At 41.1% G+C, this 107,205-nt stretch overlaps 1 protein-coding gene across 1 annotated transcript; it reads right to left on the bottom strand.

The window, feature by feature from the left end:
* Positions 1 to 7,246: 7,246 nt before the first annotated feature.
* Positions 7,247 to 74,896, bottom strand: cspg4 (chondroitin sulfate proteoglycan 4). Its single transcript, XM_040133578.1, has 11 exons — positions 74,782 to 74,896; positions 37,413 to 37,576; positions 32,298 to 35,852; positions 30,339 to 30,527; positions 29,885 to 30,160; positions 25,921 to 26,097; positions 17,262 to 17,460; positions 16,830 to 16,961; positions 15,258 to 15,418; positions 12,483 to 12,666; positions 7,247 to 11,388 (listed from the first exon to the last, which is right to left on the bottom strand). Exons 1-11 carry the CDS (start codon positions 74,855 to 74,857, stop codon positions 9,560 to 9,562), a joined length of 6,942 nt encoding a protein of 2,313 aa, XP_039989512.1. The 5' UTR covers positions 74,858 to 74,896; the 3' UTR covers positions 7,247 to 9,559.
* Positions 74,897 to 107,205: the final 32,309 nt, after the last annotated feature.

The following is a 107,205-nucleotide window of genomic DNA, read 5'->3' as shown; positions in this document are numbered from 1 at the left end:
GATGAAAAGCAGTGGAGGCAGACAGCTCTGAGTGATTTTCCAGAGGCGCTCTCCCAGTCGGGTCCCGCATACCACGTCTCTGTGTGTGCCGAACCCCAGCCGGCCCCGATCTGACCACCACCTTACGCTGCTCAGACACCGTCAGGAACACCTCAGGACCACACTTCCTCTGGTCATGTTACAGTTTGGTGCCTTCATTCTCCAAAATCAACAGGGAAGACCTGCACAACGTTTTCTGCCTTAATCACACACTCGCCTTTGGAAAATAACTAGGATTGAATCTTTGGCAAATTGTCAAAGCAACTGCCTGCCAGCTTGAAGTTCATCACCACTACGTGGAGTATTTTTCGTATTCTCGACTGAGGAGAAGAAACCAGCCTATGCTTTTTTCACGCATAGGCTCTTCAACTGATGCAGTTCAATAACCCCGGAGGGAGAGCTCCACCCCATCAGCTGGACTGAGCCGCCACACAGCCCAGTTCTGAAGGGATGACTCCCCCAGCTTTCAGGGAGGGATGCCGGGGGTCTACCCTAGCGATTTCCCGTCCAATCCAGACTCTTGGCCTCTCTTCATGGTTCTGGAGGGCATTAGGACGGATGAGGATATGGCGAGGATGGAGGATGGGTTGGTGAACGAGGGGAGGAAGATGACGTGAAATGGAGGGAGGGATGAAAGGAGGCAATATTAGACCAGTGTTGTTCTTAGCTCTCTCTGTAGTCTGTCCCACCCAACTGCATTACACACAAACACACACACACACACACACACACTCTTTCTCACACAAAACACGACAGACATTTCCATGACAATAGTGCTCCAGCCAGTATTGAGTAACAAAGCAGGGTGTCCACAGTGCATTTCTCACAGAGAAGGAGAGTGTGAAAGTGTCAGTGCTGGGCCCGAGGAATTATCTGCTCTGCTGGCCAGGCCACAAAACCAATCAGTGTTGTGACTTCAGAGGCAAGCTGGCGTCCAGGCAGCCCTCAGGGCCAAGTGGATCGCTAGTGGGGGGGGGTCTATGGTGAGCTGAGGAGTGAATTGTGTGAAATTAATTCTCTCATGCTGTAGAAATTACTGTGGTAGTGTTGGGTCTCGATGGGAAAGGGCTGAGAAACTCAGCTATTGATGGTTACATAATGTGATTCTGAGCCATGTCAACCAGTAGAAACCTTCCCAAAAGAAGGTGACTGGAGCAAACGGGAGTTACGATCGTTTATTATCACTCTGGGTATCTCTGATGTCAGAAGGTTTCAAATCCCCTATCTTAACCATTGTGTAATCTTAAAGGATAAGTCGAGTTTATCACAACTTGGATCTTATTTTCGTAGATTCGGCCATTGTTCGTAAAGGTAATGATAACGTGGTACTCACCAAGTTATTTGCTAAGATCTGGGAACCTGGATACATCGCTAAAAGTGAAGTGAAGTCATACTTCTACTAGGTCTGTTTTGGTATCTGCCAACTCCCGAGGGAAATATCAGTCTCTGTAGTTGCCAAATGCTGTAATGTGTTTCACCAGCTAGTCGCTAACTTTGTCCATCTGTCTTTTAATGCCGGGGAGGTCGCGTACAGAAGATTTTTGGGGCCTTTTTACTGAACAAAGCCTATGAGAGCAGCGGGAAAGAAACAAAATAAAGAATCTGCGGGCTGGAAAACCAAAGCAGGGAAGTGAAAGACACTGCAAATTTTACAATTCTGTGTGGTGCAGCTCTGCTGCTCTTTGTTTTCGTTTCCCTCTGTTTCCGGTCTTTGCTACACTACACTAATCCCCTGCTTACTCTTGCCTCATAGTTAGCATGAGAGAAGCTTAGTCCTTAGTTACGTTATGACATCATTAGGCGCCGTCCGTCTTTTGTTTTCTCCAGCAGCCGTTAAAACTGTTTCCCTGAAGGGTGCGTACGAGCCCTCCCACGAAGCGTTAATGTAAATTAAATCTCATTACATTGTATAAGAAGACTGCTGCGAATGGAATGTAGCCTGTTGACGGTTCAAGGGGGAGGCCCGCAAACTACAGTATCCATGGTCCTATCATAACATAACCGGAGGCTTAAAGGTCTCGTAAGCTTCGTCATTTAGGCTACGTCATCCTCGCTCTCCCTCCTTTCTCCTTTAACTTCATTCTGTGTCATTTAATTCTTAGCGAAGCTGCCATCTCTCAAAATGACAATATGTCTACATCCAGTGATCAACACCTCACTGCAACCCACTATATAATACTGTATGTCTGCAGGTAACAGACAGAAGATCAGAGTGACGTTTGGAGGCTGTAAAATTACGTGACTGAAAGTTGCTTGTAGTAAATTCAGAACTGTTAGATATTCATTGGAAAGGATGGTAATATCAAGGCCTAAGTCAACAATTCATTAGGTTTAGTCACTGATGGGGACACAAATGAGTAATTCCTACTTTCAACAAGATGCACTGAACAACGACCACGAGGTGCGACGTAATTCGCATTTTACAGCACTGATGTCAACCTCAAATATATGTTTTGAGTATCAAATACCCTCTCTCTTCAGACTTGACAGGTGGCTGTCAGACATGTCTAACTTTGTCTCTGACAGAAGCCAGCAGGTGTATTCAGCTTATGCTCATGTCGGGTCTAGGGTTTCTGAGGATATTTTTCTGAGGGGTTTAAACAACTTCTCAAACGAACGCCTGTGGCAAAAATGACTTCTCCGATTTGTACGTTCTGCCGGGGCAGAGAATCGGAGAGACACAAAAAGCCACAACACTCAAGCGGCTGATACATGTGACTATTTGCGTGCACAGCTCATACAGAAAGACAAGCGCGGCCTCTCCGAGGGGAATGAGGGGGCAGCAGCTCTTATAGTGCAGAAGTTGGACCGGGCCCAGGTGCTACGCGCTGCACTAACTGGCAGCCCCTCCCACCAATTACCTGTAAGACAACATGAGCAAATCAGCTCATGTTGCAGGCACACCCAGGCAAGCCTGAGTTCTGTCACGGTCTATTACATCATTTTAAAACTGTCAGTCGTTATTAAATTACTGCAGCAGAAACTCTGTAGTGTTTCTTCCAGCTGCTTGTGATTTTGGGGTTTGTTAGAACCTGCATGTGTTGGTCTCATTCCAGTAATTTACTGTTTGATTGTTTTAGAATGGTCTTATTTTTACTAATGAATCTTGACGGCTCTTCGTTCATTTTAAGGTGCTTTTCACCAGTTTTTTCGACAGTGCAAAAGTTGTGATATCATGTAGATGTAACACATCATTTTCCATCAGTAAAAAAAACAAAGGTGACGTGATTTGTTAACACACACACACACACACACACACACACACACACACACACACACACACACAAACACACACACACACACACACGGAAATACACACACACACATGGAAATACACACACAAACTGTACAGTGGGTATCAGGCAGAGCCACAAAAGACAGTGTCTCTTCCAGCTGTGTGTCCCTCTGAATGAAAGGCCTGTCTTTCTCCAGGACCGACCGCAGCAGCAGGGCGGTGCGTGACTCTCACCCTGGCCCCGGCCCAGCACATTACACTGCTCTCCTGACCCCGAGATATGGCCCCGGGGACACACCTCCACTCTGAAAGCTGAGTGTTACATTTTTTCAGCTTGAGTATCATATGGTTTTTTTTGTTTTTTTTTAGTTTGGAACATTTTATATCCTAACTTGGTTTATTGGGATCACCACAATGCCAGTAACCAGTAAAACACTGTAACACGTGGTTTTCCTGGCTCCTGTTGCATGCAAACATTCTACTCCTCTGACTTATTGTCATTTGCTCAAGCTCAGACGTCACGAGATACACATGAAGTGCATTTTGATGGACACATAAAAAGTATACTTGCCCCTAATGTCAACCTTATGACGGTAGGCCTACATATAATTTTTGAGATTGTAGTTTCTTGTATCTACATGACAGGTAAGCTATGACAGTACATGTAGTTGGGATTCCACGAGTAGACAGGAATAGTCTCTCAACTGGTTTATCCGTGGAATAAGCAATATTCATTAACAAAATGGTAATGAAGCCGTATCACTCAGTTGACTCGTGGAGGATCAAATGCAACAGCGGTGATGCCGCAGTCAGGTGGAGAGTTTTTTTTTTTCTTTCTTCCGGTCGTGACTTTCAGCACCGATGTGAGAGATATCAGGGGAAGCTGGGAACAGCATGCACCGAAACACATCCAGGTTCGGAGGTTTGTCCTCCTACATGCCAGTAAATGCATGACGAGGCCTGATGGAGTCCATAGATAACGTAGCAGAGGAAAGTCCAAAGCAAACAGGCCTGTCTCTTCTACTGAGGCTGACTCAGGGCTAAAGCCAATGTCAACATAACCAGCTCAAAGTTATATTGAAGGTTAACAAGCAAAGTAATTCTTGGAAACTCAAGGAGGGCTGAAAAAGTGCTGACTCAGTTGCTTGTAAAGTAACTCGGGTTATCTAGAGGAATTTTTCTTGTTACTGGTAATGTTTTAGTTGAACAGATGAGCAGGAATTAATCTCTTCTTTTAAAAACGATTTTGCATCACCTGGAACGACAAACAAGTACAGTAGACTGCCACCATCTTATGTAATTCTGGCACTAAGAACAATTGTCGACTTTCAAAGTAGTTTAATACAGTACAAAAAAAATCCGAGGTGACACAGAAAGTTCAAGCATTTCTTGTCATTGCTTCTTCTTTCCTGCCTTGCGTGTTTTCATTTGTTTTGGTGTTTTGGGAGAAATTGGTTCCGAACTAGCGCCGGATAACAGCTGCCAATCAGCAGCTCGGCCTCTCTGACCAGGCTGAGGTTTAAAAGTGGAGTCCTGCTTTGAGAAACACATTTCGATCCAAATGAGGAATCTGAAGCCGGGATCCGGGATCTACCAAGGAGCCTGTGGTCACAAAACAACGTCCAGCTGCAGTGTACAGGCACACGTGTGGGAGTGGACTGTGGGATAAGCAGCCACATTAGCCAACGAGATTTTCTCTGCATATCTTTTACTTCTGGTGAAGTCAAGGAGAGATGACATACTCAGCGCCCCAATACATACTGTTTGCCCTAAGTTGAACTGAAACCAACATTACAACTTCAGTCTTATTTTTGCTTTATTTTGTAAAATGTCAGTTTTGGCTTGGTTTAAATTACTATGTAAAGGACATTCGCTACTTTCAGTAAAGTTTTTCTTTTGTAAATCTTCAGCTTTAGCTTAGTTTCAGTTTAAGTTTAGGTTTTGCACAGTAGGTATCAGTGGCGAACAAGACAAACAACGTTGTGAATGAGACTGAAACTGAAAGATATCAGATTCATTTTCATCCTTTTAAATTTTCTGTTTGGTCAATTAAAAAAAAAAAAAAAAAAGGTTTAGTGTTAGCAGTAGTTTTTAAACACAGCACAACATAACCCAGTATCCTTGTTGTGATCACATAAACATGCATTCAACCTGAGACTTGACACCCACAGCACAGTGACTGCTCAGAGGCCCTGACGTAAGCAGACACATGTGGAGGGACAGCTGTGCCAAGCAGCTTATGAAACCTGCGCTCAGACCAGCGGCAGGCCAGTGACACCGGGAGGAGACAAGAGAGCGGGAAAATGTAAAATGCTGAGAGAAACGCCGAATGCACAGGCCAGTCCCTGGAAAGAATGACGGATGGAGACAGTCCTGTTAAATGCTGAGGGAAGGCTGCAAGAACGGCTCTGGCTTCTTCTGAGGCCTGTTGGCACCCTAACGCCACCTGGTGGTCAAAGGGACACAGAGCAGTAGATCACAAAAAGTATTGACAAGAAGATGTTTCCCTGGGAAACACACACCGCTCTCCTTTATTATAGAGAACTGAAACACAGACAATGTTATTTTTAACATCTTTCTGTAGCACATTGTATTTTAATACATGTCCTTTAATAAAAGGAAAAGCCTCTTGTCTTGTTTCCTCTCTTTACCCAGATTCAAACCAGGCCATCTTTGTATTAATGCGCTTCTTGCCTGCTAAATTAAAACAAGCAAATACATTAACAACCTGGATATTTTATTCTCTATGTTCATGAATCAGGTTTGGTATTATACATACAGAAATTATCATTACATTTCCAAACAACATACATATCTTAGAAAGTAAAATAAAACACAAGTATATAATACAGAATGTTTAATGCATGTATAGTGTCATGTTGTGCTGAAAGGTAACACATTGGTGAAAATAATATGCTAACAACTAACACCTTGGCTCAAAATAGACACGTTTTCCTCTGAATAAACTTGTTCTGAAAGTCAATGAAATATAAAGTACGACTCCAAACATGCTATAATATGAATCAATGTATTGACAGCAACAACCAAAGCAAAAATGACCACAAATAAAATAAAATTCAAATGAAAAAGTCGATTTGTTTTTTTTTTTAAGGAGTTAAGCCTTTACTATTGTTTAGGGCTAAAAGATTTTTTTATATGGCGCTTTTCTACAGAAAAGTTACATGGTGCTTCACAATAAAAGGATTTAACATAAAATGTCAAACAGGCAGGAGCAACAAAATGGAATTAAAACAAATATAACTTAAAACAGAAGGGCAAAACGGCAGTTAAGAAAAGTCTGTTACTGTCAATGGATTTGCTGTGAGAGACACTGGTTAGCCTACCTAAGAGACCTCGTGTTACTACATGGGCAGAACATTTCAGAAACTCGCCTTGTTCTTTCGTTGAAGCTAAAATTTTATATTTAATTTTAAACTTCAGTGGGAGGCAGTGAAGGGAGGCCAGTGCTGGAGTAATGCACTTTGTCTTCCTTGGAAGATGGGCTGCATCATTTTGAACCATCTGAAGATGAGCTGCAGCCCCTTGGCTGAGGCAGGAGTATAATCAATTACAGTAATCTGGGCGTGACAACACAAAAGCATTTCCCTGCGCTTTCCAGTGATCTCAGAAACATTTTGTTATTGGCCAAAAGAGCAAATTAAAAAATAGTTACAGAATAAAAAGAGTTCTGTAATCTTATAATGTGCAATCCCGACGTGATGTCAACAGCAGTATAACAACAAATGCTGAAATTTTGCTTCTCAGGAGGATGCAGGTAAACAGCAGGGGCGCGCTCCCAAATCACAACGTGTCATGCGGTCGTGCACACGAAGCCAGTTGACTGGGTGATTCTGTTCCTGTTGGCAGGTGGGTTTGAAACAGGGATGAAAACAAACATACAGTAGACATACCACACACAGTATAAAAGAAACCGCCACAAAAATGTGTTGGAGCAGCCCCTGTGCACATTCACCTACGTGCAGCCTGGAGATGTATAATTTCAGCAAAAGTTACAGAGAAAATGATGAACGCAGGTTTGGTTGCATGAACATTTTATTGTCATTAGTGCTGAGAAAAAGCTCAGAAGCGTACTGCAGCTTCAATAGACATTTATGTTCTATTTTCAGAATCTAAACATTGCTTTGTATTACGGTACATTTTTTTTTCAAAGGCACCTGCAGTTTAAAGATAACAGTTTAATCTCCGACAGAGCACATGAGTTGAGTATGAATTGATGTGTGGGGAGTGACAGAAATAATAAATAATGAAAAATGTGGGGTGGCGATGAAACTCTGCAATGACCTCAAACTTCAGAAAGCAGAAAATAGAGGAGTGAGATGGACACTTGCACAAACACACACACAGACACACAAAAACTCACGCATACTTTGTAGTTGATCAATCTAATTACATGTAGTTAGATGCGCATATACCTTTGATGCCCAAAGTTCTTACTCAAAAAGAGAATATTTACACATAAAACTGGTAAGATGTGGATGTGATGAGTGAATGAGGGACCTATCGTTTTATTTCAGCTATCTCTGAGAGATTATGTCAATGTAATTTACATGCTCACTTTCTGAGCTCTGCCCTGTCTGTAATATCTCTACCTACATTTCCTGCTCTCAAAACACTACAAAAATAGAAAATCAATAGACGATGAATACTGCAAAGAAATAATTGTATATTCAGTATATGACTAACGAAGAATAAGGTGTCATCGGTATACAGTATGAGAAAAGAAATATACAGCAAATAGTAAAACACTTTAAAAAAATATAAGAAAATTTTGTTGTTTGAGTCTTTCTTTTCTTTAGTGGATCCAAAAAGTCTTCTGAATTTCTCGTTGTACACTTTCTACTTCAGCTGAAGTGTGCCATTCAATATTCAACAATCAGATAACTTAACCATGACAGGTCAGAGGGACAAAAAAGACGTCTTAAGAGAGTCTCCTTTACAGTAATGCTCAATATACAAAACGAGTCTAAAGAGTTTTAAAAAAATCTCAAGATTTCAGTATATGACAGTCTGTATATTCAGCTTACATACGGAATGCTTAAAATCAGAAATAGCTTTGAAGACTTAAACTCTGTCAATGTCTTCATTTTAAATCAACTTCACCTACCCAGCGGAGCATTTCATTCATTATCCCCTACCCGGCACCAACCAGTTTATGTGAATTCTTAATTGCAGATGTGGAAACTAGAAAAATCCCAGTTTAAGATGACCTCACCCATGCCTGTCAGCCAATATGGATGTGTTAAAGACCCATACTAACAAAATGACGTACTGCCTGTGGTCTACAAACTGTGTACCATGTAGTTTTTCTTTCAGTGCTGTGCCAGTCCAGTGAATACTTACAAGCACTTTGGAAGCATGCTGAAATAATAACATATGAGTCGGAGCTAAATTCAATCAAACCTGTGCAAGGTGTTGCAACAAATTTTTCGATTTTAAACTTGTTGCAGTATTAAACCATCTGCTTTCCAAGCAAAAATCAAACTACTGAAATGTTATTGTGTGATGACATTAAAGTAATAGATTGACATTTTGGGAAATAAGCTTATTCACTCTCTTGATACCACTCCTTGCTGTAGCTTCATATTTAACAGACACATATAAGAGACACATATTAACTTACTGCAAGAAAGTGAATAATTTTGTTTCCCAATATATCAAACTATTTCTTTAAACTGAATTTAGCCCTGAGAAACAACATACAACGGTACCTTTAAAACATTAAAAAATATAGAGTAAACACTAAGAGGCAGTTTGTCATCTTCTTGAGTAATACAGCAATCTATTTACCTCATCATCTATGTACACACTTAACCATTTTTCTGATGAACCAAAAACTAAAATCAAACTATAACCAAGACTTTAAATTACCTATCCACTTAAATGAATAATATTGGCCTATTAAATCATATGGAATACAATGACAGAGAACACCCAAAATACTTTTTGCAAACATATGGCATGTTTATGTCTTTATCTTTGACCTTTGACAAAGAGGAATGACAAAACTAAAATAAATAGACATGACATGAACCTCCTAGGATAAGAAACTGCCTCTTTCTTTGCCAATATGTATTCAGTGTTTCATTGCCTGAGAATTTATCCACAGTTGTGTAAAGATAAGTGTATAACCAATAGCATCAAAAAATAAATTTCATTTAAACTACTGTGGCAAGAGGTCTTTAATACTGAGAGGAATGATTGGAGGAGGCTTCCAAACACTTGAGGATCCACCTCTCTCTGTGTCCTACTGTATCTCAGAGTGTCTCAGACCCAGTACTGGTTCTTTTTCAAGGCCGGGTTCGTTGTCCTACAGTGCTGCAACAACTCCGGGTCTGCATCTTTGGAGTCCATGTTGGACATAGGGATGTTATTGGCTGGGTCAGTTTTGCGAAAGGTTTCCGTGCCGGCCACCTCTCCGTTTTTGGGCTTAGACGCTGCCGTCTGGACGTCATGCTTGCCTGTCTTGTTTTTACGGATCAGGTAGTAGGCCAAGATGGCTGCCAGCAGCAAAAGGAGAAGGATCACCAGGATGGGGATGAGAATAGACCAGAAGTTGCTGCGTCGCGAAACATGTGGTGTCTCGTGGGAGCTAGAGTCAGAAGATGCTGTAGTGGGGGCATCTCCATGGGGCCAGTCCATGTTGTTCCTCTTGCGGGGGCCAGTTGGAGTGGTAACTGGGTCTTCTGAGGGCATCCTCAAGAGAGTGACCGGGTAGACCCCAGAGGCATTGTAGGGGCCTGTCTGGAAGGAAAGCACACATTCAGCAGGAGGCACCCCATGGGCTTTGAGCAGGAAGTGGGCCTCATCCTTATTCACACCACCTTGTGATCCAGAAGAGTGATTTAGGATTTCCATGGCTACACGGCCCTCCTCCAATTCCCTGTGGCTGAATGTGCTCACTGGCTGACCTGCACCAGGACCTCCAGACCTCACAAAACGAGCCCCCCGTGGCTGTTGGATGACAGTGAACGTGGGGGACGTTCTAGTCTTGTTTGCCAGCGGTGTTGCATCCAGAAGCTTCCTGTCCAGTTGGACAAGAGTACCTTGGGGTAAGAGAGGATCCTGAGCGATGTTGGCCAGAGGCTGGACTGTGATGTTGAGGACAGAGGAGACATTAGCAGCCCGACTGCGGGCCACAAATGCAACACTATCTCGAGGGGAAGTGGACTTCACAAACCGGACACTGACACGGCCTTCTTTGATCTGTTTCTGGGTGAAGGCGGATGTGGGCTGCCGGTCTACCATTACAGCTGCATACTTAGGAACGCTAGTGATCTTGTAAAGGATGTCCTCCTCAACAGGGCCTCCGGTAGTTGCCCTCAACATCTCTTCGGTCACCAGGGTCTCATCATCACCTTGTTTCACCTTGATCTCAGGAGCTTTGTCAAGAAACAAGGTGCGAGCTAGGACACCAATGTGGAGCGTGTGTGGCTCTGTTTGGTGTTCTCCATCTGACACAATAAATTCCACAAAGCCATCTGCAAGGCTGTTGTCACTGTAGAAGCCCACCTGCCCACGATTGACCATCTCTTGTGTGAACTCAGAGATGGGGTCCATTGTGAGGGAGTGAACCAGTCGACCATTGCTAGGGGCTTTGGTCACCTTGAAGTGCACCTCATCTGGAGGACTGTCCTCATCTTGAGTGTTGAGATGCTTCTGGGTCAAGATGGTCATGGAGCCTTGAAGAACCTCCAAGAGCATGTCTGTAGTAACTAGTTCAGGGGGGTCAGACCCTCGTCGTTTGATTGAGATATTAAAGATCTCCTCCAGGACCAGAGACTTGGCAGGTGAGGCCACATCAAGACCCTCAGGCTTTAGACGGGCCCTGAAAGAGAAGCTGTCAAAAGAGGCCCCGGAGTCATCATGGAGATACTCCAGCTTTCCTTGATTTACATCTTCCTGCATGAAGGTTGGGGTATTACGGGGCAGGTCCTGACCGCCCAGGGTTATACGACCGTGGTCAGGGAAACGCTTCATCTCAAAAACCACATCCATATCACCTTGTTTAGCCTCACGTAGGATAGCCAGAAGGTTGGAGGCATCGAGAATTGAATCGTCAATGGTTTTCCTCTGGCCTTGCACAATTTCCAGACCTGAGTGGAAACAATAAAAACAAACAGAAATTTTAAATTTCATCGAATTCAGTTCTCAGAGATACTTCTTATCCAGCTTTGGCAGTCTCCCGTCACAATTTAATTATGCAGCACAGTACAATTATGCTGTTGGCACATTAGGAGAGACAGATGGAGCAGGGCGCTTGTTTTTTTGGCAGCATGAGAAGCAGGGGTGAGAAATCCCTTTATGACTTTGGAATGTTCAGGCAATGAAGAATTACAGTAGATAATAAGAAAGTTTCTCTCTGTGAAAAATTAAAATGAATACTGAAGAACAGCTGAGGCAATTTCCCAGCATAATGGCAGATCAATCAGAAATGGAAATCAATGTGATTTTGACCAGAAGGGACAGTTTTTAATTTAAATTCAGTTATTTTTTTATTTTTTCACAACGGAATGATTTGCAAATTTATTTTAAAATCAGATTCAATTGTGACTGCAGGGTGAAGTGAGGTAATTGTTCCAAATAAGCTGCCATTTTTGCATCAGCCTGTACTGTATCTTTTGAGTAGGAAACACTCAAAATAAGCTGACAATAGCCTCCACTATGCATGAAAGAGCCAACAACTAACTTTTTACAAAAACCCTTGAAGCCTTCAGGAGTGTTTCTTACTCAAAAGATAGATTAAGGTTGGAGTATCTCATTGCAATCTATAACCACTATTGTTTGATTTCTTTTTTATTAATTAATGTATTCATTTTGTTTCTGTCATTCTATTTAACTGCTGAAATTTAAAGGAAGTTGAAAGAAAAAGAGACTTTATGCTCAGCCCGTATGAATAAAGGTTAAATAAATAAATATCTGACAGGTCTATTCAAATAAACCACAGCTGGTGAAAACAATATTTACACATCATGACTTTACCACTATTATTTTAAGCGGAGCCCTCTTGTAGGATTAGACACTCATCTGTGGATCTCAACATCTGTAGAAATTAGTATACAGTAATCATGATTTTCTGATAAAGGAATGATGGAGCGGTCATTTATTTAGATGCTAATTTTTTAGAGTGGTCTTTTAAATTAAAAAAACAACTGAAAATATCGTGTTCCTCTCTCATTTTTTCATTTACCTTTGTTCTTCCACAGCTGCGAGGAGATGTTGCTGTGAGCAGCATAGTAAGAGATGGTGATGGGCAGGATGTGACGGACATCTGGAGCGGGTTGGGATGACAGGGTGAGCTCGATGGAGTCCCTCACCACCCAGAAAGGCTCCTCGGGTATTTGGTGCTCATAAAAAACTGACCCTGACTCCAGCTGTGTGTCAGGGGAAACAAAAATCAGAAGATGATGAGCTGTTTCTTATAAAATTCAATACTCACTAAGACCCCATGAGTGTCTTTTGGCCAAAAATTTTAAAAGAATATTGATGTTGATATAGCTAATAGGATACTCTATATGAGTACTTTGTTAAAGAAACATAATGTACCAGCAACTATAAGATTTGCTTCCATTCCAAATGAATTTTTGCAGAACTGGGGAGGACCCTGAAAATCTTATGTGAATATAAGCTCAAATTTTGTAGTGACATTCTGTCTGCAGTCCTTTATTTTGACTTGACTAGTTTTAAAGATGAGGACATTTTAGTTTGCAAAAATATTTTATGGCCCTCTTTCCCTCTGACGTTTGTAAACCCCGCAATAAAAAGGGATCTCAAATGGCTGCAGCAGTGGTTTGGCTCAGCTGAACTGGGAAACGGGTTGGAGAACTGGAATGTGACACCCTGTGTTCGTCCTCTGAGGTCACTGTGTCCTAAAATCAACTCTTCTCTCTCGCTCTGTCTCTCTTTCACACACACACACACACACACACACACACACACACACACACACACACACACACACACACACACACACACACACACACACACACGCACAGGGATGCGCACACAAACGTGCACTAGTATAGTCATGCATGCACACGCAAACACGCATTGCTGAATAACTCCTCTCATCAAATCTTGTTTTCAGCTCAACAGATTTTCTGTCACACTCTAAACAGAGCAGTTTGCAGGGAAGGAATTTGTTCTCATGCTCATCCAAGCACGGTCAGATGTCAGGAATGGAAATGAACAGACAGTCTTCAACTGGATGGAGATGAGATAGAGAGCACATTGCCAACCAGTCCTATGGCGCATGCACAGTACTGTACACGGTCAGGTTGTGCACCCTTATAATCCCAAACCAAATACATTAAATCCTAAATATACCATCGCTAATATTTTGGTACACAGATTTTTTTCGAGTGTAATCTGGCAATTTTCTTGTTTGAGTGAACAGAAAAATAATAGTGCTCCTTTGCTTTACAGATTATAAGATTGAAAAGTTAAAAAAAAATATATATCACACTTATTTAAAAAAGAAACTCTTTGGAATCAAGAGCCGCATCCTGATGAAGGGTTTTTGCCAAAACATGTAGGTGTTAGCCATTAAAAGCCAATGACATTTTACTACACCCGGGACTCGGAGTGACTGAACCTTTCTTTCTTGCTTTTCCAGCTGTACGGCTAAAATGAAAACTGTCGTAATGTGGTATTATTCTTTGCCTGTGGCCCAAGCGTATACTGTGTCTAAAACTTCTCCAACCCCGTCCATTACATACGCTAGCTTTGATGGAGAGGTAGATTTACTTGACAATAACAAAGGTTAACGAAAGACTGCAGTCACCCAGCCCTGACCTACAATTAAAGGCTGTCAGCCTGTAAACTAAGAACCTGTTGCTCATGCCAGTGGTGCTCCTGAACAGGACAGTGACATATTCAATGAGGCCCCCTGCTGGTATAGAGGCGGAACATGTTCATGTCTCACGTGGTGAGTTTGAAAGATCACTGGAACACGAGACCCACGCATTGAACAGACTGCAGTGAGCCGGGGTAAGTAATGGTAAGTGATAAAAGTAGGGTTAGTGTAAACTTTGGGTCAGAGTTACACTGTGTGGATAGATGCAGCAAATGCTTCATATAACGTTTCACAGATAGTTTGTTAATTATTAATATTGGAATATTCAACTGACCGCTGTCTATCAAGATAGCTAAAGTATTTTTGACCGGTTTATAAAAATGTCCCCATGTGATTCTAAGGAACCACTACCAGCTCAATCTACTTTAAAGTTACAACAAATCTGCATACCTAGAATACCTTCTTTACAGTTGCCGACTCTCCGGCTGCGTTAGTCTTCTCTAAGTGAGCTGACTTGCACTGACTTCTCTGGTAGAAATAACAGTTAATGCTGAAGAAAATATATGAACTAACAGCACAGTCTGAACCAGAAGTATTCAGACATGTCACGAGCTGCGACTTGAACCACTCTCATTTCTTAATTTCCTCTTTTGGAAGAGTGGTTGGTTCTGCAGCACCAGTTTGTGTCCAAAGCAGGATTAGCCGCGCTTTTTAATGCATTTAAAGCGGCATTACGTCTTCTTACATGTCTGTCTGATGGTGTATGTAGCAGACGACTAGAGTTCCTTTCACGGCTATGACTACAAGCGAGCTATTAATAGAAATGTTAAACCAAACCTCTGCTTGAAAAAAAGAAAAATGAATGATAGTTGAACTCGCAGTACCCCCTTAACTGCTTATTAAAGAAGAATCCCGTTAAAAGGTGTGTTTCCTTTTTTTTTGTGTGGCAACTTCTTATCCACAAGCCTTTTATATTTTTCTTTTTATTGTATTTTCTTGTTTTAATATTTACTTTTTACTGTGACTAATAAGTCATTATCATCATTATTATCTTTATTATTAAAAGTTAATTAGTTCTTAGAAGGGAGAAAAGGAAATTAATAAGTCCCAGAAGAAATACATCCCAGAAACACACACATCTAGCATCACACATACGGAAAAAGTAATTACCTGTGTTTGTGAGAAGCGGGTAATTTCCTCGTACTGGTTCCTGTCATTGGCCAGGATGAGTCTTCCCAAACGAGGCGGGCGGATGAGTGAGTAGCTTATCTCATTTCCATCTTCATTGGTTACAGCCCCCAGATTGGCACTGGTGATGGGCTGCCTTGTTCCTGTGAAAACACACAGACACACACGGTCCTCTTGAGTGCTGAGACGACTCCCTGGAAAATGGCCTCTTGGCAGCGCAGTTGAGCTTGTCAAATTACGCATTGTCTGGAAATGCCTCTAGCTTTTGCGGTTACACTAACTCATGCACATTACCGCGCAGACGACTCTTCTGATGTGGAGAATTTCACTCCAAAATTTTGAGCTCTGAAAAATGTGTCAACTCATCCCCTGTGTCAGGCATAAAAGTAACGTTTATTATTAAAAGAACTGAGGTTATCGGCTGTGCTGACACTTAACATTAGAAAAAAAAACTTTCATGTGGACCAATTGTGATGTTCTTTTTGAACCACGACATATAACCTGCTATTTTGTTTCCAAAGTATTTCAAACTTGAAATGAAACCACTGTGCCGAGAGTCTGAACACTTCTGTGTGGTGCATGGCAGCATTAGACATCAGGCTTTGACAGGCCCCATGACATTAGTGTAATTGGGACTGGGTGATTTAAAAAAAGCCTCAATTTTACTCTCGTGAATGAAAAACTGAATTCATAAGCAATAACATGCACCCTTGTTGAATTCAATCCACTGCCACGCCAAGCGCACTTGGTCTGGTGTGACCAGTAGCACGTAGTGGCTGATGTCGGCATCGATACTGTGTAACTGACATCAATTAGTCATTTTGACGACTTTATGGCTTTTCTCTACTCATGTTCTCCTGTTAAACTGAAGTTTAGCATGTTTCAGATAAGGATAATAACGACTTTCAAGCAACAAAAAGAAACTTGGGGAACGAAGGCGAATTCAGCGCGGCATTTTCTTGCAATCACATGTCTTGTTATCTAAGATAGTTGTGAGAGAGGTTTATTTTGTGTTTCTTGCATTGTTGATTGTTGATCCTCCTTTGTGTCCTCAATATGTTTTCTTGGTATATTTCCTTGTGAATGTAACTTAAGAAGTGAGAAGAAAAATGCGGCGTTATCTTTATTATCTGCACTCCACATATACAGTTGTTGTGTTTTGGAAGAATCCACCGAAAGCATTTCCTAGCCAGCGGTCAAAAGGACTTTCAAGGTCGGTGTCTTTGGAAAAAATTAACATTTGCAATGAAGGGGAAGACTCTGAAGAGGCTCTGGAGAGATGTGGGGACCATACGTGGACTGAAAACGAATCCTAAGAAGGGTTGTTCAATACAAGAACTCTTTTTGTTACAAAAGTAATAACTTGAGTGAGGTTTGGACAAACTGTCCGTGACTGTTTTGACAAAGAGAAAAACTACAATGGTTGAACAAAGACCCGTTATTACGCCGGTGCACTGACTAGGCCGAACAAGTCGCCACACACCCATCACTGCGGTTATCATTCCATCACTGCCGTCTTCACAGCCTGAACGCCGGGGGATTTTGGCATCTTACCTGGAAATACCATGAGCTCCTCCTGTGTTACCATGGTGATGGTGAGCGGCCTGGCTGTGATGACAAATTGGTAGAGAGGAGATGTGTGTTCTCCGTCTGTCACGGTGAAACTGAAACCACCGGACTCGTCACCTAGAGGAGCAGATGAGTCGGGATGTTTTACTACTGTTTTATTCAGTTGGTTAAGCCGTTGATTCCCCGTTTCTTGCCTTTTGTTTGTCTTTCTTTCATCTTATACTTTAATTTACACCTACTATAATTGTAGAGGTAGAATGTCATTTAAAACTTGCTATACGTTTGTGGCCTTGATGAGAAATAAACTTTTATTTTCCACAAGGTGGGAGTAAACTATTTCACACAACAGGACCAAAGCATGTCTGTCGGGATTTAATGGGGTTGCTGATCAACACCAGTGACTTCCGTTACTCTCACCCTCATGAATAAAGATGACCTCTCCTCTGTTTATGTGAGCCTGTGTGAAATTCAGGACGCTCTCCTCGGGCGCCTCTTTCAGCGCCACCATCCCGTTGGTTGGCACCTCGACGTGGTAAACCAGCTCCTCTGCAGGGGTGTCAGCGTCCTCGGTGTTCAGCATGCTGGAGGTGATGTCGGCTTCCTCTCCCGCAAGGACCTGTGAAATATCAAAGACATTTGGAGAGAGAGAGAGAGAGAGAGAGAGAAACAGAGATGAAAAGACACAGCAGATTACTCCGTCTGAGTGTCTGGAGGAAGGTAATTCAAACCAGGGGTCAGGAGTTCACCTGAAGATTATTAGAGTACGCGCGGTGTGTACAAACACAATATGCTGCTGTATAAGAATTATATAGCTGATTTTCTTCAAATTACCAAAGTAAATTCCCAGATAGATAGATATATAGATAGGTAGATAGATAGTCAAGAGGAACTAAAGAAATAAACAAATACAAAAAACACAACGCCAAACCCATCCTACAAACAGCCACCGCCAAAGCAACTATCTAAAAGGTTAATTATTCCTCTGTGGCAGTCTAGACGCTCCTCTTATCAGAAGATAGAGCACAGCGGTCCAGGCTGAATGACTCACCCCGGGTGGAGGGACTTTAATGGACTTCTAATGGTTGGCTGGCTGAAAGGAGCATTAATTGAAAGAAATGGGCCAGATCCCCCCAGAAAGACATTCTTAAATAGCTGGAATCGGCTGGGAGAGTGAGCTGAGGGTGCCCTGCAGTAAGAGGTACGTATCGATCTCGAAAGCCATTCGCCCTCTGATACCTCTCTCGCTGTCTCTCGCTCCCTCTGTCTCAAGGCTCGGGATGAAGAGTGAAAAGCCTCAGGCAGGAGGACGAGGAGAGAAGAGGCTTCTGTCTCAGACATTAACGCCTCAGGTGTCACTCACCGAGAGTCAGTTATATTTAGAAATGAAGTTATGCTATATGGCACGTACAAGCACATATCGTCCGTGTACAACCCACTTTCTGATGACATTCCCGAAGTGCTGTAATGAACTTTTCTTCAGTGAGCCCAGTTTTCTTAACCTTGTGGCACTCATTTGTGGGCTGCATGTGTGAGCGAACAGGGAAATAACATCAACAAAGCGTGATAGTAAGAGGTTTTCATGTTGAGAAATAGCAAGTCAGATCTTAAAAGTCATTCTGTCTAAGAGTGAGCTACTGAGGACGCTGGTCATTGACAAAAAAGACATATCCCTACCTCCGCTATGGACGATTTCTCTACAGATCAGTGTTGGTGCAAGAAATGAGCTGTTTTTAAAAAAAAAAAAAAAATCCCGATGTTTATTGTTGATACATGTCTTGCGAAAAATGTTGCTGCTATTTCTGCTATCATCATAGCTGCACTATAAAAGTCCTGATGTCACATTGTCTACATGTGCCCAGTTTTTCCATGGGAATTTGAAAATAAACCACCAAATAATACAAGTGAGCCAGACAGTCACGGTACATTAACGGCAGTTGTTTTCAAAAGTGGTTTAATGCTTTAGGGAATTTATTCTTTTTAATGTACTGTAATAGCCTAAATATTTAACTTAGTATTTAAGTTACTACTGTATGTAATCCAAACATAGATCTAGACACTTAAGTTGAAACCCGATTTAGTTGAAAACAGTATAACGCCAAAGCTGCAAGTGCCGGTCATTAAATTATAAAACGCTATTTGAAACAAGACTAAGAGCCTGCAACCATTCTAGCAGCTCTGTGGAGCTGTACTTTGGCACAGTGGTGCTTTGGGCTAAGTACTTACATGCTCACAACGAAAATGCTGACATGCAAAAGCTCGAGAACCACTGATCTGAGCTGTTACAATGAGGGGGACATTAATGTGTGTACCGAACTTCATGGCAATCCAGCAAAATATTTGTTGAGATGGCTACTCAAAACCACAAATGCTAATCTCAGTGGCGGCGCTAGTGGAAAAGTCATGGGATGGTTGACCAAAGTTGTGTACCGGCCGGCCAACCAACATCCCTGGAGGAACGCCACGAGTCTATCTAAAAAAACATATGCTCCATCTCTCCCTGTTTTACATTTTTCACACGAGTTTAACTTTCTTAGAGGTTATTGGGATACCAATAAAAATTGCTGTCTCTTTTCAGTCTTCTATATCATTTCTGGTGTTTCAGACCCATCTGTCCTGGTACAGTAAAACAAATGTGTTGTAAAGTGTATAATTTAGTTGCCCCGAGAGTCGCTGCTCCTTGCAACGCACTCGATCTGACACTGCACCAAAGCTCTATCATCATGACACACAGCAACAGCAGTTCAAAGCCACAATTCAACATCATGCACTTTGTGCTTCTTTTTGCTGACGTATTGCGTCTTCCTTCTTCTGAAATTATAACTTTTAAAAACCGGGGACATGTTAAACAAAAGAGGGTTTGAGTTGACGTGGAGTCAACAGGACTGCTCAGCACAAGTGCTGTTGCTATGCATTTTATTTCACCAGCATTGTATAGCAACAGCAGAGGCCATTAAAAAGTCGACTGTCCGACAGTTCTGTCTCTATGTACCTGCGTTAAGGTGATAAGGTGACATTTTGTCTTTAACCTTTGAATGAATACTGAGAAACCTGGACTTTCATCTGGGTGCGTGCTGAGTTTACATGCAATAAACAGGAGTAAGACATAAACAACATGCAATATAATGTACGTACCAATTAAAGCAATCAGAAAACAGCTAGCAAGTGGTTATATGTGATTTAAAATAAGTGTGAAGATTTTCGAAGAAGACGTCATTTTACACTGGGTCAGTAAAGCCGCTACATGATTGTTCAAACAGATATTATATTCAAATATATATTTAGCCTGGTTTTCGCAACTGAATACAGCCATTTAAATGCTTTCTAGCCAGCCCTTGGGTGCCAGGGTGTGGGGAGCAGAGGTTCTGATGTTTGGAAGTAAGCGAGGTGGCTAAATTTAGGCTGAGCCCTGGATCATCAGCTCGGAGAAACGTGAGGCCTACTTCCTGAATCTGCAGACAACGGGGACCCTAGCTACAATCCCATACAATTCGGGTAGAACTGCACCGAATCCAAGACTGCTTACCAGATTGCGAATTAGTCTGTATAGGCATCGATCTTGCCTGAAAACCGTTTAGAACCTGGACAAGTGGGGAAGTCCAGTCCAAAAGAAACACCTCTGAGGACAATAACCTCTCCTGTGTCAGATGCCTTCACTGTAGGATGAGGGTAACCTGCCTGGATGAGCTCGGCGGGCGGTGTGTCACCTTCAGAGGAAGACTCACACATCACCCTATAGTAGGCGGTTGCAGGGATATTTTGGGTAGAGCTGACAACTGCGCCATATCAGGCTACATCAACAAACAGGGTGGCATTTTATCCACCGTGTTGTTGAAGCCTGCGTAGAACCTGTGATATCAGGCCTTAGACAAGCTCTGCCTCCACGGGGTAGTTTACATATCAGGCTCCAGAAAGCTGAGCCTGATAGTCCGGGGGCAGACCCCTGGTGGGCGAGCAGAGACGGAACCCAAACATTTTGAGCCAAATCTGGACTCTGTTGGGGAGGGTGGAAGTGAATCTGTTTGCCTTAAGGCGGAGCACCGACTCTCCCCTGTGCACCACGGACGAGCTAGCTGCTCAATGCATTCCCTCCCGTCTGTTTCGTCCCCCCCCTTATAGAGACGCAGACATGAGAGGCTGAGAGTCCTTCTGGCAGCTCTAGACACGGTACAGCATGCTGAGATGACTCTGCTAATAACGGCACCACCCAACTGGACAGTTTCTTCGTATTAAGGAGCATAGTTGCAGGCAAAAACTCGTGCTACAATACCCAACCATCATTCTTCCACCACTACTACCAGAGCTGAGGCTGTCAAAGATTTATTTTCATGAATTGAGGGAGCAAGTTCCCAGTAAGAAGCAACAGGGAATATGAGAAATGTTTGCATCAACAAAACTGCAGCCTGAGGTCAAAAGCTTCAAATGCTTCCAACCATGGTTTCCTTTGCTTCTAGTAACTTTTTAAACTTTTTTTTGTGCTGTCGTCTCCAGTTAAAGGTTTCAAGTCTGTTTCGCCTCTGACCACACGGAGCATCTCTGATGGGTGTGGCCGGGCGTGGTCAGAGGCGTGCTTCGTAGCACCTGTAACCACTTCCGAGAGTGATTTCCTGTGATCCCGGAGTAGACCTGCGCATCGCCGCAGCGAGGAGGGAAGCTAAACCACTGGAGGTCAGAAAAAACAAGATTCACGTTGCATTTTGTTTCAGATAAACGGCGCGCAAACTCCAAAAAGCTGTATTTCCCAGGTCAGCGCTAATCTGAGGAGCCTGGAGTGCAAACCAGTTCTGAGAATGCACCTATATGACAAACTCCAACTCTCCATTCAGGTAAGTAATGGGAGATAAAAATAGCAGTTTTTAGAGAACTCTAAAGAGAATCTCCTCCCCTTCCTTGATTTAAAGGAACGGTCTGTCCTGCTGATAAGTGCACAATGGCCTTAGCCATAGAGACATATTTTTAAAATCTACTGCCTTAGAATATGTGACTGACAAAATTGAATTTAATTTTTATTTTGAATTACCTTTGTACAAATGATTTGGGAATTAGAGAATGAGTCAGATGTCAGAATTAGTCAGAATCATTAAGACTATCTTAAATACAAGCTGAAGGTTAACAAATATGCAGAAATAGTGCTAATTACAGGCTTTAAATTCCCACATGTAGACAGGAGGTTCTATCACCTGTGGGTGACATGTCAAAATGCCTTGACTGCTTTGGTTTTTGCAGCTTGTTGCCATTGTTTTCCATGACGACGATGATGATGATCAATTTCACTCAGCGGATGATGTGAGACGGTGCTTTCTGGAGTCCTTTTTCACATAGGTGATTAAACGGGGTCGGGATGTCCATGATGAGGATGATGATGATCACATCGTATGAAGCCCCGATTGTCTGTTGATAAAATGCTGACATGCAACTATGTACACCAGACTATCACTGGGAGAATTATAAAATAATTCCCCAACAGAAAACGGAATCTACACCGTAAAGTGCTGTGCTTGAATAATATTTAAATTGGGTCACATCTCAGTTCTTGTGCAGGAGAGGTTTTTTTTTTTTTTTTCCTTCACAGTGCAGTCCACAATCCTTGACACTAGATGGCCACATCTTCCCACTCTACACCCCAGCAAAGCACCAGACAGTCTAGGGCAGGTAATCTGAAATGGGCCTTGCAGATTGATGGTTTATATAACAACCAATGCATTTGGCACCAAAGAGGATGGGCTGCAAATTCAGTTTGATCGGACACAATGACTGATATTTCATTTGGAGGCAGTAATGAAGCCGCTGCCGTAGCCAAATGACTTAGTTTGCTGATGACTCAACAGGATACCACCGTCTCTTAAATGTTTGAGACGCTGAGGGGCGCCAGACTTCTGAAGCTGTATCCCTTTCTTTTCGGGCAATCCGAAATCTTGGCTGCTTTAAATACAGGGTACACTCGTGTGTTCCTAATTCTGTGTTGGGGAGTGGGAGGTAAAGCTGGAGAGACTACAGGAAAACAGCAACAAGAAAGATGATAGCAGCTGTAGTAGCCAAGAAGGAAAGAAGACGGTGGTGGTTTACCAGTTTGATTTCAGCTCCTCATCTGCAGCGATGGTATTTCTCTCTGAGACACAGATTAACCACGCATATCCTCTCCTGCTTTGTCTTTTGATGAGGGATAAAACAAATTTACTGTACTGCATCTATCAGTCACTGGTCATATGCACAAATAGCAAGGGAGATTAGGCCGGCATTCAAAGCAAAAGTGTTTGCATAGTTACATAATCCTACAAAAATGTGACAGACTCAAAAGAGAGACGGTTGATAGAAATACCATATATAGATAGATAGATAGATAGATAGATAGATAGATAGATAGAGAAACTAGACTGTTAAATGTCCGACTGGCCCAATGGGACAACTTTTCGGAAATACACCAAAGCTGAGTTGAAACGGACAGAGTGTAAACCCTAATAGAAACCAGCTGTGTCCAGTACAGTGGGCCAAAGGGGCTCAATGGTGAGCTTGAACAGAGCCTGATCATGGTCATATTAGTCATCATCTCTGATGATCTGCTGCAGAGGTCACTCCACACACACACACACACACACACACACACACTTCCTGCTCTAAATCAATCCAAGTGCTGCTGGGCCAGCCCTGGCTCTGTGTGGGTTACACATCCACATATTATTATGTTACATTCTGCAGCCCCAGCAGAGCAGGCACAGGGGTTGGATGCCATCCTCACTCTGCCAGAAAAGACGCGGTCCCGTCGACCATCTTGGTTTTCCAAAAATACGGGTTGCCACGGAGACGTGGAGCCACAGGCAGAGCAGGCAGGACTGAATGACACAGTTGGTTTCCAGTTCTGTGAGCTGATTACTGCTGGCTTTTTCCGACTGCCTGCCTACTCTTACGGTAGAATCTACGTCACCGATCCTGCAAAACTTTTCTTTCATGACTGACGTGAATCAGTTTGACAGCGTGTTGCACACACACTGCGAACCTCCTATAGATTCACTTAAATGAAGACACTATTGAATGGACACCATTCTTTTTGCAACAGGCAGTAATTACTGTGATGAAATTATTTTGTGACAGAGAACTATAAGTGTGATCTATCCACAGTGAAGGAAATGGTCCACAGTCTAACACTAGAAGGAACGTAGCTACTGTATAAGTGTATCACATGAAGGTGCAGGGCTAGTGGAAATTAAAAAATATGAAATAAAACACTTACTTTCACATATTCTGTAAATGTAGGCACATTCTGGGTATAGCTTCTTGATGATAGCTACATAGTCTTGACAATTATATGCATGTATTTTAGTGTATGTTCATAGAAAAATATGATGCATATGAGTTTTTAATACTTTTAATTACCGAACATAATTTAATGTTTCCTTTCATGTAACTTACTATTTGGGATGTTTTAAATATACTTGATATCTTTTTGACAGACTTGACATAATGTGTCTATTATTGTCTTTCTACTTCCACTTTTTGGGACTGATAAATTGAGTATTTCTATAAAGTTGTCATTGTGTACTAATTAACGTTAACAATAGTTTTGAGATGTTTATCGTCCTGGAACCTTTATTGGTCCGATGGCACAGAATCCAAACGCATAATGTGAACAGTGAAAGGCTTAAATGATTAAATGAGTTCCTTTACACGACTGTTTTCATCCGGGCTGGGCAGTAATTCACACCTATTGATTACAATCTTTTAATAGAATTCCATTGTGATATATAATATAATAAGAGTGAGACAAAGTTGTATTGCATAGATAAGACCAAGATAAGATGGAAAATATGAACTAAAATCAGTTAGAGACTGAACTATGTCATCATTTAGACATATTTGACATTTCTACAATTTTGCATATATCTCCTCAATATACATATATTTTTTAAGATACAGTGACAGGAATATCTACTGTAATAATATCTTTCCTACTTGCCTGTTCTAGGGCAAACTCTCATATCAGCAAATTTGGTACTGCATTAAAATGCGTATAGATACTGCACAACTGTGGTTCTGCTTGACACTGCATGAAGCACATATAGGTGTGAATCCCTGCCCTCTTCTTGTCATGTGACCTACATGATTCACTTTCCACATTTTGGGGCGGTCCAGCTGCGAACATGCTAATTCACTTGCATTTTACCGCTCTTTATAATAACAAATATGCCGTGGAGGCCAGTGCTGTACTGATGCAGCATGTGAGGTCAGTATCCTTCAGCTTCTTAGTTAAAAATCTCTGCATTTATTCTACTTGCAGCATGGAGTGGATTTAATTCTCAGTTCATACAGGATTCATGACAGTGGGCATGAACTGCGGATGAAACTACCCAATATGGATGCGAGAAAGATCACTAAATTCTGCAGGGTTCATTCGGAGTTCAGTTCCTTAATTCTTAAAACTATAATTCCAGATCAGCCCAGACTGATACCATGACTGCACCATTTTACCCTTGAACCTCTAATCTAAAATATTCCACTGGGTCACAGAGGGTCTTCTGTGTCCTCACAACTCATTGGACTTAAATTAACATGTAAACACTATGAAATTTATGTCCTTTTTTTGTCAGAAAACCAAACTAAATCAAGACTAAAGCATAAAGCACTTAAGAGAGAGTCTTTACATAAACTGACCTTTCAATATGTCAGAATCTCATCAACCATTATAGCCATTATTCTGGAAGGGGGGGTTACAGCCTCCCAATCACACTTGCACAACTCAGACTCTTTTCCAGCAAGACACAGTGCAAAAATGTCGACAATAGTAACAATAACAAAAACTTCATACTGAAAGGGAAGGAAGTTATTTTCTCCACAGCTTCACCATTTTAGCATAAACTACTCATTCCAGTGTTTTGAAAGACTGCAGAAAGGGTTTGTTCTTCCCACTTCAAAGAAAATGGCTGTGGTCAGCGTGAATTCTCAAGAGCAGAAGTGTACTGATCAACTCAAAGTTTACATTCTATAGGTATAAAAGTTTTTCCTACAGCAACATTTCCAACCGTTGAGTATGTTGGAGGGAAGCTCAAAGTAACAGCCAATGAACTATCAAAGAGCAAAATGTTACCTCCAGGCCCGTGTTACGGGTCAGTTTTGGCGGCTCGTCGTTGGCAGGAATGACAGTCACAGATATGGTGACGGGGAGGCTCCGGCGCTCAATCTCATAAGCTGAGGCAGAGAGAGTGAAGCTGTCCTCTGTGCTCTCGGTGCTGTCATGCATGTAGTAGATGTGTCCAAGTTTCACCTGGAGGAGACAAAAAGGTTCCAGTTGTCACTCAATTCTGCATCAGACCGGACTGGTAGGAAACATCGTAACGTAAGGGAAAGGCTGAGTGAGCCTAAAAGGTGGAATTAAAATTCTCTTAACACCTATGTCCAAAGAATACTCTGCTTTTGAGAAACAAGGACGCCACCATATCTTGGTTAACTTCGACAAACTCCTGTGACAATTGGGAGAAACTAATATTCATGACTTAGTTTTCCTCCAGAGCTTCTTTTCTCAGAGAGCTGTCTTTCCCCCTGATAAGGGAACCATATTATCTCCACTTTGGAGACTGCACTTTTTATAGTAGAAAGTCTGCGTCCTAAACAGGAGTTTGAAGCATGTGGGTGTCCACCAGACAGGGAGTATCTCACTGCATTCTGTTGGTTGCATTATGGGAACTGTATTTCCCAGAATGTCAAACTACTCCTTTATGGGTTTTTTTTTTTTTTTTTCGAGACAAAGGCTATAATCAGGTCTTGAAAGCACAGGAACAAAGAGAATTTCGCTTGTGGGACAAAAACCTTGAGGGAAACCAGATGCACAAAGGAATCAGTCATCCAGTTTCCAAGCGAGCTAGAAAACAGCACCTGTGGCCTGGACCAACCAACTCTGTTGACTTTCTGCTTACAGGAGAGAAATCTCAGAGCCCAGCATCCCGTGTTCTTGTTTCTCGGTCCTGCAGTCCTATCCGGATCACATAATCTGTCTATCTAACCTTTTCCTCTAATATTTTTTTCACAAATTTACAGAGATTCAGGGTGCTTCTCTCCAATGGGGACAGTTGACAGCTGTCTGGACAAAAGTGTAAAAGTAAGCTGCTGGGATGAGAGGACCTGCTTCAGAGCACGGGAAGTGCCAAATGGATCCCATATGACTGGCATCCTTCCGGAATAACAAGCCCCATCATCATTACTGATTGGGGAAAGTCATGGAGACGATCAGTCTGCTCTCTGGGACAATAAACAGTGGGTGGTTGTTGGACTCGTGGCCTTCAGATTTACTCAGAGAAAGACTGATGTGTGTGTCAATATTTGATGGTAGCTTCATATTTTATTTTACATTCATTTGTGACTGATGTAAAATCTCAGGTTCTGCGTACTTACTGTATTTTGGAAAATTAGAAATATGAACCACAGAAGTTTGCTCACTTTGTTCCGAGAATATTTTGTACTTTGTGAAAAATAAAGGTGCTTGTGTGGACTTAAATAGGTTTCCATAGATGGAAGAACTAATGGAGACCTGATGGAGAACTGAACCTGATTAGAGTAAAGGTGTATTCGAGCTGAGTGTTTCAGATTTCCTGTATTTTTTTCAAGTTCGATCCCACTCAGCATAGCATACATATGCTCCTGACTGTGTACATGAGTTTATTGTTCAAAGCCAGAGTAAAAACAGAGTCAGCGCTGTGGTGAGCAAAATGCCATACATTGTCTGAAACAGACCTACATAATGCATATGTGACACATCTGGGCCACGTGGCACATAGAGTTACTTTACATTCTTGTGTTTGCGGTTCATGTAGTTCTGCATGAGTCACTCTCAGTCTCTCTCATTGCACAGCCCCCCGTTACTGTACGCTCACATAACCTCAGTGAACCACCCCAAATGATGACTTTATCACAAAATTACTACACACACCAGTAACTCCAGTGTCCATTCCCAGCGGCCGGGGGACTTGCCCAGTGGACCTTAAAACAGCATTGAACTTACGGAGAAAACTGCAGTAAAGAAAGGTACAAAACTGTCCGACTTTATTTTTAGAGCAATTAAGGTCTAGTTTAAATACTGCGCCGACTGAAGCTTGGGCATTTATTCTTCAATGTGGTACTCATTTGGGAGAACTGATTATTTTTCATTCTCCCAGTATAACAATAAAAGACTATACAAAAAGAGTACACACAGTGCATGCATTAAAAAATCTCCAAGAAGCAGTATGTAAACAAGCTTTTTTTCTCTGTGACATTTCCATAGTGGCAGACGATGATATCTGTGTTCATTTTTGCCTCCCCAATACCAACGTAATCGCTGCTACAGTATGTTCTAAACCCATTTGAATTGTACATTGGGATCTTTGAGAGCCAGCATGAGTGAATCTGGCAGTAGCAAAGTACGGGAGGTTTGTGTGCACTGACACATTATTATAGGAATATACTGGGCCAGTTTATTTTGGCTTAAGGCAGTCCAAAGGCATCGTCAGTTTTTCCACAATGGTTCAGCAAAGAAGAGGGGAGTAGGGGCAGACCAGGGCTAGATGTAGGAGCTATAAGATATGTGTCCAGACATGTGTGCTTCACTAAATTATGTGGTCCATTCAGAATGCATGAGGTTTTTCCACTGGTAACTACTCATGCATTTTTTATATTTTCCTAAAGCAGGGGCCTCTGAACCACAAGGAGGGAGACCAGATAGCTGTGCTGCAGCAGCTCCCAGATTCTCCCTCTCTTTCTCTCTATCTGGTACAACACAACAAATCCAAAACAGCACTGAGTAGTAACTGGGGAAAGTTCCATGGTGACGCCTTGCTGTGGTAAACCTCTTGAACAACCACCGTGATCTAGTCATGAGAGGAAGATGTTACTAAGAAGGGATAAAATATGGAAAATCGTTTTTTTTTTTTGAGGTCTTCTGGGAAGTCTTTGGTCCCAGAGTGGAAAAAAGACATTACATGTGAATCTTTGACCAAATGAAAATCGGGTGCTGGGTATGTTTTCCTTGAAAAAGTATTAATCAAATCTAGCTAATCCTTAAAATGTTAGATATAGGATCCAGTGTTTTGGTGGATTTGTCAATACATGTGGTATGTACATTTGCTAACCATTTGATGCAACCAACAATTTGTCTCATGTTTTAACTTACAAGGCATGTGTGTGCCGATAGAAGGCAGGGCAAAACACAAATGTCAGAATTTTGAGTAGAACTTGGAAAACAGCAAGGGAAACCAAAAGGGAAAACATAATCCTTAAAGTAGCTATAATCAATATTTTCATATCAACGATGGATCATGTGACTACTTGTGAGTGAAAGGTGTTGCTCAAAGTGACAAACCTACACATCAGTATCGCGCTGCTCCGCAGCTCTACTTAATCAGGTGACCAGAAAGATGACTCTAAATAAATGCTAATATTGCTATGTATCTGCTTGATGTGTAATTAGCCAGTCATTTGCTAACATGTTTGCCATATCAACATAAAAAGTGGTGATATGGCAGTGTCATGCTTACAGTTTGTTTTTGCTTTGACCCCAAGTGGTACAAAATCAGTTATTTCATATTTAGGCATTTAAGATCTAAGATCATACTTTGCAGATACTCCCCTATACAGTATGCTAGTTTCGGATGATGCTGGCTATTCAAGCATTCCTGGCAAACATGCAAATATAACTGGAGCATCGACTGGTTGGATGCATGCACTGAAAACAAGGCATGCCAAAATAATGGATATGGAAGATAAGAGCTGGTTCATCAGCTACCAGCAAACAGCCCATGACCTTGCCTATTACCTATCAGCTAATCATGTCAATAATAGTAGAATAGTACCATATTGTTTGGCAGTAAAACTTTACTTCATGGTTCATTAAAAAGTTTTTGATACTTAGTGAGGGAAGGGATCGTATAAAGGTTTACACCAACGGTGATACATGGGAGAAAAAGGTAATATTATTTGAATTAGGAGTCAGGGGGATGTGATTAAGTCTTAATAACATTTTTTGTTGAAACATGGAAGTGAATTTGTTATTTCTATGTGTCTTATACGACAGAACTACATACCTCCTCCCATGTAAAGTAAGAAAGTTCGTCTCCATCGAGGTAGCGAATGTCACCGTGCTGTGGCGGCTCTTCCACAATAAAGTCGATGTTTGCTGAGCTGTAGAAGGGATGTGAGATGTTTACAATCTCTGTATTAATTGCTCTGCTGAGGCCCTCCCTCACGGTAAAGTTGAAGGCCTGGATGGGGATGAACCGCGGGACGATGTTCACAGAGATCTGCAAATCCTCCACTGTGGTAAAACCATTACTGACATCCACTTTGAAGGCGTCATTGCCCTGAAAGAGATGGATGTTCAAATAAGTTATCGATATAATAAAAATAAAACCTTGTACATTAGACCCACCAGAGGCTGAGGTTGTGTTTTTATCCAATTTTACTCTCAGTGTGAATATGAAAGGGAACAAGCTGCCACATTTGATTTATTACAACAGTATTACTTAAATGACAATAAACCTGGATGGATGCAGACACATAGAGAATGCGCCCCTGATCAATGTCCTCTTGACTGAAGGTGTGAATGTACTCGAGGACAGGGGACGCCGTGCTGTCTGAACTGTTTGTCAGCATAACCACATGACCAAGCTGAGGAGGCTCTTTAATGGTGAACACCATTTCTGTAGGCAGAATATCAGCTTGCTCCACCTAAAAATCAAAGGTAGAGTACAAAAGTACAGCAAACGGATCTGTTAATTTATTATTCAAAATTTTAACATGCAATTATTTTTTGTAGAATGATAAACTTGCAGAAGTAAATACAGTAGTTTGCTTGACAAAAACCCTGTCCACAACAGCATGCAATGTACTAACTGGAAATGTGTTTCGTGTATTTAGTAAAATAACAAATATTGTTTGACTAATTAAGTGTACTTCAAAATGCCAGCAAACACAAAGATGATCCTGTTGGTTAACAACTTTTCATGAGCTAAGAAAGACAACCCTGTTTACTGCTTTATGAATCAATGCCTTTTCACTGAAAAATTCTAAATCACCAATTCTTTTTTTTTTTTTTTTTTTTTTCCACACTTTAATTGCTTGGCTTCTGAGGTGTGGTTAGGATAGACGCAGTTGTGTCCCAATAAAACACACACATGGAAATTGAGGAACTACTCTCAGCTGACAAAAATAGGAGAAGGTTTTGCAACTTCTCCAAACAACAGTCGGCAAAACAAATCAAAGTAACTAATAAAACTTTGAAAAACAGTTTTCATTTGAGGTTGGAGGTTGTTCAGTTTTCATTTCATTGGAAGCAGTGCTTCAAAGCTGTGGTTCGGCTGACATGGAGTTAGGTGCCTTGTATATTTTCTTTCTAGAACAGGCACAGTATGGTACATGACTGTCAGTACAGTACATTATTTTGCAGTATACTAAAATGTCACACTGTCAACTTTAGTACATAGTGTTAATTTAATGGTCAGTGTACTCTATAGGTTAATATGGAGTTGGGACACAGTGTTAGACAGTATGGTGAACCGACACCTGAAAAAGACAATGGGACATTTGGCAACATTTAAAGCCACATTGCAGATTCATACATTCATTCCACTTTGAAAAGTTTTAATAAACTCTCTCTGGAACCTGAAGAGTGTTTAGCAGTCATGCTTGTGTTTGAACGATATTTCAGACGAGCATACTACTTTCCAATTTATAGTAAGGACACACATTTGAAAAGCTCCCAGAAGCCAAGTCAATATTTTACCTCTAGTAAAGGCCATTCCGTCGAGGCTTTGTTCACTACATATTTCAATAGAGTGTGTACCAGGTGTCTAGGTTCTTCTCCAGTCAATACTGCAGATTTCAGATGTGTTTACTATTGTGAAATTAGAGTTTAAAAGAGGGAACATTTTAAGTATTACATTATAAGTCGAGCTATATACTGTATACAGGGAATGTGTTAAGAATTGACCAAGAATTTAAACCTCATTAATTGCTTTCAAGATGAAGTGCAGGCAGACTCATCTTATAAATTACAGTGTGCTTCAGGAAGCTCCTCAGGGGACACTTAGTGCTCAGTTTTCCACACTAAATAGACTGTAATTTAGTACATAAACTAGATTAAAAGCAGCAACTGCACAGTCATTTTTAGGCATGCTTTCATGTGGTTGGAATGTAGAGAGGTAGATGTAGAGATAAAACAAGGCAGTATGATTGAATGAGTTATGTTAAAGTTCTTTGTCACAAAGAAAAAATAAACTTGAAAAAGACAAAGACGATGTCCTGTCACAGTATTGACATATTGTATAATATTAAATGCTACCTTGTTGAATAAAAACAAATGTATGCTGCACAGATTAAATGTCAGCAACACAAATGACTTTAAATTGTAGATTTATTAACTATAGCTCTTGATCATATGCAAAAGTCTCCGGTAAAAAAAAGAGTTTTGCTCAACATACCGAAGTGAGTAAACATTACCTTGAGCTGATCCTGGTTGATGATGGTGTGCTCTTCCTCATAGGAAATGATGACCTCATTGGTTATCACCTCAGGTTCAGAGAGGTAACCTTGCTTGAATATTTTAATCCTGAATGTGCCGTCTTCAGAATGTCCTCGTGCTTGGACGGTAAAGCTGAAAGAGTCCTTGGACCTCATACTCTCATAATTATGCTCATACGACACAACACCTTTTTTCAGGTCCTCCTGGGTGAACGCTGAAGCCTCAACCCCACTCACAATAATCCTTCCATCACTAGGTGGGGATCTAATCTGGAATTTTATCTCGCTGTTGTCTCTTATGTCCATGTTGGTGTCAGCGCTCAACAGGGTGGTGTTAAGGGTCTTGGTGCTTCCATGGTCGATGACAATGATTGTGTTGTTCAGCACTCGCAGGTAGGGCTCACCTGCCTGGATCTCAAGTAGCGCCGTGGTCTTGTGGAAGCCATCCGAAACCTGCAGTGAGAAGCGTTCGCGATCTGCTCCGTGGTGAATGAAGAGGATGTTCTTATCTCGCAGGTCGGCTTGCGTGAAACGGAAAAGAGGCTGTGATGGATTAGATGTTGAGACGATATTGCCTGAGAGGATTCCCTCTCGAGCGTAGACAATTTGTGAGTCATTGAAACCTGAATCATCGTCCTTGAACTGGATGACATCAGTTGTTAGCAGATGCTGACCATGGCGGACCACGTTTAAGACTTTATCCACAACCCTCACAGGAGCATGCTCGTTCTTGGACTGGATTGATATTCTGAAAACACCACTCACTGTTTCGTGAATGTCTGAACTTTCTGCTCCTTGATCAAATGCTGAGAAATGGAACTCATCACTGCTTGTCTTGGAGCCATCATGCTTGTAAATAAGCCTGTCAAGATGGAGGTCTTCATTACTGAAAACTCTAATTGCCCCCTCAAATCTAGGCTGCCCTGGAGGGGAGTCCCTAATCAGTCGCCCATACTTTGGCCCTTGCGTTACCCGGTAAACAAAATCTGTAGAACTTGGTGACTGCATCCAAAGATAGTTTTTGTTCAGTGTGTGCTCACCACCCTGCAAGACAACCAGCCTCTCATTGGTCAAAACAGGAGCATCTGCACTGGCAAAAATATTAATTGGGAAGGTGTAAAGAGGAGAGTACTGATCCTCTGCAAAGACTCTGAACTGAAACTGGTCTATACTATCCACAGCTCTCTGCACCCTGACCCTGTAGCTAACACTACTGTCCAAAATGTCCTTTTGGGTGAACATATCACCTTCAGCTAGCTCTTTTTCTAACAACTGGAGACTACCCAGTGTCGGAGGCTTGACAAGGATGTATTTTACAGTTTGTGGATCTGGGTTTTTCCCTTTTACTTCGGCCTGAAGCTCTGTGAGTCCGATTGTTTGCTCTTCACCAGCCTCCATCTCCAATGGAACCAGGTTAGAAACTTTTACCTGTGCAGGGATTATCTTTACTAGGAAGGTGTTGTTCCAAAGGGAGAACTGCCCCAGGTGGGTGTTGAACTGAATCCGCTCCACCACAGTATCTTCCTGGTCATTGGAGTCTGTGCTGACATATCTAAGGCGGTTGTGATCCAGATCAGATTGATGGAAAGTTGTAACCTGCTTGTACAGTCCATCACTTGTCATTATCTGTAGTTCCCCAAATAACAGCAGTTGTGTTATGTTATACATAATATCCCCATTACGAGGATGAGCGAGGACCGCCAGATTTTGAATACCTATGGACGAGTTGCTTCCCTGAGACAAGAGAAGGCCAGTGTTGGTGACAATAGTAATATGTGGCTGTGTCACCGACAAGTTTAAAGTAGTTGAACGGCTTACTGACTGTCCATCAGACACTTCCAAGGTAATTCCAGCAGGACTTCCCCCTCTATGTACAAAATAGATATTCCCATCTTTCAGCTCCCTGCAAGTGAACTCTGAGATGCTTTTTCCTGGCTGTTGACCATTTTCTAAGTAACCAACATCCATGGAAGGTTCTGATGTTACACTAACAATTAATTCATCACAGCGGGTGTCAGAATCCATGATTTTGATAAGGTTTGGGCCCAAACGCGTCCTGCCATTTTCTGTGATAGCGATTTCTCCTCCACTAAGTTGTGGTATATCATTGACGGGCAGTATTTCAACTGGGAGGACATATTCACGGGGAGTTTTCAGACACTCTGGAAGGTAAACATCACTGTTAACAACCACCTCTAGCTGAATTTGATCTGCATGCCTTTCATGTCCATCATGCATATACTTAATTTTCTTATTGACAACATCCAGAAGAGTGAACTTTTGTATGCGTTTTGTGTTAATGTTCATATCAACCAGGCCATACCAGGGATCATTCTGGAGAGTAAAGATAATGTCTGACTGACGCAATCCCGCTGCACTGAGGTCAAATGTAGGGCTTAAGTTGTTGATATCAAGAAAAACGTCCCCACCTTCAGGGACAAACAATGGTGTGACATCAAGAAGTTTTGTCACATTTTTGAAAATCTCTGGTGTGCCATCTGTTGGGTAGCAATGTTGTTCAATCAAGTCCATATCAACGTATCGGATGCGGACAGGCGGAGAAGTTGTAGTTGTGTCTACATCATAATAACTTGAGTAGTCATAGTCCTCTCCTTCACATTTAACGTGAACATCTTTGGTCACCAAAGCATCCTGTAGGCTACGGTCCTTCTGATTTACTTTGATTTCCCCCAAACAACCAATAAAGGATTCAGCTGTCATTTCCTCCTCTGCACGATTTAAGGACCCACTTTCACGAAAGACCTCCTTCATTTTCCCCTGGATGCCTCCTAAATACAGGTTTCCAACCAAGTCCAGTTTTTGCGATGAGTCAAGAGGGAGCGAGGAAGACTGGCTATCTACATTAATGACAAAAGAATCCTGACTGATCTGGACCTTAACTCTATGCCACTGATCATCATCCAGCTGCACCTGGATATTCTCCAGTACCTCCATGCCATTGCCGTGGTCCAGCACACCTCTGAGATAGCCTTTCACAACACCAATAGCAATGAAGTCTGACTCTCTGCCAGGGTGGAAAACAAGTAGTGCATCCTCAATGGTGGTTTTCATTAGGAACTCCAAGACCCTTGGAGCACCACTAGCCCCGCTCCAGGTGGGGAAAGAAATGAAGGAATCAGGAGTGCTGAAACTAGTTGCCTCGCCATCACCAGCCTCAAACTCACTGCTGCAGGATTCCTTCGTGTCATGGCATTGTTTAAATGCTGTGCTGAGAATATCAAACTGATGGGACTCAAATTTGACCTCAGTCATGCACCCACGGAAAGGGGGAATGGCATTGCTGAGGTAGGGAGCATCTAGGTCTCCTGCTCCTCCAAGCCAAATGCCCAGGTCAATATTGAGCTGTTCCCCATCGTCGTTCACAGGAACATATGTTGGAAAGAGCTCATCAATAATCATGGTGAGTCTGCCATCTTGCAGTGTCAGTGAGATTTTGTGGTCCAGGAGGTTGTTCAGTTGTACTCCCTGAGATGAGGACAGTGTCACCTCTCCGGCCCCCAAGTTCAACCGTGCCTAAAGGAAAATGAAAATATTTTATTTAACTTATAACTTCAAATAAATTTCAGCTTTTATACTGTGGCATATGGGGTATTGATACTTGTGTGACTTGTAGAGCCATTAGAACTCGGCTAATTTTTAAAAGGGAATGCCATCTCTACAATGGTGTGAACACTATATGTTAAAACAATGTTGTGCAGTCCTATCAATATTTATGAACAAGAAACTCTCTTTTGAACGCATAAACACCAACCAAAATCCTCTTATCTATGATCATTATCATTTTTGGATCCTTTCATTTACCACTTATGGGACGCTAATTCATTGACTCATAAAACCCTTTAGTGTAAGCTTAATTTTACTATAATATTAACATTTAAAGTCTAGGCAATGGATCTACAACCCAAGAAAATTCCTCATGTAGGGCTGACTAAACTATATTTTAAAAATGAACCCGTTCAGAGAAGTTTCACTGATAAAATCAGAGATCTGAGTTTTGCTTAAATAAAGTTAAACATGATTCTTACACATGCAAGAAAGAGAAGGCATTTATTTTTTGTAAGGCCTTGAGTCTATTTGCTCAGTGCATCTCGTAGCACTTAGTGGAACAGGACGAAGAAGACTAAAAAAGGTAATATCTCCTTTTATTACACATACCCTGAGATGTCACCTCGTTATAAAAGCAGGGATATTTTCCTTTGGGTAAAAATCTATATTATGTAAAACGTCATGGTTATCATTCCAGTGAGACAACTAGAGAAGACAACAGAAAAATCGAATCAATTTCAGCTGTGCATAGAGTGGCGTCTAATGAAATGTGTCATATATATAAGTCTTGAAGCTGAATGACTTTCAAAACTCTCTCACACTCTTCACAAGCTAATATGCCAATTCGTTATGCGTTTAAGATAGGTGGTATATTTTGCAGCTAAACTATGTGTTTGGGATTATAGCAGGGAATGAATCAATAGGTTATCATTCTCCTAAAATAACAAACTAAACACTGGTGTCTCATTATGTATAAAGCATTTTCCCTACCTTAAATGATCCTTCAGCAAAACAACACAGGACAACAAAAGATGCTATACACCTACTGTATTGGTAAGTGAGTGAATAATGATAGAGATGGTTGACTTTGGCATTGAATTTAAATACGTGTTTAACACTTGTTTATAAAAATGGAATCTGTGAAGATACACTTGTATGTAAGCTAACACTGTAATAATGCTAATACATTTTGGTTTTGAAACTATTTTTTTTAGCACAAAAGGAAAACAATTTTGTCTTATCTCCTTTAATGTGCAAATTTAGTGACCATATTTTAGCTTCTATTTTATTTTTATTCAAGCAATTTTCAAGTCATGCTCTGTCTTTAGGTAGTATCACTATTTTCTCTTAAAAATAGTGTTAAGTACTAAGATTCCTACTTTTTACATATCAAACCTCTGCTTTACCATGTGAGCTAAAATCAAAGTGATGCAACTTCTTTTTTTTTATTTTTGGGACTGACCAACCTACATTATCTTACAGGTCTCAAAATATTTCACCCTCCTCCACAGCTTGTTAGCCACGCACCTGTATTTTCCCGTTTTGGAGCTCAAGGAAAAGGTAGTCCTCCATTCCTGCAGCCAGGAGCAGCAGCCCACTTCGCCGACTTGTCTTAATCAGTAGTGACAGTTGGAAGGTGGAGACATCTTGGAAGACTTGTAAATTGCAGTGGCTGTCTCCAAAGTAGGATTCTGTGAAGAGTGAAAATAATTTATATCATATAAAGATAAGTCAGAGGCATATTGGTAGCCCAAAAGAGAAAGGTATACACAATAACTGCAGCAATCAGGGATTTTCATTGTTTGTCACCCTATGCTAACACACACAGCCAAATTTTCTTTCACTGTGAACTTTTGAACGAGGACAAAAAAACCCCAACAAAAACGCATATGCCTTTTTTCATTTAGACAGGAAAGGCACCAAATTCTAACCGCAGAAAAATAAAATAGTCTGATTTTACAATTTTCTCTACACTGTGGCAACATCACTACCTTGGGATAACACAAAAAGATACCTGCTGACTGGAAACTCTATGAATTCAAACATGAACATTTGGAGAAACCAATTAGATGAGCATTTTTCTGAGTCTCGTTACAGTACAACTTGCTAAGGTGGCCTCCAGCTGCTCCACGGTTAAGAGGAGCTCCTCTGGCCTCAAAGGGATTCTCTCACTGAGACATCAGTCATTACCCCTTCCGGGCATATAGAGTCTTGGGGGGAAGGATTTTCCAGGCTTGAGCTGTCTCATGTCCAATGATATGCAAATTCAGCCACCTGCCTCGGACTGTGCTGTCTGGGGCACTTGACAAAATGTAAACCACGGAGGAAGTCAATTACTTCCCAGTGCACATGCTCTGAGATTAAACTGGACCACCCCCAAGACCCCGTTTCCTCAGCATGGATTTCCCATGGCCTTAGCCAAGAGATATAGAAAGGGGGCTTTCCATTAGCCACGCACTCGCACTCTTTGGAGTGGCAGTCCAAAACACTCGTTGGAAAACAGTGAAGAAGGCAGTCTTCTGATCACAGACTGCTAATGCTTTGGAACAGTTGGAATAATAAATCAGAGAGAGACACTGCTGTATCAAAGTTAGAACATTCCTATGAGATGATGAAGGCTAAAATATTCCCTCAAACTCAGTGGTAGCATCCAGTAGCCTTGCAGGATGGTGGGCTCGATGCCACGAGGCAAAGATCTCACAAAGTCACTTCTCAGACATGACTGAGTCAGAAAATAGGAGAGGAGAAAATAAGATACTAAACATTCAAATTCATAGCTATAAATGGAAAAACTATTTTCTCAAGACTCTGTTCAAAGGTGTCAATGGTGTGAGAGCCAATAAGTGCGTGTACGTGTGTGCGTTTAAAGGGCAGTCTGTGTCTGTGCTGCATCTACATTAATGCAATGCTGCCAGCTTCAGAACATTGACGGGTACATTTGTCCTCTGGTTTCTCTTCCTGTAAATGAACCCTTCCAATACCAGATCAGCAACAAACACTGGAAATGTGAACAAAGACAATCATTTTGATTTCGGCAAGGACAAAAGCAAAGCTTTTATCATCGTGCCCATGCTTTTGTGATTTCACTAAGAGGCGTTTTCTTTTGGTTCCAAGGCTGCTCTGTCACGAACAAAGTCAGTGATGAACGGTCTCAGCACAGGGCCAGATACACAAAGACACTTTCGATTATACAATGCTGCACAGCACCGGTCTCCTGTAGCCACAGAAATGCCATGTTGGTGGCTCTCAGAAATAAATATCACAGGAAATAGTTTTTGACATTATCACATATTGAACTTTGTAATCCATATTGTGTGAATGCTCACAAATGAGCCGAAAGAAACGAGAGAAAACGTAGCAAAAGTAAAGCAATACGATCCCCTCTGTTCATTCAAAAGGAGAATGAAGCAGAACATGCAAATATTATTTGTATAACTGTATCCAAAAAAAAGTTATCACAGTTACACATCATTCATTTTCAAAATGTCACTTTTCGGAGGCTCTGGTCATTAGCTGTGACTGACTGTGCTAAAGGCTGTTATGGTACAGTTCAGAGAGTTTCTGCTATGGCTAAGGTATTCCAAATGAGAGACTAGTGCTAATTGCTCGGGGGCCTTCAGGCTGAAGCTGAAAAATGGGGGAACAGAATCTTTTCTTACAGGCAATTGCATTAACAAAGAAAATCGCAATGAGCTCCATGGTTCTTAAACCCGAGCTTTTGTTGGATTGTTCACTGAGCATGGGGATAAAAAGCTGAAGGGGAGAACGATGCCAGGACAATTCTGCCTGGGGATTTGCTGGTTCAAATTCAGCTTGCTGCTGTTGCCTACAGGAAAAGGAGCACATTTTCTAATGATACACACAATAGCTTTACTCTCTGCAGTGTACCTGGACCTGGAATTCATTAGTTCCCCAGCTAAGCTGTGTAAAGCTCTGTATAGAATAGGCTTCATGTAGGAAAAGCACATTTTCAATATGCAATCTTTACAAATGCCCTGCTCTGTGGCACTGCTTGTGTCCCCACACCCTTGCTTCAACTGTTTCTGTGTTCACACTGTCTAACAAGTATGCAAAGAGGGAATTATATCATTGGAGGACTGTGAATCACACAACTCTTGTTTTCTACTGCAACATACAACTCAGCAATAAGCTCCATCTTCCAGGGACTTTGGGCTGGGTGTAGATGGGATCTAGCCGAGGTGGTTTCGCTGACGAGGCATCATTATCTGTAAAGAATCATCCCTGCTCCTTAAGAGTGTAAGCTGGAGCTGTGAAGCTGCTGCCACAGTTGGTTTCTCTCTGTGTGTGGAGGTTTAACCATCTAAGAGGACAGTCTCTGATCCCCTTAAGCCACCGCACCCCTCCTCACACTACTTTATTGTGCGTCAAGCAGAATCCTGGTCTCAGGCCAGTGCAGATGGCTATAATTTGATGACTGACTGCGCTTGTATTTATAATGCTTGGAGGAAACCGAGTCTTCCCCTCTTTCACATACGACTGAATGAATTACCCCGTTGTCTTTCTTTCCCTTTCCTCCTCTTCTCCATCCTCTTTTGGTCTTAATGTCCGGAAAAGCTATGGGGAAGAGAGACACACTGACCACAAGTGCAGGAAGATCGGAGACACTCAGCTGACTTTGTGTCCTTTGATTTGTCTGCGCCGATGAGTCAATGTCACTTCAGTCATATTTTAAGCGAGTGCGAAGATGCACTCGACAGACAGCATTCGAGCCTTTAGGATCCTGATTTTCACTCCCCCAATTGTACTGATCACTAAAGAAACACTTAAATCACTTAAATATGTAAATAATATGAAATGCTTGTTTAAAATGTTGAAGCAAGGATACCTAGTGTTTGTTTCTCTACTAAAATTTTGCCATGGTAACACTGCCAGTAATCCAAACAAACACTTTGCATGACCCATGGTTAAAGCATAGTTAGTTTGACTAAAAATAGAGGTTATGTTGGTCGTTCATTGCCTTTGCAGGGCTGTGTCTACTACAACAGGGCATAATGTCTCCTGCATATAATTATAGGAAGGATAGGCTGTTGTTAACCATGGATAGACCTGGAGAGCTCTCAAGGGTGTAATAGCATTTACCATATGATCGCACGGGCATTACCATGATGAGCTTGTGACAAACATTAGTTTTCCGGATATGTCTGCAGATAGCGTCTCCGTGAACCATCGGAACATTGTTTATAATATATAGGAGTAGTTGAACATCAGAAAATCTACTGATCAGCTAATTAACAAGCTAATCTGAATCAATTAGTTGACCGTCAGAAAAATGCTCAACAATTTTATCTAGCAAAAATGCCAAACCTTTGCTAGTTTCAGCTTCTCAGTTGGGAGAATTTGCTACTTTTCTCTGTTAAACAGAAAAAAACCCTTGGGTTTAGGACTTTTTGTTGGACAAGATATGGCAATTTATTAACCATAACCACTGATTAATCAAAAACATAATCCAAAGATTAATCAAAAATAAAAGTAATCCTTTATTGCAGCTCGTTTATCAAAGTGAATACATAAATCTGTTGTGTTATAAATTCACTCAGGTCATTTTAGTTTGTCAGTGTTGGAGCTTTCTGCTGCAAAATGGGGGCCAAACCCGTCTCCTGGAAGTCATGTCTACTAGTAACTGGCAGAAGCAAAAATACGTCTTGACAGAAATGTGAATGTGTTTTTTGTCAACGTAATAAATCGAAAAGTGTTTCTACCGAATGTGTTTGCAAAACATTCAAGACGACATATCACTTTTGTTATCCCTTCAATCCGCGGTTGAAATGCAAAATCCTCTTGAAGCAACTGGAGCACAAGTAAAGTTTTTTTTAATGGATATGTTTAGGTACTCAAAGAGCTTGGTAAGATTTAGAAAAGGCAAGAGTGACTTGAATTATAAGACAGGATGTGTTTATTGTATTAACATTTGACCAAAAACAAAGCTGTTTCCTCAAATTTAAACACTGCTTTGCGCCTGCCCACCATCCGCCCCGACCACCTCGCGCCGACTTTCCTGCTTTGAAAACACTTGAGAAAATGTTGCCACTGAACATAATCTATGCAGTCATTACATAATTAGCTAAACAAATGAATAGGAACTGCTTATATCTAGTTTACAGAGTTGCCAGATGGTTCTTGTGGCCAGTGGCACACAGGAACTGATTGAGTGTGTCAATCAAACGTTAAATGATAATTATTGGAAAACCATTTAGCGAAGAACGTTTACCACTTCAGATTATGCTTTTTCTATAAACGTAGTGTTAATTCTGATTAATGTAAATGACAACATACCTACTGTGAACAATGCATAACCAGAAACACATTTATTCAACAAATGATATTCCCACACTAATTACAGCACAGTAGCTGCTCTTAAAAGGAAGCGATCATGTCGGTGCAACATGTTTACATACCAGACTTTGTATGCAGCAGTGTGTATAAGGAAATACTGCTAACTCCAGCACTGTTAAACAGCAGACAGCAGAGCCACAACTCTACATACCTTGACAGCACTGCTTTATAAGGACCCCCTCCTTCCCCACTGACTTTTCAGAAGTCACCGGGGACACAGTTTTACAAGCTTTATGGAGCCATTTCTCAGACCAGGCTATGTCAATGTGAAGGCAAACACAGCATCATTTTAGCCCCTTTCAAATCCCCATCTACCTCTGCATCCAGCTGAGTCACTGCAATGCTAGCCAGCGTGAAGAGGTACAATACATAAAAAAAAAACAGGCCTGTGGGGTCACAGCGGGTGGCCTTCTCTCTGGCAATAATTAAAACTTTTCAGGTGCTCTCTCTGTAAAACTTGCACTTACACAACGGACAAGGGGTGGCGGCAGCAGCGAAAAATTATGACCTTTCCCTGTGAAAGGAGAATGGCAGAGTAATGTAATTTCAGCTTAGGAAAATGGACCTGTGAGAAAAGGGAGGGAAAGCAGGATGTGAAAGACTCAGTGTTGTCTGGGTCTGTGCTGTTAATGAGTGAGGGGTTCGGAAAGGCTGGGTTTCCATACAAAATGAATAGAAAAGCCCCACTTTTTTTTTTTTTTAGAGGGATATAGAAAAAAGGAAGGGGGCTTTTCTCTGTTGCAGGACTAACTTTGTTAAAAAAAGTGACGGAGTGGATTGAGACAAGACAGACAGCAGGAAATCGAATCATTTTAGAAAGAAGGATCAGTCGTCTTTTACACTTGAGAAACTCTCCATGAACTCTTCTTTATGGTCTGTACACTCAATTGCACAGTTGCCAGTGAAAATATTTCCGTCAAATCTTGGCCGCATTTCAGGTTCATGTTAACTTTGCTCTAATGTTTTTCAAGGCAACAGCGAATGAAAGAAAGAAATATTGTGCTACTTCAGAAGTACACTGTGGGACATTCTCCGCTTTTCAAGTCAGGCGTCAGCTGCAAGGCAAACATCTTTCCTCAAACTCTAATATTCCAGCCGAATAAGGTGTGTGACAAATTCACAGTTTGTTGGCTCTAAAATACTCACTGGTCATAATGACCACGGGCTGATGATCTCACTCACCTAACAACATTGTAAGACAAACACAGCCGTGAACAGAAGCATTGTAGTGACTCGGGGCTCCGCTGTAGTTTATGACTGGCTAATACAAAGCATGCCTCTGTCAGCCCAGCCGAGCCACGGAAGCCATCAACTGCCAAGGTCCCAGTGGGTGGGTCCTGTTAAAATAATCTCCCCGTGACATCAGAGGACTGACCCCCCCACCATACTATTTCAACCTATATCCCTCCTCACACCAGCTGACCCCCTCTATGCAAATTCACAAACACACTTTTCTTTTGCCAAATACTGATGTACTGCAAGAAACGTTCTAACAAGTGATTGTTTACACATTTAGCTGTGACTTTCTCTGTTTCCCTTCAGCTAGAGCAGGGCTGTTTATAGACTGAGTTGAAGGACATTTTAACATACCGGTATTGAATTCCAGTGTGAAATGTCACCGTGTGAAAAAGTGGGTAGAACAGCGTGTCAAGGGAGGGGTCAGAAAGGAGGAAAGTAGAGCCCAATGGAAATCACGTATGTACTATTAAGCTTAAGTCTTTTACAACGATACAATTCTCATCTTGCAGAATAGAAAGTGTCTTGCCCTTCTGCTTCTTCACACCTGACATATTCTTATAGGCCTAGGTCTAACTAAAGTTCATTATCCGATAGCTTTATTAAAAAAAAAAAAAAAAAAAAAGAACAAACTGTGAGCACAGCATTTAATGCACGACTGGCTAGACTGTTCTGTTCCACAGCACTGATGGTCCAAAGTGATAGCAGCTGGAAATTAGCTGGCAGCTAAGTACAGCCACTTAAGTCTCTGATATTTACAATGTCAACACAAAGTGGGAGAGCAGAGAGGTTCTGTTTCCTGTTGTTACATCCACTGATTAGTGCGGATAATGAAACTAAATTATTTTAATGTTGGCTTTATTTTAGGCCACCTTTTTGGAGTGTAATACCACATCCCATGTTTGTAAAGCTCTAGTTGTAATTAACGGACATCATCATCGACTTAGTAATGGGGCTTTTTTTTAATCCATTTTCCATGATGTGTACATCTTTGCATAACTTCCCAAAATTTCTGCATTTTTAGAGTATGTATAGTGTCTTGCACATGGCAGGTTAACCTTCCATGTGCAATGCTCTAAAATGCTTGTAGCTTGCTCCTTCACTCATAGCAACAATCACAATTTCACTTTAACATACTAGTAGCTAGATACACTGCTTTCATGTCGCACTATTGCTCTGTATATGTACTATAGCTCCAAAGATTCGTTGAAAGTTGAACCATTAGCAATTTATTGACAAAGCTACAAATGTTAAGAACATACTGAACAAGATCCACACTGTAAAAGTGGATTACACTGCAAGTGTGGTTTAAGAAGTTTCTATGGACACTTTGACATGTTTTGAAATTGTTTGCTGTGACCATGGGTCGCTAATGGAATCCGTTAGCTAACAGTTAATTAGCTGTACAAGCTAACTATAATGATCCATGAAGGAATAATGCAACAAACATTTACAGTTAGGGTTGAAAATGCTGGGAAGTACACTTATTTGCTTTCTCACCATGAAGTAAATGAAAAGATTGACTAATTTCATACGCGTGCGTAAATTATGGAGCTGGAGCTGGAGGGCAATTAGCTTAGCTTAGCATGAAAACTGGCAGCAGGAGGAAACAGTCATTCTGGCTCTGCCCGAGTACAAAACTTGTTCAACAAAATGGGGTTTTACACAGAGTTATGTGCTTTAACTTTTTCTAGGTGAACAGCAGCGTAAACTTAGCTAAACGCCTCCTGGCTCCAGCTCCATATCGATCTCCTCATCTAACTTTTGGCAAGAATTCGAACAAGTGTATTTCCCAAAATGTTGAACCATTTCTTTACGAGTATTGAAGAGAGCATAAATAACTGCATATGATGGTCAAAAGATAGATTTTCAGTGGAGTACTCCTTTACTTTGGAATTGGAGGTTTTCCAACTTTGACATGAGGAGTCACACATTCCTGATGTAGCCACTGTCCCTGTGTTGTGACTCAGACATGCCTCCACAATTGCTGGTACTTCACTTAATGTCAACATACTTTGCTCTTGAGGTTTTTTTTTGTCCTCAGTCATTCTGTGGGTTTTAATTTTTCCATCATACATACGACTGGTTCTCTGCTGAGCACTATTGAGAGCGCCTGAGGCATTATTATAACTGTGACAATTTAAAGCATGTATGAGCAGAGAGCACTTGACAGCGCTATCGTTTGGTCTCATAATTTCCACCATCACACACTTTTTGGGGGGGGGCCGCTGAAAAGGCATGTCTGCGTGTCGGCTCTCTTCCTGATTCTCCCAAGGTCTGATTCATTTATCATCAACAGTCGTTTCTGACACATCAACAGCTCCATTATTCTTTCACTCAGACTGCCCTTATGACTGTAGTTATGAGTACGAGTGCAGGCATCAGTCACTACACCAGTAATTATCAGCGTGACATTGGCTTCGTAGTGAGCTGGAAAACACTTTTCTGAGTAACAATTCATTGTCGTATATCGTTCCACCTAGACGCCAAAACAGGGGAAGAGATTTGGGACTCGGACCCGGATTAGCTGCCCACAGCTGGAATCAGTTATGGGGGAAAACTTGATAGAGTTTGGCTTGGTTGCTGTAGGGGCCAAATATTTCCCTGGCAGATATAATAAATTAACCGACTCTCCCTGTATTGTTTTATATCTATTTTTGTCTTTATCTTTCACTAGGGTCCCATTTATTATAAATGCAAAAAGATTTGTAGATTTTTGTGTCCTTAGTATTATTTAAAATATTTCCATAATAAAGTGCTGATTTGACACCTGGGTTTTGGTGCAGATGCCAAATTGGCTCAGTCCCTGGCATCTTGTAGCCACATGTGAAAGTGTCCATGAGTGAGACACTAAACCCAAATTTGCCCCCAGTAGCAAGGTCAGTACCTTGCATTAGCCCCACTGCCACGTGTGAATGGGTGAGTTGGAGGCAATTTGTAAAGCGATTTGTCTGCCAAGATAGAAAAGTCCTTTATAAGTCAGTTTATCGAACACATTTGGGCTAAATTATGATTCTAAGAAGTAGAGCTCAAATATGACCAAGCATTTACTGCTAGCTTTTCGATACTACCATATTTCACACATTCATGGCCCAGCCCTAGTTTTTAATGTTAAATCCAGCTTCAAATTATGCACAGATAAACCAAACAAAAACAAATAAAACATTAGAAATGTGTCACGTTTCTCATCTTAATTAAACCTCACACTGATTTAATGTTTAGAGGCAGGACTGGATGTCACAAAAGTTTCAAACTTCATAATTACACACTTTTCCAAGACCAAATCTGATAGGGAGGCCTTTCTATAAATGAGGCCCCCAGTCTTGCCGGGCTCCAAGGAGGGAAACTGTGACACAGAAGCTGAAGTGAAGGGGCCTCCCAAAGCCCATATCCGGCTTTAACTTGGGTCTGCAAAGTCATTTTGTTTTTGAGATCAGAGCGTCACATTAGCCCCTTAATGAGAACCAGCTGAAGGAACACACAACCAGACTGACCCTCTCCAGCTCAGACTGCCCCCCCCCGCCACCTTACCGTTTCACCCTTCCCCCCAAACCCTGGAGACACTTCTCTCTCTCCCTTAACTTCACTGAATTTAGGCCCAGATAAATGCTTTATCCAGATGCTCGCTCTCAAACCCTTCCATCAACCAGCGTTACTCTAAACCATTCCAGTGCACACACCCACAGACAGAAGTACATGGTGCAAACATAAACACCCAGACTCAGCCGTGCACTTATTTGTAGCCATGAACACACACATATACACACACACACACCCAAGTCTAAAAACCTGACAGTCATTCCTCCTTTGCCTGCTGGCTGAGTCAGCCCACCGCCTCCCGCCATTCACACAACCATTTTCCACCAGGCTACCGTTGAGGAGGCCCGCCCTGCTCCACCCAGTCCACCCAGGCACTTTTCTCCAGCTCCGCTCTCATTCAGGAGAAGTTAGGAGCACCCAACCCCCTCCCAACAACATCATCCCTTTCCCTTCCCTCCATCCTACTCTCACTCTGTCTCTACCCGCCGTTTTCAGCCCAAAATAAACAGCATATATCACGGAAAGCCCGGGAACACTGCGTAACAACTTAAACAACACTTCAGTGTTCCCGCTCCAACTTATACATCCATTTCATTTTTCCACAATTTCCACTGCTTGGTTTCATTATTGAAATACTGACTTCAAGATGGACAGCACTGGTTTTAGTGGAAAATGTTGGTAGCTGGTTAGAAGACATTAGGAGTAGTCTCTGGGGATTTGAACTTGAGACAGACTCCTCTCTCTCACTTGTTATTTTGAGTTTTTATCACAAATGGATGAATTTCTAAGATGATAAAATGGATTCAAAACCACTGATTTGTAGTAATTTGAAGTGTTTTTATTAATTTTTTTGTTTGAGTTTCATATGAATTGTTGTATACTAATGTAATGTATGTCTAAAACCAAAACAGTCAGAACAATAATGGTTATTTGAAAAGGCATTAAGTGGCAAAAGTGGGGATGTGAAAGTTTTTACTTTGAATTTCTTTTTCCAGGAACGCCCTACACCACACAGTTACATACACACACCGGGAAGCTAACAATCCAATGGGAGGTAAGAGAGCTCCCTAGCAGTGGTAATGAAGAAGTAACCGGCACTACACTTTTAGTTCTGTTTCCCAGATTTGCTAAACTGGTCCAGGGATCAAACTGGTAAACTTCTGACCACAAGTCCGCTTCTTTTTCTCAGTCCACAAAAACAATTGTGCCATCTGACATGTGAAGTCATTTCTGCCCACACATGGCATATAAGGCTTCAACATAAGAATACACATTAAACGTAAACACCGGTCTTGTTGGGCTTAAATGCCACATCTGTGGTAATGGTTTAAACATGTGGTGACAAAATTGCCCTACGGGGAAACAAACTCTGAATCCCTGCCAAATCATTCGCTGACAGCAGCCACTCTGCACACTACAGTGGGCCTGAGGGGAAGTAGTGGCAACATGCATCCTCTGCCACAAGCCACTGTTTACTGTACATAACATACACCCCGTGGCAGCTGTGTTCACATGTAGCAGCAGTAGAAGTCCAGCGGTGTAATCAATGATGCCTGATGATGCCTGCACCAACCTTTGTGGTATAAAATAAAACCCTTTGTTCTTCCAGCAATCTGTACTTGTTCTTTTCTGAACAAACGCTTGGCAGTGGCTGACAACAAATGGATCAGATATTAGCCCACTGAAATCTGCTGAGATGACCAAGCTCTGTGTTTCGATCAGCTGTTCACAGACACTTTTTATTCAAAGTATAAATACCTCAAATATAGCTTCCAGCCATCACTTCACCTTGAAGCACTTTATTTGCTTATAGGTTGCAACATTTGTGATAGAATTGTCGGCCTTGGCCACCACAGTGCAAGAAAAACGCGGGGTGGGAAAGTTGTACTTTGGCTGCAGCTGCATCCTCCCTTAGATCCAAAGGTGTTATTTGAGACAGGAAGGTGAAGATACTGATTAACAACGATCTTATATAAGGTGTTATTTAGATAGTACAATGTGTTGTCGGATAAAATAGGAGAATTAGTGATAGGGAGAAAAGTAGGTCAGGTTTGGTTAAGTTTAGGTGACTAAAACTACTTGGCGAAGGTTTAGGAAAGATCGCCTGGGTTAAAGTTACCAAAGTTTATTACTTACAGGGGATGTGAACCATGTTCTTTGGTGTTAAAGTTGCTTTGTATGCAAACTATCTACACCGACCTCAGACGTTTTGCGGTTATATACAAAGTCACTCCACGTCCACCTTTGTTCCTGAGGGGACAGTCATTATTTGCATGACCACAAGATGTCGGTCGTCAGGACATTGTGAACATACAGTCGGCTGTCCTAAGCGTCTGAATAAACAGTCAATGCTGTCTTTTTTCTGGTGAGGATATTCTCCTTAGTTTTACGTGTGAAAGTTTTGCAGAAGAGGGGAACTTGTGACAAGGGTCTTGCGTCAGATTTGAAGCCACAGTACCACGAGTTCATGTGCATCAATCATAGCTTGCTGGACCTCAGGGATGCCTCAAAACAGAAAGCACAAAACATTTTAGAAAAAATCTAGAAAGGCAAAATGGTCAGACAGAGAGAAATATGATTAGAAATAAAATAGAGAAACTGGGAAGCTTCTGGGAGGCTGAAAAAATACAAAGGGTGAGTACAGAAAGATTGAGAGCTACATCAGACAGCTTTTTTTCATTTTGCTCTTCCTGCAAGTTGGCACAGAACTTCAGCAGATAGACAGACTGGGTCCTTATTACACCCAATTTGCATTTAGATAAAAAGAGAAAGCGGTTTGAATGGGCTGTTGTTCCAACAACCTCTCCGTGGATTCACCAGATATAATTGCGAGTAACGCACCTCATTGCCTCTGACTGATTACGGTGTAATTTCTTCATTTTGTCTGAGAGAACTTGCTCATACTCTCCCTTTGTGTAACCCCCAAATATGCATGGCTGATTCTACTAAATGCTCATCGACGTGTTTGAAACAAACATATGTATTGCAGATCACTGTGGATATATCAGACTCCCTCCCCTACTGTACCACCAGCCTCGAGAATGACAACAGCTCAGGGCAGCTATTGTTGGAGGCTGGCTGCTTCTCAGCGACAGAGCCGATCTATGGAGGTGTGTGTCCTGAATGTGAGACTATTGTTCCACAGTCAAGATCTGTCTAAATTGCCAGAAACACCAGATACAAAGACTTATATTCTCTGACAGCTGCATATACAGTAGCCTTTATGGTTTGCTCAGAAACAACGAAGCATGTACCCGTGATCTTAAAAGGGAGAACTACAACAGCTCCATTGGTTATGATGTACAGTGGGGAGGAACACTTTGTACCTTTTGTATGGTAGCAGCTCAACGAGACATCGTTCAAACAATAGATTAGTGAAGAGGGGATGGTTATTTCAGCCATCTAAGATTTCTGAAAATAGAAATCCTGTACATAGTCTGTATAGACAATGATATGCGACTGACAGTAGGAGCACTTCTGAGTCTTGGGCAGACATGAAATTCGCCTGGTTGAATCATCAGTACAGAGGATGAGTAATGTCTCTTGCTTTGATAAAAGGCCAAAGGTACAAACCTGTGTAAAAAACAAACAAACAAATAAATAAAAAGACAGGTCGTCTATGACTCCCAAAAGAAAAAAAAAAACAAACCCTAAAATCACTGAGCTTAAAATTTCTGTCACTGAAACTAAAAGATAAGGATGGGGAAACCTGGTAAAACATTCAACTATTTAAATAAGTTCACTTTTGGATTCTGGGTAAATCTGATCATCTTGTCTATGAAATGTCAGAAAGTGGGATGTAATTTCTCACATCCCAAGGGGATTTATTCAAATTGTTTGTTCAGTTTTCTGTCAGATATGATGAAGAAAAGCAGCAGATCATCACATTTGAGAAGCTTGAACCAGCAAGTGTTTGGAATGTTTACTTAAAAAAAACAACTAAAGGATTAGTCATTTTTGCTTTACCTTATCTGACTAAAGGCAAAGCAATTAATCAGTTTTTAAAATAGTTGCTGGTTAATTTTCTATCGGTTGACTAATCGATGAATCGACAAAATGTTGCCGCTCTAGAACTCAGGAGCTAGGGGGCTCTGTTTTGCTTCCAATTGCAACAATGAGGCGCTCCGGATTTGAGCAGCTGAAACACAGCTGACATGCCTGAAACGTAAGGGGGAGGTGTGTTCTACGGATCAAAAACAAGTGTAATGACTTGCAGAGAAGGCAGGATCAATTTAGAGTGACGGTGCTGCAGTTTAGACTTTATTCCATAGATGACTGTTTTGGAAACAGTGTGCCTCCTTAAGAGCTTGATTATTTTGTTAGCATTTACAACTTATCCGATGAGTCGTAGCCATTGGCAGCTCTTGGATCCTCATGGAAGCTGTTGTTGCTATAATGCTATAAATGCTATCTTTCTCCGAAATAATGAGGTTCACACTTTACTGTCCAGTACAGTAGTCGATACCCTGTTAGCTCAGAATATGGCTGGAAAAAAACAGGGACATGCGACGAATGAAACAGACCATGTACAGTATGAAATTGAAATGCAGAGGCTTTCAGTGGACAAAATACTAGAAACTGTTGACTTCTGCTCAGTCCATGTCTCAACTGCTTCATGGTTTTTGTGTCCTAATGTACACTCATTTTCTTGGCCGAACAGGATTTTTGCAGGAAAAATCAATAAACTATCATAGGGTCCTTTAAGATTTCACCTCGTTTATGTTTCAGAGCACATGTTCTTCAAACTTCTGCACACTCTGTCAGAATCTATCGGTTAATCCAAACCTGGTGCGTCTCGTGAGCCTGTCATCCGTCATCAGGTAGACAAATCTTTAATCCTGCCTCGGCTCAATTACATGTACTGATGAAAGTGCCACACACGGGTGAGTAATTTGATGGCATAAGACATGCCATCAGCACAGATGGCTTGCGCAGGTTTTATGCATAATACCCACATCGCTACACATAGTTTTACATACAATGCTGACAGCTCCTCGGCTATATGAGGATTTATGAGCACCTTTGTTCATCTCATTGAGGTACTAGATGGCTTTTTGCCCACTTTGGGTGGTGAATATTGACAAGCCTGTCAGATTTTTGATGAATCCAGGGCTTGGAGGAGCGCAATGTTGAAACAGTGAGTGCGAGCGAGGGAGAGAGAGAGATAGATCGTCAACAGGGCTGAGTTACTGAGCAGTGGCAAAAGGCAAAGTACAGAATGTGTTTTTTAGTCACTGCTGGAGGCAAATGCTCCATTGAGACAGTCACTGTCTGGACTGAAGGCTAAAACAAAGCCCATGACTAAAATCAATGCTTGCCATCATAAAGCCCCGTAGCTGAAAACAGAACAGAAACTGATAGAGGCAGCCATTGTAAACTTTGACGTGGCGGTGAAAAAAATAAACACAAACCCCCGAGACTTTAAAAGTCTATCCAGAAAGCTGATAATTCCAGTATTGAATTGAATGAAAGGATTTACTTATTAAGCTTGAGTCTGTAATTCAGATCTGTCTGAAATGTTCTTTGTTCAATACAGATATATATCTTTAACTTTTAATACAGCTTCTACCACAATAACCATCTTATTCCCTACACTTATGCACAAACTGACTGACTGATTACATTTTTACTGCAGATTCATCACGAGAATATCTAAATAATCTAAAATGTAAATTTTACTGTTTCTAAGCTAAATAGATGCCAGATCATTCAGCATCTATGTCAATTGAACTACATCTTATTAAACTCAGTATACTGTGAAGTGTCCTCACGTATTTAGCTTGTTACATGCACATGAAGTAATATGATATCATACAGTATATTAGCATCCAGCTTACTAAGAAGACACTGCGTACCTTGTTTGAGATATGTAAATGAGTTTCATTAAAGAATCTACTCCCTGTGCATGAGTGAAAGTATGTCATGACAGTGCTATTACAGATAACGGCCCCCTTCTGGAGCAAATGTTCCTTCCTTCACCTTCTTTCCTCTCCATTTCCCTTCTAATGTTTTGTGAACATGTGCTCAACATGCTGTCATTTGGCAGACATTGGCACCCTAACCACATGTCTTGTTTCACAGTCTTGCAGGTCAATTTTACAGGGCTGTATTAGCACTGGGTCACCTTTTAGTGGTAAGAAGTAGAACTTTTACTTTCTGATGTAACAGTTTTACTTTATATTTAAAGCTAAATAGACTTTGAATGTTGACCGGCTGCTCTAAATGGTAGCAAGTTGGTTTAAATTTAAGAGGCAACTTTACTATTCAGAAATCAGTAAGCTGCACATAGCGTTCATCTCATCTTTACCAACCAATCAGTGACGGCTTTATATCAAAGGGTGCCAAAAAATATAAGCAAGGCGAAAGATCTTGCGTTGTTAAATCAAACTTTTTATGGACAGACGGATGTTTAGGAAGACTGGATTTTGCTCTTAAGTTTCAACCAAGTAACAACCAGCCTGGTAGAATCTTAAAGCTCATGTGAAAGTGTCTTGAGATGCAGAAAATTGATGAGAGAGTGTCTCTTTCTCTAGAAATACAGAGTTGATGTATGTTTTTCCACAAGAAGTTCTGGCCTCCGTTTTTATGCCTTCTGGTGTCTATCCAGATGTCGATTTCTGTTTCATAAAGGCGATGTCTGGATGTCAAGATGGTTATGTTTGGCGGCATGTTGACTTCATTGACAGGTCTCCTAGGATTAAAAAAGCAGAGTTGGTAGTTGCGACTTGATTGCCCAAACATTAAAGGCAAAAGTCGTAATGCCCGTTCCGAACGACCACACGTGTAGGCAGGCGTGCGCCATTCAAAAAGCCTGCCGTCATGCATGTAGCCTTCTATGCCTGCAGTCTACTACCTCCCCGATCTCTCTCCAAGAACTTTATGTCTTTAGCATGTGTTTGTAGTTTTATTGCAGTAAATAGGACTACTGGGACCGACAGTGTCTTCTCGAAGACATTCACAGTTTTGGACTCAGTTGTGCAAACAAAAAGTGACAGAAGCAGCAAATCCGTCAACTCGAATGACCGTATAGGTCGTTTGTCCCTACCCAGGGATACAACACGCAGGAGTATACCAGTGACAGTCATATAAGACCCCAATCGCCATTGTTCCAATGGTAAATATACGGTTAAGGTTGTGGAAGAAACAACGCTGACTCTCGGTTTCATACCGATTCCTCTGTGAAAGTCCTGTGTTTTGTGGACCCGTCCATCCACCTCAACCTCCACCTGTTGTGGACTTTGTTGCTCTATATCCTACATCACCTGACTTCCTCTGTTGGTCCTGTTATAATTACTATGGCCACTAGAGGTCACCTTACAATAAAACATAACTATGGGCTTATTATTTTTTTTTTTTTACAGGAGACAGGTCTCGAGAGAAGATGCTGTTTTAACAGTGAAAAAAAAAATATGTTTGGAAAGTTGCAAAAAAAAAATTTGACGCAGGCCCCTCTATTCTGACATCGGAAAGGTGCGGAGGGAGGCATTTCAGGGGCTGAAACGCCTCCACACAAAGCACTTTGTGTGGAGCATAATGAGGCCCTTAATCTCCATCCTGGTTCCTCCCTGATGTCCAAGTTTGAATTTTACAGCTCTTAGAAACATGCAAAAATATATTGACATGTTAAAAAAAAAACTAAATTTCAAATCGAAATCAATTTATGGTTGGTGTTACAGCTATTACACGTCATCCACGTCCCATATAACCAACATCAGAATTTCACTTCTGCAAACACAGAGAACCAATGTGATTTTAGTGAGTGGAAATGGGACCCTCCTCTCTGATACGGCTCATCCTTAATCACTCAAGTTAAATTAGCAAGTGATATTTTAATGTTACATCTTGCCCAGTGTAGTTTAAGATTTCAGTGATTCACTTTAATCACTTTCTGTTGATTGCTTGTTCATAATCACAATGTGCGGATTAAGGACTACAAAAGGATAAAGGATCGTTTAAATAAACTGGAGTTCCTTTAAATTCCTTTCTCCCTGTAGACACAGAGGAGCGCTCCGATCTGTAAAAACCTCAACCATGGAGCAAAACATCCAAAAATCAAGAAAATGGTCATACACCCTTTTTAAAGTTCAGGGTTAAGAGTTTTTTGGGCTTCACTCATTCTTCCTTTGACATTTGACCTGTATGTGGCTCATTGATTGTGATTCATTGGTTGTTACTTGAATGTTGGTGGTATAAAACTGTTTGAACGTTTTCCAGAAGGGGAATTATTAGGCAGTATGTTCCATCTGGCTCACTGGAGGAGGAAGAGTTTGCGAAGATTAAACTTTTCCGTTCTCTCTTTTGCCTCTTTTAAGTAAAAATTTTATACTCTAACCTGTAAAACATGGGGAAAATGGGAGAGGAGGCCTCCTACAGTACAAGGCCAAAACTAAACCATCTGCAGATGTGTTCACTGGTGCTTACTTGCTAAGTAAGCAAACCTCGCAGACTGTCAATATGTTCGAGAACCGATGTGCCACGTGGTCTGAACATACATGTATTACATCTCATAACTCACAAGGAGATCAAATTCCATGCCAGCAGATATGATAATCATAATTCTGAGGATTAGCTTTTTGAGCATTTCACAGACCTGGATGATCTGTCAAGCTGGCAACACACTTCCTGTATAAAGTCTAAACTCTCTCAAAGCTTCTGTCTCAAACATCAGACAAACACATGATAAAAAAAAAAAAGTTCATTCATGGGTATAAAACACATCTGTCAGAACATTTCTGACTTCTGATGAATGGAGAAATGGTACGTTTTATTAAATCATATTTTCTTTTTTAATTCAGTTAGGGAACTTAAAATTGTTTCACTTATTTCTCAGAGACGCCTCTGTCAAACACAGCCTTGAAAAACAGAAACATAGCACGTTCCAATCAATCAACCAATTAACTGATCATCTGCAGTGGCACTCAACAGACTTGAACCAGCGTCTGCGACTACTGAAATCTGAAACAGGCATCAATCTCTGTGAAATGGACACCGAATTCAGGTACTTAAAGCCATAAAACAGGCTAATGTAATATTAAACATGTTTTTTTTTTCATCATTAAAAGGAGTCACTGACATCACCTGTGATGCCGTTGTCTGCTTGTTTACTCCCGTTTGAGTTTGTGGATGAAATGAAAACAGCTTATAAAACCATTAATTTACCGTCCAAACAGCACAAGCTTACCCAGTTGAAAGCTATCCGAGTGTAATTAAAATTCTCCTGGATTTAAATACATTCTCGAGTGCGCATGCTAACGGCCCTTTTGGGAGCTTCTTGGACTAATCGGAGAGACTGAGAAGTGTGTTCCTTTTGCTAATGGGTGAGCACGTGATTTCACAGCTCCCAATGTGATTATACTCTTATTAGGGTCAGACATTCATAAAGACTCATTAGTAATTTTTTCCCCACCATGTGTGTGGGTGATATCATTTCTATCTCTTTTGGTGTGTGCAGTCTTGCTTTGATTCCAGCGAATCAATCCCTTTGAGCCAATTTGTAAGCCACTGACTGCTTGCACCCAAACTTAACCCAGATGTAATAACAAGCAAGCGTCTAACCCAAAAGACAAAAAAGGGGAAGGGCCTCTCTCGGCTGGTTTGATGTTGCGAACGTTCAGATGGTTCAGTTTTAACAGACTTTGAGGGGATCATTAGAGATGGTAAGTTTTCTGAGAAATTAAAAAACACCAACTTTGGACAGACAGCTTGTACACACTCCTGTTCCCGGCAAAGAGCATCCCAAGCAACATGTGTGGATGACAGGTGGTAGGAAAAGGTTGGAAAAGGCAGCTCACCGCCCTCAATCTCAGAAGACATGGCTCCACTTAAAAAAAAATAGTTATTTGTGAGAACTACATCGGAGAGGTAACTACAGGTAGTTCACTGCTGCTTTGTGCTCTCTTTTAAATAGAAGTAGAGAAAAAAAAAAATAAAGAGCCACACTTTTCTGAACATTGGTAGCCCAGCTGCAGAGACTGTTTACATTCAAGTTAATCGAATTATGTGCAAGTACTCAGCGATGACAGCGTAATTAACAGTTAACAAGCCACTGCTGCACATAGTTGACTTTGTATGTGGCTGTCCTTCTCTGACAAAATACTGTAAGACTTGGTTTAGGCATGTATAATGGAGTTAAGTAATCAGTTTTGTAAAAGTGGCATGACATTCTGTTTCCCTTCTTTGAGTCATATGAAGGGTGTGGTGCTGGATCCGGCACAGATAAATCCCATTTACGTCGTTCTTTATTTTGCTATATTTGTTAACGCTGGATGAAGTCAGTGTGCTGTTTTATAACTTGCAATGTCAACTGCGCAGTTACTGTGTCTAAACACAACCTGATATATTGCTGCAGTGATTCCTGGCTTTTAATAGTGTATAGTGAGCTAAACTGAACTCTAATGGTATGATTTGGTTAAGAGAACATACTGAAATACATAATGGTTGTCATTATTGCGAGAGAAATCTATATCGATTCTTAAGCATAACAGGTTCGTTAAAAAGTTTTTCACAGAATAAAAGACATACAATTTGGATAAAACAACCAAAACAACGGAACCGACTGTTTTGGCATCGACAAAAGTGAGGAGCTTAGAATGTATGACTCATCCATCTGCTTTCATGCTTCATTTGGCCACACACATGAAAACTCACACATACACACATAAACACATAAGGATCCCCATTTCCTGCTCTCCCAGAATCCTCCCGATGAGCCAAAGACACGCTCAATTCAATCCGCTCAAGCAAAGACAGAGACAAGCACACAGCCTTTCGATGCAGATAAAGGACCTCCTGATTAAACGAAAGCGTATGCATGTGCTGGTGGCATGAAGGTTATAGAGGGTGGTGTATGACTGCAGGGATGTCAGTTTGGATCCCGAAATGAGCTGGGGGTTGAGTAATGCTGTTTCCTCCCACTAAAAAAAGTTCCAATGAGGTGCCCTTGAGCAAGCCACTTAAGCCACATTTAACACTGGTGGCTCCCCACTGTGAATCTGCCTAATGACATGAATGTGAAGGCGCATGTTGCTAAGGATTGAAAAAATTCCTAATCTCCGAATTACGCATCACCTTTTACTCCTGCCATAAGGAGAATATCTCAGCATTCGTGGTTCTGCCACATGAAAAGCAAACTGTGAACGTGGAGCCCATAAATCAACACACAATTCAGTCAGTCAGTCATCATGCTGCTTAGCAGCTGAGCGTAACGTGACAGAAAGTAACTGTGTCGCTCCATAAGGGGTGTGGCGAGCGACCACAAAGTGTGAGACCTGCAGTGAGTCCACAAAACTTTGGAAAAAACTGAACTGCACACACAGACACGCGGATTTAGTTCTCTGCATGCACAACCAGAACTGCGTTGTGTAGCTGTTGCGTGGAATGTGATTGCTATGTTTTTACTTCATTCGTCCTTTAACGCTGCCAAGCTTTGAGGTGGTTTCGGATCAAAAAGCAAAAGACTCTTTTTTTTTAAAACATTTATAAGATGCAGGGCACTGTGTTGCAAAAAGGGAGGGGCCTGCCAGCCCGGGACTGTGGAGGAAACCGCCTCCCCCGAAAAAGGCTAACCAAACGAATGGCACAAAAAGTTATTTTTCAAATGGCTACTGTAAAAGGAGCCTTTGTGTCTTCAAAAAAATCTGCTCCAACTGACACTTGACTAAATGCAGCAAAGGAAAGGACAAATGGAAAGAAAGACTCAAAGAGAAAGTACGCAGTGTACCGAGTCGGAGGAGGGGATTTTCTGTTGAGCAGCAAAAGATGTATTTTGGGGAAAAGAGCTCGTTCTTGAGGCTTCGGTTCTGCTGTTTCACCAGAGGGCCTTGGCACAGTGTCAGGGCGTTGGTCTTTCTTCCAATAGCGTCACTTTCTGTGTGACAGCAGTTTCATAAGACCTTAATAATGTGTTTTATTTTTAACTGCTTTGTTATTTGATGTGGCAACAGTCGTGGTCAATGAGAAGCTGTAGTTAAACTAAAGCACACACAAACTACGATCGTGGATTCACTTTGACGGACAAACTGCAACGAGAAATGACAAACCCATGTGTGCCGTACACCTCTCGTTTAGTTGCAGTGCCGGGCAACTGATAATGGACACCGATGCTTCTGGCTGTCACCATGTGACTACAGAAAATCCATTTCATGCATTTAAGCCTTTGACAATAAAATGATATACTTAACACGTGACCTCAAGCCCCTGGTGCTCCGGGCGCTTAACAACATGCTACTCGCTCAGAGCTGAGAGAAACATACAATAAGGCATCCTCCCAACTGGAAACACCGAGTAAAGTAAGCCTACTGTTAAGAAAGGCTTCTGGTGAACATATGCAGAATCATACAATACAAAGATTCCACCACTGACTTTTTAAAACAGTTCACTCAAAGGTCTCACATTTCACCACATGCTCGTGAAATCAAACTTAACCAAGGTAACTGCATATGTTTAATATAACACAGAACCATAGCTATTGGAAGGGGTCTGAAACATGTATATAACACGGCATATGTCGAAGCTTTTCAAAATTCATAACACCGGTCCTGTGAATCAAATGTAAATGAGTTCTGGCCTTTAGTTATGAATATATTTACAGTTGTTTATTAGAATTTAAATGAGGTTGAGGAATTGAATTTCACAGACCAAATGAAGCAGCCCATATATTTCTGACTACTAATGAATGCTGTTCTGAAATGCACTGATTCTCAATAATCCTGCCAAAGGCATCCAATACCATCCAGCTGGCATTCAGATGTTCTACAGATGCGCTCGATTCACCAGGAATAACAAGCATGGAAATAGATGCATCCAGAACACTGCACTGCAAAGTATGGAATGCGTCATTGATGAATTTTCACAAACATACTTAGGCCTTTCAATCCAATAGTTTGGTTATGAGCAAAACTATGGAGATACAATAGTCCTTTTGTTGTTGAGTTTCTTGGTTCCAGAGGAGGCTGTGGTTTATTCTATGCACTCATACAGTCAAATGAGGTGACCAGTGTTTCATCCACGTATTTTTTTTATAGTTGTCCACTTTGATACTATAGTGGAAAGTACAGAAAAAAAAATTTGAGCACATACTTTATATGCCGAATGTGACCTTTCTGGAAAACATACATATACATGTTCTGGTACAATTGGATAAGGATGTGCCGTGGTACACTGAATTAACTGTACACTCAGAAATGTATTCATAAGCGTGTTTCAGATGTTAGTTGTGCAAACCCTTCTGGGACATGGACAGAAGGATTTTCATTTAGTTGAGTGGAATATCACTGGATGAGGGCCCAGAGCCTCTGAACTTGGGATAAGTAAGACAGACTGAAGTGTAGCGAAAAAGCTCAGAGACGTATCAGGAGGTACAGTCCTGGTTGAAATTGTTGGCGCCCCTGAATTTTAAATACAGAATTTAGAATATCTGCAGAAATAAATTCAGATAAACCAATTTTGTATCATAACAATAAATAATAAAAAAGTCCAAAGTTACTGAACAACAACAACAACAAAAAAAATGCTTTCATGTAGTGAAATGAAAAAAAAAAAATCATCCTTTTCATGAATTTAAATTAGTTCCTCAAACAAAATAAAAACCAAATAAGACTGGCCTGTGCTTAATTTTCAGTGTTCACACGACCTGAATTAACCAATGAATGATGGTTTTACTGCATAAAAAGGGGCGGATTTTTTCCAGCTTCTCTTTCACAAAGACAAAGACAAGAGAGCTGTCTGAATGCACCAGAAATGCTGTTATCAAAAGACATAACATCTTCATAGACTACAAGGCAATCGCCAAAGATCTTGAAATCCTTGTTTCGGCAGTTTGTAATGTCATCAGTTATAAAACTGTGACCACGCTTCCAGGACTTGGTGCTAAGAAGGAACTAAATGAGAGACGTCTGCAAAGGTCGGTGCAGATTGTGGAAAAAACACCACGCAAGACACCAAAGAGCTTCAGGCTGACCCGGAGCAATCTGGAGTGGTTGTTTCACCGCACACTAAACCAAGATTATTCAAAATTAGTTAATTGGCTGAAGAGATTCTAAATTCTGTACTTAAAATTCAGGGGTCCCCATAATCTTAATCAGGACTGCAGCTATTATTATGAAATCTGCCTCTCTCTGCCTTGTTGAAAAACTGCAATCCAGTCGTAGTAAGTCATCAAAGCTGTCTTTGTTGTCTGCTTTGAATTTCATCATGAATGCCATATGAAAAATAAGGAGTCATTCAATTCGTATTTTTTGTCATGTGCAGGGTGGAGCTGGGCAGCGCAGGGCTGGTCCTGTTGGATTTGGCAATGAAATGTCCCGTTCTCCAGCGCCACAGCATCCTCCCCACACAACGTGTGTTTCATGTCTTCACGGTGATTCACTAGAATCATGCCGTGTGCCCATATGAGACTCTGCTACTCCCGAGGTTCAGTGGTTTAACATTATTTATGCTGTGTATATTCCACCTAGCAACGAGGCCTTCTTTTGCCTCAACAACATATTTTCTTGTAGCTCAAGACTCACAGGAAGGAAGTATATTATATCTGTAACACTGGACACCTGCTCACAGTTTTGCAGTTTCCTCAATCATAAATCCAGTACAACAGCCTGTTCAAAGACAGACCCTTTCCGGTAAGTTTGATTCCGAATGACCTTACTCTGGTGCGATGTGATTCAAGAGTCAGCAGTGAGTTCGGATGGAGACCACCGTCATAGTTTATGTCTTGCATTCAACGAATGAATCATACATCTGTATAGTTTGTATACAATTTGGTCTTACGGTGACATTAGTGGAAAGGTCAGGGGGTGTAAATTAAAAGATAAGACTGATAAATCTTGGAATCATGAATATCCACAGAAGATTTCATGAAAATCCACCTGTTAGATCTCGAAATGACTTGTCAAAGACAAAGTTGTCGGTCTAGCTTCAGCTGAACTTTAGCCTATATTTTTGCACAGAGCAAGGGCTGTGGATTTCGTAACACAACTCTTACATTTGACTGACATTATTTCTTCTTTGATTTCAAGAACAAATACAGTGACCATTAACTCTTCGAATGTACTGTTTTACGGTAAGACGGAGCTGAAAAAAAAAATGTGAACCTATCCTTTAATACTGTTGTTTTTGGTTTTTATCCATTTGCATATCAGAAACAGCAGCTCCAACGAAAAATTCTCCAACCAGACCAAAATCATAACCTTGCTGACACTTCTATGGAGCTAATTCCCTGCAACAGCCCCCAAACTGTGTCCACTCTGTCCCACAAACAGGCTCAGGAATGCTGACCTACATACACAAATACAGATGTCCGGCAATGGCTGCACATTCCCTGGCAGTAATGCACTATTTTCAAATTGCCAGAGACCACCAAACTGTGTTTTTATTAGAATGTGGACTGGATTTCTCCTCTCAGCACGGGACTTTAGCTGTCATGTTGAAAACCGCCGTGCTATCTGGAGGGGAGTGTTCCCGGTTTGACACTGTGAAAACGTTTTCTGCGACGAAGAGCTGGCCGCTCAGAAGAGTCTGTTCAAAAAGTCAGTCGGTTATGAGAGAGAGTGAGGGTTTCCCGCTAGAGGAGAAGGGAAGGTTACAACGATGCCAACATGTGTTTAACAAGCACATACTGAAATTTGTGGTTGGCTTCGAGCAGAAGTAGTAACCTAAAGTGAGCCTGTTAATATCTAGATTGTGCAGCCAGTAATAGGGATGTTCATGATTAGGCCTAATCAATGATCTACTATTGGGGATTATTCTTAATTATGTGTTGTTTGGATCATTGTTCTGAAACTGAATAATTTCAATGGCAGGAATTAAATTACCAACATAATTGCATTTTCTGCTGTTTACTCGCCGTGTATATGTGTCAGGAAAGCAGAAATACTACACGTACAACCTTAAAGACAACTCGACAGTCTTCTTCTGCCTTTGACCATCCATGTTCAATAATGTCCGGAAATGAAAACCATAATTTAGCAACGCAGTGAACGCAGTTTGTTCCACTTTCAGTTGCCAGGAAAATATTTGTGCTCACAAATAGCTGCATGTTGGTTGACACTATGATTTCTGTGCAGCAACAGCTGCTGGGAAGGACAGACAATATGGCAAATTACATAAGGCAAATTTTCACTTCTGCGAAGATAGGAAAACATCTCAGTTATTATTGGGGAACTTTTCATTTCTCTAACTATTATAAACTGTATCAAACTATCTGGTTTGATAATGTGTGGTTGCAGAGCGGAAAGCATTCATTTTGTTTTGAGAGTTTGTCGAGGCCATAAAAGCGGCTTTTAGACGAGAATGAAATCTAATAACGGGGGGATTTTTCTATGTCAAAGTTTGGACCACACTTTCCTGGGATCAGATATTTCTATGTTAAACTGCTGACCTCTCTTTCACTGACTGCTGAAGTAGAGCACAAGCCTGTGTGCGTAAAACTTAAGACCCGGGCGACTGCTGCCCTTCACCTACTGTACATCTCCTATTTGAGACTGAACTCAGGGTAATTAGTCAGCTCAATAAAGGGTCATCACTTTCACCTCTATTCCCCGGCTGATGTAGAAAGAGCGGATGGTTCTAATATGGTGAGTGTACTGTATGGAGGCAAAATTAGTTTATGCCTTTAATGGTAGGAGGGCAAAGAAACACCAGGAGCTTGCTTGTTTTTCTAATAAATTAATGTGCATTAGAGAGTCGGGCAGCCAGAAAAAGCTAATTCAATTTTTTCCCCCTCAGGCTGGCCTTAAGCTAATTGCCATCCAATAGTTCTTGGTACCTTTATGTGTAGCAAAAGGCTCTCTCGCACTGCCAATTAGCTGTATAACAACTGGAGGTTATTGAGCAAGGATTGGACCACATTGCTGTTAGATTGGAATACCTGAACAGGTCATGTGTATCATTGGTTTTGGTTTAAAAGAAGGAATGGAAGCTGTCTTGTTGTGATATCTTCTCGTTTAAAGCTACAGTCCTTTCCCCTTCAGAGGACCGTAAGAACAAAATGATTCAGACAGCCTGGCACCAGGCTCAACAAATCTAAACTGAACTTAGTGATTTTTTAAAACATCTCGAGTGTCGTCATTATACACTGCAGATTTGTGCTGAAGAGGAGCTTGGGAATGCGTTTTTGGCCGTAAATTAATAGGATGTGCTCCAGGGTCACACGGTCAGCTTCCATGTTCTGTATCTTTACATTCCCAAGGGGCCTATTCCCATGGCCAAGTCTGGCACAATGTGGTACATCAGATTGCATAGTTGGCCACAAAAACACTGGTTGTTCTTTGTGCACACTTGTCTCTCCTGTAATCTGTATTTCTTCTGGTTTGGCCGATCAATTGTTGACTTCAGTGTGTTCAGCTGTTGCTGTCAGTTGCTCAAAGGTTCTGGTTCTTTTTCTCATTTCTCACTATCTCCATTCTCTTCCATGTAATAGGGTGTTTTCATGAAATACGTTTTGTTTCTCTGTTTGTTTAATCAATCATGTAATCATTTTGAGCTTGGTCTCCCCAATCTGAAACAATGTCTGATATTGTAAATATGTGTTCGGAGTCGAGGCACGAAAAGGTAAGACAGACATGATTTTCAGCCAGGGAGAATGTATGAGGGAGACTTAACTAATTGATGAAGAAGCAACAGAAACTGGCTTGGTTACGATGAGCACGGTTTTGCTTTAGATACGTAAGAAAAGAACGGAAACCAGCACAGTCGTAAGTAATTTTTGTCTTCATCAGGATAAAAGTCAGTATATAGCTAGTAGGCATACAGTATATAATGTATACAACCGGAGATTCAAATCAATTATTTGACAGGGCAATCAACATGAACATGGAAATAGAGTCCGTAGAGAAGGCCATTGAAGGCCAAGAAGGGCCGAAAACATCAATTATGCCTACCTTATAAGAACAAGCAAAAGTAAGAATCACAGAGTAGGACCTGTGGGGTAGGTCTGGCCCAGACTACCGGTATCCCTCTGTTTGCAGTCTTTATGCTCAGTTAAGCTAATGGGCTGCTAGTTTTTGCTAGAATGAGGACTTTGATCTAACTCACGCCAGGATAAGCAATAAGCATATTTCCCCAAACGGGGAACTATTCCTTTAAAGTCTACCTGTGAGCCGTCACAATTCTATGTTTGCCTTCAGCACATTCTGGCTTCAATTTCCAACCTGTGGAGTAATTGCCTGTTATATGTAAAGTCCAGCCATTTAATTCCAACACCAATTAAGCTTAAACCCTAAAATTTTACCCTTATCCTACCTTGACAAAATCTTTAGAGGCCTGCTTCAACCACAACTAATCGTGATAATGAGCAAATTTTTCTCTGTGACGACCCGACAGATAACGAAATCTAATTAGTGGGAAGAATTGTAATTCACCCCCAGAACTGAGTCTCTGCTCACTTCACACTCATTTTATGAAACTATGTTGAACTTTTCAGCATCTGATTTGCCAGAACTGTGTGAAAGATTCAATGCATGATTACACAAGGAGCTCGGTTGTCTGGCTTGGCGGACCAGTGACGTGTGCTTCAGCTCGGCTGTGCAGCTGTTCTCTGCTCCATGCTACTGCAGGCAGCTGTACAGTCCTCTGGTTATTTTAAGCATTCATAACCGGCGGCATGACGACATTTGCTCCGGCCTCTTAAAACTGGGATCTGTGTGAACCACAGCATATACAGAATACACACCCTCACAAAAAAATAAACACAATCGTGAACACAGACACAAAATCCCCACCCTGGATTCCCCCCCTCGCCCCCTTTCCATCTTTCGTCAACCCCATGTGAAGCAACAAGCTCTTCTGTTGGTTCTCCCGTCTAGCTATATTTATCTGGTGCAAGCCAGAACAGACTGTTGTCTGCCATATCCCAGGCCTGGTGTTATCCCCAGCACCCTTCATTCTGTCTGAACCCAGCCCTGTAATGAAGCCGTCTGGCGTCAAATTACTCAGAACACTCGATGGTCCCTCGGTGGTGCTGATGAAGATTTTCAGCAGGATGGGAGCTGGCGCTGATCTGCCTTCGTGTCAGCATGCTGTGAAAAGTGGCCCTCCTAACTGCAGCCTCCCGCTGCCATGTAGTGGGAATGATAGAGTAGGAGATTAGCTATTTGGAAGACAAAGGTGGCATTCATATCCATTTTAAAAGGAAAATATAGAAAATTAAGTCACATTCTTGGTGAAGTTATCCATCAAGTGTCAGGTGTTTGCCAGAATCTCCAAACTTTGTTCGAGTGTCAAAACTTCATCTGTAAAAAAAATGCACCAAGCAGAAAGATTTGATTACTCTAAGGAGATACACATATCACAGCACCTTCGGCTGAAGCTCGATTCCATTGTCTTGGAGCAAAGGCTGATAACACCTCAGCGTCGAGAACTACTTAGAAGCACAAAAAACTATTTGGTCGGAGTCTGATGTCTCATGATTAACCACTGCAGTCTTGTGCTTATGAGTCATACACACTCTGGGCTGGAGGGAGTCCCCACACTCAGTGGATTTCTCTATATTTAAAATAGTGTGTCATATTCACGTGTGAGCTACTGTCCCTGCTGGACTTATAAAAATAGCAGACGTAAGTCTATAAGGGATAGTGCTATGTAGAACAAAACTTAACACGTGGAATCCAACAGACAACGCACCGATATCAAAGACGATTTACAATTTTGCTCTTTTATCTTTCTTTCTTTTTTTTTTTTTTTTTTACATTTGTGTGTGGCTTACTGTATATAGAACATGCTAAAAAGAGCCAAGTTCCCAGGAGATGAAGGCTTGCTGTGAGAACATAAAGCACATCTGATAACAAACGGGTCTCTCCATCCCTGTTCCACCAACTACTTCAGATTTAACATTCTTCAAACGTTGGCTAATTGCTGCACACTTGCATTCTTTCATTGCAGTTGTTTTGTCTATATTAGGTAAGTGAGGCGGAGGGACAACTTGATTAAAACTTTCAGCTCTGGCTGACCACGCCATAACCAGATGTTGGAGTGGAAACCTCAGGCAACACGTCTCGGATGAATCAGCCCAACACTGCAAACATTTCCCATGATCATGCTGCTTTTCCAGTAGCCCTTTGTTACCCCACTGGCCACATCAGTCTGCTGCCACTGATCAGGGCATGTGAGTTACATGAGATCCAGAGTTTTAGACAAAGCAAGTATTGTTCCTAAACCTTATTTAGACATTAATTTATATCATATGATGATGTAAGATAACAGTATCAGATGATATTGCCAGTTGATAACATTCACGATAAACATGAAAGATCTTGGGGGGATAAACTGACTGAGTAATGCCACAAAAGCCCTCCAGGGTAAGAAGACTTTATGTTGTTCCCTTTTCCTATTAATTTATTTTCAATGGATAAGAGAAACAATGACAGCCGGAATGGAACCAAGCAGAAATGATAAAACAAACTATTCTCTGAAAAAAATGAAAAAGAAGAAAAACCCAGAGAGGCCACTCATATCGAGACATCTGGTCATGCATAATTCCTGCTTATTGAAAACTTGGCTGTTTTGTGATGGTGAGAAATTTCTCTGGAGTGTTCTTTTTGGGCTTATCAAAAATAAACACACACAGTTCAGCTGCTGCAGAGAGGGAAGACTATAAGCCTGTCTTTCGCAGGGTCATAACACACACATTGATTTTTAATGTTCCACTTTTGGTCTTGGCCCCGTTGTGGTCCAACAGGTATCCTAATGTGCATGACATCATCACAGTAGTGCATCTGCATAGGTCGGATTTGTCTTTTTGAGTTTTTTGCAGCGTTCTTGGTTTGTTTTACTATTATTTTCTTATATTTTACAATGCTTGCTTTTTATCATGTTCAGTAATTGATATTCTCTATTCGTATTCTTATCCATATCCTGTTGCCTGTTGCTGCAAAGATCCTATATCCTCAAAAATACCAATCCATTATTCCAGAGGCCTGAGTATGTCAAGCTTTTGGCCAAGGACACAAATTTAATAGGTCTTTGTCCCGAGCACTTGTGCATCTGTTGGATCTTTAGTGACGCTGGTTTCTTGGCTCTGTAACTGCCAAGGTCAGTCGGTCCACCACTTTGGTCCTGACTGTATTATCGCAAGAGCTATTGGATGTTTGGCCAATAAATTTTTTCACAAACATTTATGGTTTCCAGAGGGTGAATCCTATGGACTTTGGTGATCACCTAATTTTACCTCATCCCATCCCCTTAAGGTCGAAAATGTGATTTGTCGATTACTTATGGACACGCTTATGACCAAATATCTGCAAAACTAATGACATTTCCATGAGTCTTAGGTGTACTTTGTGTTTAGTACTAATTAGCAAATGTTAGCATCCTAAAACACTAAACTAAGATGTTAGCATGCTAAAATTAGCATCTGACTAAAAAGTATCGCTGTGGCTAAGTACAACCTCACACAGGTGCTAGCATAGCTATAGAAGCATAGTCTGGTTACTTGCTACGAGGAGCTTATGTTTTCACCCGTGTCTCTTTGTTGGTTTGTTTGTCAGCAGGATTATGCAAAAAGTACTGAACCGAATTACACCAAATTTGGTGGAGGGACGGGGCATGGGCCAGGGAAGAACCAATTAAATTTTGGTATAGATCCAGATCACTTACTATGAATTTGAACTTTTTTCTCTGAAGTCTGGTGTATGTTGTCTGAGATTGCCTTGGCGGAGGTATGCACTCTACGGGGTACAATTCTAGTTATTACTGAAAATAGTAAGTGAGTACAAGGGTAGTCAAATTTCTTAGTGGGAACTCTGATGAGCATCTGAAATATGTCCACACTTTGTAAAATCTAGTGAATGAAAAATACAGCTGTTCAACTTTATTATCATGAAAAACCCTGGCTGACCTTGATCCTGTAGCTGTAAAACTCTTTCGTGTATGGGTATTAAGAACTGCGAAGAGAATGATGGTCTTCAGCGGGTTGACTATTTTCCTATTTTCCTTTGCAGCTCTCTCCCCAGACTGCTGCTCCTGTAGGTAAGACTGTGTCCTTAGAATTGCCTAAAATTGCATGCCGCAAAGGTAATTACAGTTAAACAACAATCTGAAATCCCAAATTGCCTCTTACAGATCTGAAATTTGGATGTACACCATCCGTCACTAAACTGCTGCGAAAACCCCCTACCATCAGCTTATCTGATTGACGTGAAAGGGGTTAAAACAACACAGGAACACACCATGAGATGGCCTTTGACCTTGCACCTAGGGACAGAATCTTGGCCTCTGTTTATGTACAAAAAATCTTTTGTGTACACACCCAGGGCTAAACGAGAAATGTGTGTGGGCTGTCTGCCTGCTCTGAGCAGATCATGGCCCTAAAATATAGTCTGTGCAGCCTGCCGTTGTTGACAGCCAGAAACCTTACAGACAGCAATGTGGGAAAGATCATCTGCCAGGGAAGTATAGAGTCCTCAAGGCAAGGGACATGTTTTTTTTCAGTATTCTTGCATCACTAATGAGTTATGATATGTGCTCTTGAAGTCACTGAGTCCTCTGCTTTAAGTGTGACCACAATGCAAGTGATACATTGAGGGGGAAGGAAGAATTTCTCTTTTACTTTGAAAGGGTTGTGCATCTGGCACATGTGTACCCTGTGAAGGACAACTCTGCCTGAGTTAGCTTCAGCACTTGTTTCTCCTGCTTTTAAGGATAATTCTGATTTATTTCAACTTGGGTCTTGTTTTGTTCTTGTTTTTTTAGACATTATTCCTATCGCTAATTGTAACATTTTACTCGCCAAGTTAACTGCTGAGACCTGGAGGGCTTAAAAAGAAGTCGGGTGAGGGAGCAGTCAGCTCATCAGACTGGCTTTAAAGACACCTGTAGACGGGGCCTGATTAATGGACTAGGTGGCCTTGAGGCAAATATGAACCGGTGGGACCCCAAGCTTAGCCAAATTTATTTGGAAGAGAAACCAAACACGAATAGTAATATTATTACCCAAACTGTTGGTTGTAAAAATCCACCACTGTTTACAGATATCAATTTAACATAACAAACCATGTTCTTTTCAGGGGCATTCACATTCAGCTGTACTTCCAAATAAAGTGGTTTAGATAATCTGGCTAAAATACTGTCTTACAACCTGTCCGACTGTTAGACAGCTGAATTTTCATGCCCTGTGGCTCTTTTTTGCAGGGATGTCAGTGCGTTTCAAGAGCTCAGCAGTTGCTTTAGTGGAGTACAATGTTGACTGAATCTATGAAAATAAGACCCAAGTTGTGATAAACTGGAACTGCACCTTTGCTTCAGTGAAGTCAATGATAAAATGGTCAGTAACCCTAGCTTTTGCATTTTACATTTCTGGTCTTTAGCTGACGCGCCTATCTGACTACAACAGCTCGCTGTCGATGACCAACAGTGGCCCAGTGAGCTCAAGGACACCTTGACAGGAGCTACTGCTGTTACAGGAATCAAACCTCTAACATTTCCATCATGGGACAAGCACTGTAATTACTAGGCAGACATTCTGCCCACCTTGTTCCTGCAGGTCAGAAATGAAATTATAGCTGTAGTAACAAGATAGAGTTATAGAGTGGAAAGGAGCAGGGTGAGGCCGGTTGCCCATGCAGCTAACTTTAGATATTTGCAGTGACATTTGCCTCGGGCTAGAATCCCAAAAAACTGTTCATAAACCATGACTCACTGAAACATCCTCTCTGAAAGTGCCAGAATAAAGCATCTGGCAGGCAGACTTGAGGGAGGTTATATCATATAAGCAACGTTATCAATATTGGTTGTCTCCCGTGCTCAGAGATGTTGTGAGGGTTTCGTTTTCATGTAGCCATGATTAGCTCGTCAGTGAGCTGAATGCCTTCCAAAACAAGAGTGAATCATGCACAGCACTTAACTTTGAGAAGTTATGCACTGAATCTGCAGCAGGGAAACCTCCAGTGTTTCTTCTTTTTTTAATGACATATATGTACTAAAACTGTCCTTAATATTAATATAACATTGTTCGTATCTTGGAATGTGTATAGTGCATTTTGTTTCTGATAATATCTGATATTTTGTGTTGGGTTTTACAGTGAAATGTACGAAAATAGTGATAGCATTTAAACTCAGTCCTTTGACATTTCTCACAAAGTTCAAGCGACTGTTTATTTTTTGGACGTTCAGTCCTTCAGTCACACATGGAAGGATTTCCGTGGAGAAAGAGCAGGCAAGCGGGCTATGCATTGAGCTCTGCATTTATAAACACTCAGATTTTCTTGTTTGGATATAATCCAAATGCCCCATTTCTATTCTGTCCTAACATTGTGTTGTGTTTAAAGTAAGAGGTGAGGGGAGGGTCACGAAGCGTTGCTGTGGGACCGGCATAACTAGCAGAACACTAATCTCATCAATTTCCCATTGCAAATATTGGACTTATTAATCTTCTGTGCAGACACTTGTAGTCACACCCTTCTCTCTGCCAACTCTCAAGGAACACACGGAGGCCTTGTATAGAGCCACTTCCAAAAGCCCAAGCAAACTCCATACTTATTTTTTTCTTGTTACCATAGTAACATTATACTTTAGGGAAGATAGCAGGCTCATATGCTGTCTCGGGATGCAAATCCCCTCATTAAGCTTCACAATTGAAAATGCAAACACATTCAGGAGCAAGACATCTCTAAAACACTCACAAATGTGCATAAACCATCAGACAACGTTTGTAGTGGATGCTGTTGTCTTTATTATATATTATTTGAACAATTTAAGACAAGTGTCCACAATTAGGTATGTGGTAATTCAGTTAATGCTCTTACAATATTTTCTAGTAGCTTTTTCACTTCAAACATATTGGTGGTATTTTACACAGAGCATCGATAATTCTGCCAATAGAGTTGGACAGGAGTTTTATTTTTTCTCCATTTCGTCTTTCTCCATTTCCTCTTGCCAAAATGTTGTAAATGGATTTTCAGAAAACAAAAGAAGACAAAATAAAGGAGGCAACAAACAAAATACTTTGTTGAAGGGGTGTGATAACGGGCCAAGAAAGAAGTCATTAACTTTTCACACTGTTTGGTCAACAGAGGGGATCCGCAGAAGACATGGCTTCCTTAGGAGCAAGTACTGTAACTTCTAAACAGAGTTACATAACAACATCAAACTTTGTGTGCCTATCAACAGACAGAAAAACGGGAAACAAAGTCTATTACCAGGCCAACCGAACAACATGTAAGCACTGCTGAGCAATTTAAGGCTTGGAAATAGCTGCCCTGCCAGTTTTTTTTCCAAATCTTGGTGAAGTGGTGGTTAAAGGGCAACCTTAATAGCCGCTGAAGAAATACAGAGCTGCCGGGTGTTTCAAAGACTCTGAGCAGGAACATGTCATGTCCAGTTTGAGATAGAGCCATGATAAAATGTGCATGGCTTGATCTGAAAAAAAGTGCTGTCACATGGCTGCCGAATACAAAACCCTGCTGATCGTCTACTTTCAATGCCAAATATGACGTGCCCCTTTTAAACTTAAATGGTAATCACTGATACACAGGATCTGAAGGGGGTTAAAAGTATTAAGTAAACCCGGGCAGGTGAAAGACTGTGTCATCAATCATAGGTGCAATGATCAATTGAGGGCCCTGACATCACCAGAAGGCTAAACAGTCGAATCTTCCAGCATGAAAGCTAAAATGTATTCCCTGTGAAACTTCATGCATTCCATGTGCAGAGAAAATTACAGAATTTATTTGGTGCGCTACTGCTTATGATCACACTGCATCATAATTGTTCCTGTGGCTTCTATGTGGGCAGATGAAACACGACGTTTTAAGACCACGGGAAAGTGGTAGGTTGCACCACTGAAGAAAACTCATGGAAAATGTTATTATAGGGGATGGTTCACTATTCTGTGTTCGTGATTTGAATTCTGCTACTGTGCAAGAAGTTCCTGGAGCTAGAGAAGTAAAGCAAGCGGATGCAAGCACACCACTTCAGCAGCTGAGGAAAGATTGTACAGCGCTTCTTTAGAGAAAGGTGCCAGTGACTTCAAGAATGCCCAAGTATCTGGACATCATGTGGCGCATGGCCAGTAAACACAGGGAAGAAATGAAACCCTTTATAAGCCCTCTAAGTAGTTGGTGGAAGAGTCCCCTGACAGCTTGTGGCAGGCATTTTGTGGAGAGGAGGGGGGCCAAAATCTAATCAGTGACTTGGTACATCTGGTCAACATTAGCATTTAGTTCTCCAGGGTCACTGGGTGAGTACATGTTCACACTGAGGCAGCGAGGATTGTGCCAGCGGATAATTAGATGAGGAGAAATTGTACCCTCATTTAGGTTGTCCCGTTTTATTCTGCCATCATTTTGATTAGACGAACATTTGGCTTTAGATATGCGGAAAATCATATCTACAGCACCATTTAATGCCTACATAGAGATACTGCACACTGTTATGCAAAAGGTTTTTTTTTAAATTGTCATCAAATGCAATGCGACCGCGCTCAGACAGGAGTCACCGTTTGCTCGGTGTACGGCTAATTCTTTAGCAGAGGTGTAGCCGTCATGGCAGTCATTGGGGTTTATCTATAAATGAGCAAACAGAAGGGCAGATGACTCCATGCTCGTGGCGTACAGATCACAGTGCAGGAGAGCTGAATCCAGCTCTCCAGCCGAGCTTTGGTTCTGTGCCACGGAAACCAAGCAATACTCCTCCGCTCGGATCAAGAGCCACTTTTTCACTTCAGCTGCCAATGAGACACTCATGGAGAGGTTTGCCCAGACTTAATTGGAGTGGAATTTGCTGTGAGAGTTTGAAGATCTGTCAGCCGGCAGAAGACAATGAGCTGAACAGCTGCTCTAAGTCCAAGGCTGATCCTGCCAACTCACCATATGTACAATTTTGCGCCGAGGTGAGTTGGTTAAGCTGTTTGAAGACACTGTTTCACCTACCATCCACATACCAGATACGCCTCACTCAAAAACTGTACATCCCACAGAAACTGTACTCACAATTAAGGGGAATAAGAAGAAGAAATGCTCCCTCATATCATATTGAAAAAGGTACATCTGTAGCTGACTCTACTTGTGTTGTATGGGGCCATTGTATGCTTTGGCCTTCAAGCGTCCCCCCTACTCAGCATACACACACTGCCTCTCTCACTCTTTTACTAGCCCCCCTCTCCGTCTCTCTCTCACACTTTCATCTCTCCTTGCTGGGTGGACAGGGGGCAGCTCTGCCTGCCACTGTGCACCTCCTCTGAAAGAGCCATTCATTGCTGCCGGCAGAGGGACCTCGGCTCACCTCCTAACTGCAGTGGGCTTTAGCTTCACTGCCTCCTGCCTTTTGGGAACACACTTTCAATGCAAACATTCTCAAGGTGAATGTGCTCACACACTCAGCCAGGCACAGACCAAGAGGCACAAAAAAAAAAAGAAGAAGAAAAAAAAAAAAAAGAAAGCATTACATGAGAAATCGACAGATGTTGTCTCAGACCTTGGACCAGGGTGAGACCCTTGGCACATCTCTCCCCTCTTGTATTGAGTTTCATCCAAGAAAAAGAAGATTTCACTGCTGAGCAATGAATGACATGAGGACTGTGAGAGTGGACAACAAAAAAAGTGAAGAAAAGAAGACCTGGTGAGGAGTTTATTGTGCTCAATGCAGTATTGTTGCAGGCTAAAGTTAAAGTTTGTTTAGTCCAGGTTTGAGGCATTAACTAATCAGCTTGTCATGCCTTGACTTATGCACTGGGGAAGCCTCTGAGAGGGACAGTGATCTGATTTCCTACCATGCATCTCTGACAGAGGGGAGCAGAAGGGAGGAACAGGACACTAACAGCGTGATTTGTAGTGGCACTTACCTCCATGACTGGGGCTGGGGAGGCAGAGCAGCAGGGTCAGGAAGGCACCGACCAGGATCAAATGTAGGGCTCTCATATTTTCGTGCTGAAAGGTAAGTCCTCCACTCTCACGTTAAAGATACGCCATTCAGAAGGGACTGAATGAGTTTTCAGTTTTGGGACCTGCTACAGGATACTCCCCTATGTGAAGGGGCAGGGCTGGGGAGGGACCAGGAGAGGGACGCCCTCTTTCAACCCCCCCCAAACACACACACACACACACACTGTGCTGCACATTCATGCACAGATTGGAATATCATATCCTGCCTCTCCCTGATGCAGTAACACATTCACAAGACCTGTTACTACACACGTATGTGCAAAAAATCACACATACAAACACTCATGTATTCATGCACACACTCATATATGCATTTAAGTATATCATTTCACAAACGTTCTTCCCATACCACCCCTCAAATCAAACACCCGCCAGAGCAACACTACCTCCCTCCTTCTCTCTCAGTCGCTCAGTCTGGCCACTCCTGGATTTGTAGACTCCCTCGTTTTGTCTCGCGCAGTAATTGGAGTGGCCTTTGGAGACCAGTGGCTGCCGTCTGCAAGGATAAACCTTTTACTTTTAATTAAAGACAAATCAGGTTGCTCAACTCTCTTGGTGCTTTATCTTCCTAGCTTTCCCCTGATCAATGTCTCCTTCTTTATGTTTTTGTTTAACAAACCTGCTCCTGAAGCTAATTAAGCGTACACTTTAGCGTGAAGTAGAGGTGGGTTGTGATGCATTTGCATTCACTATCTCTCCTCTATTGATAGGGCAGGGACAATGAAAAAGTTTTTTTCTGCTCAAGTTATCTGAGGCACTCAGAGAGAGGCTTTAATCGTGGTGAGTGCTGTCGCTGATTGTTCTCCACTTGGCTTTTAATTTCCTTTTTTTTTTGGTAATGAACCTGCACACACTCCTTACAGTATCTTCTGGTTGCATGCTAAGATTAAACCTCAAGTTCACTCTCAAAGCCTCAAAGTTCAATGTCACCTGTCTCGCAGTCAGCTGCTTGGAAAATTATTCCTCGTCCTTTCTGACAGCCGAAATGGGAATACAGTTAGAATTTTACAAAACACTTCCTCTCAGGTGTGGAAAATCTTTACAACAGTAATTAACTCTTGACTGCAACTCTTGCAGTTCAATTAGCAGTTTTCTTTTCAACTGAACAAACAATTCCTCGCAGATAATCCTCAAATTAGCTGACAATTAGCTCCCACATTTTACATAAATGTTGGAGAAATTGTTTTTTTTTTCCCCTTCAAACTTGTGCATATGCACATTCTGACTTCAAAATATCATGTTTTGATGCTTTTTTCTCATTCATGACAGAAACTCATATTCATACAGAGCATATCTTTCATCTGGATTTCTCTGAGCTGTGCATAAAAGGATCCCTTTTCTTTGGATCAACAGCACCTCCAGTGGATAATACTGCTTCATACTGAAGTGGCATTAATTTGTTTGGCAGACAATAGCCACAAGGAAGATTAAGTGGACATCTCTCTCTGCGAAAGGGTATGAATGATTGCAGCTGAAAGAAAACCTGTAAAATAACACATGGCAGCTGTAACATGACACTTTTTATTGCAGGGAACCTTTTCTGACACCACAGCCTCCCTGATTATTTCAGTGTGACACGAGCTACAATTAAAATGCTCCCTCTGAGCCTCAGCCAAACGTTTGCACCAATGACATGCTCTCGCCTCCCTAGGGATGCATAATTTGCCCTGGAGGGATGTCACCCACTGATATGAGTGGGCTCCTGCAGTATTTGAGAGCACAGGCAGTCTTATGCAATGTTCGACATCCGTGGCCCCTTTAGCATAGTAAGTGCTCCAGATGAGGCAAGTAGATGTGTGTAAACCCAACTTTATCAAAGTAAGTTGATGCAATTCAAGGGATCTTTTTTTTTTTTTTTGGCTTAATAATGCATGGATGTGCTTTGATTAAAGGTGCCCTGTGGAGTCTTTAATAGTTGAATGTAAACAAAACCCTGTTTGTTTACATTCAACTATTCTCACCAAGGTATATAATATATGTATCCTCAAGGTGTAAAAACATGTTGAATGCATTTCCCGTCACATTAAACATCTGGAAACGCTTTTTTAATCTTTTGAAACCTCGTTTGTTTACGTCAGCATGTTCCTCTTATCTACTTTTATAGGTCCATTGCAACATTTTACAGTGAAATTTGTATCACGTTAACCACCTGTTGTGCAGGTGAATCCTTGTGGTGGTGGAACGAAAAGATAAAAACAACATAAAGACCCACTTATGGAAACATTTGTACTACAGAAACACTAGAGCTCAAAAACTCCATACAGTAACTTTAAAGGTGCATTGGTTAATTTTTAGGCCACTTGGGGGCAGCAGAACAAGCTGAAATCATAACATTTGGTACATAAACATTTTTGTAGCAAACCTGTTGGCAAACATTTATCCATTAACACATCCAGCAGACACCGAGGAACATTAATATTCATTTGGAGTTGCCTTTCTTTCCACCTGAAAAATGTAAGAGCCACATTCCCTCTTTTTTCAGCATTATTTTGGTCTCCACCAACTCCTGGGGGGGATATCTGGCTCTTTAGCTACTAAATGCTCCTCTGCTCTACTCAGCTAGTCGCTAACTGTGTCTGTCCGCTGTTTGGTGCAGGTCAGGTGATGTACATTAAGTTTTTTAGAGCTTTTTTAAGCCGAAAGCAGCTACCCCTTGTGTCTGGAAATGAGGTTGATGAGCTGAGTCTGCAGACTGGAAAACTAAAACAATGAGGTAAAAAAGGCTAAAAGGCTCCATAAAGCTGTATAGTTGGTAATAATTCTCTGCTCCTCATAACTATGAGGGTCATCTAGTCATTTTATTCATTGTTAATATTAAAAACATTCATTGCAGCTTAAAATGACAGGTTCACATTATTTCAAGTCTCCCTTAAAACAATACTCACATGCCCACATGTACATTGAAAGCATTATTGGTCACTGCAATTATTCCTCCTCTCCATACTGGCAGTGAAGTGATCCCTTCTAAGTGGGAAAAAAATACGGGGCAAAGGTCCAAAAATGGATTCTAAAGTTTAGATTACGTTTATACAAGGCTTCAGCGGTCTGAGTTAAACAAGTCAAGGGGGTATCTTCCAAAATAACTTTTTAGTATGAAATTCCTTTTTTATCTTAATATCCCTCCCCTGCAGCTCAGCAAGGAAACACTCTTAAGTAAGTTAAGATCCCCACTTGACTAACTCAGACTGATGAAACCTCACATTAGCTTCAGATACAATGTTGAATGAATTTTTACACGCGGACCGTGGATTTTATCCCCCCATCACTTACGCTGTCATGTTGGGAGGGGATCACTACACAGCCATTGAGGACAGGAAGAACGATTACAGCGTTCGATAACTTTTTCAGTATAAAATATATGGGCATGTCAGTATTGTAATTAAAGAGACTAAAGCAATCTGAACCTATCCTATCCTTCAGCAGCAATATGCTATATTTGATTCTACCAGCTCATATGTTGTATCCCTGTGACTCTCCTGAGGTTGGAGTCAGTTCAGCAATTCTTACCAGATCCAATTTCTCTCCCAGTTGATGTAATCTTCACACAGAGCATCAACTGGGGACACTTTGCCGAAATATCACCTCCCAAGTTATCCTGGGCGGAGCGAAGACGCTCCGCTTTCACCACACCGTCTCCAATATCACCCTCATGTTTTGAGTCTGGCCAGACCACCGCTATGTTCTCAAAGCTCCAGGCTTGATTAAACCACAACAAGTATGTCAGTGTTATTCTAGACCGTTTTTTTTTTTTTTCCACCGTCTGGATAAGAACCTGAGCCAAATGCCAGCTAATCAAAGTGGTCTGTTTTGATCACCATGATTTATTGCTTTTAAAATACACCGTAATAATCATGTGGCCTCTGAACAAAGAGCTTGAGTGGCATTGGCAGTAGCAAGGACCCTGCTGTGGGACAATACAATTGTTTCATAATGAGAGATTCTTAATTTCATCCAGGAGATATCACTTTTCTATGCCTTTTCAGCTAATAGGAGCCCACTCAGTTGCTGCCTGCTGTCTCTTTAGGACAATATAATGGCTCACTTTTCATCAGCTCAATTGTTTGACTAATGCTCACTTTTCTTCTCATTTGTCTTTACTGTTCTTCGAGGGCTAATTGAAAGAGGAACTGCACGGAAAAATAATCCAAAATGCATAATATTAATCCCTGACTCCTAATTTTTTTTTTTCTTTCCATGACAACCGAGGTTGAGAATAAACCGAAACAACCTGCACAACATCACTGCTCCCCACACAGTACGACTCAAGCATGGTGACTGGGCAGGATTTTATGAGTGACAAGGTTTTTTTGGAGGAGGTTGCAGGTTGCAACCCCTGTCAGTTAACAGCTCAGGTAAACACTTTGATGAGTAGCTCTGAGAGAAAACAGCACACAGAGAGGCGAGGCTGATGGGGACCTTGACTTTAAACAGGGGAAAGAAGGTTATTTCAAAAAGTAATCTGTTATAGGTCAGTGATTATCGGAGAAAAGCCTTAAATAATTAAACATTGAAGAGACAGACTAGTATTATATCATTATTATCATTATAAATGTAGTTCTTAATTGTTATCTACAGCAGATTTGTTACATGACAAATAAGATTAGTGAACAACAGATTATTTTGATGATCCAATAATCATTTATATTAGAAAATTGACAAAAAAAAAAAAAAGATGGTTTAAGCTTCCCCAGTGTGAGAACCAAAATCTTTTTGGGTTCAGACCATTATTAAGACAAAACTTTGGAAAGCACCTTTTTGAACTCTGGGAAAATGTGATGCGCATTTTTGACTAATTTCAGATGTTTTATAGACTAAAAAAAATTATTGATCAAATCTAAGTATCTGTCCTATTTCAAATTGTACCAAATGACAATATTATTATTATTATTCTTTGACGGTAAATTATCCTGACAGTCAATAACTTTTACTTCAGAATCATCATCCCTGCATCTGAATGTATGTATACACTGACTTTCTAATCTCACTACTTGTGACCTGATGCATGGCAGAGATTTTATGAATTTTAAGTGTCTCTGTCCAGGAACAAGCTCTGGAGCCCAGAGAGGAATTCATCACATACAGTATTAAGATAAGATTAGCATTCCAATGTCCCATACTGTATATAATTCTGTACACGGGCTCACTGCCAAATAGCTAAATATGCCCTGCACAGAAGATGTTAACAGGCTTATATGGATACATTTTGGTGGAATATCAATTCAAATAGATCTATTTTAATGTTTGAGAATCTATGTTTGCCTAACCCCCAGAGGTTGAAGTGTTACAGTGTGATTACATGCCTAACACTCCCAGAGAAGCTCTGATTGAACTCGGATTTTAAGGGTTGCAGCCTGATGTTTATGGCAACCAGGCACGATGAAGCTCTGCGAATTACTGGAGGGATTTTAATCAATAAAGGATCCGGCCGCTGACAAAGTCAGTTCACTCACAGGACGCATTTTCAATTTTTCGAAGGGCTCGCAATGACCAACAGCCACCATCTTCTGATAATAAAAAGAAAAGCATGGCAAATGTCATTTTTCAGGCTTCTATTTTGTGCTACGACTTCAGGAAACGCTAGCTGTCAGTGTTTACTCTCTTCCCACTGTAAGCCTATTACTCTCCTTTTTTGACAGTCCATCGGCAGTGTCAACTTAATTTGCTTTTCTCACCACAGGAAAATTGTTGACTCATTTGCAGTTTATGCTCATGTAATGTTGTGTTTATCAATTATGCTACTTTCTATGCAATATTTGTGTCACCTTCAATTTTTTAATAATACTCATTTAGATATGTTTGCTCAAGGAGAGGAGGGGATTAAATTTACCAATCTAATCATCCCACAGCCTTTAAAGCCATATAACTTAATACTAAGTGGTTGCAGCCTAAACTGTGTTTTAGCATTTGCTGCAAACTTTATTTCAGGGTGTTAATCTCTATTAGCATGTAGTTTCCAAAGGCACAGGGCTCCCTGGCTAAATCCTCACCACATCCAGTTTGTTTATCTTTTCCCTGACAGCTCTGCGACTTTGAATCTCCATCCCTAATGAAATGCTGCGGGGCACATTGTAAGCAGATAGATGGGGATCCTCAGGTATTAAATGATGCTTCTGGAGGAAAAATTGTAAATAAATTAAACACAAAGACGCATGAAAAATGGAGGCTAAATAGCCGAACAGTTAATGAAAACACACTCCGAACTGTTAAAGATAAAGGTAGCATATGACAATAAACACAGAAAGCCTTTTACTTTTCCTCTGTTTCAGCTGATTAGCCTCCCTTGTTTACTAACCAGGTTACCATTTCAATCTGTCCTGAATTTGTAATCATTTCAAGGTAAAGTACTAACAAATATGCTTGCTTTGTTGTTCCAGAAAAAATGTTTGTAATCTTGTTTCTCGACACGTGTAATATTGTGAGGCATATCATCACAGCTGATTGTCTAGAACTTGATTTTCCCTCCATCAAAGCTATCATCGGTGGGAGAGAAATCTTTCTAACAATCGTGTGTGTGTGCCAAAATCAGCATGTGCTCAGAACCAAATTCAGGATTTCACGTGCCGTTTCACTTGATGGAGAGCGGGATGTCAGCCATTCAGCTGCTCGCGTATGAACTTGCCAAATGGAGGGAGAGATGGGAGAGTGGCAAACCTTGTTACTGTAACACTGAGTCCCCCTGCTGTGCTCCGAACATCACAGTGCTTTAAAGCAGGAAATATGCAGCATGAAGAAGACAGAACATATGAAGCTGCCAGTTTTCTTTGGAGACACAGTCAGTCCGTGATTGAAACAGAAAAGATCAGTTAAGGCACATGAGACTGCGAGGCTTTTTCATTTGAAGTAGGTGAAAACATCCTCTGATTTTCTCACCTGAAATCAATAAGTGATATATTGCAGCATATTCCTGGAACAGCGCAAACAGGAGAGGGCTGTAAGCTGAGCGTGCATGTCCTGTTTCTGCAAAACCGAAGCGACACACACACAAAAAAAAGATGTATAAACTAATTTAAAATTTTTTCTCACAAGGTTTGTGTCTTACAAGGATTAGGAGTTGCGAGGAATTCTCGTTGGTGGTGATGAATGAGTGTTTGTAAAGCCAACCCGACTTGCTAAATTACTCACAGAAACCTGGCTCATTAATAATCAACAAGTGTGGACGTTCCTCATGGGGAGGAGTACAAAAACTACAAAGTCCGGATTAGTGTTGTACGTTCTGCACGTTGTCCACTGTAATTCAGCACATATTGTTAGTACGGGGAAAATTAAAAGAATAGTTCGACATTTAGGTGCTTTTCGAAGAATGGTCGTGCAGATATGTGATGACAAATGCCCATTTCAGATGTGAAATGGGCATTTGCCAACCGAAGCTTTAAATCATTTATCCTCGAACTTATCTCTCCTTTTTAGCAAAACATATGTCTCTCGCTTTGCACGCATACGTTAATTAAACAAAACATCTTTCTCAATTCACAGATTTGCACGTTATTAGGTCCTGAATTGGAAACATATATTTATATCACATCATGGGACATGATGGTGCACTTTGAAGGCAAAGGTGTGGTTGGTGAGACACTTGTCCTTGCAGAGGTCAGTGTACGTACCGCTGAATACACAAGAAGAGAAAAGACCTGGCTTGCAGCTATAATATTCAAAAGGAAACTACTGACCCAAGTGTTGTCTAGTGATATAATATTGAAGAGGCTGCAGTATGAGGCAGAAACTAGCTTCATGGTGCACCTACGAGACTTCAGTGACTTAATTACTGCCTATTCTGTAACCTGGATTGAGAATGCCATGTGCTCTATCATTCCTTTTTGTTTTTTCACATTTAAGGAAACCTGCTGGGAGCCTAAGAAAATGTTTGAACGCCTTTTGTGTTTGTGCCGGGCTTGCTCAGACGCAAAAGACACACTCAGATACAAAGCTTAGCACAGTGCGACGAGGCGATTATTAAAAAAGCTCCATTTCAATGCCCGCAATGACTCTGTGCATCTTCTGTTCTTGTATTCTTTTTTTGAGAGGTGCTGGCACGGATCCAAAGCACCTCGCATCTATGCTTTGTGAAAAAGGAATGAGGGTTCATAGCGTGTAGATTCAAGGAAAGAAAAGTTTCATCCCACACTGTCTGAAAGTTGCAGCTACACAGTGCCTACTAAATACTACAGTACTTTGCAGGAATACAGAAAACACCATCAATATATTCAACAGCCTTAACATCTGCAGCAATTAGTGGCTGTTTTTTTTTTTTACTTGGTCTTGTCGTGCAAAATGAGCGCGCTGAGTACAAATGAACGCAGCTCTTAGGTACAGCCGTGGGTGGGAGGAGATGGAGCCACTGCACCGCCAGGGAGTCAAGCAGAGCTCTGAGGTCAAGAGAGCACTTAGCACTGCCCTCTGGTGGAGGATCAAATGCGCTTTGATGACCATCCATCAGGACTGTTTGCCTGCACACTCTTAATTATGCAATGAATAGATTGTTGTAAGGGGCATAGGTTTTTTCCTGCAAAAGAGCCCGGGGGACGCACGCCTCGCCACAAACTGCTCCTTGGGAAGATTCTCATATTCAAGACTTCCGGTTCACAGAGTAGGAGCTTTCAGTGTCGCTCAGTTTCATCACACTGCTCACGGAATGAATCGACCATGTAAAAAAAAACAAAAAACTGTGCTGAATACAGTCATTTCCGGTGTGCTGAGATGAAATGGTCAGAAATGCAAGGTCAGCCTCTGGTTCCCTGGGAACATAACAGTGCTGGACGCTTGTTAAATTAAATCGTGCATGTGAATATAATTTTATTAGTTAGTTGTGGTCAAAGGTTATCATAACTAAATGGCGACCGAATGAATCAGAGAAAATGATCTTCTTTTACATGAGCAGTGCGACTGCTATGTATGAAACTGTATGTGCCTGTGCTAAATTCAGTACTTTTAGCTGATGTTGACTTCTCACTATTTGCAAAGGAAAGCTTGTTCCATCCTTAAAATCCTGTTCTTTTATTACCCAACAAAATCTCAACTCAGTTTATAATTTCACTGACATTTAACACTGAATCGTATTTTCATGCCAGCAATCAATCTGCAGAAGGGTTTCCCGTTTTTCCAAAAGTAATCTTCTTTATTCCATGAACTGTGTAAAACCATGTGGCAGTCCATTCACACTTCAACAATACAACATCCCAGAGTGATAGACGGGGTTCTGGTAAGTACCATAGCAAGATGTTGCACGGTACAGCATGAATGGATTCGAAATCACTGTTTTAACATGAACGGGATGGACTCCTGTGGGCCTCTTTCGGACCCTGATGTCTTGCATGATATTGACAGCGAAGTTTGAAAGGCGGCCTTGTTCACAAAAATGGTCCCCTGTGCAGAGACTTCTATCCGGATACACATGCATCCGCACGAAACAAACACGCTATGCGGAGATGTGTATATGTGTGTGTAGGTGTCGCGTGAAATCGGCACCCACTCCTGTGTCCCGCCAGCTCTATAATTACACCAATGTTGAGGCAATTTTTTTTACGTGTTTTATGTGTTATGGAGTTTTTTTTCCCCAGCAGACTTTGGCTGTCTCTCTCAATCTCTGCGTCTCTGTCTCTGTCTCACCCTCTGTCTCTTCCCTTTCAGTCCATCTCCCTGTCTCATCCTGTCTTTTTCCTCAGTGCACCGGGGCCATTGTAAAACACTGGCCAGAGTCCCAAGCCCTCAGGAGGCTCAGGGGCTCAGGGTTGACTGATCGCTGGATTTCACCACAGGCTCCCAGAACGGGGATTGTTCAAGAAGCTTTTCCTTCCCACTGAGACTCCTGTGGATTAAGGATTCCTGGCTTCTGTTGCAATAATAAGGCCTCACACACTGCCAAAAGAAAATACTGCAGTAAAGCTCTTCGCCGCTTCATCTGTAGATGATGTGCATTGACACATTTTGCCCCTTATAATTTTTTCCTTTTTACCTTCAGCAGCGCTCTGGTATCTCAGACTGAGAGACTGGAATTTGGAAAGTGTTTACAGTAGCCAGAAATCATGCTGTATGTATATTATTTACATAAATAGGATACCTGTGCCATGAAATGAGTGACTTTATCAAAATAATATAAATTTAACAACAATACTTAATGTCTATTATATGCTTTTGGACTGGCGTGACTGTACTAAAGTACAATAACATTTCTCTTTAATTAGTTCAACAGAAGAGATGAAAAACCTGATATTTTTGCTTCACCAATGTGGAAGCTTCCTTTTAGTTTTAGACTTTACACCTCTATGGAAAAACGAGACAAAAACAAACAAAAAAATGAAACGTAACATAATGAAATAGAAGTATTATTCGAGTAGTATTTCTAGTCAAAAGTGAAGCACCTTGAGTAAGCAAATGCAGACTGCAAAGCTTGTTGCTAAGATTCCCACCCACATACTGACACCAGAGCACATGTACGGATATATGAACACATCGCTGCCCATATACATTACACCAGTAGTCGCCAGCAGCAGCTTTGCGACAACTAAACTGCTCCGGAAAAGATGAATATTTTCCCCACGTTCCTCTTCACAAGCGCTTTATTACTATCTCAGCACTCTCAACTGAGTGCCAGTAGGTCGAATCAGAAAGCAAGAATGAGCAAAATGCAATAAAAACTAAACAAATCCTGAAGCAAATCGTGAGATGGACCCAGAAAGGCTGGATGTGAAAAGGCTGAAATTAAAATGATTTTTTTTTTTACTGTCAAAGAGATGCAGTATGAAGGTCTGAGGACTGAATACCCCACCGTTTGCAAGCATTTGCCCTGCCTAACCTTCCTCGGAGGAGCTTGGAGGTTAATGTTTTCCTAACTCGAGCCCTTCAGCAGGGGAGCTCAAGCACGTATAGGGCTGCGCTATTAGGCTAAATCCATATCACATTATCAAAAATGATATTTTTCAAATAATACATTTCTTCACAGGTTTAAAATAAATTCTTCACAAAATATTTCTTAAGTTTTTAATAGTTTTCAATTAAAATTTATTTTGAATATTAAACAACAGATTTTTGCAAAAAAGACAACATGATGTGAAAATCAATAAATAGTTATATTGAATTAGTGCCCACCTCTACCTTGTAGATCAGTAAAATTGTTTCAGTCTAACCAGACTTACAGTAGTCATCCCCTTTTTGTAGCCAAAAACCATATCAAAGTGATCTTCAAGTTTAGTCTATTCATAATATATTTTTTTAAATTACTGATGGGAGGGTGGGAAAAAAAGGTCAGAAATGCTCCTTTAGCCTCACAGCTTCTTTGTGGACTTGCCAGTGAAAGCATTTGATTGACAGCTGAGTTAGCAGGGACACCAAGAAACTAGGTTACAAGCTAAGGACAGACAGCATTTCGTTAGCAGTAAGAGCCGCGTTGCTTAGTAGCTAAACCGACTCATGTTGACATATTCAGGTACATTTTTAAGCTCGACGCGCTGCAGCTGACTAGTTAATTAGCCATCTACCTCAGAAACTTACAGCAGCTGCGCTCGTAGCTGGTGCAGGGAGGCCAAGGGGCAACACTCGACGTGTCCCCATACTCGAGGGGAGGGGAATGAGACATTAACTTGAAAGTTAATGTGGGTTACAGTTTGAAGTCTGTGGCTTTTTTGGGGGTTTTGTCACAGCTGTTGCCTGTGAGTCAAACAAATGATAGATAATGGTGAGAGTTACATTGAAATGACTTGACTGAATGCATGCAAAGAATATTTCTGCGTTGTGAGTGGTCACGTTTGAAGAGACAGGGGGTGCTGTCCCAGAAAAAAATAAAAGTACCCTTACAGATTTTTTTTTTCACAAAATAGAGCACAGGACATGCAATTTACAGAGCAGATCTGTATGCGGCAGCAGGGGGGGAAAAAAATAGAAAAACAAGCAATTTAGTTAGAGTCTCTGAGAAAAACAGACACAAAGATATGACACAGGGGAAGAGATGGAGCAACCAAGGCTGAGATAGAGACCAAGTCCCTGACAGCCGGCTCCATGCAGTGGCCTCCTTATGTGATGTTGACTGGCTTAGGTACAGTAGCAGCAGTCATTGCTAATGGCATATCCAGACGGGTGCTATTGGGCTGCCGTTCCAGATGGCTCTCTGCGGTGTTTTTCGATGCCTCAGCCTTCGCCATGCAAATTAGCGGCAGAGGCCGACCAACGTTGGCTCTTTATGGAAGTCAGATTCCATTAACGCCATTCATTACATTATTGTAGATTGCCTCAAACAGCCATTGCCCCCTCATCATCATGCTGTCTTTCTAGCCTCGCAGTAAAATAGGAAAAAATTATATGCGTTTTGGGCGCAGTTGCGAGCGGTCAAATGAAACCTTCATGAGCCAACATTTCAAGCCTAAATTAATCAGTTAATATAAAGAGGTGTATTTTAATATAGAGGAAAAATAAAGTAAATGGACGATAATGACAAAGTTGGACCGGAGCACCAGTTCAGTGGCACTACTTTCACGATCAGATGCTAGACCCTTTCGACTCTTGGGAATTTACATACTGCCAGTTAATTAAATGTAGCACTCGACGGCTAAACAACGCCAGCGACTGAGAGTCTCCATGCTGAGACTTTCAGAATGGATTAACGCTACTAACCTCCGTCAACATGAGCAGTGAATTCTAATGTATGCTGGTTCGAATATAACGAGTCACCACTTCCGTCGCACAATGGCGAGGATTACAGAAGCCTACTTTCCTGAGCTCCCTAAGGTCAGAGGAAAAGTAATTGCTGGACTTTTGCACTTGATAAAACCAAGCCAGAGACAAATGGACAGCCTCCGTGGTTTCGCTTCAAAGTAAAACTAGTCAATAATTCCTCAGTTAATCCTTTCTCCTTGCTTTGAGATCTCTAAAGAAGGACTTGAAAGACATTTAAGAGGAGGTGGAGAGGGAAAGAGGTGGATCGTTATTTTTCTCCCTAGAACAGACAGAAAGAAATTGCACACCCTAGTTGCTCTGTGTTATTCCTTTATTTGGAATGCGATTTATCAGGCATTCTGCTTTCTACAAATATCAGATAGCCCTACACAGGTCTACTATTTCAGTACCTATCCAGAGGCTATGATATAGTGTGGAGAGCTTGTTTTACTTTCTAATGTCTGCAAAGGAGTATTGATTGCGTATTTTCTTTTTTAAGTACCACCGTATTGATGATACTTATTTAACCATCCCTCAAAAGCAGATCTTGTTTGCAGAAGGAGATAAAACAGCTGAAGGTGTGAATATTTGTTGTGTCTTTGCAGTCGTACGTGGCTCAAACATACACAAATGTACACCCAGGCAGCCTTCCAAAGAGTTTTTCACAGACTCTAATGTCTGAATGCCAGCAGGTGCACTTTAAGAATAACACAAATACAACAAAAAAATACAATGTTATTTGGCTTTTTCACTAACCTCCAGCATATGTGCACCATTGTCCCCCCACCTAGATTGTTCCATAGTGTGTCCTGGCACATACAATTCAAAGTCACCTTAGCACCATGCACTCACAGCATCCGTTTCAGCTTTGAAAGTGATAGCAGCTCCATCCTTGTCAGCTTGCACCCACAATCCATTACTGTACAATAAATGTTGCTGTAGTGGAAAGGGTTTTTTTTCTTTTCTTTTGAGATACTAAAACAATGAGACAGAGAGTCCTTCAAAATGCAGCAGTTGATGAAAGCATACAATGGAGGCAAGATGCTGTATTTTGAGTTGGATTCTGTAGTATTATACTTTCATATCATAAATGAAGGGTACAGCTGCAACAGATACTCTAAGAAAAGAAATACAGGTAGGTGAGTTAAGTGACCACTGATAAAAAAACACATGTAAATGCTTCAGATATTCTCTTGTGTTAAACTTGAACTCAAATTGTAACCTTGGCGGCGAGTAATAATTTTATGGTTTTAAGGTTATATTTTATATACTGACGAAACAATAAACGGTCTCAGGCAAATGTTAGTAGGTTACAATGGGGCATCAACTCAAAACATAGTGTCTGACATTTTTGTCAGCTACACCTGCTCACATTTCTGAGTGTTGAGAGACTCCACTGGTTAGGGCTTTTTAGCCGTGCCTTTCACTGAGCATTTATTTCTGATCAGCTACCTTGCAGACCCGCTGAAACACCTGGTAACAGGTGAGCTGAATAACTTAGTGCATCTCGTTGCGAATCAACGCGGTACTGCTGAAATGAGCTTACACCAGGTGCGTTGTGTGTCTTGCAAACTGAGAACCTCAATCTGAGCTGTTCAGCATCTCACTTTCCTCAGACCAAACACACCTTACCGCCTTCAAATCAAACACACACACACACACACACACACACACACACACACACACACACACACACACGCACACACACACACACACACACACACATTGAAAAGTAAACAATGCCAAACAAAAGAATATTCTGAGATGCTCACCTCATCAAATATCTATGCGTGAAACACTAGTGTGGGAACCTCATAGGAGGGTAAAGTGAAGGCCCCTTTTCGGCTTGCCTAAGGCTCTGCTCAACGAGGGTTGTGCGCTTGATGACAGGTTCAGCACTCGCGCTGCCCGTGAGCTTTCAACCGCAACAGGAACAAGCAAACAACATACTGACTCCTCACAAGTGTCTACATATATAAAGGGGACTCGTCGGCAGCTGGGAACTGACTGCATCATCAGGGCACAGTGTGGGAAAATAAGCAATGAGATGACAGATACCCTGGCACTGTCGACTGGGCATTGAAGACAGGGGTTCATCATTTTAAGTGTGCAGGCCAAGACTGGGTAGATTTCTGGTTTTCTCACATTGGAAAGTCACTATTTACTCAAGTACTGTACCCCAGTACAAGTTTTTGGGTACTTGTACTTTGCTTGAGTTTTTTTCTCCTTTATATTACTTTATACTTCTTCTCCAATAATCCACTGCATTTGACTGCTATAGATAATTTGCAGATCAAGATTTTACATAGAAAACTTATGATGAATATATACTATGATGCATTAGGACTTAAACTACTTAACAGTACTAAAGTAGTGAAAATGTGCTTCACTTTGATTAGCTGCAACATTAAAATGGTGCTTAATCATTAACAAGACAGTAATAGAGTATCATTATAATAAAAATTATCGGCAGCCAATACAATACTATTATAATGGCTTCTTTTGATACTTTATGTCATAGACTCCATGTATTGTGTTGCAGAGATACTGTATCTACTGAAGTTAGCATGCTAACCAGCTAGCCCCGGCCCATCCCGTCACATAATAGCACTTTGAGCCTCAAGAGGCGTCAGTGAGTCACTCTATACCGCTGAATGACAGGTACGCAGAGAGGGCTGGTAAAAACTTTATGGATTTTTTTGGCAAGCCACCGGGGGCCCATCAGGATTTGTCCCGGTGTTCCCGATGGTCACTCCGACGATGTCACAGGGGAAGGGGAGGAGGGACCAAAGATTGCATTTCCTTGTTTCTTACGATGGGGATTGACACTCCAACTTTCTGCTAATATGCTGCCCCCCTATTTGAATGATGACTTCAACAGTTGTCCAATTCTTACACATTGTCCCTTTAAAGGATCTAAATACTTCTTACCCCACTGCCTGCTTCCCTGAAACACAGTCATGCAAACACATGCATACCCACAAATACACACATCACCTTCCTCCACCCTTCCTGCACCCTCGTACTCAGGATTGCTATACTCCACAGCTTGGTGGTATGAACTCTCCACTGGTATAGCATCAGCAGTTTATTATTCATGTAAGAGGTAAAAGTGAGGTTGCATCTATCATAGGTAACGTACTTATAGATTAGGCATCTATAATGGCAGATAAATCCATCTGTGTTACCGTGGACCAGGAGTGGATAAATACTGATCCCCCATAAGTACATGTTGATGCTTTAATGAGATTCTGATATTCAGGGTCAAGGTGTCTAAGTTTCAATCTTGTATGAAAAGCAAAAAAAAAAAACCAAACTCAGAGAGATGTTTGGGAGAATTATGTTAGACAGGAGTTCCCCCTTGCTCTCTGAAAAAGGGAGAGAGAAAGAGAGGCAAAGGGGAGAGACGCAGAGAGACAGAGGGAATCGGGGGTGGTATGAGGGCAGAGCATAACAAGTATCTCAGGAGGAGCAGCTAATGTCTCTGAACTGCTCTGATACTAGGAACTGAAATGGTGGTTTGATACTTACAACTGGTGGGACATAAAATCCATTTGGGTCTTTCTTGGCTCATTAAGGACAGAAAACAATCAGAGTGTTAGTATTCACTATTAAGTGTTAGACATAGCATATTTTTCATATTTATTGTCTGATGTATATAAAATACATTGTTCGGAGAAACTTTGCTAACCTTAAATTCTCTTACATTCATGAATTTATTGTACTTCACTGTTAAAGTGATTCTATTTTTGGTTCAGATACTCTTGAAACACTAATAATTTATCGTACATGCTATTAAGTTAACGTATGAAAGTGAAAACATACATGACGGATATAAAACATCCCTGTAAAAGCTTGGCTAAAAACGCAACAAGTTACAAGCAAAATAACATTTGATTTAAATGCATGATTATGCGTGTATTTGTGTATTTTTAGAGGAGAAAATGCAACTTGGACAGCACACGCAAATAAGTCTCGAACAAAATGGCTAGAATTTTTTTTTCCTATAAAAATACAACTTTCTTTCTCAAAATATGGAATTTAACTACTGTTGAAAAAAACAAACAAAAACAAAACAGGCCCACAAGGGGCGAAAGTGTGTAGACTCAGCCTCTCAGCCTCCCATCTGTCTAATCCAGTGAGGTCAGTGTAAAGATGTATGCGTTCAGATCTTCACGGCTGTTGGCTCTGTTTCAAAGGGAAAAAAGAGAGTGGAGACTATCCAAACTCTCCCTCGGGGCACATCTGGACTGTGGAGTTCAATAGCCGTAACATTAATTGGCCCTACTTCCTCCTACACTCTCTGTGACACAAATGTTAGCGCTGACCAGGCTCCGAGGGGGGAGCTGTTGCTTAAAGATCAACATCTGCAGACCTTGTGATCAGCAGATCACCAGGCCCGTCTGCTGAGAGACAGCTTGTCACATCCCAGCTCAGGGGAGCTCACAAACCTCGTTTGGAATCAGACTGTCAGGAGTTTAAGCACTTAACCTCAGCAGCTCGACTTTGGCTTTATGTCCCCCACTGCTTTCCTACCCTCTGTTCTGTCACCTCTTCGGAGCTGCCGCCTTGCCAATTTCATTTGTAGCTGACTCTCACAATAATAGTAATTGTTATAATCTCCAGGGCTCACTGTTTCCACTTGTTAACATCATTTGCATGATAATAAATTAGACAGACATTCAGCCAAATCATTCCAGTTTTTCTGGAACCATTTTTTAGTAACATGAAAAGGTTGGGCAGCATCATCATAATGACGTTTATATACAGCACAAGATCCTCATAGAGGAGTAGTCTGAATGGCAGCTTGGTCCCAAAAAACCCTTTTCATTACAGTAACTCGTTCGGCCGAGGTTTTTATCCTGAGCCTCTTTAGGGGTTCAGTGTCTTGCCCAAGGACACTTCAGCACACTTCAGGGAGAAGCCAGGGATTGAAGCGCCAGCCCTGCGATCGGCGGACAACCCACTCTACCACCTGAGCCAAAGCCGCCCCGTACTAAAGAAGAAAGTCTGTAAAACAATGAAGCAAAAAAAAAAGTCTTACCATCATAAATCCTCTGAAATCACTCTTTGTATCAAAACAGTTTGAACCAGTAGGTCCAATGAAAACTAAAACCACATGACATCTGTATATCATTGTCATGCCATTCACTTGTGCAGGGAGTCAGCCAGCTTAGCCAGAGAATGACTCTAATGTGCTTGTGCTTAGGGCCCTTTTTCAGCAAATGCACCCAGTAAACCCCTTTCAACGGAATGAAGACATTGGTATCTTGGTACCAAGAATCCAATTCTCCTAATTCTGTAAATCCATGACCTTGATTGCATCCATTCATTTTTGGCCACTAGGAGGCAGAATGAATCAAAAACAGGCAGAAAGACATAAAGCACTGACATACAGTATATTATACAGTTAAAAGCTAATGAGTTAGCAAAAAAACCTGCCAGCTCACTTTGAAATCTGCCAAACCTGTTCCAGGTTTCCCTTTTCTGCCCTGCTGAAGTGTCTTAGAGTAAGAAACTGAATCCCTACCCAGTTCCCAGGTGCTGTTCTGTGGCTGAGTGTGACCTCTGACCTCCATGGTGAAGTTAAAGTTTCATTTTACAAGGGTAAAGACTATGAATCAATGGGTGGATCAAAGAAGATTACACCAGTAAACAAGAGAGAAGAGTCAACATTGCTCCAGAACTGAGCCTGATAATGAAACAGATTTTTTTGCAAAGGTCCTTTTTCAACAGGCAGTGACATTCACATTTAATAATGTATGCAGAGACACCAGAGCCACTGCAGCCCCACAAAATCACACTGAAACAGATCTACTGTGACATGAAAATGAATATGTAAATGACAAATTTTCAAACCTCAAATCCACTCAGCTGAATTAAATATCTGGGTCCGAAGTATGACGAGTGACTTTTCCTACATGGACCTGGGACTTTACCTGAAGAAATGCTGGACTGAGAAAAGCTGTTTCCCTGAATTAAAATATCTACTGTTTTCTTAGAGTGGAGTACATCAAACCCGGTCATTACTCTGAGTTTCGCTGGTTTAGGAAGTGTCCTTTGTTCAACCGTTTTAGTTGGAATTATTTTCTAAGGAATACAATGAGTTCCACTGCTGCAAGATTTCAGCACGAAGTGTTTAAACAGGAGGCTGTCAAAATCCAAGGAATTGATTTTAAATATAAATTCATATTGGAGTTTCTCATGCGCATGGGAATGAAGATACAAGTTTGCAATCTCAGTGACATGACAGGTGGTTTCACAAGCATTTAACTGGCCGTAAGGAATCTCATTCCTGCAGCTCATGTAAACATTACCGAGCTGTTTCATGGAGGGAGATTATTTGACCTTGTCATCTTTATGTGTTGTTATAGACAAAAAGTCCTGTCACAGAGATAGATTTGGGCTTCCTCAGAAGTCTTTCTTTTTTGTAATTTAAAGATGCCACAAAAACATTTTGGAGAAAAGGCCCCTGTAAAATGGAGGTAAGACACCTCCAGCACTTAAGCGTCGGCGGTTTGCTGGGAGTCAGTCATTAATCACTAAAACAGATTGCACTTTTCTTTCACAGCTCAAAGAGACTGAGAGAACGAGTGGAAAAACCGGAGCTGCCATCTTTTAGTGTCAAGGAGATTGTCCTTCTGAGTCAAAGCCTGATTGTAGTCAGAGAACAGCTGTGTGAGCGACAATAACATGCTGCATCTTCATGTTCAGCCCTGCACAAAACAGAGATAAACAATTTGCAACACACTTCCATCATATCACTTCTCCATGATTGGAAGCAAATGTGTGTTTACTTAAGAACACCCTCGGAACTGTATTTGGGAAAAAGCTTTATTTAATGAATAATGAAGGTAATAAAAATGAGCATTAGAGATGTTAACGTCTGAATGACAAAGTGATGATAATATTTGTGCTGGGCTTTAAAAAGTGATTATCAAGCCTTTAATTAGAAATAAGACAAACCGAATTATGAATGCAGTAATTTGCGTTGTGACATGTATGTAATCCCCACAGATGATTAATGTTAATTTACACCACAACCATGATGAATTTCTCAGCAACAGAGGTTGCCTAAATCGGGATGATTTAAAAATCCAGTAACTGATTTTTTTTTCTGGCCACTTTGTGGCAGCAGAAGGAATCTGTGGACACAACACTGACGTTATAGTACCATAAGGTCATACTTTGATGATAATCACTTTTCGAATCAAACAGATGTTATTCAAACACGTGCAGTTAAGAAAAAAATTATAATGTAGTTGTTTGTGGCCACCTGATGGAAAGTCCAGTATTCACTCTCTCATCCTTGATTTTGGGTCTTAACCAACACTTGGCTGTTTAGCTGCTAAATGCTCCACTGTGTTCACCAGCCAGTTGCTAACTGTGTACGTCTGCCATTTGGTGTTGAGCGAGCGTAGCGTACAGTGGGGTTTTAGAGCGTTGAACAAGGGGGGCTTTTTTGTCAAAATCAGCAGCCTGCAGTGGCTGAAAAACGATGCTGTGAAGAGCAGTGAGAGTGGACGGAAACAGTAAAGTTGCGGGCTGGACAGCTTAACTACAAACTGAAACTCTGTATAAAGCTCTGCAAAGCCGAGGTGAGCTGCAGATTTGAGAGATAACTGTGTAGATTTATCACTACAAACAACCCTCTTTTTTTTTTTTTTTTACATTGTCACATTGTTTTCACATTGTCATTTGAAACGCTGGGACAATAACGCTCCACAATTTTTTTAGTTTTTTTGGCCATAATTTCTTTCAGGTATGAAAATATTGTTCTCACCAACCTTATTGCTGTAACATTGCTGCAACAAATACCAAAAAAAACAAAAAAACAAAACAAAAACAAGAGCAGTCACACAATCCAGTTGTTGTAAGGTTGTGAATATGGCACTTTTAGTCAGATTCATTACACTAGTTGGAGATAAAACATACTGCACCGAAAAAAAAAAAAACGCTTGCACACACAAATATGGAATTCATTTTCTCCTCCAAATAAACCAGATCTATCCTATCCTTTTTTATTTAAAGATGTAACAGCTAGATAGCTCGAGCACCTTTTTGACTGAATGGGATTGAATAGGAACACCAAAAAACGGAGAAATTAGTGTTCAGTGTGCAGTATTTTGCTAATATTTATGAAGCCTGACTTGGAGGGCCAACACTAGATGATCAGTATATGTCGACGTTCAAGCCAGCAGAATGATTCTCAGACACATAGTTGAGGAGCATGCGACATAATTGACCATAAAAGTGAACACGATCATAGATAATCCCATTTCATATGCAGGGTTTCAATATGAGATGTTGTTTGGATGTTACAGAATATACAGTCATATTTATGGCTGACTGCACCGTGGGAAACCTCGCCATCACATACGCAGACTGCCGTTTATGTGTCTCTGCACAGTGGAAAATGGTTGTAAAATCCAGTCGAATTAATTCTTTTGCTGGATGTCTGTATTTATTGTTTGACACAGATTACAACTCCCACTCATCCTGCGTCATTTGCCGCTACAGATTACAGTGTGGAGGTCTGTTCAGCCATGTTTTGTATCCATTATGGGCTGTCTGGTGGCATTTGTTTACATGCAGTATTTAGCAGAAGTACTAATTCATGCCATCATTTTGTCGCGATGCACTTTACGGTGACCTGTGACTGACCTATTTGTAAGTATGCAATAATTTAATCCCTCGGTATAAAAACATAAAAGCTCTTAAAATCAGAGCGGGTTCTGACATGACAGGTTAGGAGTCACCTCGATCAGTAGATAATTATTCTCAAATACAGCAAAAATACAGCAAAAGACAACGGAATTCACAGCAGTCTGGGCCAGAGGAAGACATTTAGAAACCTTTTTGGCAAAATTGTTGGATGGACCAACCCACACACATACACACACACACACACACACACACACACACACACACACACACACCACAACAGAACAACAGTGATATCCTGAAGATCAGCTGAGTCAAATGTCATCAGCAATTTAAATTTTCAGTGCCGTCCAGCTATGAGAGACTGAAGATGGCTCCAAGCAAATATGTAAAGGATTTTTTTTCCCTTTTTATTTTTACAGTTATGACAGTGATGACAGTTATAGCCACCAACGAACCCGAACCAGCAGCCTAATACTGTCCTCCTCAGCTTTAATTGAATTTAATTAAATTAGCCCGGGGAAACAGCGCCCCCCCCCGTGGATTGCAATGTGTGGTGAGTGTCAGTCAGTGTGGTGGACGGGGGCCCAGGTGAGGAGACCAGGTGAAGTTGCTTTACCTTGATCAGTGACTTCATGCCGCCGTCAAACTGGACGGTCGAGGCTGACCGAGAGTCGTGAAGGGGAACAACTGTGGCTTTCCCCGCAGACCGTGGCCAGCGTGTCTCAAAAGAAACAACAACCCGGGGACTTAGCATGTTTTCCGGTTTTGCTAGTGGCAGCCCACCAGGTACCCCGAGGCTTCTAAGCTAGCGGCCACGGAGGGGTGGATCTCCGGACGTACTCAGCTGCTGAAAACGACTGGACTGAGGATAGACACTGAAGCTACTCAGAGACTGGACCCTGAGCCCGGGGAGATGGACACTTAAATGGAGATGGCTATTGATGGAAGACCTAAAGTCCAGTGGCAAACGTGTAACGTGTTCTCTTTGGACATCTTTCCACCATTGGACGGGGACAGTCAGCGGACTTCAGATAATGTGGCAGGTGGGTCAAACGCCACCCTCGCTCCTCTCTGTGCCTACACCAGCCACTGTGGTTGTCTTTCTTGTTGTTGGGCAGATGCAGTATATGTTACTTATTTGCCTGAATGTGTTGTCTTGTCTTGTCTTGTCTTGTGTTGTCTTTACATTTTAAGGCTAACTTCACCCAAGTTTGTCATTTGTGCGCTGTCCACATACAGACGCCATGGACGGGACCTGCTTTGAAACTAATTCAAGAGTTCCCCGTCATCACTTTTATCCTATGAGACGTCAAGTCTCACATGATCGGCCATGTGTGATTGTTTGTAGCCTGTGCAGAGGTCTCGTGTTTTAGTTGTTGGATTTTTTTTTTTCCCCCCATCCTCGCTTTGGTTGTTCTGTATAATGTCAGCTTTTAATAGGTACCTACAGTCTGTCAGTGGAGCGTTGTGTGGTTTTGTTTATATACTCTGATAATAGTGGGCTGTGACTTGCCAGCAGGGAAGCCTCTTGGCTAGTTGTGGAGTATACACCACATGTGCCCAACTGCTGCACTAGAGGACAGGTTTGAGGTAGCTGTACTTTACTGTTGCCTTGCCATTTCAGGTCACTGTATACCTCTGCCCCAATACAGTGCAGAGGGAACTACTGCACGCACTCCACCACATTTCTGAGAGATGCAGTTAATAGTTAGTTCTAAGATTCAGCCAAAACATATGCTCAGCAAATAACAGACAATGCAACGATTACCTACTCTACAACCCATCCACGTAGTTAACATTACCTCCACCTTGACAACATTAAAATACTGTTTTTATATGTAAATGCATCAGTAAAAATATTTCAATAATACATATGAAGAGTATAACGCACTGAAACTAAGACAATCTGCATAATGACTACTTGATAGTTTAGATTCATAAGTAAAAAGATCTCAATACCTCTAAAAGTTTGTTTGGGGACACATAAGTCACCTATCTGTCTGACAGGCATTCTTTCATTTTTACTGAGAGTCTGCTCTCTCCAGTGTTGGGCAACCTCACTTGAATGAAATATGTAAAGACCGGGTACTTAAGAGATCTGCAATTAGTAAAAAGTCCATCAAACTTTGGGAAGTGGTTAATTTTTTATCTTACAATAAAACAAAGGCACAGACACACGCAAAAAAAGACAGTGACAAGAAAGAACAAAAAGGGCATGGCACCACAGTGTTATCACTACAGTGGTAATGTTTAAACAATGAGTCTGTTTGCAAAATGTATAAAAAGGGAGCAGATATTTCTTTTGCACATCCTTAAACACAGTTACTTTTCCTATTATGTTGCATATTTTTGCTCAGTTAGTTCTAATTGTGTTTATATTTTTAAAAAACTTTCTCTTCATTAACTTGTTTACTATCACTACTACCTTTTTACCATGATACTAACTTTGAGAGGCTGCCTGTGTCCTCATTTTCCCTGGTCTTTTTTTTGCATATATTCATCTGAATGTAGCAGAGCTTGTTTTTCTCCATTCGCTTCCATTCATTCTTGTATAGTAGGAACAGCAACAAAAACAACTTCCACCGGATTGCAGTAATCCACTACAGCAAACACTGAACCTAAATTTGGGTTTGCCACTGTTTGTGTGTTTATTTTATCGTGCTTGTGTTTTTTTACATCAGTGCACACATTACGTTATGCTCTACTTCCTGTCAATCACCTGATACCCACAGGAAGAAATGGAAGTCTGTGTTAGCATGTGGACTTAACACATTCTTGTCTTCTTATCTGGGACGCAGTTGTTAGCTGGGACAGCAGTGAATTTTAAATTAAGTTTATAAACATAAAGTTTGTGGTTTAAATCTTACACTAATGAGTGTTAAAGTATACATTTAATTACATTTGGTGTGCATTCAAAAGTAGACAGTTGTAAACAGGTTATATTCTACTTGAATAAAACTGACAAATAAAATAATTTAGCTATATCAGTGTATAACTTAAGGCCTGTTTTTGATAGAAAACCAATCTACAGGCATTGAGGAGCCATTGTTAGAACACCATGGTAAATTGTATTGCAAATCTATATCGGTGAGGAAGAACTGCCATAGGTGAAGCTCTTAAAGTGCCAACAGCTACAGAACTGTTGAAGCTAATAATAAGAAAGATAGCGGTAATAGAATGAGAAATGCATGTTAACATTTACAAATGTACCTCAGGTTCTTGTGACTTAGCCTTCTGTAGTTACTTCTGCAAAGCCCGCAGCTGCTCCAGTGCCAATGAAGGGAAGTCTGATTTTGGGACTCGAAGGAGGTTTATTTGAGGTCTTTTACACTTGAATGAGCTTTATTTCCTCGTTCCACACCGTGTGTCATGCTGCCTCTGTACACACAGTGGTGGTGGTGTCTACTGTCCATTGTAAGTCAGATGTCGTCCTCTTGAACAGCACATGAGACCCTGGTGCCCCTGCATTATGTACATGTGTTACACACATTCTCATACATACTGTAATATAGGTATTTTCATATTTATATGTAAACTATGACAATATATCTCATTTTGAGGGAATGCAAGGCCCATGTAAGCCATATACATTTACGTGTACTGTATATGGCCAGGGAAATCAGTTTCCCTTTTCATGAAATGTATCCATGTACCCAGAAAATTATATATGGAGATGTCAGTCACCTTTTCTGTCCGCACAGAAGTGACCATTGACATTGCAAATGTTTCAAGATTAGAAAATCTTACTGCAGCAAAGCAGAAAAATTAATTACACTGCATGTTCATTTAATTGGAGTACATACTGATTTGGTAGGCGTGTCAAACTGATGTTTCAAAGAGAGTACACTAAAACAATGAAATTCTCTCTCTTTGGTGTTGGCGGCACAGTTTTTGATGGAAAAAGTTCACGGATAAGTTTTTAACACAATACAAGACTTCATAAGGACATCAACAAGTGTGATTAAACCAGGTGTACCCGGTTCTACTTTAATCAGTGTCATTGTGGAGGGAGGCCAAGCCAGTGGGATATAAGACCAGGCAGGAAGGTACTTTGAGAGAGAGCGAGCAAGCGAGAGAGTCAAAGAGTCAAAATGTTAGCGAGAGATTGAGAAAGCAGAGTAGACAGGGAGCCAGAGGAAACCAATTAGGACAGTGATGGGCACTTAAATAAGGCTGTTATTCAATACAGCACAGTCTGCGTGGGAGTATTACAGTTCCCTGAAGGTTGATGGACTATTTCTTGTGTCTAGTTGACAATGGCTTAAAAGGGGGATAATACTGATTTTTAGCTTTGTGTGTTGTTCTTATGCTCCAAGAAAACTGTCTGTATTAGTGAACGTTTTCCGCAGCCTCTTACAGCCAGAAACAACAAAGCTTGTCCTGCCTTCTAAGCTATAATGTGACACCTTTCTGTTTATATCTGCTCCTTAGAAACACATTTTTAGAAGATTAGCTCTACAATAAAACATTTTTTGAATTGTAAACTGTTTCTGTTTAGTGCTATTTAATCATAAAATACAACAATGGTGGTCATTGTCAGCATTTGAGCACAAAATGTGATGGTGCTGTATTTATCCCAAGTGTTTTCAGCAAGCCCTCCAGTATTTAAAGCTGCATTAATTCCATTTTCCAGTTGCTTTTTTCAGCAGAGCCAGCTGAAAACACAACTGACATATTATCACCTTTATAGAATTATGTTAGCAAACAACTACATATTTACACGTTTGGGCACACACACAACAATGGAGTTTGTGGGCTGGAAAAACAAAACAATGAGCTAAAAGTGGCTAAAAGGTTCTGTAGAACTGATGGGAGCTGCAGACTTTGGTAATAATTCTCTGAGTTTGTACAATCAAAATCTTTCACACACAATCTTTTGTATGTGCAAGGCTGCACTAATATTCAGTAGTGCAGCCCTCAAATAACAGTTAAATTATTCATGTTTAATTTACATCCCACTGCAGCACAGATGGAGTACAGTACATTTTGCAGTTTGATACAGCATTTAACTTATTAAACTCTTTTTCAGTTAGATTCAGACATAATTTTGCATGAATTCACTCAGATTTGATAATGAGATAACATTTACCTTATTCTTCTGTGTGAGGGGGATTTCCTTGTCATACAGTTGCTTAAAATAAAAGCACCCACAAATATGAAGAGCAAAACACCACAACAAATATGGTGTACTACAGAGCTAACAAATTAAGTGCCTGTTCTTGTTATCCATTTATTATACAAAGGATGTCGGTGGAAGAGTGTTGGTCTGTAAACTGATGCAAGGTGATATGAGACTGCAGCCTTTTCTATTTTTAAGGAAGGTTTTTGTTCATGCTCACTAAACCGATTCGACTGTTTGTTCCAAACAATAACATAGATTAATTTAAGAGCATGGGTGTTTTTTATTTACTGTAATTGGGACAGAGACAAACAATAAAATTCTCCAAATGAACTGCAAGCTCTGCAATTCTGTCAGCTAACAGGATAAACTCTGTGATGTGTTGCAGTTGTAATTACCTTGAACACTGCTTTTCCCATTGATTACCACACTGCAACCTCTCGTGATAACACATCTAATCCAAATTCAAACTATCAGTTTAATATTAACTGCCATTAAGGCTGAAGCACCTAATTAAACGTGTGGGGCATTCAGTATTTGTTTGTTCCACTGGCACTTAAATCCCTTCACATAAACACATCACACACATACACAAACCCTCCTGATCTCCTGCCTCTAGAGATGTAATAGAATTACTGAGTGTGAATAACAAGGTATAAAGAGGGAAGGCTTTATGTCCCATCACCTAAGATCTGTGAGGGAGGGCACTATGAAATGGGCAAATCTCTGGGATGGAACACAGCCAACGTCAGTCTTTGTGCTCAAGTTACTTGTGTTTGTGGACCTGCCTCGCACACGACCCTGTCAAAATGATCCGTTATGGGAGCCAAAACAGGAAGAGGCTGGGGCCTGTTGCCCAATTTCAAAAAGACATCTTCATTTCTATTGATTTTGTCCAGAGAGTCTGCCAAGAGCTCTCTGTATTCCCTGTCATGCATTCTCTTCCTTGTCCTCAACAGACTTATATTCGGGCACTGGACACTTTATAGCATTGTTTCTGTACAGTAATCAGTAGTTGGGAAACCGAAGAGATTGACACAGGAAATTTATCCGTCTTGCCACTGAGACGCACAGTAGTTGCTTTGTTAGCAGATGGCTCCTCGTAGACACACAGATACCCATACACACACAGATCATCAGCTTCGGTTTCCATAATCCAAGTTAAAAATAGCCTGTCAGTAGCTGAAGAAGTAGCATGAGCCCAGCCAAAGAAGATACAAAGACATTAAGCAGTGATGTTTAGTCAAATGCAAATAACATCCGGTGTGTTCCCTTTTTCACACTGCAGTCATTTTTAATGTGTCGTACCTGGCATGCAGTGAAGCATTCACCAAGATTAGTATTCATTACTGTTATGAGCAGACCTCAGGGCAATTTTGGCCGAGATAGTAAATCACAGGCTACGGCAGTTCAACCGAAGGCACCACCCATGGTGCTTAAGATCCCACCTACTACCTGGATTGACGTTACATTTTATTAACAAGCAATGTTGTTACATCTCATTTATCTTGAGACCAAATTTTAATTCATATTAATATGCAGTGAAATCAGCAAATGACAGCTTCAGCAACTTTTTTTTTTGGATTGAAATGTAGTTGTAATGTGTTTTTAGCTGCATGGGCTAGAGTTGGGCAATATTAGTTGGGTAAAACTGCGACTGCAACAAAACAGGAGATAAATACAATAGTAACCACAGCTAATTCTAATGATATTGTAACGGTAGGTTTTCAAACAAAAATGGCTGCCATGTAAATGAATCAAATTGTCAATACAAACAGTAGTAATCTTGCTATTTATGGGGCTGTAATGTGGGTTCAGATATTCCTTGTTACCTTATATTAGCATGGTTAGCATTCGTTGAAACTGAATATCATACTAAACTATGTTTATGAGGTAATCAATCACAGGTTGCATACGTTATGATCCCACTCTAATGGGGTTTATGATTCCAGACGCTGATGACTACAACAGTGTTGCACAGACAAATCAGACATGGTAATCCCACTCGGCAAAGCCTTCATTATTTCCTTTTTAGTGGCCATTATTGTCATTGTCAAGGTTACAGCTGCAGCTATGCTTGCTGACATTTTGTGTTTGTGAGGTGTAGATGATGCATATTCTCCCTTCGCTGCACACGGTTATTGGATTCCCCAGCCATATTTATGTTTTTAATCCCCTGAGACAAGTCACCAGGGGGAGTACGCACATATAACCAGCCATATCTGCTACCAAGTCCAGTGAAAATCTGCAACATTTTATCCTCAGATATATACAGCATTACAGCTGGAGGCCTGAAGTTAAATAGCTATGAGTTTGTTTTTGACTTTCTGAAAAGTAGATATACTCTGTTAATTCTAAATGGCCTTGAGTAAATCTGTTTTGCATAGCAGGAAATATAACTGTCACTATCTTAACTGTTAACTGCACAGCACTTGAACTGACAAACTTTAGGTATGAAGGTTTTAAATAATCACTGATCTGGAAATTGAAAGCCTGCAATTTTTTCTCCTCACGGCTTCACTGGTTCCTTACCTGCAAAGCTTTTTTTCATGATGTGTTGATAATGGCAGGCACTTCGTAAAGGTGTTGAAGAAATGGAAATATTCAAAGAACTGTGTTGACTTCAAGATTCTCACTCTGACAGTCGAGCTGAAGAGGTGTTTATAATATAATCCATAAAACACATCTATGTATGGCTGATACAACTTTTATTCATTTATTGCTAAATTTAAAGCCAGATAAAGTCAAAAACATGGTTTTTCCAGAGCTATGCGAGAAGTTTGAATTTTTTACAAATTCAACACCCAGCAGTAAACCACATTTCTAGTAACAGGCAGAGGAGAAGAATCAAGGAGAAACATCTTGCTTCTCTTTAAGAATCAGTTTTCCTCTCTACTTCTAAGTTTTACCACTTCCTGTGCACGGAATCGATTCCCTGCCAATGTCCATGGAATTAAATTTGGAAAAATTTGGAAAAATTGAGTCAATCCACTTAGCTACAGTCAACAGGGATAAGCCACTATTCTTGGTTGCAGTGTTATATAATTTTTGCTGATAAGATTTATTTATTTTTTTAATACAAATATCTTTCCTAACACAGCTTTAAATCTTTTTTTTTTTCTTTTTTTCTTTTTTTAATTGAATAAAAAGGAAAAATAGTCTTACGGAAATTTGATAGTATGCTAGAGTATAGCAGCTCAGTATGGATTAAAAAAATGGAAATACATGAGTGTACAGTGTTTTATCCATTAATTCAATTACGGCACATTTGAACCCTGCAATAGTTAAGAAATGAATAGGCAGAGTAGGGTTGCCTGTCTTTTTTTTCTTTTTGATCTTTTCAAGAAGAAAAGTCTTACAAATTTATATCATGGTAGGTCTTGTGAGTAAATGAAAGAATGCACACAGTTGGAAAGTCATGAGTTTTTGATAGACTGGTAGATTAATCATGATGCAGTCTGACCCCGTAACAGTCTGTTATATTAAGTATATGGAGATATTTTATGGATAATCACCAATCATCAGTTTCATGAATCATCAATTTCATTGAAGCACTAGAGTAATGAGGAACAAAATGTTTGAGTGACACTGCACTGATAAGTTCATAATTTCCCATGTATGACCATATTGTGCTCTAAGAAAAGTTTCTGTCGAAAGTATCACTGTTTCTTCTGTGTTCAGGTGTTTATTTTCTATGTTACGGTATAAAGTGTGTTGTCACATCGCTAGATATGAGCTTTTAATAGTGTATCTTTGGCGCTCAGCCAGTGGGCAGCTGGCAGCCAAAGGAGTTGTGTGCATGATGAGGTCTGTGGGTACAAAAACAGATGGTAAACCGAGCGCCATGATTCATACCAGCAAAATTTTAAAGGTATGTGATAAAGATTTTTATTAGAAAGAGCATACGTGATTTCCTACTGGGAATGCAAATGCTGAGGAAAATTAAGAATTTTTTAAAAAGTATGTAAAAATGCAGGATTAGCAAAAACCTCCTGAGTCCTATAACTGTACAAAATCTATCCTCATTTAACACCCAAACAGATGTTTTTCTTTTTTATGTTTACCATCCAGCAGGTCAGCAATGATTTCACTAGCCTCTGGTGCCTGATTAAAGATGCACTGCAGTATATCTGCAATCTATACGACAACTCTGTGTCTTGATATGTAGCCAAAATGGGGGATTTCTTTGTCTTTCTGCAATTCCCTTTAGTATGTGCAGGCTCATTTGCTTCAGTGGGCACCTGTTTTAATTCCGCTAGCAAGAAAGCATCACACTCCCACAGTGCTGCATCCCGCTCTCCTGTGCTGGTAGCGAAATGAAAGTAAAGCTACTTTCTTTGATGTAGATGATGAGTCCTGTGATCTTACTTAGACTAATTAATTAATGACATTCAAAGCCTTTCAGTCGTCATCCTGGCAGGTTTACTTACAGCAGAACTACGTTTGTAGTGTAATGATCAGCAGCTCTGGTTTTCAGTTGACATTGCCTGTCTGACTTTTCCCTTTTTCTTTCACGCTCTCTCTCTCTCCTTCAGTTCCAGCAGCTAAACCACAGTTCATTCAGCGAGTTGCTTGCTTTGCCCTACAGTGTAGTGGCAAAGCAACTACCCATGTCTGAATGTCCAAATGTGGTACTTGTCGTAGAAAACTGACCACACTTCAATTGGAATATATTCACATCATTCTTCTGAGCCCCAGTGCCTAGTTTTCTGGTGAGGGGGTTTTGAGGGAAAAGGCAGGGCAGCTGTTGTTGACTGGGTGGATGAGACCTAGTTTCAATGTGGCTCTACTCTGTCAAACCTGCCAGGAAAGGGAGATGGACTCTTGCCACTGCGGAAGTGGCATCCGGTGAGGGTGACGAGGTGGAGCAGATAGCAGACTGACAGCTGTCATCAATCACTTGCCCCGCCAGCCAGATGCAGGTTGACAGGAAGGGGCTAGTTGGCTGGAATGGGGTTTCGTACACAGTTTACTGGAGATGTCTTTTTGCCAGCCAGTCTCTGGTGGAATGCTGTCTGTCATTAATTCATCCAACCATCTATCAATCAATTACTTTTCCAGGGTCAAGCCTGTATGTGGCATGCTCCATTTTACTGCGATGTTACAGAGCTTTGGCACTGCTTCATTGATATTTTCTGAGCCAACAGGCTACATTTGCCTGAGGAAGAAAAACTGCACGTCTAGCCAACATGACATCCCAGTTTGCCACCACATCCAAACACTTGCCAGACATTGTGACAGCCATTTTTATGTACTTAAATGGAGGGAAACTCTGAGAGAAAAAGAATTCAAAAGTTTCTCAAACTATTCTCAAACCCCTATCTTGAGAATTTTGAAACAAGGCAGCAAAACATGTGAAAGAATGGATTACAAAAGGCAAGTGAAGAGGATAGACTGAGACGACTAGATGCTAAATAATGCCAGTCCAGGGCAGCTGGATAGACAGGAGGAGATACTGCTTTGTCTCTGAGGAGTTTCCATTGGTTGAAGCTCACTGATGCTGAACACTCCAGACAGCATGAGCTAACTCTTAACAAATCTCGTTTTTGCAGACTCCACTATATAGGTAATTCTTCCAGTTCCCCAGATGGTATGTATTTATGTTTACAGTCTGGCAAATAGAGCAATGAAATAAATGCATCCAGGGCATGAGAATATTACGTGTGAAGGCCTACAGTGTGCAGTATAATGCAATGTTGCATAGTAAACGTTCATAAATAAACATTTTGACATCACTGAACATCCAGGAAACATTCTTTAATGTTTAATCATATAGTATAGACATACTTAACTGCATGCACTGTATAGCACATCAAAGCCTCATTCCCTTGTGCACTGTGTCTGCAACACTTGTTTATTTCAACCCACACAATAAACAGGTTGTTTTCTTGATGAT

Source organism: Xiphias gladius, chromosome 8 (assembly GCF_016859285.1).
Source record: "Xiphias gladius isolate SHS-SW01 ecotype Sanya breed wild chromosome 8, ASM1685928v1, whole genome shotgun sequence".
Taxonomy (NCBI): Eukaryota; Metazoa; Chordata; class Actinopteri; order Istiophoriformes; family Xiphiidae; genus Xiphias; species Xiphias gladius.
Note: the sequence above shows the minus strand (reverse complement) of the source record. Positions and strands in the feature narration are given on the sequence as shown.

Bases quoted from the DNA above. Each gene is read 5' to 3' on its own strand.
- cspg4 (XM_040133578.1), bottom strand. From the start codon at position 74,857: ATGAGAGCCCTACATTTGATCCTGGTCGGTGCCTTCCTGACCCTGCTG. The intron at 16,962-17,261 runs GTGAGAGTAACG...CTGCTCCTCTAG, and splicing joins GGTCATCTTTATTCATGAGG to GTGACGAGTCCGGTGGTTTC. The intron at 11,389-12,482 runs GTAAATGAAAAA...GTTTCCACTCAG, and splicing joins GCAGCTGTGGAAGAACAAAG to GTCTGGAAATTGTGCAAGGC.